General features: G+C 44.7%; 2 protein-coding genes across 4 annotated transcripts; one reads left to right on the top strand and one right to left on the bottom strand.

Annotated features, from left to right (window-relative positions):
• Positions 1 to 28,746: 28,746 nt before the first annotated feature.
• Positions 28,747 to 143,569, bottom strand: WDR11 (WD repeat domain 11). 2 transcript variants are annotated; one of them, XM_083149169.1, is made up of 30 exons: positions 143,366 to 143,569; positions 125,257 to 125,368; positions 124,612 to 124,765; positions 120,971 to 121,144; positions 120,700 to 120,886; positions 118,137 to 118,302; positions 116,678 to 116,792; positions 114,481 to 114,679; positions 107,363 to 107,466; positions 106,795 to 106,974; positions 106,053 to 106,137; positions 104,648 to 104,754; positions 99,095 to 99,170; positions 98,892 to 99,000; positions 87,481 to 87,605; positions 81,026 to 81,173; positions 78,191 to 78,316; positions 56,605 to 56,711; positions 52,164 to 52,278; positions 47,153 to 47,324; positions 45,292 to 45,400; positions 43,189 to 43,251; positions 41,808 to 41,873; positions 40,777 to 40,924; positions 40,356 to 40,451; positions 36,274 to 36,439; positions 35,709 to 35,806; positions 34,517 to 34,662; positions 34,329 to 34,408; positions 28,747 to 32,244 (listed from the first exon to the last, which is right to left on the bottom strand). In XM_083149169.1, the coding sequence occupies exons 1-30, from the start codon at positions 143,449 to 143,451 to the stop codon at positions 32,090 to 32,092; spliced, it is 3,774 nt and encodes a 1,257-aa protein (XP_083005295.1). In that variant the 5' UTR covers positions 143,452 to 143,569; the 3' UTR covers positions 28,747 to 32,089. The 2 variants fall into 2 exon arrangements, with proteins under 2 accessions (XP_083005295.1, XP_083005297.1); XM_083149171.1 differs by lacking the exon at positions 78,191 to 78,316 and having other exon boundaries at positions 143,366 to 143,568.
• Positions 61,290 to 64,820, top strand: LOC146009110 (uncharacterized). Of its 2 annotated transcripts, XM_083149168.1 has the most exons (3): positions 61,290 to 61,702; positions 62,583 to 62,986; positions 63,226 to 64,820. In XM_083149168.1, the coding sequence occupies exons 2-3, from the start codon at positions 62,585 to 62,587 to the stop codon at positions 63,796 to 63,798; spliced, it is 975 nt and encodes a 324-aa protein (XP_083005294.1). In that variant the 5' UTR covers positions 61,290 to 61,702; positions 62,583 to 62,584; the 3' UTR covers positions 63,799 to 64,820. The 2 variants fall into 2 exon arrangements, with proteins under 2 accessions (XP_083005294.1, XP_083005293.1); XM_083149167.1 differs by lacking the exon at positions 61,290 to 61,702 and having other exon boundaries at positions 62,422 to 62,986.
• Positions 143,570 to 144,179: the final 610 nt, after the last annotated feature.

Below are 144,179 nucleotides of genomic sequence, written 5' to 3'. Positions count from 1 at the left end.
AGTTCACTTTATAGAGTTTTTATTTTATATCCAGGTTTACTGAACTTATCTATGATTTTGTGTAGGGTATGAGTTTGTGTTTGTGTGGTCATGGGTGTGTTTAGGAGGGATGCAGAGTAATGTAATAGCTGTATTAAGGGAAATACACTTGACTCATTAAGATTATATTTGAGTCTAATGCTGCTTTCCCACTGCCTACACGGGTAAAGACCCGTTTTTTTTAAACGGGTCTTTAAACGGGTAAGAGCCATAAGACTCTTTCCCACTGCAGCTTTTAAACGGTAAATTACCGTTTAAAAGCTGTTTTTGTCACATTCACACTTACCCGTTTAAAAACCCGTTTAAGCAGTGTAAAGATAGGGGGGGGGGGGAGAATTTAAAAAAAAAAAACGGCGTGGGGTCCCCCCCACTGCCGTAACCAGCACCAGGCTGAAAGAGCCGGGGCTGGTAATAAAAAATCAGGAAACCCGACAAATAGGGGTTCCCTGATTTTTTACAACCAGCCCCAGGCTCCAGGTCCGGGGCTGGTTCCCAAAATACGGGGGACAAAATGACTAGGGGTCCCCCGTATTTTAAGAACCAGCCCCAGGCACAACCAGCCAGCAGGGTAATGCCACAGCCGGGGGACACTTATGATATAAGTTCCCGCGGCCAAAGCATTAACCCTACCGACCAGTCAGCCTGGCCAGGGGCCCTGGGGGAGTGGGGACCCCCCCAATAAAGGGGTCCCCCCCCTCCAGGACTTACCTGACCAGGCTGAAGCCTGGTGCTGTCCCCGGTGACCCTGGAGCGGTGGTCACCGGGCTGATGGTATTGTGTAAAAAAATAGAATAAAAACCATTGTCTTTTACTGGTGAACTATGAGTCCCAGCAAGCCTCCCCCGCAAGCTGGGACTTGGAGAACCACAAGTCCCAGCCTGCGGGGCATTAAAGGGCCCGCTGGGTCTTGTAGTTCCACAGTAAAAGAAAGAGTTAAATAAACACACTGACACACGTGAAAAATAAAAGTTTAATACATACATAACACATACATACTGATACTTACCTATCTTGAGCCCGTAGGTAGCCCTGGTCCTGATGTCCTGGTCCGTGTCGGCGTCTGTATCCAGTCGGCATCCCTGTCGGCGACGGCGTCGGCGGTCCGGAGTCCGAAGAAATCCATTTGGGAAGCTGTGGAAGGAAATCCTACTCACCTGTCCCAGCGCGACGTAGTCCAGGTAAGGTCTTTGCAAAAAAAAAAAAACCGACACCCGAACCAGACCGTACTGACGGAGACACACGGTGTGTTTACATCGTGCGGCTCCGCCCCCGAATGCCGCTATTGGCCGCCTTGCGGCCTAGCGGCCAATCAGGAGCCGCTAGGCCGCAAGGCGGCCAATAGCGGCATTCGGGAGGCGGAGCCGCACGATGTAAACAAACACACGTGTGTCTCCGTCAGTCCGGTCTGGTTCGGGTGTCGGTTTGTTTTTTTTGCAAAGACCTTACCTGGACTACGTCGCGCTGGGACAGGTGAGTAGGATTTCCTTCCACAGCTTCCCAAATGGATTTCTTCGGACTCCGGACCGCCGACGCCGTCGCCGACAGGGATGCCGACTGGATACAGACGCCGACACGGACCAGGACATCAGGACCAGGGCTACCTACGGGCTCAAGATAGGTAAGTATCAGTATGTATGTGTTATGTATGTATTAAACTTTTATTTTTCACGTGTGTCAGTGTGTTTATTTAACTCTTTCTTTTACTGTGGAACTACAAGACCCAGCGGGCCCTTTAATGCCCCGCAGGCTGGGACTTGTGGTTCTCCAAGTCCCAGCTTGCGGGGGAGGCTTGCTGGGACTCATAGTTCACCAGTAAAAGACAATGGTTTTTATTCTATTTTTTACACAATACCATCAGCCCGGTGACCACCGCTCCAGGGTCACCGGGGACAGCACCAGGCTTCAGCCTGGTCAGGTAAGTCCTGGAGGGGGGGGACCCCTTTATTGGGGGGGTCCCCACTCCCCCAGGGCCCCTGGCCAGGCTGACTGGTCGGTAGGGTTAATGCTTTGGCCGCGGGAACTTATATCATAAGTGTCCCCCGGCTGTGGCATTACCCTGCTGGCTGGTTGTGCCTGGGGCTGGTTCTTAAAATACGGGGGACCCCTAGTCATTTTGTCCCCCGTATTTTGGGAACCAGCCCCGGACCTGGAGCCTGGGGCTGGTTGTAAAAAATCAGGGAACCCCTATTTGTCGGGTTTCCTGATTTTTTATTACCAGCCCCGGCTCCTTCAGCCTGGTGCTGGTTTCGGCAGTGGGGGGGGACCCCATGCCGGTTTTTTTTTTAACGGGTAAAGGGCTACCCCTTTCCCACTGCCGAAAAAACGGCTATAACACGGTAAAAACACTGCTTTTTACACGGGTAACAAAAACCGGTATTTGTTACCCGTGTAAAGCAACCTGGAGCTTTCCCACTGCAGCTCTAGCCGTTTAAAAAGGCTAAAAAAACGGCATTTACACGTGTAAAGCCTGCAGTGGGAAAGGGGTATTAGTTGGCAAATGTTAACGGTTTTCTACCAGGGTCAAACACCTGCGATGTCAGTTTAAGGCCTTTCTTTTTGTCTTTCGACAGGGGGGTGTTACTACCCCTGGTATTTGTAATAGCACGCCAGCACACCACTGAGCGCCCTCTATACTGTATATTGATATAACATGGTCTCTGCCATCAGCGAGAACCCCTTCCAGAGACTGGTTCTTCAGCAGATTTGTGGAAGCCCTAGACTGGCGCAGATGCAAAAAAAAAACTGTGTGAATGTTCATTTTTTGGTGGAATGGATCACTATTGGCGATGCATTCACAATTTAGCAAGGAGCAGTTTTCCTTTTGGTCTGTGGCGGCTTTCTGCTCGCAGTCTACTGCATTATCTCTAATTAGTAATTGATGCTAAATTAGGCCCATAGGCCCTCATACAGGTTGGATCATATGTGTGAAGCTGCTCACAGCATATGCGATCCTCAGCAATACATTATGCAGCAAATGGTGCATACCAGCTTCTTGCATTGGTGATTGCTAAAACCCTGATGGGATCACAGTTTGGAATGAACATCGCAACCATTGTTCATCTGCAACTGCAGCCTGAGTAATGCTGTGTACACATGGTACAATCCAGCATGAGATTTTGACTATATAGTCAAAATTGCATCGGAATCGTATGCAGATCGTACGCAGATCACATGCAGATCGCACAGGTTTTTTATCTTGCGATCCCGATGCGCGCTCCCGTGACAGCACAAATCGAAACCCAGATAGACCGGGCAGCAATGACTATATAGTGCAAATCTAATGCAGATTGTATGATTGTATGTAAAAATTACAGAGATAGCAAAGATTGCATAGCACTGGAATCTTAAGTCAAATAGCAAGGGAATCTCACCATGTGTACACAGCATAAGACTGTTGGGTCGTGTGCAGTCTCACGATTATCATGAAACTGCGGGTTGGATTGCTTATGCCATCCAGCCTGAATGAGGGGTCTATGGTACTAATTCAGCATGGATCGCCAAAATGGGAATTTGCAATCCGGTTGATTATCGAACACCTGCGTGTCCAGAATTTGCATTGCACATCCATGGCCGCATATGGCGTACACGTTTCCATACACATAGCAGTTGCAGAACGGTCACAGTTTGAATGACAGGAAGCCAGAGTTTAGGGGCAGAAAAATAGCATTTTGGGTATGTTTGTGAAAGCCTAGGTGTGCCAAGGCATTGTTTGGGTGGGTCTCTGATGGCAGCAAGTCCACTTCCAGCCGGGTTCTTTAGCAGATTTCCGAAAGCCCTAGACTGGTGCAGATGAAAAAAAAAACTGTTCGAGGGTTTCGTTTTTGTAAATGGATCTACGAATGCATCGTCATGTGAGATGAGATTTGCAATTTGACTAATTAGCAATCCATGGTGAATTAGGCCCTATGTTCTGGTATGTATTGGAGAGAGATAAAGTGAATGGAGATATAGGGCAGATGTATTTAGCCTGAAGAAGTGATCAAGTGGAAGGTGATAATGCACCAGCCAATCAGCTCCTAATTGTCCAGTTATAGGCTGGTTTGAAAAAGGACAGTTAGGAGCTGGCTGGTGCATTACCACCTCACACAATATTACCACGTAATTGCCCCATCAGACATAATACTTCTGCCCCACTGTTCCAACCAACCAACATTTTTCAAATAAAGGGGCAGATGTATTAAGCGGTACTATGTTGACGCTTGAAAAAAAAAAAAATTGAAAAAAAAAAAAGTCGACTTTTTCACTGTCGACCTAATGACCCTGTCGACCTAATAACCCTGTCCACCTAACCCATGTCGACCTTCAGTCAGGTCGACCTTAATGCAAGTCGACCTAATGGTGCAGACCTAATGCTTGTAGACCTAAATGCAGTCTGACGAATGATCCCAATCCCACAGACTGTGGGCGAAATGTAATAGGGTGCGATTTTTGGACATGTTCAAAAATCACCCCAAATCACACCTTTAAAAATCGCATTTTTTGCCGCGAATTCGCATATGTAATGAGATGCGAATTCGCGGCAAAAGTTTTTAGACTTGAAAATGTATGTATTTTCAGACATGCGATTTGTTTAGGGTCCCCCCTCTTGAGCATAACCAGCCCCGGGCTCATTGAGCCGGACCTGGTTCCAAAAATACGGGGAACAAAAAGCGTAGGGGTCCCCCGTATCTCTGAAACCAGCACCAGACTCTTGGACCAGTCCTGGTTCCAAAAATACGGGGGACAAAAAATCTGGGGGTCCCCTGTATTTTGAATCCAGCAACGGGCTCCAACAACCCGCGATGTCATGCCACAGCCGGGGACACTTTTTATATAAGTTTCCCCGGCCGAAACATGAGCACCATGGCTGGTAAGCCTTGGACGGGGTACTTGGAGAAGTGGGGACCCCCCCAATAAAGGGGTCCCCCCAGGCTTCACCCGTCCAGGGCTGAAGCCCGGGGCTGTCACCGGCGTCCGTGGCCAGAGGACGCTGGCCTGATAGGGTTAATTCTCACATTCCTAACATTGCTTTACACAGGAGAACTACAAGTGCCAGCAGACCTCCCCCGCAGGCTGGGACTTGGAGAACCACAAGTCCCAGCAGGCAGGGCATTAATGGGCCCGCTGGGACTTGTAGTCCACCTGTAAAAAGAATGTTAAAATAAAACACACACACAGAAAAGTAAAACTTTATTTCATACACAAACACACACCTCACTTTTACACCAATATACTTACCAATCCAGGATCCAGCGCTGGTCTATGTGTGTGTGTTTTATTTTAACATTCTTTTTACAGGTGGACTCAGTGGGCCCATTAATGCCCCGCATATTGGGACTTGTGGTTCTCCAAGCCCAAGCATATGGGGGAGGTCTGCTGCTACTTGTAGTTCTCCTGCATAAAGCAATGTTAGGAATGTGAGAATTAACCCTATCAGGCCGGCGTCCACTGGCCACGGAAGCCGATGACAGCCCCGGGCTGGTGAAGCCTGGGGGGGGACCCCTTTATTGAGGGGGTCCCCACTCCTCCAGGTACCCTGTCCAAGGCTGACCAGCCACAGTGCTCATGTTTCAGCCGGGGAACCTTATATAAAAAGTGTCCCCAGGCTGTGGCATGACATCGCGGGCTGTTGGAGCCCGGGGCTGGTTTCAGAAATACGGGGACCCCTACGCTTTTTTTCCCTGTATTTTTGGAACCAGGTCTGGCTCAATGAGCCCAGGGCTAGTTATGCTCAGGAGGGGGGACCCCACACCATTTTATAAAAAAAAAAAAAATTACTTTTACACATTTTTTTACACTGGACCATGCACAGATCTCAATGATCTGTGCATGGTTCTGTCAAATTCGCCTGGTCTATTTTTTGGCGATTTTTGGTAACGTTTACTAAAAATCGCATCCTATTACATTTGCGAATATACTTTATAATGGGAAAACATCTGGATGCAAATTGAAGTGTGACTAAAAATCGCCACTTCAAAATGTGCGAATTCGCATCAAAAAGTGTGATTTTTTCCCACGAATCACACCCTATTACATGTGTGATTTTTTTAAAAAGTGCGATTTCGGACATTTTTGACCAAAAAACTAAAATGTCGAAAAAATCGCCCCCTATTACATTTCGCCCTGTGTTTGAAAGACATCAGGTAGGAGCTGATCAGTTGCTTGGTATATCACGCTCCATTTGATCACTTTTGAAGCTTAGTGCATATGGCCCTTTATCTCCCTACACTTCTCTTGTTAAGGCAGTATACATTTGGCCCCCAGCTTGTAACATGAGAGCTAGGAGCTGATTAGCTGGTACTTTATCTCTGTCCACTTTATCTCTCTTCAAGAATTAGTACATGGGCCCCATAGTAACAACAGCTTAGGCCCCAAATCCAGAAGTACCTATGAAGAAGTTTAATGCCATTGCACCAGGTAGCTTAAGTCAAATTTTTACCCTTGTACAAACAGGATTATGATCTCTTCCACAGAGGCCAAATAGTTGTATCCATTTATGAACTTTCTTGCTGGTATTATACAACAATGTGGGAATATAAAAATATGCTTGAAAAGGTCTTTGATGAACGTACTGTACATTTTACAACATAATTGATTTCAAGTTATTTATTTAGTATGTAAAACATCTGTGTTTTAGTCCCTAAAATAATTTTACCCCATAGTTTCTTAAGGAAATAAACATACTGTATATATATAGTAACTCTCCATTCTCCTCATGGCATGTGATGTTTTTCTACTTTTTAAATGTGAAAGGCAGAATACAATGGGCCCGAGCTGGGAGCAAAGCAAAAAGAAAATAAAAAAAATCTAATAGGGTGAGAGTTTCAGAAAGTGAGAGATTTTGGAAGAATTTTACCATTTTTTTTAAAGCAGCAATAAATTACATGGCAAAATCAACCTGGTTTTGCATTGTCAATGATTGCCGCTTTAAAAAAAAAAAAAAAAGGGAAAACTCTCCCATATCTCTTACTTTCTGAAACTCTCCCCCTATTACATTTGGCCATAGTGTCTATTCTGAAGCCTTGGAAAATACACTACAGGGTGTTTGAAAAATGGCAGGAGCTGGTCATTCTGGCCTCTAACAGCCTTTAGTATGTATCCTGTTTTTCTGGGTACGAATCTGGCTTTTAAATGTATTGTATGTGCTTTGCCATGGTATAACACCCACAGCCCAAACTGTAGTTTTTTTTTAATATAGTTTTTTTATTGATTTCTGCTCCAATTGATGACTCTCCTCACCATCCACTTCAGCCCCACCCCCAGGGTTCCTGAACCTATTTTTGCTGCATGTATCCCACAAATGATGGAGTAAAATCATTGCCCTTTTACACTTCCAGCATAAACACTATCAGAAGTGCTGTTTTTTTAACCTTTTATATCTGTCCCACCTGCAGCAATTACTATACTATTACTATAGCAAAGTTACTGGTTGTTTTTTTTCCCTTTGCTCCTCTGTCAGACTGATGGGGCTTACACATGGGATATGGTCATTGGGTCTACAGTAAGTTGGTGTCAGTTGGATGACAGTCATTAGGTCGACACCGTTAGGTCGACATGGGGATAGGTCGTTATGGTTCTAGGTCGACATGGGTCTAGGTTGACATCGGTTTAGGTCGACAGGTCATTAGGTCGACACAAGCATTAGGTCGACAGTCTAAAGGACGACTTGTAGTTTTTCACTGTTTTTTGAGCCGACATGTGCCGACAGGAGGTATTTCATGCCCGACCATCCACTAGAGCGTGGTGGGAGAATAAAATAGTGTGCCGAGCGCAGCGAGGCACTGTGCCTGAAGCATGGAGAGCGAAGCGAAGGGATGCGGTGCACTGGAAACTGTGTCCATGTTGACTGTGTCAACATCCGCATGAAAAAAACAGTGAAAAAACCCATGTTAACCTTTTGACTGTCGACCTAGCCACTGTCAACCTAATGATTGTGTCGACCTAATGACCTGTCGACCTAAACCCATGTCGTCTGTGTCCCATATCAACCTAGAACCATGTTGACCTTTTCCCATGTCAACCTAACGGTGTCGACCTAATGACTGTCAACCAACTTGCTGTAGACCCAATGATCCCAACCCCCTACACACATAGCGATGTGTGTAGATGAGAATTCAATGCTCAGCACACAGTGCTGCACAGCGCTGTGCCAGCGTTGTGTGCTGAGTGAGCTGTCAGGGCCAGTGTTCTCCGGTGACCAGACCGATTATCGGCGGGAGATAGCGATGCACGGGATGGCAGTGGGAGGGTATCTGGATGCAGTGGGGAGAATGTGTTGTGGGGGGGTCATGCAGCGGGGACTGAGACACGCTGCAGGAGCTTGGATGCCAGCCAAGTGAGATATAAGTTGCAGGTGGGTTGCAGAGGTGGTACTGCTTTAACCTGGTACCACCGATAATCCGGCAAAATTGGTAATGCGGCTCAGTGATGGAACCGATGATGCCGGTATAATCAGTGTTATACCTGTATTATTGCCCCAAAGAATGGCATTCCTCCTCTACAGTGTAAGCGGGCAAGATAAATGTGACATGTTATACAGGTGACCTCAGTAGTCTGTTGACAATGAGACTAACCAAAGTGTCTCCATGGAAATAAAGGACAAATTATTTCCAATCCACCAATCAAAATATATACTCTGTGTGATGGAGTGAGGACAGCTGTGTGAGGGGAACAGCCTGAGTGACTGACCACATTCCTTCCTGTCTGGAACTGTTTGTCGTTAGGGCAATGGCAGAATATACTGGGTATCAATGCCACCTGGATAGCAAATCAAGACATTTAAATGGATACGGTGTCTTTTTAACATTGTTTGGATAAGTGGACAATGCGCTTCTTTGTTTTTGTTAGATCAAATATATTGCTTTGTTGTTAGAAGATAAATAGATCACTTAAAAAATTTTTTTTTAACTGTATTGGAAAGGGGGTGGGATCATGTTCCTTGGATACAATAAATTCTATTGATGGAGAATATGTGATAACAAGAAACAATGCAGAATGAATGACTACTGTGAAACCTCATACAAGTTCTGCAGTGGTTAAGGAACAGGATATCGCAATCGCAACACTGTCACAATGAATTGTAAGGGTCTGCGTCACCATATTAAACCAGGCATTTGTTGTATACAAAGCAGTGCTCCGAGTTTGCAAGTGATCAAGCTTCCTGAGACCATCTATGGCTATTGTATTTTGTGTGTGTCTATAAACATGGCATGAAGCTGGTCACTGTGACCTGTTGTGGATCAGGGGACATCACAGATGCAGCTGTTTAATTAGTAAATTCAGTCATTGCTCTGCAGTCCAACATTTATATGGAGATAGTCAGGGGTTAAAATGTGGGTGAACGTTGTGGAACTGAGTTCCACCACCTCTAATGGTGAGATGGAATTAGTTTAGGTCTGCCTTGGCCCTGGCACAATGATTCTACCAGAAAAGCATTATAGTTTGCATGGGGGTACCGAAAACCATGCCGCTGGCCCTGGCTCTGCCTAGTGGGGGGAGGGGCGGGGGGTAATTAGGTGGCAGATGGAAAGGACTTCCCCCACCGCTCCAGGCTGACTTTTAGCCCTGTATATAGTGTTTCTTAATATACTGTCAAGCCGTCCTCAGGCATAGGCAGGATAGGTAAATGCCCTGGGTCCAAGAGGAGAAGACTAGGACATCAGGGCAGGCTTGACGACTGAGCTCTGCTCTACGGTACCAGATTTCAAAAGCCTTAGCTGACCGTGGCTGTCCTCTGATGGGATATACAGTCTTTCTGGTTCTGCTTCCGCATTGCCTGTCGTATTACATGGCAGGCAGCAGCAGAAAGACTACAGCTTAGCACCGATAATACAACTCATGCAGCTTCCATTAGTGTGACACTGCTGTGACATAAGGTCGTGTCAGCATCATTCACAGCAGAGAGAGCTGTGGAGGGAGGAAGACAGCAAATTTATGAGAGCTTGTTGAATAGATAGATTAGGATTGCTGGAGAAAAATAACAGGAGATTTTATTGCTGGAGACAGACAAGTGGAAGGGACTTGATGGCTGGAGACACAATGTGGGGTGAGAGTTGATGGGGACTAAGTAAAAACCAGATAGCTTTCAACAGGGACATGGAGAAGGGTAGAGGACAGCCTTCCTGTGTGGTTCAGACCGTTCCGTTTTTTGCTACATGCCCAGAGCATACAGAAAGGATTTATTCTCCCCCTCCTCCTTTCCATGGTGAGCCCCCCCCCCCCCCCCCAACAGGACACTCTCCATACCGGACACTACAAGCTCCGGAATGCAAAGTTTGATGTCTTGTCCGGGTCTGATTTTTACCCATACCCGAGTTGATGCCTACTCTTCAGCAAGTGCCAATAGACTCCTGGGCAGGATAAGGAGATTGACAGAGGAATCCTGGAGTTCAATGGAGGGGCTAGGGCTAAAATATATATCATTTAGACCCGCCTCCTACCCGGAGACTGCAACTATTTGGGGGCAGGTCCTATTGATATGCAGCCTGCCTCCCCATGCAGTATTTAGGCATAAGTCATACTTCCCATTGTTGCAATTACACGCCATCTATTCGGTGATCACCTGCTGCTCTACAAAGCTGCTCTCTCTCTATCTCTCTCTCTGGTGGCCCTCCTTTCTTACCTGGCACCTTGTCCCTTCTCATTATGTTCCTATTCCTTTCTACTATTTCCTGGGTTCCACTACCCCGCTCCTCCCACCTTACCTTGTCCCCTCTCCTCCCTCTTTGCTAGGTACCCATTCTCTAAGTCCTCCTTCTGTCCCTAATAAGCCACAGAGCTGAAGGGGGTTTATCTCTAGTGTACAGCTACTAGACAGAAATTTAGGAGATGCTTCATGGATGGAATAAAGGGGAACATTTCTTTATACCAACATGTTTAAAACCTAACCCGCCTAATGATAACAGAATACAAACAGAGCTTATCTGTACATGAAATAGAGCATCTGGGTTAGCAACCTGAGGCCTCCTGGATGCCAATGAAATAAACCAGGTCACATGACTGAAAAGCCAACACATTGGTCTTTGGTGGTCAGGGTTGTGTGATTTAAATCAGCATCTGCAGGAGGTGGATTCTCTATGCTCACCATGGCTGGACTAGGCATCTGGCAAATATCAGAAGCAGAGAGCATGGGGCTGGTGGAGGAGATCCACCTCCTGGCACTCTGTTGCCCAGCATCTAGAAATGAGGGTTGGCTGAGGAGCTCTACCTCCTTGTACTCTGCTTGGCTCCCCAAAATACAGAAAGAAGGGGCATGGTGCTAGGCCATGACCCTGTCAGATGTGACGACGCCCCTGGTCATGCATGCGCACACTATAATGCTGAGTCCATTTCAGGCCCCCAGTCTGTTCCTGATGCTCACAATTAGCCACTAATGCGAGAAGTTGTCAGTTAGCAAATAACATTCAATTGCTGTTATTACAAAGACAAATGAACAGAAGAAATAGTTATAGGTGCTACGTGGTAAAATAAAGGGAAAAAATATATAATATGCTTCGGTACTTGTGTATTATCACGGCGCCCGATTTCATCTAAATCGCATACCATATCGCATCCGATTTACGTCGGTGTGGAGTTGATTTTAGATAATGTGGCGAGCGCAGTGAGTCACCAAGCCCGAAGCGTGGCGAGCGCAGCAAGCCCCGCGAGAGGCCGCGGATTACTTTACATGTATTCCGCGTCCCCACGCCACGCTTCAGGCTCGGTGGCTCGCTGCGCTCGCCACACTATCTACAATCAACTCCACGCCGACGTGGATAGTGGGGGTATGAAAAGGTCGAAAGGACGCGTACCGCTGCACTCACCACGCTTCGGGTTGGCGTTGATAGTGGGGGTGGTGTTGACAATGGGGGTGCATTTAACATTGTAAGCACCCATCAGGGTGATTGTACAATTACAAATCGAATCGCTTCACATGCATTGCATGGCATGCATCACATGCCACTATATTGCATGCGATGCACTACGATGGAAATCGGGGGTGTGCAAGGTGTGCAATGATGGAACAGCATGCAAATCGGCTGAAAATCGGCCGCGAAATCGCATCCGATTTTTGCATGCGATTTGCGGGCCAATTTTCGGCCGATTTCGTGGGCGCCGTACTAATACACAAGTACCTATGCTTCTTTTTATAATGTGACCGTTGATGATTTATCGTATGTTCAAAGATTTCTCTGTTCTTTCTTCACCTTCAGCAAACGATGTGATCTACATCAAACATACAAGACATTGAAAGACAATGTGTAGTAATTTAAAAAACAAATGTGTCTAAAGTTCCAAAAAATCCTATAAAAAAGGCAGTAGAGCCGGCAAAGAGGACGGTAGGATGCGGTCACATCTGACGTGTCTGCTGCCATTAGAGTGGCTTGGGTGCCTATCCATTCTAAAAAAGTGAGTCTCTGGTCTGTATTTTTGGATAAAATTCGCACCATAGCGCATATTTACGATCACTGCTCCTCCTGTGAATACTGAACCACTTGGAGGCCACTTATTGTTGGGGGAATGATTACAACATAATTATGCTAAACTGCCCCGAACACTCGATGAACCAATACAAATAAGGGACAGAAAACCTGTGGGCATCTGCCACTGCTAATGACAGGACATACCTATACCTAACAGTCCAGCAGATTGGACAAGGTTTCTGACTGTTACAAAAGTCCCCTAAAATGTATACATTTCCTACCATAAAGGGTGTGTTATATTAGATCAACAATGTCTAGGTCCACATCATAAGGTCACAACATCACAAGCAAAAGATCAACACAAATATGGGCAATACAGGAAATGGTCAACAAGATTTTTTTAAGTTTTTTTGTTGTTGTCAATGTCGACATTTGAGCATCTTGACCACCAATTATTGCACCACTTCCCTTGCCAAGCTTTGAATCAGATGCCTCTGCCCCCTACCGATGGCGCTTGGCACACTGTACCTTTCCCATTCGTAGTCAGCCTGGATGGCACGGTATGAAAAAGATCAAAACATGAATGAAAAAAAAAAAACTTCATGTTGACGTTTTCACGTGTTGAGCATATGCATGTTGTCGACATAGACTTTGTCGACCTACCATCCGGATTCCCTACGGAAAAATACACAGGTGACAGATTTACATTAAATATTACAAAGTTTCATATGAATCAACATTCAACTATGTTGTAAGAAGTCTTTGAATTGGGTTTATATAGTGTAAACAATGATATACTTTATGGCAGATAGAATCGCTTATTATTAGCTGTCTGATCGGAATGCACTAGTCTGAGAACGCAGCCTACAGTAAATACAGACACCCCTGAATAGATATTTATACATTATTATATGGAAGTATGGAGCTGATCCGTTAGCACGATTAATCTTAGGGTGGAAAATATGTTCTGAACAGTTTTAATTGGCAAACAGTGGAATGAAAACAACAAAAAGCACTATCACAGCACTCCAGCATATGCCTTACCTTGTTTTAAGAACAATTTTATTTCAGTGTAAAAAGGGTGGCTGTGTTTGCTTAGAATACTGAGTAGGAGACAGACTTCCTATGGTAAATAAACTTCATTGTACCATTAGACTCCCTGCTCTATACATTGTAACTCTACAGAGAGAAGGAATTAGAAAAGTTTTAGCTTGTTAGAATCTGATACTTTATTTACACATTTCCCAGTCTTTGGGCTGATTTCAACCCGCAGACAAAACACACAGGCAACATACAAATGCTGTTCATTAACCCGTCCATAAATCACTGCGCTCCGGTGGGCCACTGGCTTCACTGTAATAAAAAGTATGAATTTACAACTGGTTAGCCAAAGCTTGTATACAGTAATGTATGAAAGAACTTGCTGTATAATTAGTGAATCAACAGGGGCACCAATAATTTTCCTAGATTAGGGTTGCTATATTTTACAAATAAAAAACAGGGACACAGAACATGCCAGTGGTGGGCCCAGGTGCAAAGGGTACTTCCTCATCTTTGCAGCCAATGCTACAACAGTTACGTTAGCCGCTACTTAACCGCAACGTAAGGATTTTCAACAAGCATCATTGTCCGCATTCCATGTTTCGGGTGCGATGGCTCGCTCAGCTCGCCACAACTTTATTAAAGATCATAGATGGTGGCTCGAACCCAGGGTGGTGGCATGGACACAGTATGTAAGTTTTGTAGCAGAAGCGGTGGCCATAAATATGAGGAAGCATCAAAAAAAATGTATTAGGCTTATCTTTCGAACCATAGGGAGATACAGTAGGTGATGGGGAGAGGCAGTGGGTGACAGGAGGAGGTAGGGTAAGGCAAGGCAAAGCAGGGGTGAAAGCTGAAGGCAGTAGGTGACAGGGAGGCAATGATTGGTAAAGGATAACTGGGAGAAGCAGTCCATTATCGGGAGAGTCAGTGGTTAACAGTGGGCGGCGGAGGGTGACTGGAGAACAGGCACATGATGTGCATGGACTGGCACTTCTATATACCTCTGACCCACAGATGCTCAATTAGTTCAGTAATATTACTCAGGTGCATGAGGGAGGGGTTAATACTGAGTAAGTAAAATACATTTTTTCCCCCCAGCTCACTGAATAGTATTAGTAACCAATCTAGAACACTACATGATAATAGAATTCAGAGATATTGGTTACATATACCTGCGCAGGTGTATGATATGCCCCCAAGCCACGTCAAGGCTTCTCTCTATATTGGGGGTCCTTAGCGCTATATCTAGGTGCAGGGTGCGGCACCCCAAAAACTATCATAAGCCAGAGAGATTCTATAGTGTTAATAATTAGTGATAGGAAGCCGAAGCTATATATAAAGAGAGAGATAAAATATGAAATGTAATTAAAATGAGAGAGATAGTGTTAGTGAGGGAAAAGTGATAATAGAATGTAAGGGCATGCTGCACTAAAGCCACCCAGCCCAACCAGTCCAGAAAATTGTATGACATTGTTTATGGCATTCAATGCCATACAATGCGATGCGATCAAACATTGTATAAGCACCCTAATGGGTGCTTACAATGTTGAATGCACCCCCCCCCCTCACTATAAACGTGAACCCGAAGCGTGGCGAGCGCAGCGAGCCCGCGAGGGGCGGCGGTACTCGTCCTCCGACCTTTTCATAACCCCACTATCCACGTCAGCGTGGAGTTGAGAATAGAAAGTGTGGCGAGCCCCGCGAGGGGACATGGATACCTTCACAGGTATCGGAGTCCCCTCGCGGCCTTCACAGGTATCCGCGTCCGCTCGCCACGCTTTGGGCTCGGTGGCTCGCTACGCTCGCCACACTTTCTATTCTCAACTCCACGCCGCATTGTATGGCATTGTATGCCATATACAATGTCATACAATTTTAAAATTGTATGGCATTGTACAATATCGCGCGATATAGCGTCGCATACCATCGTATGCCTTATGGTATGCGATGCGATGGGCGCCGCCAAAATACACAAGTACCTAATTACATTTCATTTTTTATTTTATCTCTCTCTTTATATATAGCTTCGGCTTCCTATCACTAATTATTAACACTATAGTATCTCACTGGCGTGCCGCACTGGGCTTCCTAGCTTATGATAGTTTTTGGGGTGCCGCACCCTGCACTTAGATATAGCGCTAGGGACCCCCAATATACAGAGAAGCCTTGACGTGGCTTGGGGGCATATCATACACCTGCGCAGGTATATGTAACCAATATCTCTGAATTCTATTATCATGTAGTGTTCTAGATTGGTTACTAATACTATTCAGTGAGCTGGGGGAAAAAAATGTATTTTTACTCAATCGGTACAAGGGAATTTATCCGGTACAGGCCGTTAGAAAATGGTACTGTACCGGGTAAATTGGTACAGTTGGAGGGTATGTAATCTATGAAAAAAACATCTGGAAACCTGCGCATAAAAGACAACATTAAATGTAGGACATTGTGATATACTGTAGAGCAGCAGGCAACAAGGGGAGGCTGGGGACTGAAGTGATATATGATGAGTTGTTCTCTTCTCTGGTATCTTTTGAGCCCAACCAGTTTATAGCTACACCAATGGGATATGCTGTGGGTATTGCTGGCAAGAAGATATTTCTGTCTATCCTGCAGTACGATCATGACATGATACAGTATGTCATGGCTTGGGGCTTAAGTTGCCAGGCCAGCCTTGGATACTAAACAAGCAGCATACATATGAACTAATTGTAATAAAACCAAACACCTGCGATTTTATGCATTTTAAATGGCGGATTTGGTAACCTGCCAATGGACTAAGCTACAATGATGCCAACTCTCCCACGTTACCCGTATTCTCAGCCTTCTGACTCAAAATGTAAATATCTAATTCTGGGGCAGTCAAAACATATGTCAAACATTCTCCCTAAGGACCAACTCCCACCAATACCGCAGAGCCCCCCAGCCCTTCCTCACTGTATATGTCAGATAAAGTGCACACTGACTGCTCCTGCCAAGATACCATAGAGCCACTACCAACCAATATAATCGTAGCAGCTCCTTTTCCTCTGCCCTATTGTAGGTAAAGGTCAATGCAGTTCATGAGTCTATTCTCTCACAGCCAACCTTTTCCTGTACACTATTGAATTACAACTGGAGGGTGTGACTTCAGCCTAGTAGTGGAAACCAGGCTGTAGACTAGGATCTGAAGCAATGATTGCCAAACTTAATATTCAAGGCACCCTAACAGTCCTGGTGTTAAGGATAGCCATGATTGAGCACCGGTTAATTAATTAGTACCGCTGTCATTTTTAATTTAAGCATCTCTTTTCAGCCACGAAGAGCCGGAATGTTGGGGTGCCTTGACAAGGTGTTTGGGAACTGCTGCCTTAGTTAATTTGATTAAACCATTAATGCTCAAGCATGGCTATCCTTGCAACCTGGACTGTTTAGGGTTGCCTTGAAGACAGAGTTTTGCAACCATTGATATGGTTATACAGTATAGTGCTGTTGGGCAGTACGGATGGTGTAATGGTTAGCATTACTGCCTCGCAGCACTGAGGTCATGGGTTCGATCCCCACCATGGCTCTAACTGTGCGGAGTTTGTATATTCTCCCCATGCTTGCGTGGGTTTACTCCGGGTACTCCGGTTTCCTCCCACGATCCAAAAATATATACAGATAGGTTAATTGGCTCCAACAAAAAAATTAACCCTAGAATGTCTGTGTGTGCGTGTACATGTGGTAGGGAATATAGATTGTAAGCTCCACTGGGGCAGGGACGGATGTGAATGTTCAAATATTCTCTGTAAAGCGCTGCGGAATATGTGTGCGCTATATAAGAAACTGGTAATAAATAAATAATAAATAATAGTGCTCATTATTGGAACATGATTCACACTGGGACCGATGTTTTGCGCATGTGCATCCGCTGGGAGTGTGCAAACTTGGTGCAAAATCTGTTCGGCGAGTGCACGCTCCCTGCCTTTCGAGCAGGGGGAGGAGAGGGGCGTGGGGTGCCGGCCTGGCCTATTAGCATATGTGAACGCCCAGGGATTCATAGACGTTCCCATGAAAACACTGGGTGTACATATGTTAATGCATTCATGACGCACGTGCTGGGGGTGTACAGCTGACACAACCAGATGTCAGCTGCCCGCCCTATTCCCTGCAATTCTACAGGCATATGTAAGGGTGGTCTGGACCACCCTCACATATGCGTGCGCCTTCACCATCATTGATGGTTGGCGACCATCGAAAGATGGGGGAGGTTCCCACTGGCATGCAAATGGTTGTTTATGTAAAACAACCATTTGCATGCCGGGCGAACAAACCTGGTATCTCGAAGGGGTGAGGGCATACTACCATTCGCAGGGTGGGTTCTGGTTGACTCGCAAGGGTGTGAATTGGCGCCCAAGCGAGTCAACCAGAATAAGGACCCTTATGTAGAGTCATCATATGCCACATTAATAAACTAATTTCAGTGTACATCCAAAACCCTTGGTCCCTGATGCTATGTTTGCTTTTGCTTCAATGAACTCTAATTAGCTTTTGGATTTTAATAAAAAAAGCTTATTACTACAAGTGACTGCAGAGTTTGCTCGGCAGTAATTGCTATGACCTCACCCAGCAGGTGCCCTGATCACTGTAACTTATAGGCAGCAGTAATTAGCGGCAGCGCTGGACATTAGAAGCTATGTAAAATGCCGGTGACTGTACTGGCTTTGGTCAGCACACACCTCAATTTCTCCAGGCACAGGTGGGGGCACCCATAGGCACAACAGTAACGGCTGCCCCCCCCCCCCCTTTGCCTAATTTTATTATATTCATTGATTGGAAAACTCAAATTAGGTTTTATAACCAATTTATTAAAATAATACAATTAAAATCCACTATGACTTTTTAAAATGATTTACACATATTTACGTACAGATGGTGCAGCTCTGTTCTGAGTGGCTCCCGGCATGCCGATTTCCGCCCCTCTCTGGCGAATGGGGCGCGGGCACATTGGAGACGCTCGCACGCCCCATTCTTGCCAATGGCTGGCGTGCTGTTGGAAACAATAGGAGCAGCTCCTTCTGTAATACAGCTTACAGGGGTAGTATGTGCATGTCCTACATTGTACCTTACCATATACTATCTTGAATGTTGTTTACACTCCATGCAAGATGGAATTTGGTACAGTACAGTGGAAACATTTTGCAGTTACTGGTACATTTTGGGCTGATAGTACCAACACAAGCATCCAAGTGCAACCCCCCAACAAGTGCCACCCCTAGGCACGTACCTCATAGGAAATTCGCCACTGGCCAGAGCGATAAACAACCAGCTCCTACCTGTCCTTTTTGAAACCCAGCCTGTAACATGGCAGTTAGGGACTTTTTGGCACTTGATACTTTTTGCCCACAATCTTTCATCGATGGATATAATTGCTGGCTTAACGGAAGCAGGGCGGGATGTTCTAACATCCGCAGCACAGCTCCGCCCCCCCTTCGCCTACATAATTATTGCATATGCTCTAACATATGCGATAATTATGGCAAAGGACAGCTCTTGCGTTAAGAGCTGTCCTTTGCGGTGGGAGACAGCTGGTCCCACCAGCTCCCCCCTCCCTCCCTTACCCGGTGCTGCTGCTGCGCCGGGCTCTCCTCCTCCAAGCACCCGGAAGAGGATCATAGTGCAGGGAGGAGGAGGTCACAGGTCTGGGCAGCACAGCTCAGTGCTGCCTGAACACATGTGGAACACAGGTGGATGCAGGGCAGCGGGGGTCGTGCTGGGTGGCGGTGGGTCATGGTAGAAGCCCATAAGCTTCTTTTTTCTGGCTAGATTTTTCTGGCGATGCCCCACCCCCCCACCCCCCGTCGCGATAACACGGTGGTTGATGCTTAGAGCATCCCAAAATGTGGTAAAAACCCGATAACGAGGATATTAACACATTTTTAGTTTAGAGAATCTCCCCCATTGTCTTCTTCAATTTCACGTGCAAGCATACAAATCTCTTTAATGTGTCTTCCCCATGTACACGATGCATGCATGCACCCTATCTCTCCACCTCACTGGCTGCTAGTACACATGACCTCCAATCAGCACTTATAACATTGCCCGGCCTAGGTGACCTTTACCCATTAATCCCTAAAAGCTGCTTTACAATTGTTCCTTACCAGTGAACCTGTCACTTCAAATGTTTTTTTCTACTCCCTAATTTTACATTGCAAGCTCTTGTGAACAAGGTTACTAATTCCTTTTGATTCTCCTTGTTCGGCTTGTTAAATGACCTGGTCACCCAACTTGATGCACAATTGTATAAGATCATTTAATATCAATTAAAATCAGGAGACCATTTTATTTATTTATTAACAGTTTCTTATATAGCGCACACATATTCCGCAGCGAATATTTGAACATTCGCATCAGTCCCTGCCCCAGTGGAGCTTACAATCTATATTTCCTACAACATATACATGCACACACAGACATGGTAGGGTTAATTTTGTTAGGCACCAAATAACCTATCTGTATATATTTTGGGATTGTGGGAGGGAACCGGAGTACCCGGAGTAAACCTATGCAAGTACGGGGAGAATATACAAACTCTGCACAGTTAGGGCCATGGTGGGAATCGAACCTATGACCTCAGTGCTGTGAGGCAGTAATGCTAACCATTACACCATCCGTACTGCCATAGACATTTTGGATACAATTGTATTCATTAATACCTATAAAAATGCAAAGTACAAGGAGGCTCTCCTCCGTATATACCAGCTGGTAAGACTTATAGTTACTAGAGATGATCAATTATCAGTTTTTAACGTGTGGAAAGCTCTCTGTAAAATGATGCTTTCATTTAAAATATAAAACATTCATTTCCCAACTGTGCACAGCACATACAGTAAAGGAATAGTTTCTAAAATAAAAACGCGCTCTAACCTTAATTAGTTTTCCTGTAATAACAGATGCAGCCGTACTTTACAGATCACTCTTCTGTAGTTAATATGATTAATAGAGGTTGCCATAGCTTATACATAGTGTATAAATAATTCTGCTTCACCCCTGCTGGGGGAAGTGAAGGAAAACTTCTAGCACCTAATGAGAACCCTGCTCATTTCATCTCTGCATAAACCAATGAGCAGGTACAGGGTGATTAAACGGGAAAAATAAAAAGTAGATGGAACATCCGTTATTTTGATTAGCCACGGAAGCGGTTTGCCAGAATATTTCCACCAAAGACAGGAGAGCTTTGGTGGTGCAGGTATCTGGAAATGGTCCTGGAACCCAGATGCATTAATCCCGGTGAAGTGATAAAGTGTCCAGTGATAAAATATCAGCCAATCAGCTCCTAAATGCCAAGTTACAGGCTGGGTTTGAAAAATGACAGTTCGGTGATATTCAGCCAATTACCTTCTGACACTTTATTAATTCACCAGGCTTAATGAATCTGCGCTACAGTAGTTAAGGATGCCAGGGAATGCCCCCATTCTGTCTTGTCTTGTGATTTTAGTAATAGTGGGCCAGATGTATTTAGCCTTAACAAGAGATCATTTCAAGTGTGATAAGGTGAGATAAACGACTTTACTGACTTACTGACTTTTTTCAAACACAGCCTGTAACATGGCAGTTAGCAGGTGATTGGCTGGACATTTATCTCTCCTTATCACCCTTTTATTTATCTCTTGTTAAGGCTTAATACATCTGCCCCAGTGTTCCACACACAATGCACATTTAAGGATGGCAAACTGGGGCATACCGGCTGTCACTCAAGGTCCGCACATACAAGTTTGTTGCCTTATATAATTGATGATGTGCGCTAGTGTAGGGCTAAACTTTGTATAGCAAATAGGATAATTATGCAGCTTAATAGCAGAAATTAATATCTCCTAACACAATCCAATAACACGTATGTAGAAATACTTTACCATCCACATGCACTCCAATTTGGAACAGTGATCTGTGACTGAAGCACGGTGTGCTGAGGGGACTCTGTACAACATGTGCTGAAATCTATAAATTGACACCAAAAACTTTAAGAAAATGTAGACCATTTCCGTGTCAACCTTGTGCCTTGATCCTGCTGGGGAGGATCAACGGCCATCATTATTGAGGACCACCCTCATCTGAACATGAAAGACAAGGGAGAGGGTTGTTAAAGATATTCAGGCGATATAGTAATAGATATCACTCAGATGCCTTTATCTATTACAATATTGCAGGACGCCGATGTCCTAAGATACTTACGGAGTGAGCCGAAACTTGGTAGACAACATTTCAGCACCTTTTATGTGGTCACCTCAGTTTACCACACCATATACCCCTTATACAAATCATGCAACACAATAGTAACCCCCATATACTGTACTTGCCTCTTACACATTATGCCACATGGAATGAGCCAAAATTCACAACGAGGGAGCCAAAATTCACGTTATGCCACACAGATTAAGGCAAAATTCACATTTTGCCACATGGATTGAGCCAAAATACACACTATACCAGGCATATCCAAACAGTGGCCCTCCAGCTGCTGTAAAACTACACGTCCCAGCATGCCTTGACATAGTTTTAGCATTCCCTAATAGCAAAACTGTGGCAATGCATGATGGGACTTGTAGTTGAACAACAACTGGAGGGCCATAGTTTGGACATGCCTGCACTATACCAAACAGATCGAGCAATAATGCACAATATGCTTCATAAAAAGGGGCATTGAGTGCCAAAGGCGCACATTAAAATGTACACCATAATGCCCATTACATGTTAAGCCTCACACCATAATCTCCATTACGTATTATGCCACACACTATAATGCCTATTAAAAATTATGCTACATAAGTGTTGCTTACCTACATGTTCATTGCCAGGGGTTCCATGCTCATTGTCAAGGGGGAATACATGCTCACGGTAACTGGGGGACAGCCGCCGCTGGGCAGAAATGACAGCCATTGACAGCCGGGCAGAGAGCAGGGGGCTGCCCGGCTGTATTCAGAGCACTGCATGTCCCGGCTATTTGAAATAATACCCCTTTCATACCAGTAAATGCAGGGAATTACCCAGGAATATGGTCCCAGGATCATGCAGGGACATTCCCGGACTGGCCCCTTTTACACCAGCCTAGTCCCTGCATTTTCTGTTGTGAGGGTGAGAGAAAACCACCCCACCCCCCTTTAAACAACCAGCTACATCTTCGGAACCAACTGACCCATTTACATGTAGGCTTCGAATGATTTTGGTCCCGTGAAACTGGGCCGTTTGGTTCCAGAGAAATCTGTCCTCAAACCACATGAACAGCCATGAAATTACATTTCAGAAATAAAAAAAAACATTGGTTTACCCGCAATATCTCTAGAACCAATGAACCCATATGGACTAGGTATCAGATTGAAGGCCCAGCGATTTGGGTTCGACTGAGATCAACCTCGAGCTTCTGTGATGCCGGAGAAGAAACTGGCAGCCGTTGGAACCGGGTGGAGGTCGGAATTAGCGGGTCCCATGTTATCCTATGGGGAAAACGTTCCAGGTTTGCCTGGCGGTATCTCCGGTTCCCGGGGGGGCTAGCAACGCGTGGCTGGGCTCGTTGGAAAGCCCTGGCCCTCAGCTACAAAATGGGCCTATTTGGAGAGTGGGCCTGGAGCTCCATCAGGCCCATTGTTAATCCGGCCCTGATCACTGGCCTAGTGTGTGTGGGGCTTATGCCGTGCCTGTACAGTCTATCTATGCTAGGCGATATGGACTTTGCAGTAACTTAAGCAAGGGAAACACTGGGAGATTTTGACTAAACTTCTAGATGATTTTGACTACCTAGTCAAAACTGCCTGACAAAATCGCACCGGGTGTACACCCCTTCAACGGTAGATCTCCTTATTGATTAGTTTAATATCATAACTTTCATTTCAGTTGCAATTGAGAGGTATATGGAAAACTGTCTACAGTGCAAGTAGTCCAAACTTTTATTGAAATGCAGGTACAGAAAGTGCTACATTGGATAACAAGATAGCAGCTGCACAATTACAGTCAGGGGACCCCTGCTGGCATTTTGCTCACCCTGCTGCGTAGCTGGAAGGTGAGAATTGAGGGGCAGATTTATTAAGCTCGGTGAAGTGATAAAGTGTCTGGTTTTTATCACCGGCCAATCAGCTCCTAACTGTGAAGTTACAGGCTTGGTTTGAAAAATGACAGGTAGGAGCTGATTGGCCGGTGATTAAAAACCAGACACTTTATCACTTCACCAAGCTTAATAAATCTAACCCTAAGTCCTTTATCTAGTTGTCAATCCCATCCCATCCCATTATGCCCAGCCTCAGATTTGCCATCATAGCATGCTAGGATATGTAGTTCCACAGCAGCTGGAGGGCCGCATGTTGACTACCCCTGCCTTATCAATCACCTAAATGGAGCAACCCAGCAATGCAGGCTCTAGAGTTGTATCTAGTAGCATGGATGTTTCAGCTGCAGTACAAGATATGGTAAAACACCGGTCTGTGCCAAACATAGTGATCGGCCATATTCCATCGGTCTGATTTCCGGTATCTGTCTGCTGATAGCAGTCCTGCACTGTAGCTGTGACAGGATGGCGGTGTAGGACAGGTAAGTGCATCTAGCTCAGGGTTGCCGACTTTTAAAAGCTCCTCTCCGGGAGGAGCCCGAAGAGGAGACTTTCAGCAGGAGTTCAGGGGCGGGGCATAAACATGCCATTAAGCCCCGCCCCCATGAAGGAAAGTTACTCAATTCGCCTATCTCCGTGTAGGGGGCGGGGCTAAATTGCGCGATTATGACACTTTAGCCCCGCTCCCTCCCCGGAGATCTGCAGAGATAAGGTTATTTAGACGCCGCGGTCAGGGGTGGGGGGGAGCGGGGGACCCCCAGAATCCGGGAGGGTTGCCCACCTTTCCGGGGGGCTGGGAGGGTGACCCGATTTTCTGGACCCTCCCGGCCATTCCGGGAGGGTAGGCAACCTTGATCTAGCTTTAAGGGAAAGGCAGATGCTGGAGGGCAGAAGTAGTACAAGCTACTGTATATGTACTGTGGCGTTCAATGGAGCATGCATCAAAGTCACACAGCCAACTGATATCTGCAGTGAAATGCATCATGCCCCCATTAAGCTTCAATTTGTGCTTTCCTTCAGCAGCCCATTGGGGAGCGGAGGATACTGTGTGTAATTAGCATATTTCCATAGGTATCAGTAGTAAGCAGTGGGGAGAATCCCTCTGAAGCCTCAGGGATCAGCCAAGCTGCTCAGGATTCCGTTAAGGCTCAGTTATCGCTGCTAAACAATTACGCAGCCACTTCCAATACAGGGCAGCTCCCGAGGTATGGAGGTCACATTCCATAAGCTAGTCTCAGAGGAGACGCTGCAGAGGGTTTCAGTGCACAATGTGCAAAACAGATGATTCTCTAAACCTTTGTTCTGTAGAGTCTGCCTCTTCTATTCAGCTGTACGGATAGGAGAGTCTGCTATGCTCTCCATGTGAAATCTGCCACACGAAAAGGGTTAAATCAGGGATAGTGCTGGAAGCATATGGGGCAGGATATTGTACATGTAGTGTGTACATATAACCTGGCATCACTACAGTAACAGTATACAGTAAGAATATTCTGCTGTAGTGGATAGGGATATGTGGATAAATACAGTGGGTACAATCACAGTAATTCCTATAGCATCTTCATCATTTCTTAGGAATAAGAGCTGTAAAGGTGGCCATACACTAGAACGATCTCAGGCCCGAATGGACAATTTGGAAGGATTGTGTGCACATTGCAAGGTATATCGTTACGATGTGTGGTCCCACGGGTCAGGAGGTTGATCCTCAGATCATATGTGCTGCATTGGCTTTGCTTGCCTATGTAAGCAGATCATATGTACTTTTAAAGCACGTAGGATCGCTGGTTCGGTTGCTCTTACGAGCTGCATATACGATCAGGTTGTATTCAGGTTGTTCTAATGTATGGCCAGCATTAGGGGGCTATTCAATCACCGGCGACCATCTCCAGACGGGGGAGATGGCCGCCAGGCCCTATTCAATGTTGTTTTCCCTCGACAGCATTGAACAGGGGAGCTCGGCAGAACTAGCCCGACTTCACAAGCGGTCGGGCTCGTTCTGCCGAGAACGGCTGGGAAGTGAAGAGCTTTCAGCTGCAGCTCGCCTCTTCCCGGCCAAAGCTCGTGGCCATGCCCCCTTCCCGTCCTGCTCGGTAGAGCTGACCGAGAACGAAACAGGGTCACGGCTGCCGAGCAAGCTCGGCAGCCGTGACCCCAGATTGAATACCCCCTTAGTCTCTCTCGCTCTGCTTTTGCCCCATCAGACAATAATTACCAACTTTACTTCCAAAGGGGACTATTCTGTACCTGTGGAACTTTTACCTTGTCGTGAGATCTATCTTTATATATAAGTCTAGTGTCTGTGTGTAACCGAAACACTGCCACCTGCTGGCAGCGAGTGAAACGACATCTCTTTCACACATACAGAAACACAGAGACTAGCTTTCAAAGCTTTTGCTTCGAGCAGGCTTAGCTAGTATATTTACATCCAGTCTGAGTCTGGCAGATTACCAATATACACAATAGATTGCTCGCAGCCTCACACACAGAACAGATATCAGAAGTTACCATATCACTGTGCATCTTTACCAACAGATTAGATAGAGCCGGTGAAGCCTGCAAGAGCCGTGGACTGGCCACGTACACAGTTAATAGACAAATACATTTACACCGAGTACTGCACATGCTGTTCGAGTTGTAGCATTTGATTTTTGGCCTGGGGGAGAATCTCCACTCATCTGCTTTCCTGTTTACAAGATAGGGAAGCGCACATCGCTCTCCAGCAAGTTTTCTCCTCCTCTTGGACTTGAGAATGTTTACCTAAACTTGTCACTTGTTCCTGAGCCTAATCCATCACACCTCTCTCCAACAGCCAGGGCCAGGACACCGAATGCACATGTGGCAAGAGCAGTAAAAGTAAATATAGTGCTTTATACCTGGAAACTTCCACAGCTGGAAACACAAATAGTGAGGAGAAGGAGAGTGTGGTACGCTGTAGAGGACCCTGAGAGTTGTAGTTTGACAACCTTTAGAGGTCATAAGACCATACAGGACTGTGCTGAGAATTAGGACCCTCCAGAGTTCTCTTTATAGAACAGGGGTGGCCAAACCGGTCCTCAAGATCTACCAACAGTCCATGTTTTCCAGATCACCTTGCTGGTTGACAGCTGTAGTCATTACTACCCGTCACATTTTCAAACCTGCTGCATTCATTCCTACTATAGATCCACAGGTTGCCTGAAAAACATGAACTGTTGGTCGATCATGAGGACAGGTTTGGCCACCCCTGTTATAGAAGTACGTTCACAGCAGTAGACAAATATATGGGCAAGTTTCAATGATAGAGTACAAGGAGCTACGGAAATCTAGAGAAATTAGTCCGAAACTGTGGCCAAGACACTGTTCTATTGGTGCTTACCTGATCAGTAATGTCGGAGTGCATTCAGGAACAGGTCCGATCACCTTTACACTGCCATATGAAAGGTCCAAAAAGACACTTATCAGCGCTGTACAATCGGTGACTATGATTAGACCCATCAGTCCTTGCTCCAGAGAAGCTTCCAATCTAGATAACCTGCCACAGGCACAGCTAACGGAGCCAGCAAACAGTATGTCTTTGATAGGGATCCCCCGTGGTTGGTAAATGAAGACAAGGTTGAAGAAAATAAAGTGTATTGACGGTACTTGTTTCCTAGCACGGCCACAATCTTATGGATCGTGTACCTTTAAGTTAAGGTACACGATCCATACGATGGACCCGATTTCCTTTGAAATCAGGTCCATTTTGCCGGCTAGGACACAATATCGGGGGCATCGCGTCGGTCGGGACCATTAACATTGGTCCCGACGCGACCGACGCGATGCCCCCGATATTTCCATAGGCTTCAATGTTAAAAAATATTTTAACATTGAAATCGTGTCGGGAAAGGTAAAATATCGGGGGCATCGCGTCGGTCGGGACCATTAACATTGGTCCCGACGCGATGCCCCCGATTTTTCCATAGGCTTCAATGTTAAAATATTTTTTAACATTGAAATCGTGAGAAAATGTGAAAAATTTGAAATGGGCCAATATGACCCATTTCACATTATAGATGTCCCCGTCGTCACCCCACGATAGACGCCAACCCGAAGCGTGGTGAGCGCAGCGAGCCCGCGAGGGGCGGCGGTGCGCGTCCTCCGACCTTTTCATTCCCCTACTATCCACGTCGGCGTGGAGTTGAGAATAGAATAGTGTGGCGAGCGCAGCGAGCCACCGAGCCCGAAGTGTGCCTAGCGCAGCGAGCCCCGCGAGGGGACGCGTATAACTTCGCGGGGCTCGCTACGCTCGCCACGCTTCAGGCTCGGTGGCTCGCTGCGCTCGCCACACTATTCTATTCTCAACTCCACGCCGACGTGGATAGTAGGGGAATGAAAAGGTCGGAGGACGCGCACCGCCGCCCCTCGCGGGCTCGCTGCGCTCGCCACGCTTCGGGTTGGCGTCTATCGTGGGGTGGGGTGTACGCCGTTACATTTGGGGGGGTTGGGAATATTTTACATTGAATCCAATGTAAAATCGGGTCCCAGGGACCCGATTTACATTTCATTCAATCAAAAAATCGGGTCGAAAATCGGTCGGTCGCGTCGATCGCATCGCATGCGACCAAATCGCATGCGATGCGATCGACCCGATTTTCGACACGACCACCCCGATGTAAATCGGTGTGGCCGTGCTAGGAAACAAGTACCGTATTGACCATTGTCAAGTCAACCAGTAGAACCCATTGACCTTTTGTATCAGTTGACCTAGTGCATGTTGACCATATCGAAAAGGTCATCCAGAATCTACTTCTGATCAATAAAGGTCATGACATTGCTTTAATTCATCCTCCTTTTACACCAAAACGCTGGGTCGCACCTGGGTTTTTTGACCCAGCTTGAACCCGGGTGCGATCCAGCATTTGTTACCTTTTATACTGGCCAATTTCCTCTCACGCCTCCCCCCGGCATAGGCAGTTACTGAGCCGGCACTTGGAGATGGCATCATCTCCATGTGCCGGGAACGCCGATCTCCGCGCTGGGCCCTGGACCACCGCACTGGGGACAAGCCCAGCACCAAGGGCGGGATGGCCTGGCGTACCCATTTCCACTGCCCTCGACCCTGGTCCTGCCCGTGTTCTACCCTGGTCAGAACCTGGGTAGAAGTCCCGTGTAAAGGGACACGGGTTAACCCCTTTTACACCGTCGCTGACCCGGGTCCAGGAGGGAACAATCCGGGTTTTTGACTTTAATAAACATGGACAAATCACAGAATAATTTCAGTATTTCAGGTCTTTAATACATTAACTTAAACCAAAATCAAAGATCAGTCATGGAATGGGTCAAGTCTTTAAAGCTAGTCCACACAAGCGGAGTGTTCTGCAGTCTTCTCCATTTGTACCACTTAGTAAGCATTGAACATGTGCAGAAATTCTAGTTAACATTATCTTCGTTTGGAATCATAACTTACTACAGTAGTTTATATGAGAATTTGAGATTTCAAAACATTTGCTGAATTCGTGCTTATATCATGGAAAGAAATGAAGGTCCCCTAATGAACATAACACAATATTTATAAAAAATCAACAAAAAGGGCATGCAAAATGTGCGCGGTACTTATGTATTATCTGGGCTCCCATGTTAAATGAACCCCATTTTTTCATACCCCTACTATCCAACTACGCATGGAGTTGATTTTATATAGTGTGGCGAGCGCAGCGAGCCACCGTGCCCGAAGCGTGGCGAGCGCAGCGAGCCCCGCAAGGGGACGCGGTCTCATAAGAAAAACGGGAGCCCAGATATTACATAAGTACCGCGTGCGCTAAGAACAGCTGGATACAGAAAGTGACTGCAAGAACATTCTGCACACAGTTCTAATGTAGTAAAGAAGCAGAGAACATTTCGAGAACCTTGTGTTCTCTCTTCTTTAAGGTATTTATTTACTTCTTGCAGAATTCAGGAGAAGATGAAAGACACCAGCCTCATTTTGCATCCCTTTTTTTTTTTTAATTTTCTCATTGACCGTTTTTTTTTCTTTAAATATGGAAATTAATATTTAGTATAATCAAGATCTTCAGGATATATATAAAAAAAATCAGTCTGATGTACCTCCACCACTACAGCGAATGAGAGCATAACAGATGTCCCACAAAAAGTGATCAGCTTTCCAAAAACACCAATGAGTCTCTATTTTGGGAATGCTGGTGTTTCTCCAAATCAATAAGTTAAAAATATGCCACCACCATCACTCCTGCCCACTCATTTATGGCGTAGCATTGGAATGACCTCCATCCAAATACTGTAGGAGGCGGCACTACTTTGAGTAAGGGGCTTGCTGAAGGTGGGGAACCCTGTCTGAATTATTAATCGTGGTAAAAGTATCCATAAGCAAAAAAATGCTCAAAGTATGATACAACAAGATATATTAACTCTAATAAAATATTTTTATAAATACTATAGGGGACACCTAAACACAAATACACACTGAAATCCACATTGTAGCTATGAGACGCTTCAGTACTTACAGATGAACAAATGTAATCTTGGAAGCAACTTGATAGTAGCATACTATGCACAGTAAGTAGGTGTGTGGTTCAATAGATCTACAGTAAAAAGATTGACCTCAAATGGTTTGCGGGGTCAAAAGGAAGGTCAACAGTAAAAAAAAAAAAAAAAGGCAAAAAAAGAAAGGTAGACAGAGTCAAAATGTCACCATTTCTGAGCCAAGTTCTACAACTTTTCCACTAGCAAAAATAACCCAGGATTTTGCACAGGGGTGCACATCGGCCCAGGTTTTTTGCTAGTGGAAACGAGTTCCGGTAAAAATCACAGGTCGAGTGTCCCGGCAATCTAACCCAGGTAATTCGCTGGGTTGGCCCGGGATGCTCCCAGGTCTAGGGGCAGTTTAAAGTGGAAACCCGGGTCAATGCAATCCGGATCCCGTTCACTGCAATGCAAAAGCCACCACTGGGAGATGCTCTAATCTCCCAACGACGGCTCTGCCACTTGATGACATTACCTGGGGTCAGACGTTAGTGGGAAAGGGTTTAACAAGCCGGGTCACACTCAGGTTGGAGCCCGGTACAAAATGGTACGACGAGGCTTTTCTAGCGGAAAAGGAGTATAAGTCGATGCGTGTACGCTCATCGCGCTTCCAAGTTCCTATTCCCAATCATAGTCCTCATGGAAGTAAATGATGAAAACGTAAGAAAGAAAAAAAGTACTGTATGTCGAACATTGTTTAACAAAACCATTGTCACATTGACCTTTTAATTGTTGACTGATTCATTTTTTTACTGTAGATCTATCAACTGGGATACTGTAAAGTATGCAGAGAGCTGTGTAGCTCCCCAGCAACACTATAGGTGCAAAGTAAGACCACATATATAGACATTTGTTTCCATCAGTGTAACACTACTGGACTGAACCCGCTGCTAAGAATAATACATGCTAGACCTTTTTGCCCAGTAAAAATACCTTTTTGCCCACTTTGTATATGTGTGTACAAGTGTGCAGACTACGTTAGAGAGGTTCTCTTATGGTCATTACCCTGCAATAGTCATGGGACCGACGTTCTCTTCCAACACCAACAGACACAAAAATATTGCATCCCTAACATACGGTGTACAAGGCTTGTGTTGGCTATTAAAAAAAGTCACTTGCAAAAGGGCCACATCCATTATCACTGTTCGTCAGTCTGGAATCCAGCTGCATACTGGTCTTACTGAAGGAATATGAGATTCTCAGCAGACACAATAGCTAAGTCCTTCGCGTGATACTACCACATAGGGAAGCTCACACCAGCATGACGCTTCCGATCATCATCCTTTTCTTGGGGACACATTAAACAGCCATTAGCAGGATGCGCTCACAGACTGTCGTTCTTGTGCATTCCATCTTCTCTTTAACCTAACGTCCAGACTGCTCTATTACAGACATTATAACACCGCCCAGTCTGATTAGAGAAGAACCTGGTTTATTTCTACATACTATTAGATGCTGCAATTATTATTCTCCTTTTACTGTGGACACGAGAAAATGAACTGTACAGAAAGAAACAGTTACTAGCCACTGACTAAGGTGCGTGAGGATGGATGACACCGTGGTTTCCATCACTGCAATGCCCAGTCTTCCCAGTTCATGTATCCCCAATGAGGTGTGCACCAGTAGCTGCTATATAATCACTGGTAGATGGAGAAGACATGGTGCAGGGATCAAATGACACTAACTGGATAGATTGTAAATACTAGCCTTATAATCCTCATAAGGATCCTAGGCCAATATACTGACCTATGTACAGAAGAGCTGGGTGGACATAACGCTGTATCATGATATCAGTAAAACAACAGACTGACCATCTGCCTCTACATTACACGGTGTCCGCTTTATCCGGGAACCATGTGATAAACTGTAGGAACATTGGTCATGGTGGTGTAAGGTTCTTGGTTATCTCCATACATATCATGAGAAACTCTATGTCGAATTCAGGAAAAAATGTGTGTGTTTTACAAAGTGTTGTTGTCATTACACACCGACATCTGCCATGGAGCACATCCAGTTCCGCATGTACCAGTGCAAATAGTATCATGTTCCTTAGCAGGGGCCGTGCATGGTGTGCTCAGTTCTCTTCCTCTACCTTTTGGCCTTTGAGCTCAGACAGTAACTCTGTACCGGCATCTCCCGCCTTCTGGCTGAATCGCAGAGCTCCGTGGGTGAATCCAATAGCGCGCAGACTGCGTGCGTAGTCTGCAAACACTGCGCAGATCAGTTTATGTGAGACAAGGTTAAGGAAAAGGCAGTGACAAGGGAAAGAAGCGCCACCTTTCCATATCTTTCTTTTTTCGGACTATTTCGTATTATTATTATTTTATTTATAAGGTGCCACAAGTGTTTCGCAGCATCGTACAGGAACAATACAGGGAGACAAAACTAACATTACAGTAAATAAATAACAGAAATAGATTACAGGTAAAATTAATGCTACAGTTCAATACACATTACAGCTTGAATGTAAGTAGTGAGGACTTGATCAATGTGCTACTAGGGGCTGGTGGCCAAAGATGTTTGAGTATGGGCGAGCTGTGAGTGAAATGTGTAGAGAAGAGGGCTTAGACGACAGGAGGGAAGAGGGCCCTTCTACTCTGAAGAGCTTACAATCTAGTAGGAAGGGGAAACAGACAGATTACATGAGGTGCAAGCAGGTGGGAGGTGGGTTGATGGCAGGATGTAGGCAGGCAGAAACAGTTAACGCCTGTGGCATCGGTCAGAGGACAAGCCTCAGGAATAAAGATGTGTACACACGGAGCAAATTTGTGCTATTTTCTAAGCAATCTGACTAGATTGCTTAGAAAGTAAGCACAGATCTCTCAGTGTGTATGCTCTGAGAGATTAAATATCTCTTGCTAACTAAAGGTGGCCATACACTAGTAAGATTTATGTTCAGATCTGGCTGGTTGGAACAAAAACATGGTTATGGATGAGTGACAGTTTGTCAGTTTTCCAGCATTTCCAGGCGAATGGTCAACTGTTATTTGCTCTCATCCATAACCATGTTTTTGTTCCAACCAGCCAGATCTGGAGATAAATCTGCGTGTGTATGGCCACCCTAAGTCAGTGCATGCAGTCACAATCTAGTCAGATTGCTTAGCAAATGACTGCAAATCTCTCTGTGTGTACAGAATGAGAGATACTGATCACAATCTCTCATTCTGAACCATTACCCTGACTTTTTTTGCTTAAGCAAAATTGCTTAGCAAAATCGCTTAACAAAATCACTTAGCACAAATCTCTGCATGTGTATGTGCTCCCCATGGGAGATCTTGACACCAGCAAAATTGCTTAGCAAAATATCTTAGCAAAATTGCTTAGCACAGATCTCTACGTGTGTATGCCCCTTAAGGAAGATAACCCCTGCAGGTCTAGTTGGCTTTTCTTTTATTTGCGCAACAGGAATCATTACTACACAACTGGTATAATACGCAAATATAAGTCAGTCTCCACTGACATATTTGTGAGTTCACGAGAAATCATTCGATGGTCACCGACCATCGAATGATTTCTGCTGCTGCGGGACATCTTTGAATAACACATACCCTCACATGGTTGTGGGGGATGCGGCGGCGGCGGGGGCGTGTATTCATCGGGGCGGGGTCTCTGGGACTCGGCAAGCTGTGAGCTTCGCAGATCACTGAGTCAACCAGAATGAGGGCCACTGTCCATTGTCCTCTTGTATGATGACTTAATGGCCAAATGTATTATATTAAGCCTTAATACCTGATAAAGTGGAATGTGATAAAGAGTGACAAAGTACCAGCCAATTAGCATCTATCATTTCTCAAAAATACTGTAAAATGGCAGTTAGAAGCAGATTGGTTGGTACTTTAGCGCTCTTTATTACTCTACAGTTGATCACTTGTTAAGGCTTAATACATTTGGCCCACAGTGAGGATGAATCCAAGGAAATACAATCATTCTTTTGCTCTTCAGTCAATCTTACTGTACTATTATAATCCTGAAATATGCATCCTTATAGTATAATACTTACCTGTATAACTCAGTGTTCTATGGGGACGGATGATGGGGGCAGCGGGGGGAACATAGAGCAGAAGTAGTGCAGGCAGAATAGGAACTAAACTGTAGGATTGTTCCTTGGCTCCTGCTGAATTACTAACATCTAGCCAGTAGCTGCAGTCTCCACCTCCCCAATTCCAAAGTGTGTACTTAAAGGCTAAGCAGAATATAGATACATAAATTGGATTTAATGTTCCCCTAACACAGTAAACAGCAATCCAGTCCTGTAAATAAGGGGCTGCTGTAAGCTGTAACCACATTACCTTTAGTAGCAGATAAAAGGATATTGGTCTCATCACTCATTTCAATTGCTGAGCACTGCAGACAGGCTTCCAAAAACAAAGCAGCGCGGTCAAAACACCTCATGCTGGGAAAGAGATGGAAATAATCACACCATATATAAAGATGCTGGTTCTTGTAGTTCAACCACAGCTGGAATGTTGAATAAATGTTATATTACTTATACATGAGTTACCTGTGCAACATCTCAATCACTTTCCTGAAGCAGCCCAGAGACAGGAGAACAAGCGTTGCTTTGTATTTCTGGTTGACATGTGGGGAACAGAGATGGTCAACCCAACGTTTCATCACCTCAGCACATTCCTCAGGGTTCAGTCGCACCTGATACAGAATAAAACGTCAGGTCCTGCAGGTCTCACAGCAGCCGTCTGCTTTGTAAAATTAAATCTGATCAGGCAGCATTACATATTTATTATGGTGGGGTTTTTAGTTTTTTTTTTGGTAAATTTAGGAGAAGCCATCATTACATTACAATGCACAGCCTTGCGAGTCCCCCAGACGCTGACCGCGATCCCCCGCAGGACTGTGAATGGATGATTTACATAATCAGATTAAAACTGATTAAATCAGAATAACCTCCATAGTTGCAGTACCCCCTAAGCCACAGCAGCCATCTGGGGGGCAGGTAAGGGGAAGCCATGGCCAGTCTTCCAGAAAATGGGGACAAGTCGGCCTTCTGGGTGCATGCTAACTGGCCCAGGCTGGAGGATTACTCTGATCTGCTTGTGCGTCTTTGGACAGGGCGGTGGATCAGAGAAGCAGAGGCGCCTGTTTATGGCATTAGCATATCTGAGTACAGTCATTACGCTATTGCCTCCATTTCTTAACTAGGCCCAATGATTTCTAAAAACAATACTGATTGCGGTTGAATTAACCTAATGGGGCCTACACACAGGGCGATTTCAACCCCTTTTCTAAGCGACTTAATTTGAATAGATCGCTTAGAAAATGACCCTACATCACGGCTGGCCAGCGTTCTCAGCGGAGATCACTGGCCCTGACAGATCGCTCAGCACACAACACTGACACTTCGCTGTGCAGCGCTGTGTTCCGAGTGACCCGAGTGACTCAGCACAGTGGCCCCGCGTCTAGGCCCCAGAAGTGTGTTTTATTTTTGGAACCTCTGCACGGTAGAAGGCTTTTATTACATGCGACCACCTTGTGATTGAGGGGCATATTTATTAGGACTGGTGAAGTGATAAGAAGTGTCCGGTAATAAAGCACCAACCAATCAGCTCCTAACTGCCAGGCTACAGCCTGGGTTTGAAAAATGACTATTAGGAGCTGATTGGCTCCTGCATTAATCGTTGACCGCTTGACCACTTGACCAGGCCTAATAAATCTGGCCCGGAGTGTGCTATACTAACCTTGGCTAGCCAGGCGGCATGGTTCCACTCATTGTATGTCTGCAGGTAGCGGCAGGCATCTCCAGCTTTGTCTATCAGGCAAAGTAACTGCACCCCCTCTGCAAAGGTAGAATGTCAAATGTACATAACTGCTGGAGACAATCTCAGTCATATCTCCTACTCTGAGCACTTCACTACAGAACATCTGCACAATGAGGTCTCCTAACAGCATCACTAGTGACAGTACAAGGACCGTGTGCTCTGTCACAACGTCATTATACAATGCTTTCTTGGCTGAAAGCCATTGGGTAAATGTTAGGTCTCTGTTGACAAAGATTGTGGTGCAGTCCTCATCTGTCACAATGCCCGACATTGAAAATGATTTTTAAAAGCAATTTTGTTGCTATAGAGCCTATAATCACGTTACTATGGAGCCTATAATCAACATTACTACTTTGCTTGAGAATTGAATCCCACAGTTAGATTCCTGGTGTAGTAACTTGTCAAATATATATATACAGTAGCTGTCACATATAGAGTAAGTAAAAGGTAAACAAGTCACCCTGGATGACCATTGAACATTTACCTGCTAGTTTTCCATTGGCTATCATGTTGGTCGCCACCAATTTGATGGTGCTCTGAGAGGGTCCAGAGGAAGTGACTGTGGTCACCAAACAGGCCTTCAAGGAGTCGCAGTAATACTGTGGGTTGTCAGCACTGGTCTCTAGAAGTAGCTGTACTGCTCTGTCTGTCTGTAGAAGGCATGCAAAGTCATTGCCAAACAGAAGTCATGGTTTTGGCACACACGTGAATACGGCAGTGATAAATCAGCCCTACAATGCACTTCACCGTTACTTGTCCTGAAGATGCTGCAGCCAGCCTGAGCATGTGGATGCCATAAGCAGACAGAAACAATCAGCACTCTTGAGCCCTGCATCAAATAGCACCTGTGTGTGAGGGATCCAACACAGACCCCTCCTAGCATGCCCCGTGGTCGCCAGTATTACTCTATACAGGCGCAGATGTGATGTTGCCCATAGCAACCAGATTCTGTCTATCATTTTCTCTAGGATGCAACAGAGAAATAACAGACTTGTTGCTATGGGCAATATCACCTCTTTTCATGTTTAGAAGCTTTACTAAATGTACCCTATGTCTAAGTCGACAGTTAATAAATCGACATGCACAAGATCGACACTGACAAAATCGTGACCTGAAAAAGGTTGACACGTCTTTTGAATCTTTGGGGGACTTTTTAATACTTTACCATCCAACGTGCACTCAGATTGGGAACAGTAAAGTGAAAGGAAGCGAGGGAAGTGCAAGGAAGCGAGGGAAGGCGGCACGCGAATAGGGGTCCACGTGCTCAAGTGTCAACATTGGCACCAAAAAAAACATAAAAAAACGTATGTCAACCTTTTCATGTCGACCTAGACGGCACTTTCGCACTTCCTACAAGCAAACATTAGATAAGACAATCACCCCGATTCAGACTCGCCGAGGCTTTTCCTCCAGTCAGGGAAGGCAGGGGAACACCCAGAATTTTATAGGCACGCCCATAGAAACACTGGCCTTTCCCCTGCAAGCATATCAATGCCTGCTTGGGGCGGGCAGCTTACATCACATGACAGCAACACCTGCCCCGAATTCAGCCAATTTTGTGAAAGGGGAAAAAAAATTAGATGGTGAGCGACCATCCAATGATTTTTAGCCTGTGCAACTGCATACGAGTGGACGTGTAAGCGTACACAGCCACTTGCATGCTAACGCAGGGATTCGCCTGGCGGCCGTTCAGCAGGGCAACGTTTACCTGCTCACAAGGCTGCAAAAAAATTTGTAGCCTAGAGAACAAGTCTGAATCAGGCCCAATGTTCCCTCCCTGGCTTATATGTACTTGTGAAGCAGAGGAGGGTATATGTAAGTACACTCACACAGGAGCGCACGTAGTCACCTACTCAGATACAGTATACAGGTCCTCAGTTACATAGACAGACAGGTAGGACGTTACTATTCCATTGCCATTAGTACACACAAAGCGATAAACGAATCTAAAACTATCGTACAATTAGGTGGGGGTGGGGGGGGGGGGGGGGGGGGAAATGCTTTAACTTGCACTTTTGAGTTTATGATTATACATTTATTACCAGATATTTATAATGGACCTTAAATCAGGGCCAGTCGCTGCTGTGTCTCATGCAGCTAGGAACCATGAATACGCGGTACCCGTTCTGAAACACTGGATGCAGTGATTAACAAGCCATCCGATGGTGATAGATTCCCAAGACGCATCTGCTTGTAATAGACGCCTCCTGCTGCATAACCCTACAGCGCTATCACTGCTGCTTCCAAAGAACTCCAACCACATCTGAATAACCCCCATTGTGAACACATGTTCTACAGCACTTTACGGAAGATATTTGGGAATTCACATCAGTCCTAAGGGAGCTTTGAATTTTACTTCCCTACCACAAGTACAACACCAATACACACTTGGCTAGGAGCCAAATAACCTAATAGTATATTTTTGGATTGCGGGAGGAAACCGGAGTACCCAGAGGACACCCACATAAGCATTGGGAAAGTATACAATCTCTACACTGCAGTAATTGAAGACACAACCATGTATGCGTATTTCTTAAAATCACACAAACATATCTGTACAGAAACATACAAATCTACACACACACACACACACACACACACACACACACACACACACCCACACCATTATGCTAGGAGAAAACCTGGCCACACAAAAAACACACACTATTCTTCCTTGTGTATACAATATACGATAGCCATACAGTACATACAGGGATAGGCTTAAGGTCATGTTTTGTTACACTGTACAACAACCTGGTCACTGTTTCTAGCATTAAATACAGATATTACCATAATGTTGTTGGTATAAATGTATTCGTAAAAAATGAATCATGGGTATGCATATTTTATATCTGTACCGGTGAACTGTGCATTTTGGAGAGGTTTATCTTGGTATGGAAGGGTGTCTGGGAATACAGTATCTTTGGCCCTCGATAATGTTACAGAGTTGGAAAACCATTGGGGTCTTGTTAAGATAAACGGAAATAAGGGCCAAGGTATGGAAACGTTTCCCTTACACTTGGGAGATTTTGTGAGATTTGACCCAATTCAGGTGGATTGAGTCAATTTATCTGACAAAATCTGATGTGCCTGTCTGACAAAATCTTATGTGCGTGATGTGTAACACACAATGCACAATCCTGTGCCATTGGGTATAACCAAGAGATTGTAAGAGATTGATCCTCCTGCACATAAGACAAATCTCGAGTCAATCAGGTCCAATTTGTTGAACAATAAGTTGAACAAGTGTCAGGGGGCCTTAAGCATGATGCATTGTCTTTTTGAACCAACTTTTGAAGTTATTGGATCTTATACCTGGCAAGAGTGAGGTGGACTCTTTGTGCAGAACAGAGGGCAAGTTATTTACATGTGAAAGATGATATTGTTTGTGGTTGTTCATCGATTGTTCTATTTGATATACAGTAATATCTGCTACAATTATTATTGTGCAACCTCATGTATGACCGTTACTCCAGGTAAGTTTGTTTGGGCAGACCCTCTTTGCCATGTCACATTTGTCTTAAGATCCAATCAGTAGTATATAGATCTGTGTAATATTGTACAGTTATACAAGTAATATATAGGAATCCCTTTAAAAATAAAATACAGGGAAAAGCACTTATAAAGTTATACGACTACTGTATATGGCACTAACGGGATGCACTTTGACCACCCATTAATACCCCTTTCACACCAGCCTAAATTCACGGGTTGGGTCCGGGAACAACCCGGGACTAGTGCTGGTGTGAAAGGTTCCAGGGACAAATTCCTGGGTTAATTTGCTGGCAATTCAACCCTGCTAGGTAGCAGGGTTGCTCCCGGGTCCTTCCCAGGCTACTGGCTGGTGTGAAAGGTGCAGGGACATGTCCCTGCTTCCCGTGTTGCCTCTGCTAATGCTGATTTGCTAGCAGGGCAACTTCCTGTTGTGGTGGACACTCACAGACACGCCCAGAGGCAGCATACAGCATGCAGGGAGACACTGTGCATGTTCTGTGGCACCACAGACCCCAGAAGTGCATTTTAACCCCTGACAGCCTGAAAGCCAAGAATGTCTGCATTGGCAATCACACAGTATACAGGAAGACACTGTGTAAGCTCTTGGCACAACAGACCCCAGCAGTGCTATTTCACCCCTGAAAGCCTGCAATGTCTGCAAAGACCCGCCCTCCCTCTCTCCCTTTACCCCTCTCCCTAATTACCTCATCATGGTGGGCCTAAAAAAACTGCCATTTCCAATGAGATTCTCATACAAATGCAGGGTCATCCCGGGTTTAGTGTGAAAGGTGCCGACCCGGGTTGTCCCTACTTTAAAAGCATGTGTGAATGGGTCTCAACCCGGGAATGTCCCTGCTTGTCCCGGGAATTTAATTCCCGGGTTTGTCTCGGCATTTGTGGTGTGAATGGGGTATTAGTAAAACCAAAAATGAAGCTTAGTGGTAGCAATACTGTGTTACCACAAGACAGCACTGTGAGGCTTAAAGAACAGAGAACGCACTTCCTTAATAAATGCATAGCAGACATATAGACCAATGTCAGACAGTGTCAGCCCTAGTGGCACATACCCACCTGCCCCAGGAGGAGAAGCTGGTCAGCACATTTCCTGGTGTGGTCATAGCTTGAGCGTTTCACCTCTTGTAGACAAATCCTGTCCAGCTGGAATTTCTGCAGGTTGTAATAAGAGGACAGAGACAGCACTGAAGTAGATATTCACTAGATGATCAATACTGGGGCCCATAGAAATAGTGGTGTGAGTGACAGCATAGAGACAGGACTGAGCATGAACATTGCAGAAAGGGCTGTTGATAAAACCTGTAGTTTATAAATACAAGGAGATGACAACTTAGTGGTGGTACGGAAGTGTTTGGCTTGTCGGTGTGAGGGGAGGATGTAGACCGACACGAGTTCTCTAGCACACATTATGAAGAGGCCGTGTTACGTGACATTAGGTATTCTAACAAAGCACCTGCAGAACGTCTGACCACATTACCTGGAAGTAGGCGTTCTCACACAGCAGGTCATAACAGATGTCCAAAGGGCTGGCTGTAATACTGGTATGAGGGTTCTCACTCTGGAACACCTGCAGGTAGTGAGAAGCCACAGTCCAAAAATGCAGCTCAGACTCATCACCGTATAACCTGCAGAAGGGGGAAATCATCCTGAGGAGTGTATCTGTGTTTGCATTACCCTGTATAGCAAGTGAAGTCTCCCCGAAAACAATACAAGTCTGATACACACACACACAAAATAATGCACCAGTCCTCTCCAAACCTCTCTTTCTTGTTAAATACATAAATATTACAGTACTGTATATATGGATCTATAGCAATTCACACACACACACACACACACACACACACACACACACACACACACACACACACACACACACACACACACACAGGGTCTGATTCAGACCCAGATCTCGGAAGATCGCAGAACATGATTTTCAGAGATCTGCGCACGTGCTCGAGCTCTTAAACTCTGATCGCCCTGCGATTGCAGTTTAAGTAGTAAATGGGGGTGGCAACGACACGTCAACCAGTCATTGCGGAATACACATATGTGGGAGTGGTCCGGACGACACAGACATTACTAAACTGCTCCGGGGAAGGGGGAGGGGGACATGCACTGTGGCGGCTGCGTGACATTGTATGCAGTCTGTGTGACCTGGTACATGGCCGGCCTTTGCCTGGCTTTGCAGCAAAGGGGCAGATGGTGATGCTCACAATATTTAGGATGAACTCCAAATTGTACCTATATTTGTTGTATGACAAGCTTTCACAGATTTTGATAGACTGGTGGGAAAGCCATCGACATCCCCAAGAATGAAGTATCCAGTATAAAATCATAACAGTAGGTTAATGGTAGAATTCTAAATAAATAACCTGTACAGACTGAGCTCCAGTGGGACAGAATGACTGAATACTGTGATATGGTAGTGCTATATAAAAGGACAATATTAGTAATGCTGAAATAATGTATACGAGGAGACAAACATAGCCGTAGTAACCAAAGTACCTTGCCACCAGTAGACATCTCTGCAGGAGAGTAAATTCTGGGTCCAGAAGAAGATCTTTCACGTCACTAAAGAGACGAGGTAAATAGACAAACACATTAGTGTATCCCTGCAGTGCACTGAGGTAAGTGAAAGACCTTTATATAGGTAGCCATCGAGTAGCTTTTAAATTAAAATCAGGACACATTTTGTAGCTTACCATGCTGAGCGAGGTCCGGTATCCTGCTTTTGTATATACGGCTTATTTTCCCTTATGTAGAGTGTAAAACATTTTGACTTTGATATTAATGTATACAGCCTCATGAAGGGCATGACAGCTACTGGGGGAATTTATCCCATACATGGCAAAGAATTACATATTTGCTTCACTTTCATTAATCTTACCGTAGACAGGCTGCTATGGATTACAAAGTCCAACGAGCCATCATTTCCACTATCTTGAGTGGGGTGAATTTAAAAAGGCATTTAATGTCATTAGTCATAGAAAGCTTTCTGGGACTTATTAAACGTAAATGATTTCAAGTTCGGGTCCAAATAGCGAGAAATATCCATACGCATAGATGTTGCAGAGTAGCCAAAATTTGATTGACAGGAAGCCCGCGTTCAGGGGCAGAAACATGGCATTTTCTGGGTGTGTTAGTAAATGGCAGGCATGCCCAGGCATTATTTGGGTGGGTCTCCGACGTTAGCAATGACTGCTTCCAGCCTGGTTCTTGAGCAGATTAGTGGAAGCACTAGACTGGCGCAGATGGGAAAAACTGTTCGATGGTCCAGTTTTTGTGAATGGATCTGCGTATCAATGGCTTATATCAGATAACAGCTTGCTTACAATACAGGTGAATGGTAATTATAAAGTAAAAGACCACATTTTTTCAAGTTATGGTAACCTTTACATATAAATCAGTAAAATATTAATAGCTTTTTTTATATTAGGGTACATGTATTATTGGTTTAGGAGTCCTCTATTAACAGTGTTAAACAGGTATAGTGATCTATGGAAAGGAAATTATTTGGTATAAGGCTATAAAATACAATGTCACCACATAAAGGGTTCTCAAGACTGCACAATAGCCACTCTCCCTCCCCATGGCTGCTGCTATTAGGAGGAAATACAAATTGTGGAACTATTATATATATATATATATATATATATATATATATATATATATATATATATATATATACATACATACATACATACATACATACATACATACATACATACATACACACACACACACAAATATATATATACCTAGCCCATACAGGCATGTTGGAAGACAGCTAGAACAGCTATAAGGGGACACCATGGTGCACAATGTCAGTACTCACACAGTAAAAGACCATATTCAAGAAAGCACTGAACCAATGTCTGATACTCACTTGGTCAAGGAGTTGATCTGTTGCTGGATCAGGTTCTTTATGTCGTCATGTTCCGGATAGTCACTATAACAAACACAGTAAGACATAACTGCTTCTATTCTTGCACCATGTGCAGCAGAAAGGAGCACAGTGCCTGTGAGGAGCCTCTTCCAGCTGCCCCTCTTCAGGAGATACAGTAAGTGACCCAATTCCAGTGAATGGCCAGTTTCTGTGAGTCTTCTCTGCAGAGTACATATGTCGGTCCACACTGATATGCTTAAATATGACTGGACCATTTAGGAACAGAAGAAACCTCCTGTGGGCCCCACTGCCTGAGGGCCCACCTCCTCTACTAGGGATCAGGATCCAGACTGTGCACTTGAATTACACATTATACATACAATTTTCATTGTATTTTCATAATGCACAGAACTATAGTGTATTGTTGTTACTAACTTTGTACATTTTCATGCATGCACTAGAAGACTTTACAATATATTGTGTATATTTCTAAGGGTCCCAGGCCATGCACACATTAATGGCCCAGATAGCTGTACAGTATGTTGGTTGGCGCAATGGATGATGAGCTTGGCTCACCTCATCTAGTAAACATTACGGAGACTTGGAACCAGATGTACTAAGCTTTGAAAAGTGATAAAGTGGAGAGTGATAAATGACCAATCAATTTCGAACGGTCATTTTGCAGCCTGCAACATGGCAGTTAGGGGCTGATTGGCTGGTACTTTTTCTCTCTGTCCACTTATCTCTCTCAGTATGTAGATCCCTAAGTCACCTGATTGAGGTATAGAAAGCTATAGGGCAGTATTCAATGAGAAAAATGACGACGTGCAGCGAATCCTGTTTAGGATTCGCTGCACATTCGCCACTGCCCGCCGCGTTCCGGAGCCTCGCCGGCTCCAGTATTCAACGAGTCAGGGGCTCGCTGCCCCTGACTGGCGAATTTTAACTCCTGCGGCGGATGCCGCAGGGAGCCTGAGGACAGCGGCAGGCTGGGAGATGGAAGTCTCCCTGCCTGCCCCAGAAGTTTGTGGGGGGAGGGGAGGTGGGCTCCCCGGGTGCCAGGCAGCACAGGCTGCCCCCCAGGAGAGCCAGCAGGGAAGCAGATATTCACTACACCCGATTGTGCATATGTAATGATCGGGTGCAGTGAATATATGAATATCTAATGAGCGGCTCAGCTCCGGCCCCCTGCTGGCTGCTCGTGTAAAAATATATATATATATATATATATATATATATGCAAAAAACCAGAGAAGAGACGCAACCATGAGCATATAATTCAAGACAAATTTACTGCACAATAAGGCTCACGTACATTGAAAGTTTAAATGAATATGCTTGCCAGCCTAGTAGAAGCCTAATCTCGGTGGACCTCCTCGAATTGTGCCAAAGCACCGCCACTCAGCCGCAGACCCAGGGATTGGCACAATTCGAGGAGGTCCACCGAGATTAGGCTTCTACTAGGCTGGCAAGCATATTCATTTAAACTTTCAATGTACGTGAGCCTTATTGTGCAGTAAATTTGTCTTGAATTATATGCTCATGGTTGCGTCTCTTCTCTGGTTTTTTGCAAGTGTACTACTCGGATCTTGGTACGATCCTTTGGAAGAAGATTGCACACATTGACTGATACTGTGGACATATTTCCTTCTGAGGACTTTTGCGCTGGGTATCTTGTTTTCTTCATATATATATATATATATATATATATATATATATATATATATATATATATATATTTTTTTTTTTTTATTAAATATATATTCATGTGCTTACAGCACATGAATACAAATAGCATGCCCCTCCTCAGAATAAGATTCCTGATTTTTTTACACCAAATGTAAAAAACAAAACACTTTATTTTAAAAGTTCACATTCCACTTCACCATAAAAAGATAGCGATTGCTACTCGGTGAAGCATGGCGAAAAAAACCTTGAAATGTATTCGCCATCTGGTCATTGAATAGGGTGATTCACCGTTTTAGTCAGAAATTTGCCTTACAGCACAAAATCGCCATAAAAACCTGGCGAATCAGCCTCATTGAATACTGCCCATAGTAATATATAACTCACGTAACACAGCGTTCATATAAAACAACTTACACATCCGTAATGTCTAAGGAATGTTTCTCCCCCCATGGTTGGTGAAGCAAGAAAGCTTTAAGGACCATGGATGCTCTGGGGAGCAGTAGGTATGGACACCAGACTGGATCTGACAATGTAAAAAAAAAAGAAATTCATAATACAAAATACCATCCAAAATGAACCTTCCCAAAAACTCAGGTACATGGAACATTGTTAATCTGGGGACACTACCGTCTTCACCAGTCATTACCATATGACCTGATGACGGCGGCCTGCCTGCAACCAAATGTGCTTATTCTCTTCAATTTTCAAACAGTCTGTGAACCCCAACAAATTAACAATTGTATCAAAGTAGTGCACACCTGTGCATGTTTTAAGTTAGGGGGCTATATGCCGGTAGCCAATCACAATAGGAAGCCCCCAGCAGCAGAGAAATGATTAGCTAAGCTGTAAGAGCTCATGTTTACAATACTTGTGGTGTTAGATTCCATTCTTTGAACATGGAAGGGGAGTGGAAGGCATAGGATCAGCCATAGTGACCAGGATCCCTGTGTGTAGATACTGTACAAGGTAGATGATATGCAATTCTTAAGGGAGCACTGTCTGCATAGATACTGTACAACCTTGACTGAGAAAGGGGGGTCAAATCTAGTGGGGGCCCAACAAAATGAGGTGAAAATCAGTAGGGATGATTAATGTGCATATTGGAGTCACTGTGTAGTACAATGTGCATACTGAGCTCACCATGTGTTATAACATGTATACTATAACATGTATACTGGGATCACCATATGGTATAACTTGCATACTGGGCACACCATGTGGTATAACATGTATACCGGGCTCACCATGTGGTATAACGTGTATACCGGGCTCACCATGTGGTATAACTTGCATACTGGGCTCACCATGTGGTAGGGCTCACCATGCGGTATAATGGGCATACTGGGCTCACTATGTGATATAATGTGATCACTGGGCTCACCATGTGATATAATGTGATCACTGGGCTCACCATGTGGTATAATGTGCATACTGGGCTCATCATGTGGTATAACGTGCATACTGGGCTCATCATGTGGTATAACGTGCATACTGGGCTCAGCATACTGTGCATACTGGGTTTCAATGTGGTATAATGGGCAGACTGGGTTCACTTACCATGTGACATAATGTGCATACTGGGCTCACCATGTGTATAATATGCATAATGGGGTCATAATATGGTATAATGTGCATACTGGGGTCACCATGTGGTATAATATGATTACTAAGCTCACCATGTGGTATAATATGAATACTGGGATCACCATGTGGTATAATGTGCATACTGGGCTCACCATGTGGTATAATGTGCATACTGGGGACACCATGTGGTATAATGTGCATACTGGGGACACCATGTGGTATGATGTGCATACTGGGGACACCATGTGGTATAATGTGCATACTGGGGACACCATGTGGTATGATGTGCATACTGGGGAGACCATGTGGTATGATGTGCATACTGGGGTCACCATGTGGTATAATGTGCATACTGGGGACACCATGTGGTATGATGTGCATACTGGAGACACCATGTGGTATGATGTGCATACTGGGGACACCATGTGGTATGATGTGCATACTGGGGACACCATGTGGTATGATGTGCATACTGGGGACACCATGTGGTATAATGTGCATACTGGGGGAATGGTTTGGCTTGATCTGCATACTGGATAGACTGTGCTGCATAATGGAAACTGGTGGGTATTTCAGTGTGTGGCATAATGTAATTGTCTTGTTAGGGGTCACAAGAAACCTTAATCTAGCCCTGTCTAGAATACAAAGTTTAGACACTGTGCCCATGCCCCATAGCTAGGTTTCAGCTTACCTATTAGCTCTTGTTCATCCATCCTAAAACAAGCAGATTTCATGGACAGTTCCAGGACTCTAATGCAGCCATCATCGCAAGCCAGGATGACCTTGTCAGAGGAGCACCAGTCAACGTCCAGCACACGGTAATTCACATTCCGCCCAGTACGCATGCTGCTCACCATCTGAATCTAGATCAGGAAAGCGTGAGAGAATACATAAAACAGCCATTATATGAGCGTCGGCCGGAATATCACGCTTGCTAACTTTCAAATAGTTCACTTGTTAATTAAGATTATGCAAAGTTAGCAACTGCTTTATATCGTATCTGATTTATATGGTTGTTATCTTCATATAGATTACTGATCAGTCACTGAGCCATGCACAAGAGAATGTGCCTAAGGTTATTGCTATAGTACTTAGTCATTTGCTGAGAAACCAGCAGTAGTGTTTTGTTGCCATAAATATTGTTTTATACAACACGATACAAATCTATAAAACAGCTGTATGCAATGCAATAAAAAAAAAAAAAAATCAATGAATCAGTGATGCTATTTATTTTATTGTATTCCTGTGGGTGCAGGGTGTGGATTAGGCTGATTGTTTCATTTATGGTTTAGTTTAATCTTACTGTACTTCTACACATGTGCAGATTCACCCAATACAGTATTTTCTATGTTCCAGTTATTAGCAGGACCCCTTTCCTTACCCGTTCACTATTTAAATCCCTTGCTAACAGCCAATTGCCTATCCAGTGTAAACAACGGTGGTTATATCAACAGATGCCAAGCTTAGACATAGCTGAACAGAAGAGAGGAGCGATACAGTGAAGTTCCACCAAAAATAGGATACGGTCTACTCTATTCTTTACATTTGTCTGTTTTTCATATAGTTTGTATTGGATAAGTCTTTCTCACTATAACTTCTATACTTAAAGCAGGTAGCCTGCAGAAGCAGAGGCTGGCTGACAGATCCTCACAATGTGCAAATAACTTTCTTGAAAACCATAAAATCGATTTAATCTCACTGCCATACCAGATTAATGTGCAAGGAGTCTGATAATTATCTTGTCCCATCACTGTTGTCTAATGGTGAGTACACAATGGCTGATATATCAGCCATTCGAGTGAATGGCCAATATATCGATGCACCATCAACCAGTGTGTGCAAGAAATATATCTGAATGGTGCTGTTCACAGATATATATTGCGTTGACTGTGCAACGTTTTGTGCATTGTGCTGTGTGTATGGGCAATCCGCCGACTGCTCCTTACAGCCATGGTGAGAGCCGCCGTGATTGACAGCTTTGTGATGTTGGTCCCGACGGATTGGGCAGCGTGTATGGAGAACATGCTGCCTGTTCCGTCTGTAGTATCTGCAGATCGATTTAGGAACATTTACACTAAATAGCAACTTGCTTTATATAAATACAAGAAATAATAGGATTTATTTTATATGTGTGTTTGTGTGTGTGTGTGTGTGTGTGTGTGTGTGTGTAGGGAATACCCCAATCCGTGCTCTGTGAATGTAGAGGGCGCTAAGAAATTGTAAACAAATATATAACTAAAATATGTAATAAAAATTAGCCCTATGGGAAAAACGTAGTGAATACAGATTCTTTCAATATTACATCAGCATCGATGGTTACAGTCACTGAATAAATATGCAGAGCCCAACGCGTTTTGTCATGTCCATGACTTCATCAGGGGCCAAAGAGCAGCAATTCAGTAGAATGTTTAACACTATTAGTTGTCAGAGATGTCATTCAGTGCAACAATTAAGAATCAACCCAATTGAGATGTATCTAATATAATAGGAAAAGGTCCTTAAATAAGTTTTTTTTAAAACTTTATTGTGTGTTGCACACACACACACACACACACACACACACACACACACACACACACACACACACACAGAGTCACAAACTCTAGAAGCTTATCAAATGAAATGACATCTATGATCATGCTGTTCTGCTTTTCTGTAAATCCACTAGAGGGTGCTGACACTCACTGAAACAAACTGATAATTACATAAAACTTTTGAACGAAGTTGCATATAATGTCAAGGTGCCAGAGTTGTTGTCAAGGTGTCAGCCCCTCTCTATACATTTGTGAATAATTTATTATGTAGTTTATTAGCTCAACAGAAGCTAATGTGTGACAGTTCGTTGCAGCTGCTGCCCGTGCTCTGGGTATAGGGACTGTGTACACTCCATGTAGCACTGGAAGGCTGTGGAGAGGGTGTCAGATAAGCTGCGATTTACCTTTCTTTCTGGCAAGAAGAATACCTATCTCATGTTATATTATATGTTCTAATAAAGTGAATGACCTGTACAGTTGCTCTCCTATTTCGAGGATATCCATTGGTAAATTTGGATGAAGAGAAGTGAATACTGACTGCAGCTGTGGTAATGGCCGGACATTCCCAGAAGAAAAGAGTATAAGAATTTCCTTCAGAAGATCCGATTATGCATTGATATAACACCAGAGCGTAGAATGTCTTTGCTTTGATACAAGATTCATTTCTAAGGCTTGATATTGATAACACCTTTCGATCTTCTCAGCTGCGCTACCTATTTGCGTCAGTGAAATCAACCTGTACTTTTGAGAAGTTTAAATAGATATTCTTGACCTAATTTAATCACAATTTCAGAGCAGTTTTTGGAAAAAATATTAGCCAGTTAAGCGGTCAAGAGGCCATTTACATGGTGATGTTACTGGCCAACGTCCATCCAACATCTAATACTCTGTACAAAACACCAAGACTACAGAGCCATAGGCAAATACAGGGAAGGTGGAGGTTCCAAGCCCCCAAATCTCAGAACAGAGCTGAAAGTAGAGTTCACTTTCTCATACTACAATTTTGGGGGTATGGGTCATTAGGTCGACAGGGTCTACTCTAGATTGACAGCCAAAAGGCTGACCACCATTGCCAGTCAAAAGGTCAACACATCAGAAAGCTCGACACGAAAAATGGTCAACTTACATTTTCCATCTTTTTTTTGGGTGTCAACATAGACACCGTTTAAGTGCATCGCTGTGCTTTCCATAGGAGTACATTCTCCCTCAATGCCCACTGGAATGGTAAAGTATGAACAAATCGGTTTTAAAAATAAATCACTAAAAACTCATGTTGGACTTTTTTCATGTCGACCATTTTTAACATTTCACCTTTTGACTGTCCACCATATTGTTTTACCTAGACACTGCTGATGTACTGAGCGTATACCAATATTTATCACATTGCAAGCAAGCCCAATCCGGCTGTGAAATGTCTCTCTAGTCTGGAATGATGCACTTCATCACATTTATACCAAAAAAAAAAGAAGAAAAAAAATCGCCATGAATGACTTAAACAACAGTGACCTCTACAGGACATAAACAGATGATACCCAACATGGTGACAAAAACTAAACATGCAGCATCCATGTAACAAGAGCAGAACTATAATTAAACTCATCTGTGTATTCCAGTGTAATAAAACAAAAGCCCAATGTTCTTCAGTTATACAACATACTGTATTTATAAGTCACTTTGAATACAGTCCTTTCAAAGAAATCAAAATGTGAAATGAAATAAATGTAAATATAGTCAAATCCTGCACATTATTTGATTAAATGAAATAAACTTGTGTTAATTTGGAGTTTTTTTGTTTGTTGATGTCTTGAAAGTTTTCAGGCTAAACATCTGAATATCAATAAAGCAGTGACTGGAATGCCATAATTTCCAAACCAACATACTGGAAAACTAAAACAATAATTGGTACTTGTTTTCTAGCACGGCCACACCGATTTCCATCGGGGTGGTCGTGTCGGAAAAATTGCGTCGATCGCATCGCATGCGATTTGGTCGCATGCGATGCGACCGATCCGATTTTTTAATTGAATCAAATGTGAATAGGGTCCCTGGGACCCGATTTTACATTGGATTCAATGTAAAATATTCCCTAGACCCCCAAATTTTACAATGTAAACCCCACGATAGACGCCAACCCGCGAGGGGCGTCGGTGCGCGTCCTCCGACCTTTTCATTCCCCTACTATCCACGTCGGCGTGGAGTTGAGAATATAAAGTGGGGACGCGCATAACTTCTCAGGTATACGCATGTGCTCGCCACGCTTATATATTCTCAACTCCACGCCGACATGGATAGTAGGGGAATGAAAAGGTCAGAGGACGCGCACCGCCGCCGCTCGCCACGGTTCGGGTTGGCGTCTATCGTGGGGTGACGACGGGGCCATATATAATGTGAAATGGGTCATATTGGCCCATTTCACATTTTTTACTATGTGAGATGGACTTAATCAAGTCCATCTCATCTTGTGCCATTATAATGGCACAAGACCGACGTGATGCTCCCGATTTCAATGTTAAAAAATATTTTAACATTGAAGCATATGGCAAAATCGGGGGCATCGCGTCGGTCGCGTCGGGGCCAATGTTAATGGTCCCGACCGATTCGATGCCCGCAATTTTTCCTTTGCCGGCAAAATGGACCTGATTTCAAAGGAAATCGGGTCCATCGCGGGCATCGTGTACCTTAACTTAAAGGTACACGATCCCAAAGATTGTGGCCGTGCTAGGAAACAAGTACCCAATAATTAACTATAGTTTGCATAATGTATATGGATTTTTTTTCTTTGCAAGCAACTTGTCCCGTCATCGGTATATAGCCCTTAGCAAAGGGGCATCTTAAGAGAGGAGGAGTACCGTGTGCAGCCTCCTCCACCCGGGCCCCCTCCTCTGTCCTAGGAGCAGCACTGTGAAGCGGGGTCTAAGCTGTCAGCTGTCGTGAAACTACACATGCCAGCATGCCTTGCCATAGTTTTAGCATTCCCTAATAGCAAAACTGTGGCAAGGCATCATGGGATGTGTAGTTTCAAAACAGCTGGAGGGCCATATGTTTGCCATGTCTGGTCTAAGCACTAGAGGGCACACCACACACATTATAGATACGCCACTGCCTTAGCATGTATTTATAGAACAACAACAACAACAACAACAACAACGTAAGATTAACAACACTAACCTCTTTGGTATCCCAAACCTCCGCCCCGTCATTATAGAGCACTATTAGTTTCTGATTGCCTTTTCCTGGTGCAAAACGAATTTTCCGCACCCAGTTTCTGTGTGTAGGAATGCTCCTGAAAGGTCATGTTAGAAAAGTGCTCATTACCAAATGGAAAGGATTACAGCTTTAAAATGTTTTCCGCTAAATACATAGAACAGTGTTTACAAAGCTGGGTAACATCATTAACCTGGTTATAACATTACATTCTACTTTAGGTAGCAGTAAAAAGGCACTAAAAACGCTGATGGATTTTAATTACGAATTAATTTTGCTATTTCAATGTAATTAAGCACTTAAAGATGCATTAGAGATCCATGTGCTACTTACTAAGCTTTAGGGATAATACACATTTGTAGATTGTAAATCACTGATGAGTGTCCTGTTCTTTACAAACTAAGCTAGTTACATAGGCAAGTATGCTTATATTACTGTCAACATGATAGTTTGGGGCTTTATTATACTTACCGTATATACTCGAGTATAAGTCGACCCGAATATAAGCCGATGCACCTAATTTTACCTAAAAAAACTGGGAAAACGTATTGACCCGAGTATAAGCCAAGGGTGGGAAAAGCAGCAGCTACTGGTAAATTCCCCTGTATAATAATACAAGGACACCACAGGCTGCTCCCCCTACATAATAACAGGACACCACAGGCTGCTCCCCCTACATAATAACAGGACACCACAGGCTGCTCCCCCTACATAATAACAGGACACCACAGGCTGCTCCCCCTACATAATAACAGGACACCACAGGCTGCTCCCCCTACATAATAACAGGACACCACAGGCTTCTCTCCCTACATAATAACAGGACACCACAGGCTTCTCCCCCTGCATGGGACACCACAGGCTTCTCCCCCTGCATGGAACACCACAGAATTCTCCCCCTGCATGGGACACCACAGGATTTTCCCCCTGCATGGGACACCACAGGCTGCTCAGATTTTACTGACCTCCATCCCCTGTACTGGGGGGGTTGCAGCTGCCGCGCTGTCTGGCTCCACAGGGAGGCGGGGGAGGAGGGTGCACGGCCGCCGCTGTCCTCCTGGTGTGTCCACCGCTGCCCTGCTAGATGGTGGCAAACTGCAGTGCTCAAGGGAGGTAGAGGGTGCCGCTGACCGGCTACACGGGGGGAGGGGGTGCGCGGCGGCAGCCGCTGACTTCCTTCTGCGGCGCCAATGCCCTGCTCCTCTCTGTAATGGCCAGGCCTCCTGCACCATACATGTCCTCAATGCAGGAGGCCGGCGGCCATGTTTCTGTAGCCGCGGCCATCTTCCCTAAGCCGCAGCTACAATATTAAAGCCACTGACTTGAGTATAAGCCGAGTGGGGCTTTTTCAGCAAATAAAAATAGCTGAAAAACGCTTATACTCGAGTATATACGGTATATAAAGGTATCTTTATTTAGTAGGGCTGACCGTTTAGTTAAGATTTATAATAAATAATCTGCTCCACAGACTGTTGCCCAAAACTAAAATGTCCGTATATGAACGGTGGTTCCCAAAAACATTAAGAGGGTTCTAGAAGTAGAAATCGGAAACAAACCCCATGGGGTGTGCAAGTCAGCTGCCACAAGTATACACAGATGCTAGTGTCCTCTGATGGTCCTGGCCATTTCCTTTTCCCACAATGGCAGCCGCATGCCTTCATTTGGAGAAACGGAGGCCACTGCCCACCCCCAAACTGCATCAGACTGTCAATCACTGACAAGTATGATACCTAACAAGGTGGTGAGGTGGGAATGCTTTATCGCTTGGTGGTATTATTCCGTAATTACAGATGTATCGGGATTCATCTTTGCAAGTGATGGCGTCACCATTGCCATCAACTGCATCCCCGCCATCTGTATGCCGGAAGGGGACGTGCGCGCGCGTCCCCTTCCGACGGTGCTGCCCTAGGTCACCCGGTGCCCACACCGGGTGACCGCACCCCTCCCGCAGCCTCCTCGGGTCCCCCCCAGCACTATCAAGCGGGAGGCGGACAGGATTGCGTCTGCCTCGCCGCCCGGATACTGAGACGCGCGTGCGTGGGGGACGCACGCGCGTCTCAGTCAGATGGAGCGCCGTGTTGCTGGCGGATCGCTAGCAGTATGCTGCTGGCGGTTCGCCAGCAAAGATAAAACTGGCCCCATCTGTAGTTACTTTTGGGAACAGGGGTGTACCTTGATATTGCATATAACAGATGGTGCTTTTGAGTGCCCCCATCCAGGAGGACAGTAGACACCAGGACAAGATTATAACTCATTTCTCTTTCTACACTGCAAGTATACACTGGACCCTGGAATTGTGATAGGGACCATAAAAGCGGGAAGACATATGCCATGTTGAAATTCCAGGGCACTGTCATGGCATCCACCACTCACACCAACAGATCCTTGGTCCTTGCACAGAACTTGGATATCTGACAATTGTAACTGGACGCCATTAAGTCCACTTCTGGGAGTCCCCCAAAGAGCCACAATTTCCTGGAACACCTTCCAGGAGATCTGCTGGAATGAAACAGCAGATAAGGCCGGAACATTGGCCTCTGCCCACTCAAAGATCCGGGACACTTCCTGCATTGCCATCCTGCTGCGAGTGCCCCCTTGGTGGTTCAGATAAGCCACAGCGTGGCAATGTCTGACTGGATCCAAATGGGAGATCACCTCAGAACCTCTTTCACCTGCAGAAGCGTCTTCCAGACCGCCTGCAGCTCTAGGACATTGATCGGTAAGGATGATTCCACACTGGACCATAGACCTTGCAACCTCAAATTCATGTAAAATTCATTTTAAATCAGAGATCAGCTGGTATGGACAGTAGTTGATAACTGGTGCGCCTATCTGATAAACGCCTTTCTCGGTCATCTTCAGTTTATCCTCAACACTTATGCCCACACAATTTTCCTCTCCTGGTGCCTTTTGCCATTGCCTCTGCTATCCCAGTTTATCCTATTCTTCTCAGACTCACGATCAAACTCATCTACAAAACCCCAGCTGCTTATCTCCTGCTTATATCTTCAGCCTCTTTTTAACTCACCCCCACCCACCGATGTCGGTCTGCCCCTGCTCGCCTCCTATCCCTTTCCCTAATCATCTCCTCTCAGTTTTGTCTTTAGGATTTCTCCAGTGACAACTCCAACCTCTGGAATGACCTCCCACTCCTCAACCAGACTTCACTCGGCCTCCTAGCTTTCAAATGTCCCCTTAATTCCTATCTCATCACTAACGTGTACATCCGTCGAACCTAACTCTTTAAAATCTGCATCCCAAAGCTCCATCTTCTGATCTCCTCCCTGTACTCTATCACATTGCTTTTAACATCTGGAATGTTGCGAGCAGGGCCCTCTAACTTTTGTATTCTCTGTGTAAATTTATAAAGATATGTGCATGTTTGTATTAGTGTGTACAGATGCATATGACAATGTATCAACCCTACGTATGGTGCTATGAAACATGTGTGGCACAATATTAAAAAATATATAATAATGAATCCTTTGAGAGTGCCAACATCTCTGTGAGAGATGTTCAAAAAATCTGCTAAAAATGCTCACATTTGTTATATAAATTCAAATAAAAAACGTGTTAAAAAAGATATTTCATACATAAAGAAAACATTACAGGTCATTTTGATAAATAGAAATGTTTGCTTGACAATTTTCACACCTATTTTGAAAATTCATTGCCACTCAAAAGGTTAAAAAGCCTTTAATACTGGTTTTGTACGGCCACTCACTAAATGTTTCTTTATCTGTTGAACAAAATAAAACAATAAAAGAAAAAACGACTTTGCTACATTAGTGCATGTTACTGCACGTGGACATGTGGAATAGATATAATGGGGGAAACAAACCAGTGTGATGATCCTATAAAATCTAGTTTACTTGAGATTTAGATTTGCACAATGCCAGTTTCCACGCGGATCCAGTGATAGAAAGGTGCCATATACATGTGTGTTTACGGATGGCAACAGTGGTTTTACCCATGAGTGCCAACATCTCTGTGAGAGATGTTTAAAATATCCCTTTCAATTCAATTAAAAATGTTGTGCAAAAGAAGATTACAGGTCATTAAGTTGGATAAAAATGTTTGCCTGGCAGTTTTCACACCTATTCTGACAAATTCACTTGGCACTCAAAGGGTTAATACCTGAAAAAGGATTTGTTTTACACAACCTTGTGTTGGAAAAAGACTTTAGTCGATGTTAGACTGAATAATGGTGTGCAAAAGAGAACCAGTGATAAGAAGAACTGTATTAGACCTGAAGACATGATTTGATTTGAGGTCCAGGTTACATTTAGAAAAAGTTTAGATACAGAAATATTCTTAGTTCTTAAAGCTTTACTTCTTTACAAATGGTCCCTTGGATTCATACTGACCCGTTTTACCTCTAGCAGAGAAAACAATGACGTCTCACCTTGAAACACGGCCTTTTAAATCCCAGAAGTTTAAATTGCCATCTACATCCCCCAAGACCAGGATGTCTCCCTTCCAGGCAATGCAGGAAATGCTGCCCATGCTGCCCTGCAGGGTACAGGCGGAATTTCAGTACATATAAAACAAATTAATATTATCCAATTTAATATTTCAGAAAACCAGAACACATATAGCGCATCTCTTGCAATAAAAAATAAAGAATACGATCAAGTCGGCAACAGAAAAAGATTAGTTACATTTTATATGACAATACATATTTACTAGCAGGGCCGGTGTAAGGCTTCTGACCACTCTAGGCAAAACTTCAATCTACTGACCCTCCCCCCTCCAACCCCATGCTGCCACCAATATCAAGAAATATTTACAAATGTATATATATTTGTAATATATTTATGGTCCTACATGGATACGTTCAGCATCAAGGCTTTTACCTATGCTCTCCCCTATTGATGAAGAGGAGGAGCCAGAGGCGGTCACTGAGGAACTCGGTGGCAGTGGATAAAGAGACCGTATTGGCCCAGGGAGCAATGGCGCTGGGCAAGAAGAACGGGAGTCAGAGTCCTCCTACACTGACCCCAATGACTATGTGCTCTTCTTCATTGTGGCCATTATTGGCATCAGGCTGGAGATCTCCTGCACGTCGGTAGTGTGAGTGAGGAGGACAGCTTTGTAAATTCCTGTATATATTTGTAAATATTGAACATATTAATAGATATGTATCTATAGATATTACTATCTATGTACCTATGTATAACCAATGTACAATAAAACCATGTATATTAACTGAACATGCAAGTGTGTGAGGTGTGTGACACAACCCTGGCGCACGCGCTGCTGGTTGCACACCCACACACATCTGACAGGTTTTCTCCTTTGCATATGCCAGCAATTGTGTTGGTTTAGTTAACATGTTTTACAGCTGCAAAATGTGAAGCAAAGGCCGAGGGGAGGGTCGCGGGAGCCTCCGGGAGGGAGACCCCTTTTCCGGGACACTCCCGGCCATTACAGAAGGGTAGGCAACCCTGGTCAAGAGTAATTAGGTTGACAGTCAATAAATCGACCACTATTGGACAACAGGCAAAAGGTTGACACATGAAAAAAGGTAGACATGAAATAGGTGGACATGTAAAAAGGTTGACATGAGTTTTTCATTAAGAAAAAGGGGGCAGTTTTTCATAATTAACGATCTATGTAAACATAGATGGATTATATAACAGTGTGCTGAGCGCAGCGAGGCACCGTGCCCGAAGCATGCCATGCAAAGCGGGTCATGCGAGAGGACGCAGTCCACTTACAAGGTGTCCATGTCGACATAGACAACATGTTCACCTTTTCCATGTTGACCGATTGCTTGTCTCTATATTTTGACCGTGTCCACCTAATGGTTGACCCATTGAAAGTCAACCCTATGACTCATACCAGACATTTCTTTGTGGCAGCTAAATGGGCATTTCTGGGTGAACACTGCGCAGCAACAATGTAAGCTCATGCAAGAAAACGGTTTTATGGGTAGGTAGCCATACTTCCATGTTGTTCTAGGCATTATGGCCGCCGGCTCAGCTTCCTCTACTGCAGCTAGCGTGGGGTAGGTGTAAGCAATAATAACGTTACTCTGGTGTACGGGACAGCGGGGCAGTGTGCACAGATGTATACATATACTTGCAATACCATTCTGTTCTGAAATCATTCACAGCTGGTGTTGTACATAAAGTGAAGGCAGAAAACACGATTACTGTTAGATTACTTTTAGAGTTATTATTTTTAATATAGGGGGAACATAACGGGAAATCTTCTATGAAGCCCCAGCCAGGCAGCACAACAAAATGGGCTGAAAATATCAACAAAAACCCCCCCCTAAATAAACGCATCCTGATGTAACAGGAGAACACTCTGGAATAAATGGTCAGTGTGATAAATGTATAACATACCATATAGGCAGAGTTTTTATATACTATTAATTACAAACTAATTCACGATGTCCCTAACTTAATATCGCAGTGTGTGTCTATGTAGGCGTTGCTTCTGCGCCCTGCACAGCAGGCTCCTTTGTGTATTAATGTTCATTTTAAAGCGCAGAGAAGTTAGTAAAGTTTATAGGTCTTTATATAATGTGCAGTGTTCCCAGGAGAACCACTAGACTGAATCCTCACACTTGGCTAATGTGCAGCCGGCCCACCAGACATATCATTAATAAAATATTTAGCGGTGATTATATCAGGTCGCTGCTACAGTAGCTGCGGAATAACACAGCAGTCACAGGGCTCTGTAGAAGATACTACCAGCAGAAGCAGTCTCAGCAATAACTACATTAAGTCAAGAGATCAACACCAGCAAAGTAAAGACTATAAAAATGAGCTGGAACATGATGTGAATACATAGTAATCTCCAGCAGATGGGAACAATATTAATACAAACAGCAGAGCACGTTTTACGTTTGTTAAGAACACCGATCATTACATCTCGAGAAATAAATATTATATTATATATATTTTTTTCATCATAATGACAACAGAAACTACGCAAATGACCCTGATCAAAAGTTTACATACCCCTTTAACACCAATGACCGCTTGAAATCTTTTGTGGTAGTTGTGTATGAGGCTCTTTATTATCTCAGCTGCCCATTCTCCTTGGCAAAAAGCCTCCAGTTCCTGTAAATTCTTGGGCGGTCTTGCAGGAACTGCACGTTTGAGATCTCCCCAGAGTGGCTCAATGATATTTGAGGTCACGGGACTGAGATGGCCACTCCAGAACCTTCAGTTTATTCTGCTGTAGCCCCTGTTTTGGATCATTGTCATGTTGGAACGTCCAGGTAAATCCCATGTGCAGCTTCCGGGTTGATGAGTGCAAATTTTCCTCCAGTAATTTCTGATAACATGCAGCATTCATCTTGCCATCAATTTTGACCGAGTTTCCAGTGCCTTTGTAGCTCACACATCCCTAAAACATCAGCGATCCACCTCCGTGTTTCACAGTAGGAATGTTGTCATCATAGGCCTTGTTGACCTCTCCAAATAGAACATTTACGGTTGTGGCCAAAAAGTAAAATTTTGGTCTCATCACTCCAAATTACTGTACCAGAAGTTTTGAGGCTTGTCTCTGTGCTGTTTGGAGTATTGTTAGCGGGATGCTTTGTGGCATTTGTGTAGTAATGGCTTTCTTCTGGCGACTCGACCATGCAGCCCATTTTTCTTCAAATACCTCCTTATTGTGCATCTTGAAACAACCACCCCACTTTTTTCCAGAGAGTCCTGTATTTCAGCTGAAGTTATTTGAGAATTTTTCTTTGTATCTTGAACAATTTTCCTGGCAGTTGTGGCTGAAATTTTTGTTGGTCTACCCGACCGTGATTTGGTTTCCACAGAATTCCTAATTTTAACTTAATTAGAGTTTGAACACTGCTGATTGGCATTCTCAATTGCTTGGATATCTTTTTATATCCCTTTCCTGTTTTATATAGTTCAATTACCTTTTCCTGCAGAGCCTTTGACAATTATTTTGCTTCCCCATGACTCAGAATCCAGACACATCAGTGCATCACTGGATGAAAGGGTCTTTCAGGAGACCAGAAACTCACTGACCCTTTTAAACACACACTGATTACAAGCAAACAGATCACAGGTGAGGATGGTTACCTTTAGTAGCCATTCAAACCTGTGTGTGTCAACTTGTGTGCATGTTATCAGGTCAAAATCTCCAGGGTAGGGGCGTGGCCTGGCAGCTGAAGGAACAGGACGTGCAATCTATGAGCTCCCGTTTGGCTGCGACCAAATCCTCACTAAATCACCCAACACAGAAGCCATCCAGTCTTCATACCCCACAAACCAGCTAGGGGGGACCCTAATTAAGGAGTGGGAAAGGCTGCGGAGTCGGGGGACCTCTCTGAGAGGTCCTCGCGGATTGCGGCCTAGTACCCCCTTGGAGCCGGGGACTCGCGTGATCGAGCCGATCGTCGGAGCCACGCAACGCGAGAGGTGGCCTCCCAGAGTCCTGCAGACTGCTACCTAACCAGCGAGGGGACTCCAGGCTCAGCGGCATCCGGGACACAGGCGGCGGACCCGGCTGAGAGGTGAGGGGAGACACGGCGGGCAGGTCCCTCTAAGTCGCGGCCGCCATTTTGGATCCGGAGGGACGCGCGGCCGGGCTCCATGTATACCAGGGTGCCGGCGCGGGTCCTCTATTAGGCTTCCACTAATACCCTGAGCCAGCTCCTACACTGTCCCCTCTTCCCTCAGTAACGGAGGGACAGAGGAAAAGTCAAGAGGACTCACTCCCCTTCATCCCCCTGAAGTGACCGATTGCCTGAAGTGGGACACGCTTCTCACAAGGGCCAACGGAGGGAACCTGGAGGTGCTCACCCCCCTGAAGAACACAGTACCACTTTCCAGGACCCCATCTACACATCTTTATGTGTTACAGGCAATAAATTACAAACACATGAGGTGGTGAGGTCATTTGTCCAACAGATATACAGGCCCTTATATACTGGAGACTCAGTCCAGGCTTAGGGCTCGGTGGCTGCATATTTTGGTGTGATAAATATCGCTCAGAACGGTCTGTCAGGGGTGGGAAGTCCTGAACTGATAAACGTGCTGTTGAAGCTTTCTGCTGTTGCTCTCTGACAATATAAAAAGCACTGACAAAGATGATCTGAAAACAACCTAGGATCTTAAGGCCCATACAGACACAAAGATCCTATGCCCACGACTATGAAAGATTCCATTCATTTAACCCCCTTGCAACGATTTTGAGCGATTATCCATGGTCGTTAATCGTTTAACATCGTTTGGTATCGTACACATTTTTAGCATTAAACGATGGACGATAAACGACGATGCGCGTCCCCGCAAGTCGGTCATCATGTCTGTCATCGCCCTTGCATGCAGGTCAATTCGTCTATCATCGTTTACATCGTACAGTGCCGAAGACGGCAAACGATGAAAAACGACGGACAACGAGCGACGGAAAGCGATGTAGCCACTCCCAGGAACCTCCCAGGCGCCATTTCGCTGCGGATGGCATCAGGAGAACCAGCGTGCGTAGCAGGACACGGCAGGGGTGGATTCTTCAATAAATTGGTGAGTTTATTCGTGTGGTGGTGAGGGTAGGGTGGCCGCTGCTATGTAGTAGAGTAGTATGTAGTACAGTATGTGCTGAGCGCTTCATGTTTGTAGTTATTTATGTTGTGGGGGTGGGTGGTTTGGCCTTGTGTGGTGGGATGCTGAATGGGTGCCTGGCTAGCCCTGGAGATAAACAAACCCATATCCGCCTGCCTGGTGCATTTTGTGAGTGCTGTGCCTGGTGCAAAGTGTTGCTGCCTACCTGGTGAATTCTATGCATGCAGTGCCTGGTGCAAAGTGCTTCCGCCTGCCTGGTGCATTTTGTGAGTGCTGTGCCTGGTGCAAAGTGTTGCTGCCTACCTGGTGAATTCTATGCATGCAGTGCCTGGTGCAAAGTGTTGCTGCCTACCTGGTGAATTCTATGCATGCAGTGCCTGGTGCGGTGGGATGCTGAATGGGTGCCTGGCTAGCCCTGGAGATAAACAAACCCATATCCGCCTGCCTGGTGCATTTTGTGAGTGCTGTGCCTGGTGCAAAGTGTTGCTGCCTACCTGGTGAATTCTATGCATGCAGTGCCTGGTGCAAAGTGCTTCCGCCTGCCTGGTGCATTTTGTGAGTGCTGTGCCTGGTGCAAAGTGTTGCTGCCTACCTGGTGAATTCTATGCATGCAGTGCCTGGTGCAAAGTGTTGCTGCCTACCTGGTGAATTCTATGCATGCAGTGCCTGGTGCAAAGTGTTGCTGCCTACCTGGTGAATTCTATGCATGCAGTGCCTGGTGCAAAGTGTTGCTGCCTACCTGGTGAATTCTATGCATGTAGTGCCTGGTGCAAAGTGCTTCCGCCTGCCTGGTGCAAATATTTTAAAAATATTGTATATTGAATCCTTTTGTCATTTACAGACATGTCAGCTGAAATCACTGAACAAGACCACTGGACTGGATTCCTGGAACTGTATCAGTCCCATGAATGTCTGTGGAAAATCACCTCCAAAGACTATGCAAACAAGGACAAAAAAGCGAAGGCATACCAGCAGCTCATTGAGTACTGTAAAGTCCGTAAAAGTCAAGCGGATTTGAAATGGGTCAAAAAGAAGATTCAAAATTTCAGAACCGTGTTTTTAAAAGAACACAAGAGAGTGAAGGAGTCACAGCATTCGGGAGCAGGGGCGGATGAAGTCAGAAAGCCCACGTTGTGGTACTACAATCTTCTCCTGTTCACCCTTGAGGATGAGCCCAGGACTCAATCTCATTGCTCGATGATGGGGGATATGCCACCGGTAGTTGTCGAGAATCAAGATGAGGTGGTAAGTATATGTACAAAGGACAAACATCATTCAAGATTTTTTTTATAACTATACACTCCATCTGTTGTTAAATGCACATGACGATAAGCACTACAAATATTTTTTGTTGATTTTTAAAAAAAAAAAATGATGCAGTGCATGCTGGCATGTGTAGTTCAACAATTTTGTGTGTCATGGTTATTCGGCTCAATACCATTTTGAAAGTTTGTGTAATTTATTTTTGTATACCTTTATTATAGCCAGCACCAGGGAGCGACCATGATGTCTCCATCAGCGAGCCTACAGATGTCGATTTAGTTGACGCAGAGCCATCTCCTCCGCAACCAAGTCGCCCACCACCGCCAAGAAGACGTCGGGTTACTGCACAGAGTACGAGCTCTGCACCATTGTCTGCCGAGCAATTTCTGAGGCGTGCAGAACAGGTTCTTCAGAAGCCCCCAGATGAACATGAAAATTTTGGAATGAACATCGCATCTGAACTGCAGTCGTTGGATCCGTTCCAACGTCTTCGTTTTAAAAGCATTGTATACGATGCGCTAATATGTGCTCAAAATGGTAAATTACCAGAGAGCCCCATATTACCATCGCAGACATTGCATTGGCCACCTCTCCCACCACCAACCAATCCACATTATCCGTCATATCCACCTACACCGAATAATTGTACACAAAACCCAAACAACCAATTTGCCTTGAGTGATCACTCCCCAACATCATCACCTACCTATAGTTCCTCAAGTAGCACCTGCTCCGCTTGGATGAGTGCCCATGCCACTCTGCAAGGTGATGAGCCTGGTTTGTTGCAAATGTAAAATAACAGTTGCTGTTGCAAGCATTTTTCTAAAAAAAATCTGTTCATGCGGTTGCACTTTCTTCGTTGATGTTGGGGAATGGAACATATCACCTTGCCTGTGGCATTCCACTGTATGTGGGCCATTGGGCCAGATGTATTAAGCCTGGCAAAGAGATAAACTGGAGGAAGGAGATACCGCATCAGCCAATCGGCTGTGTTTGAAATATGGCAGTTTGGAGTTGATTGGCTGGTGCGTTATCTCCTTGCAATTTAACTCCAGTTTATCTCTTTGTCAGGCTTAATACATCTGCCCCATTGTACATATCACCTTGCCTGTGGCATTCCACTGTATGTGGGCCATTGGGCCAGATGTATTAAGCCTGGCAAAGAGATAAACTGGAGGAAGGAGATACCGCATCAGCCAATCGGCTGTGTTTGAAATATGGCAGTTTGGAGTTGATTGGCTGGTGCGTTATCTCCTTGCAATTTAACTCCAGTTTATCTCTTTGTCAGGCTTAATACATCTGCCCCATTGTACATATCACCTTGCCTGTGGCATTCCACTGTATGTGGGCCATTGGGCCAGATGTATTAAGCCTGGCAAAGAGATAAACTGGAGGAAGGAGATACCGCATCAGCCAATCGGCTGTGTTTGAAATATGGCAGTTTGGAGTTGATTGGCTGGTGCGTTATCTCCTTGCAATTTAACTCCAGTTTATCTCTTTGTCAGGCTTAATACATCTGCCCCATTGTACTCAACAAACACATGTTTGCACTTTGTTAAATATTATTTTCCATTGGTTGGGAAATGTTTTATCTCATGACAATTTATTGTCAATTCTTTTCTATTTTATGAGACTTATTTAATAATTGTATATGTAAAAATTTAAATTTTTACATAAAGTTTTTCACTGAAAACAATTGTATTTTCTTATACAAGATGAGCAGGTGAGTGGATGGTGTGAGGGGAGAGGGCTAGTGGATGGGGCTATTTACCTGGGTTGGTATCCCTATTATGAAAACATCAACAGCGGGGCACACAAGGGACAATGGACAAGCTCCATACCTGTTCACAACCCATGGCCGGTATTCAGAGGGTGAACGATTGCTTCCTCCTTGCTGTCGCCACTCCCCAGTTAAATAAACAATGACCTGGCCTATACGCATTTTCCAAAGCAGGGGTCAATATCCCGTCAACGGCATAATGCCTGCTGGGATCCCTACTGTTGGACCCATATATGACACCTATTTGAGAGTTGTACATGTCATGGAAAACAAAAGAATACATTACAAAACAAATGGGAACACATTCAGTTTTGAACAAACAACAATATAATTTGAAGTTAAAACATGGTACTTTAAACATTGTATGATACATTTGTAATATAATCATATCACACGACATCATTTTGCCAGGACACTGCACCCTCCCCATTAAAGTAAGCAGTATACTGCTCCCTGATTCTTTTTGCCTCAGTGGTAGACACACCAGTAGCCCCTGAACGTTGGAGTTCAGTGAACCCCACTGCAGGTGTAGGGGTTTGTGGCTGAAGTGGTTCGGGAGGTTCAGTATGGGATGGGTGGTGGCGGGCCATTTTCTTTGTGCGCAGTAGATTATGAAGGGCACAGCACGCCAAGACCACCCAGTTAATCTTGTCCATGCGCAGATTTATCGCTGTGTGGAATACTCGAAAGCGATTACTCAGAATCCCAAAGGCGTTCTCAACTGTCCTGCGCGCTCGCGATAGTCTGTAATTAAAAATTCTTCTTTCCTGAGTTAGCCCCCTTTTGGCATAGGGCTTCATCACATGTTTGTGTAAGGCAAAGGCCTCGTCAGCAACAAATACAAAGTTCATGCCATTTGTACACTGAGAGGATGTGGGCAGATGGAGGCTATCAGAAATAAGGCTGCGGTAAAATAGGGTGTCCTTAAAGGAACCACCATCCGAGGCACGACCATTTTTTCCCACGTCCACGTAGAGGAACCTGTAATTGGCATCCACAATGGCCATCATAACAATACTAAAGTATCCCTTGTAATTATAATACAAGGACCCAGAATTGTGTGGAGGAATTATCTCCACGTGTTTCCCGTCGACAGCTCCACCACAGTTCGGAAAATTCCACTTGTCACGGAAATCTGCTGCGACCTTGAGCCACTCTTCCTCTGAGGACGGTAACTGCAAAAGAACAAGAGTATATGAGAAGGGGAACGAAATAACACCAGGTAATTGCACTACAATCAACACCGGCCAGCCTAAAACACAGTTGCACCAGGGAAATGCAGTATAGAAAGCACCAGGCAGCAAAAACAACAGTTGCACCAGGGAAATGCAGTATAGAAAGCACCAGGCAGGCTAAAATATAGTTGCACCAGGGAAATGCAGTATAGAAAGCACCAGGCAGGCTAAAAGATAGTTGCACCAGGGAAATGCAGTATAGAAAGCACCAGGCAGCAAAAACAACAGTTGCACCAGGGAAATGCAGTATAGAAAGCACCAGGCAGGCTAAAATATAGTTGCACCAGGGAAATGCAGTATAGAAAGCACCAGGCAGGCTAAAAGATAGTTGCACCAGGGAAATGCAGTATAGAAAGCACCAGGCAGGCTAAAAGATAGTTGCACCAGGGAAATGCAGTATAGAAAGCACCAGGCAGGCTAAAATATAGTTGCACCAGGGAAATGCAGTATAGAAAGCACCAGGCAGGCTAAAAGATAGTTGCACCAGGGAAATGCAGTATAGAAAGCACCAGGCAGCAAAAACAACAGTTGCACCAGGGAAATGCAGTATAGAAAGCACCAGGCAGGCTAAAAGATAGTTGCACCAGGGAAATGCAGTATAGAAAGCACCAGGCAGGCTAAAATATAGTTGCACCAGGGAAATGCAGTATAGAAAGCACCAGGCAGGCTAAAAGATAGTTGCACCAGGGAAATGCAGTATAGAAAGCACCAGGCAGCAAAAACAACAGTTGCACCAGGGAAATGCAGTATAGAAAGCACCAGGCAGGCTAAAATATAGTTGCACCAGGGAAATGCAGTATAGAAAGCACCAGGCAGGCTAAAAGATAGTTGCACCAGGGAAATGCAGTATAGAAAGCACCAGGCAGCAAAAACAACAGTTGCACCAGGGAAATGCAGTATAGAAAGCACCAGGCAGGCTAAAATATAGTTGCACCAGGGAAATGCAGTATAGAAAGCACCAGGCAGGCTAAAAGATAGTTGCACCAGGGAAATGCAGTATAGAAAGCACCAGGCAGGCTAAAAGATAGTTGCACCAGGGAAATGCAGTATAGAAAGCACCAGGCAGCAAAAACAACAGTTGCACCAGGGAAATGCAGTATAGAAAGCACCAGGCAGGCTAAAAGATAGTTGCACCAGGGAAATGCAGTATAGAAAGCACCAGGCAGCAAAAACAACAGTTGCACCAGGGAAATGCAGTATAGAAAGCACCAGGCAGGCTAAAATATAGTTGCACCAGGGAAATGCAGTATAGAAAGCACCAGGCAGGCTAAAATATAGTTGCACCAGGGAAATGCAGTATAGAAAGCACCAGGCAGGCTAAAAGATAGTTGCACCAGGGAAATGCAGTATAGAAAGCACCAGGCAGCAAAAACAACAGTTGCACCAGGGAAATGCAGTATAGAAAGCAACAGGTAGGCACAACACTAGCACCAACACTCTGCCTAAACACTGTGGATTCACATTACACTGGTTGGCAAAAATAACTGCAGTATATGGGGGTTTAAATATGCAAATATACTATCATTGCAGCTGCAACCACATGGAGGGAAAACACATTTTGCACATTGCTGGAGGAGTAATCCATAACGGATGCAATAATTTCAACATTCTAGATTAGTTAAAAAATAATATTTCAAAATCTACAAACAAAACATACAAAATAAGTAAATTATTATTACCTGGAAGTACTGCTCACGAAGGACACTGTAGATAGCCTTGCATGTCTCTAGTATAATGAGACCAAGAGACTGTGGGGAAATGACCGCTCCAAACTTCATATCCTGTAAGGACCTGCCGGTCGCCAGGAATCGCAGAGTGGCGATCAGTCTCTCCTCCGCAGGAATTGCCTTGCGCATCCTTGTATCCTGCTTCTGGATATGAGGCCTAACCAGTTCCAACAACTCCGTGAACGTGGCATCATCCATGCGGAGAAAATTTCTGAAATCGTCAGGACAGTCCTCGTGGATCTCAGAAAGCAGAACCATGTGAGAGAGCGAATCTCTCTTCTGGAGCCACTTCTTTGACCAGCAAGAACGAAACCTTTTACGTTTCTTCAATCTCTCCTTGTCCACTAACAAAGCGACTCCAACATACGCTGCCATCACTTTGTACCGATAAGGAACCATTGCAGAAAGAAACACAAAAGATAGCACTGCGAAAGCGTTCAGCAGGAATAATCCTCACAGAACTAGCACAGAGCATCAAATGCAGAGAGTTTAAAATGGCCGAGCCTATTTATTTACTGTACATAATCCTGCCCACATTCCTGCCCATTTTTTTGACTGACAGATTGATAAAATGGACCTCGACGACCACAGATCGTTGATCATCGGTCATCGTTCGTCGCCCGTCGTATGACATCGTTTTTCGCTTTTGTTTTGAATTTTAGCTTGTCGTTCGTTTTGCACTATCAAGGTGATAGCAAACGACGGTCGTCAACGATGTGTCGTTACTAGCACATCTTTGTGTCTGTATGGGCCTTTAAGGATATACAGTGTATTATAGCCCAACAGCACCATCTAGTGACAAAAGAGAAGAACAACACCCATTCATTATTCCCTCCAGCTCTATATGTTTGGGCAGATCTGAAGTAATACAGTATAGAAACTTTATAGTACCCTGATGTGATGTGAAAGGAGTCGTGGAGGCCACACGTTCAAGGGCACACTCTCAAAAGCTTCATTCAAGCACGAAAATGCTCCAGGAATAATCATGCTGCTTTAACAGGCCACTAGGGGGAGGCCATGCGTGAAACTGCCCATCAGTTATGACCTAGCTGAGGGAATACTACTTCATGATTAACCAGTCTCGACACACATGACTAAACGTCGCCACAACAAACCCAAAGGAAGACCCCCTTCGGGATCAACACAAGCTCAAGCTTTTTGCTCTTTATTTGGTGCTTCAACCCGGGAGTCCCCTTCACCTACGCCGTGCTCACAATCCCCTCCCACACGACCAGAAGATCAAATCATACAAAATTCCTCTTCCACATCGCCACCAGAAGAGAGAACCATGGCTTCACAAGATCTGACCTCCATACTAGCCAAACTCAAGGAGATACCCACACGGCAAGAGATGCAAGAAGATCTCCGCTCTTCTGAAAAGAGGATCCAGGAGTCCATGCAGACTCAAATCGCTTCTATTAAGACAGATTTCAAACACCTGGCGAATCGAGTAGTACTTCTAGAAGAACAAACGGAAGAGGTGGATACTCAGATGTCAGATATACATGACTTGGTGTCTCGTCAATCGAGGGCCCTGACTGAAATGGGCCGCAGGTTGGATGATATGGACAATCGCGGGAGGAGGAATAATCTAAGGATTAGAGGTATTCCAGAAGACATCCTACCTCAAAGCATTGAGAGCGCCCTGTCCAAGATCTTCAAGAACCTTATAGAGGCAGATGCAGAACACCAAATAGTCTTCGATAGAGCACACAGAGCCCTAAGACCCAGAGGAACCCCAACTGAGAAACCAAGGGACATAATCTGTAGACTTCATTATTTTCAAGAAAAGGAGGGGATCTTGAGGGCGGCGCGACTTTTACCAGATCTTACCTTCAATGGCCACGATATTCAGATCTACCAGGATTTATCATGGACAACCTTACAACAAAGGCGCTTACTACGACCCCTTACGGACGAACTTAAGAAGAAAAATATCAAGTTCAGATGGGGGTTCCCCATAAGTATACAAGTTGTCCATAAGGGCAAAACATGTATCCTACAGGAGCCCGAGGGAGTGGACTCTTTCTGCAATGCCCTGGACATACAACCTCCAGTGCTGGTTAACTGGCTGGACCCATTGGAACTGTCGACCAGATCAAGACCACATAAGGAACACTGGCAAGAAGTACACCATAGCAAGAAAAAGAAACCCAGCAACCCTCAGCCCATGGCGTCAAGCGGCAGGCCAAGGGACCAGATACAGAGTCAGCAGAATATGCCGGGGACCTCTACTCCTGACACGTAACTATGTGCTAAACACAAGAGAGACTCTCTATTTTACTATAGAGTTAGTTAACTTGCTTGGGTAAACAAGACTGCCCACTTTGGAAATGCTTCTCTTATAACTATATGATTATGTTAGAAAAGGTGTGTGGCGATTTGGGCTGGCGGGGATGCGCATGACCAGATGAGGCCTTTGGCCTTATGGCACTTGGCGGCTGGATTTCCCCATTATTTACCCTAATGGGTGTTAAAAAATTATAACAGATGATACTGATATACAGAGCCATGACCGCTATGTCTCTATTACTTGCAGTATGCGTGTCCTGACTAGCCCAGATGAAGCTTCTAGCATTGATCTCAATATAGGCTAATGTTACATAAATCTATTTGTACTAGCGGTGTGAGCCTATAATAGAGCATTTAGTGTTGAGACTAAGGTACTAAATTTTTTCAGTGTTATAATACTTTATTATATGTTGTGTATGACGGGTGGTTCACCTTGTCTTCCCCCATACCCCCTAAGCTCTGCTGTAGATCCGTAGCCCATGAGACGACACAGGTCCCTCATGGCTAGAAATGCAGAGTTACACATACTTAAAGTTTTAGTTTATTGCTTACGTAATATTAACTTTTCTTTTACAGTTAAAGTTTTTCCCCATGTATTCACCCTCCCCACTTCTTCCCCAGTTCCCATCCCTTGGTTAGGGGGCCCAGGAAAACTGACACGTTTTAAGACCAAAACATGGTGGTTAACCTAAAGATAATATCGTTAAACACGAGAGGTCTCAACATTCCTGAAAAAAGATCGAAAATATTACACTTAATGCATACTGAAAAAGCAGATGTTATATTCTTTCAGGAGACACATTTTAAAGGAGACACAGCTCCTAGATTGTATTCCAGACACTATCCGGTGGGATATTTTAACAACTTTTCCGAATCCAAGGCTAAGGGTGTCGCCATATTGTTCTCTAAGAATGTCCACCTCTCCGATATCACAGAGCATCCGATAGGAGATGGTAGAGGATTGTTGATCAAGGCCACTATTTCCAATCAGGTCTTCTCATTTCTTAACCTCTATTTGCCAAATAAAGGCCAGATACGCTTCCTGAGAGAGGCCATGGAGCTAGTAGAAAATAAGCTGGAGGGTGTTGTGGTGACTGGAGGGGATTTCAATTGGGCCATTGACCCTGCATTGGACTCCACCACATCCGCCAATAACACTTCTCAAAAAGACATAAGACGTTTTAAATCCATATTACACGATTTCCAATTGATTGATACTTGGAGACTAATGCACCCTAAAGATAAGGATTTTACCTTTTATTCACATCCACATAAATCGTACACAAGAATAGATTACTTATGTTTAGGCCATAGCTCGCTAGAAATGATCACAGAAGCATCAATAGGGCAGATGGTGGTATCTGACCACGCGCCCATTACCTTATCCCTATCAATACAGGGTTCTCCCACCCGACAGTGGAACTGGAAATTTAATGAACAGTTCTTGAGGGATGACGACTGTAGGAAACAGATTGGGGATGCTATAGGGGACTATATGGAGACAAATGTGACTGAAGGGGTATCACCAGTTACAATTTGGGAGGCACATAAGTGCGTAATTCGTGGAAAATGCATCCAATTAGGTTCGTGGCTGAAAAAAAAGAAAGCTGAATGTAAGACGGCCTTATTGACAAAGATAAGATCCCTAGAATTGGTTCATAAAACCTCCCTGACAGCTGACACCTTACTGGAACTACAGGAAGCACGCCTGGCACTGAATAGCCTACTTAACGAAAGTACACGTAGAGCATTTAGAAAGTGCAGACATAAATTCCATAGATGGGGTAATAAACCTGGCAAACAGCTGGCAAGGGCTTTAAGGGCACAGAGGACTTTGACCTATATAAAAGAAATGAAGGATACTGAGGGTCAGATGCACTCAAGCAATTCGCAAATTGCACAGATATTCCACAAATACTATACTGCCCTTTATAACCTAACCAAAGATGACTATCCGGGAGAAAGGTTAAATTTAGAAAGGGACATACGGGAATATTTATCAGAAATCCAGTATCCTGCTCTACCTTCAGAATTAACAGACACGCTTAATGAACCATTCACAGAGGAAGAACTAAAATTAGTATTAAAAAGTACCCCATCGGGAAAGAGTCCAGGGCCGGATGGCTTTCCGGTGACTTACTACAAAGCTTTTCAAGAGAAGCTCCTCCCCCTCTTCCTGCAGGCATGCAACACGATATCCCAAGAGCAACCCTTATCACCTCAATCCCTTGCTGCTCATATTACGGTACTACCAAAGGAGGGGAAGGATCCTTCACTCCCTGCAAGCTACCGCCCCATCTCCCTACTTAACATAGACACCAAGTTATTCGCGAAACTATTGGCGAATCGTCTGGCGGCACTAGTTCCCTTGGTGGTACACGAAGATCAAGTAGGCTTTGTGAGGGGTAGGGAGGCGAGGGAAAATACTATCAGAGTCTTTGACATAATAGCACATGCCCAGGCAACTCGCACTCCAGTCATGTTCCTATCTACCGACGCTGAAAAAGCGTTTGATAGAGTGGACTGGAAATTTATGGAAATGACACTAAGGCATATAGGTTTAAACAGCCAGTTCTTACAAAAGATCCTAGCGCTATATGACTCCCCTACAGCACAAATAAGGATCAATGGCAAGCTATCGCCCCAGGTCTCTATTTCGAATGGGACAAGACAAGGTTGCCCCTTATCGCCCCTGATATACGTTTTATGTATGGAAGCTCTGGCTAGAGCAATCAGGAAGAATCCCAATATAAGGGGTCTAAAGGTAGGGAAGACCGACCACAGATTAGCTCTATTTGCTGATGATCTTTTAGCAATAGTCTCGAATCCAATAGTATCTCTACCAAATATCATGGGGGAGTTCTCCAGATATGGAATATTATCTAATTTCAAGATAAACTATTCTAAATCCACTGCATTAAATATATCCCTTTCCAGCCACACTGTTGATTCTCTCAGGCCTAGTTTCCCTTTTCAATGGGCCTCTTCTCATATCAAATATCTAGGTATACAAATACCAAACTCCTTGCCATCTGCCTTTGCTCTTAACTACACTCCTCTGCTCCGGACTATGCGCCGTGAATTAACTCAATGGGCAACACAGAAATTCTCTTGGTTGGGGAGGATGAATATTATTAAAATGAATATTCTCCCTAGATTCTTGTATCTCTTTCAAGCAATCCCTTTGAGGATTCCGGCGCAATACATCGGAGAAGCACAGAGAGTTATAAGCCAATTTGTTTGGGGCGGTAAGAAGCCTAGATTTAAGCACTCATACTTATACTATAGCAGGGACAGAGGGGGACAACGCCTACCTATGTTGCTAGCTTATTATCAGGCCGCAGCCGTGCACAGAGTGCTAAATTGGACCAGGGTAGATGTTAATCCCAAGCAATGGATAGAATTGGAAATGTATTCTTCCTCTGTGAATCTTCATCTTATTCCCTGGTTAATAACAATCCCTCCAATTAGACACCCCACAATTGAGCCCACTTTAACTCTTTGGAAGAATCTTAGGTATAAGTTGGGCCTCTCGTCTCCGAATACCCTAATGTTACCATTTATCGAGAACCAAGATTTTCCACCCGGAATCTCTGGATTGCAGGCAAATAGGTGGAAACAGCGGGGTCTTACTAGAATAATCCATCTACTGTCGGGGGGGAAAATTACTACTTTTACAGACTTGATGACAGAAAAGAAACTGTTTCATTCAGATGCTTGGTTTTATTTCCAAATAAGACATTTCATACACTCAAAGAGGATGGAGGTTACCCTAAAAAAAGCTCCTACGCAATTTGAAATGATTTGCTCACGGGCCTCTGAGCCTACACATGCCCTCTCAGCAATATATAAACTACTGATACAGGGCCATTTTCCGGATATCCCTGCCTTTTGTGAGAAATGGAATGGGGACCTAATACACAGGGGTATAACAATAGACTGGGAGAAACACTTTGAGGTAATGGCAAGATGCTCGACGAGTCTTGAGATAATAGACACCCAATATAAACTTTTAACTAGATGGTACAGATGTCCAGATTTTCTTCACAAAATTTTTCCATCGGTATCCCACCTATGTTGGAGATGTAGTAATTCAAGGGGCACTTTGATCCATATTTGGTGGGATTGTGACAAGATTAGACCCTTCTGGGAAAAAGTTATACAACTCTCCTCAATAATATTAGGTTACCAAGTTCCAGAGGGTCCCGACTTTTGGCTTCTCTCACATTCCAAAATTCCGTTATACAAATACAAAAAGTCCCTTTTAAAACACCTGAACAATGCCGCCAGAGCAGTAATTCCGACTCACTGGAGGGACACAGAACCCCCAACGATAGGGGAGTGGTTTAGTAGAATCGATTTTTATTGCTCCATGGAAGACATCTATTATGATGCTCTAGATAAACAAACAGATTACATGTCGACATGGTTACAGTGGATAGATTTTAAAGCGTCAATAAAATATAAAGAACAGGTAAATTACGACCCATCTAGAGGAAATCAGTAGGTTGTAAGATGCTATTAACGATGAGCTCACACATTCAGGAGACCACTTGCTCAAGATGCACTTGAGATGACCCCATAAGATAAGACAGATTGAGGCCCACCCGACTACCATCACACTCTTCTCTTTTCCCTTTTTCCATGGGAATTATCACTTGCTCCCTTTACCTCCCCACCCCTCTCTCCCTGATGTGTTAATATGTTCCCTCCCCATTCTCCCTAGACGTACGAATCTTTTTGTTTAATTACCATTATACTGTGGTTAGAGAATCCTACCCTCTAGGTATAATCCATATGTATTGAAGAGCAGTATATTTCTTTTTGCTATGATGATGGATTGCAGTACGAAGGAAAGTTAGAGACACATAGAGGCTAAAATAAGAATGTGGTTAAGAACTATGATACATATGCCCAATGAGTCTATGTACCTATCTATTCTCTTGTAAGATCGTATTGTCTATATATTTGTTTCTGTACTTGTTTTCCCACTTGAAAAATCTAAATAAAGAATATATAAAAAAAAAAAAATCTCCAGGGTATGTAAACTTTTGATCAGGGTCATTTGCGTAGTTTCTGTTGTCATTATGATTTAAAACAGTAAAACACTGTTTTTTGACAATAAATGGCTTTGCCAACCACTAACCATGAGTGAAAGAAAAGTTTGTGAGTTATCATTTATATTCTCTGACAAATGGCTAGAAGATCACAAATTCGGATTACTGTATACAGATATACTGTATATATGTCCCAGTATCCCATGGACAAAATACTACAAGTGAGCAGTTGTACACATCACACTGACATTACTCTACATAGGACTAGATCTCTATATCCTATAGATGGGGAGCCAGATACCTGCATCCCATGGACAATACACTACAAGTGAGCAGTTGTACACATCACACTACATAGGGCTAGATCTATCCTATAGATGGGGAGCCAGATCCCAGCATCCCATAGACAATACACTACAAGTGAGCAGTTGTACACATCACACTGATATTACACTACATAGGGCTAGATCTATCCTATAGATGGGGAGCCAGATCCCAGCATCCCATAGACAATACACTACAAGTGAGCAGTTGTACACATCACACTGACATTACACTACATAGGACTAGATCTATCCTATAGGTGGTGAGCCAGGTCCCAGCATCCCATGGACAATACTTTTAAAGCAAACTGAATAAAATAATAATTTTAGCAATCAAATAACTGCTCATTTCCCAGCAAGCGTGCTCCCAAATAACTGCTCATTTCCCAGCAAGCGTGCTCCCAAATAACTGCTCATTTCCCAGCAAGCGTGCTCCCACACAGAGTTTTCTTCTTTCGCCCAATACATACCTACTAACATTAACTTTAGGGAGCACTACTGATTCATCGCGATTGCACCATAAACTGACTGACTATATTTATTTATTATTTATTAGCAGTTCCTTATATAGCGCACACAGATTCCGCAGCGCTCTAGAGAGAATATTTGAACATTCACATCAGTCCCTGCCCCAGTGGAGCTTACAATCTATATTCCCTACCACATGTACACGCACACACAGACATTCTATGGTTAATTTTTGGGGAGCCAATTAACCTACCAGTATATTTTTGGATTATGGGAGGAAACCGGAGTACCCGGAGGAAACCCACGCAAGCACGGGGAGAATATACAAACTCCACACAGTTAGAGCCATGGTGGGAATCGAACCCATGACCTAAGTGCTGTGAGGCAGTAATGCTAACCATTATGTGCATGATGATTCATGAACACACAGTCAGTCAATACTAATCATTAGAGACCTGTGCGGTGGCCCACAAATACTTACCCTACTAGCTCTCCACATTTCACAGACAGGCAATCAAGTCTCTGTCCCCCATGCAGAACCAACAACACATTACATCACTTACGGGACCCAGCATAATGTATGACTCAACCTAAGGGAATCACTGTGAGCTGAACTATATGGGTGTATACCAGTGGCGTAGATATCGTAAGGCAGCCCCCGCTGCTGCTTGGGGAAGCAGGTGCTGCGTGGGCGCCGGATGCTGGCACCGGCCACTGCCCTCCACCCCTCTCCTTACTGTACCCGGCCCCTGCCTCCCCCGCCGCGTCTGTATTCCGCCAGGAGTCGGGACCGCATATATACTACTCTGCATCCCGGCGCCTGGCTCCTTATGAGTCCAATGTCCATTACAAAATGGCCACCTCCTTATAGCATACCGTTTTTTAAGATGCTAGAGGAGGCAGTGACGGCCTCCTCTAATAATTTGGGGGCGGCGCCGAAATGATCCCACGGGGGGGGGGGGGGCGCAAAAATTGGCGCTACGCCCCTGGTGTATACGCTATGCAATTAGAAGCAATTAGCGGTGTTGCTGGGCAAACCATATAGCGCATACAGACTGAACGATATCGCTCAGTGACGTCACCTCGTCCACCGTGGTTGCAGAATATATTGTCAGTTGTCAGACTGAGCTGCATATACAGACAATGTGCAGGGGTCAGTCCCTAACGCCTTCTGCATGTCTATCTACCCAGTCCCCTACTAACCGCACATTGGGCCTTATTCTAGTTCACTCTTTCTGACAAAATCCTTCTTAGATGGACAAAACCATGTGCACTGCAGGTGGGGCAGATGTAACATGTGCAGAGAGAATTAGATTTGGATGGGGTTTTACTTCAAAGTGAGATCTATATTGCAGTGTAAAAATAAAGCAGTCAGTATTTCCCTGCACAGAAACAAAATAACTCACCCAAATCTAATTCTTTCTGCACATGTTACATCTGCCCCACCTGCAGTGCACATGGTTTTGTCCATCTAAGAAGGTTTTTTTTTAGAAAGAGTGAACTAGAATAAGGCCCATTGTGAGGATGGCCAGCCTATTCATTTGTGATGTAAAAGTAGTATAATCAGGGGAATTGCCACACATGTCCCAAACCATGTCACTGACTACCAATTCTTGTGAACACTTCTACGGCACATGGAAAGGCCACCAATTTCCTATGCATTACATCAGCGGTTCTCAAACTGTGGGTCCTGACCTTCTCAGCATGGGGTCGCAACTCCATGTTGCTGACCATCAGGCTGATGACTTTTCTAATCTCAGTCAATGATTCAAGGAGTCTGGAATATCTGTTGAGTTGTCTGTTATATTAGACTCCTCCCATCATTTTGTGCCTCCACAATGCTGCCATGTACCGTATATACTCAAGTATAAGCCGACCCGAATATAAGCCGAGGCACCTAATTCTACAACAAAAAACTGGGAAAACTTATTGACTCAAGTGGGACCCTCACTCGAGTAGAAGCCGAGGGGGGCTTTTTCAGCTTACAAAATGGTCTGAAAAAGTAGGCTTATACTTAAGTATATATGGTATGTGCTGTCTGCTGGCTACACATGTGATGTGATGACCTTCTGCAGTAACTTACTGGGGTCCTGTAATTATTTTTATTGTCTGATGGGTCCCAGAGCAAAACAGTTTGAGGACCCCTGCATTACATGCATCTGTGATGACACAGTCTCATGTGAAGGTACTGCATGTACACTGCATACAGGGGATGGCATATAATTACCAGGTTGTAATGGGCATAAGGTATATTCACCCGTAAACTGAAAACAGCACTTTAACAGACTGCACTAATATATTTACTACGGTCTTTTGGGTCTGGTTCCTGTGCAAAAGATCGCAGATGGGTGAGAAAGCTGCCTTTATCTGGGTCACTAGGCTCCCTGGGAGAGTGAACAGAAGTTCATATATCTGATCTGCCATGTCGTCCTATGCAGAGAAAAAGTGACAGAAGATGGTTAGACCCACAGACGAGAAGGAAATGAAGGGACAATCAGAAATGTTTTACAGAAACAATCATCTTTTTAAAAAAAAAAAAAAAAAGAAATCACCGTAGTTCTAATTATGAGCAGCAATTCTTTATGGCTTAGTACGAGCTGATTCAAACTTAGTACATATGGCCCATAGACTGAGATTATGGTCATAATTATTCCGCGAATTCTATTAGGTTTAAAATCTACATTTTCTTGCAACAATATTATCATGCTGCCGGAGCATGACTACTGTCCGGGCCTGAGCAGAGATGGGGCCTGCCTCTGCAGCAGCGGACAAGGGTATAACTTTAACAAAATGTCCCACAGGAAATGGATGCCTACATGGTGGAGACAACTGACAATACGGACTAACAAATACATACTGTAGGAACACAAGGAAACATGTTTAACAGTAGTCAGACAGAAGTCAACATTAGGGCTGCTAGATTGTGGTAGACCAACTGGCACACTGGAAAACAATGGCTGACAAGTATGAGGAATGCCTAGGGTATATGTATCTGTGAGAGGTAGGTGGTTGTGCCACTAGGCCATATGTACCCCCATATCTCCCCTGTTTCGTACACTGCATAGCAACCTAGAACTGTAGGTAGAACCGTCTCTGCATATTTGTTCCCTTCCTGGCTGTTGCAGCAACCTGTGGCGTCGCTGATGACTGCCTAGGCGCTGTGCAGCTCGGCAGGTATGTGTTCCCTGTGTGATAACTGTACCGTCTCTGCTTATATTGTTACCTACTTGGCTGCTGCAATGACCAGTGGTGCCGCTGATGGCTGCCTAGGCGCTGTGCAGCTCGGCGGTTAGGTGTTGCCGGTGAGATAACTGTCCCGTCTCTGCTTATATTGTTACCTACATGGCTGCTGCAATGACCAGTGGTGCCGCTGATGGCTGCCTAGGCGCTGTGCAGCTCGGTGGGTATGTGTTCCGTGTGTGATAACTGTACCGTCTCTGCTTATATTGTTACCTACATGGCTGCTGCAATGACCAGTGGTGCCGCTGATGGCTGCCTAGGCGCTGTGCAGCTCGGCGGGTACGTGTTCCAGGTGTGATAACTGTACCGTCTCTGCTTATATTGTTACCTACATGGCTGCTGCAATGACCAGTGGTGCCGCTGATGGCTGCCTAGGCGCTGTGCAGCTCGGTGGGTATGTGTTCCGTGTGTGATAACTGTACCGTCTCTGCTTATATTGTTACCTACATGGCTGCTGCAATGACCAGTGGTGCCGCTGATGGCTGCCTAGGCGCTGTGCAGCTCGGCGGGTATGTGTTCCCTGTATGATAACTGTACCGTCTCTGCTTATATTGTTACCTGCATTGCTGCTGCAATGACCAGTGGTGCCGCTGATGGCTGCCTAGGCGCTGTGCAGCTCGGCTGGGAATGTGTTCTGTGTGTGATAACTGTACCGTCTCTGCTTATATTGTTACCTACATGGCTGCTGCAATGACCAGTGTCGCCGCTGATGGCTGCCTAGGTGCTGTGCAGCTCAGCGAATACATGTGTCCTGCGTCTATAACCCCCAGGGTACATCTAGCGTATACCTGTATGTGTTATGTATATCTGTACGGTCTCTGTTTCACTGTTATCAAACCCGCTGTGGCACAGCAATCCAAATCTAATTCCTAGTATACGCAAGTATACCTGGCCAATAAAGTGGATTCTGATGAGGGAGGTGATTGGGTAGTTGTGTGTGTGTGTGTTCGCATGAGGTGTAGCGGTCATGAGAGTATTTATGTATCACACTGAGGTGGCTTTGCTGTTCCTTCCATGTGGCTTCCAGGGTGACCTGGAAAACGTGAACTGTTGGGGGGGGGGGGGTCCTGATGACCGAGGGTTGAGAACCACTGTTTTAAAGGGGTCAATGTTCCATTACTAAGCAGCAGTTTAAATGATTGGCTTGCAGTCTCCCACTTAACAGAAAGGTTCATGGACCAATGGCATTGGGTCAGTGGCGCGTGCACAATAAAATCACAAGCTGGATTAAATAAAATTATATCTATTCAATCAGTGTCTAAATTAAAGTATCTAAATGTCATCCTACAGTACACCCGGCAGGTCATCTATTCTGGATTTCTGTACCATGCACAGGTGTATGAACCTATTGTGCTGGGTCTGTAATTATCTCACATGTTTCTGCAGATTCAGACCCGGAGGCAAGTGGGGTTTAGTTTGCTATTGACCAATGTCCTGGCTACAGCACCTGAGCTGCAATGTGTTTGCACAGCCCCTGCACACAGAGAGGCAGGCACCATCGCCTGTAGTAACATGCACTCTGCACTGAAGAACCACATGCAAGAGACACTGCGTAAAAAGCCAACTTCCTGCAGTGGCCTCCATGTCTACAACCCCTAAGAAGTGTTCTGGGAATGGATATGAGGCGCAGCTTGTGCTTCTGCACATACAAAGGGCAGCCAGATGACGAATCAGTAATCCCCACACAGAGTTAGTTTCATGCAAACTTCAGCACTTCTATAATGTAAAGCGTTCCATTCCCCACACAATGACTTGTAGCGCACAGTACTTGGCTTATTGAATGGCCAATGCGAATGATCGGCGTGTTTACATTTGCTGTGCTGCTAAATGACATTATTCCCTTCACATGCCTGCAGGCCAGACCTACAATTGGCAGAAAAAGCAAAGAGATTAACTCACATCTGGGGGGATCCTGGCGCTGTCTTTCACACTGTTCCCCTCCACAGTCAGGTGATAAACCTGCCCATCTGTGTCTGTGAACACAAAGTGTTCCCGGGCAGATATATTCTGGCTCATCTCCGACTTGCTCTCCGCCTCCTGTAACAGACTAATACACCAGGTAAATGCACTTGGCTGCTGGCACCAGGTACTTTGTAATTCTTTTTACAGCTTTCTTTGCTGATTGCCTCATTAGTGAAGCCTTAATGCACAGCCAGTGGCCATAAACAGGAGGTAGGGAAACTGCAGCAGAGCAGGGTAATGCTATTTAATGTAGAAGCACAGTCTTCCTTCTGCTAAACGGCCCACAAAGACAGCGAGCGCATGAAGAGTAGGACGGCTTGAAAGCAGCAATACAATGAACAAGCATCAATGTGGGAGGCAGGTACAGTGTACCCCTCTGAGTACAATTCGTATTACCCCCAAACAGCAACAACATACAGATATGTCCTCATACACTATTTGCTGCACAGGTGTACAGGTCCCGTGTGGCGTGGCTTGTGCCAAGCAGTATTTTTTTACACTGTAATGCGTAATGTCTTTATCAGAATGCAATGCAACAAAACCTGATCTTCACGAGATTGCACGGATTCATTTGATATGCGACTCTTGTATATGTGTCTGCGACTGATCCTGAATCTTTGGGGGTTATTCAGTCCTGATTGCTTGTCTGCTAATTTGCAGTGCCTTGTGATCAGGCAATCGCCACCCAATCAGAGAGAAATCCCGCCCCATGCAAGCCTAAAAATTGCTGTGCAAGTTTTGGGAAAATGACGCCGGTCAGCAGCAAATCCATTCGCAAGACGCCCACCATTGAGTTGTATTTCTCTGTGTGTGCGCAGCTTGTGTGTAGCCCAGGAATTACTCAGTGGCTGTGGTAGAAACAGGCTGACCGTGGCGGAGCGGACGTCGCACGAATTCTCCTCAAATGATTGGGCACACCTAAGTTTTCCCTGACACTGCCATAAAACAGCCGGTTACCATCCCCGAGCACCGGCTTCGTGTCTATCAACTTGTGTGTGGCCATCGAGCTGGTGGATTTCACAGCAGGGCGGCCTCACGCATGTGTAGTATGGACCGTTCGCATGTACAATCATTCCATTATTGCAGGCCTGAGAATTTGCAGGCCTGCAATCAGATTTGAATAACCCCTATGTACACAGTGCTATACTGTGGGGACCACTGCTTTTCTTCACAACAAGGTCCATTGTGCTTTGTGTACAGACTCAGTTACACACAGATATACAAGTATGCACATACTTGATTGAAAAAGCTGCTAAACCACTTGCGCTAGGAGCCACACATCGCACGGCATATCGAGGTTATGTCTAGAGGACACATCTGTAATAACACACGTTGGGTGCCCGAGGAGGATGACACGTGCGGCAATAAGAAAGAAATGCCTGGCCTTCATATGTCAATTTAATCAGAAGACACTGTGCATGTGTAACAATTAAAGCTGCATTACCACCCAGGTATTACTCACCTGCTCTTACACCCCCCCAGAGCTGCTCTATGATCATATCTTTATGAGGTCCTACAGTTCCCCGCACATTCCCCATTGAGAACCACGTTGGAGTGACAGGAAGTGCGGTGAGCAGGAATTCCCAGGGGATAATGGAATCACATGTATTGCAGCCTCTGATTGGTCATCCTGCTCATGCGCATTCCTCTGCACACTTCTAAAGTAACGAGAGGGGGGGTGGTCATGAGAATGACCAAAAAGGGAACATGCAAACGGGTTTTTGGGGCACACTTGATGATAAAGATGATGTAGTATATGTGAAGAGATGATATGTGGGTGAAATAAGACTTAACTTTTATTGAAGAATAACTCTAAAACAAGGTGATATTTATATTTGATGCAACTAATGCACAAAACAAGACAGTATGTATTCAATAGAATAAATGTGGAAATATCACAAAATATAAAATATGAGGTTTATTAACCTGTCAGAAAAAAGAGAGGGTCCTTGATATAATTGGTAAGAGTGGGCGCAATGTTTAAGATGAAAATACAAGTATACCTGTAACAGAAAAGTCCCTGTTGTTAAACAGAAATTTGTTCAATTAATATCAATAAATAGAATTTATACAGGGTACAGGTATGTAATAGTGGATGCTTGACACACTAAATACAAGATTTAGGAGATATATATATAAATAAAACTGTCTCCGTCATATAATTATAAAGAAAGATTACTACCCAGGAGTGGGAGGTAATAATGAGGGGTCACTAACTGACAGTGAAAAGTAATAGTGAAGAGTAAGAGTGTGAAAAAAGCCGAAGCTGTAGAGAGATTAGTAAAATTGAGCTGAGTCCAGAGGGTGATCTCCTGCCTGCAACTTGATTACAACACCCGGTATTCCCAAAGAGTCTTCCCAAAGGTACTAGCCGGGCCCATCACTGCTTAGCTGCTGAAATCGGAATGGGTTCAGGCGATCCAGTGAGGTATGGTAGTAATATTATTGGCATGCGAGAGGGATACCAGCATTTGAGGCTCAAATGAAAAAAGGTGCTTCTGCTGTCAGAGGCGCCGTTGGTGGTCCACCCTGGTGCTCACCTGCATTGCAGGGGGGATGGAAACGGCACCACTGATGAGAGAGCACTGAAGTGAGAAGATATCAGCAAAAAAGATGGGCTGGTGTCAATGGTGCGGTCCCTAACCTCTGCTGTCCATCATCCACCTTTAGGTGTCAAATGATGAATGAGAGAGTCAGGGATTGCTGATCCTGTCCCAGAAAGAGAAGAAAAAATGATATATTGGGGACAGCACAACCAATGATGTTGTTACTGGTAATGTTGTTGTTGGAAATGGAATGAAGTTTGCCAAGAGTAGCAGGAATTGGTTAATAAAGGTTTTTTTACTGTTTTGTGTCCTCATTCATGGTGCATCTTAGTCCCCATAGGTGTCAGTAAGTAGGAATTTCTGACCGGAGCTATTGTGCCACCTTGAGGAAGTTTATTGCTGGATTGCCCAGTCTGTATGCTACAAAAGATAGTTGGAGCGATAGCTTTCTGCTGTGTATTTAAGAAAGCAGATAATTGGACAGACTGGGATTAAGTGCCAATCACAATAAAGTGTGCATGCAATTATGATCAGGAACTGTTAATATTCACAGTACTGGTCTCATGTTAATATACAGTTGCTGCTGATGAAGAGAGTTAAATATTAGATTAGTAGCGGTATTGTACACACAATAGAGTAATATAGCAGTGTTTTTTACACAGTATCTTGTGATGATATTTCACACAAAGTTTCATACATTGAATCAAATAATGTTAAGCGCATGGAGTTTCATAACAATTGCTGTGAGAATTTGCTGCCTATAGTTACCGGCGAAGATAGTCAGGTGTACTTAATTAGAGCAGTACATTTGTAGGCTGACTCAGGTAATAGATACCCTGTGTGACGGTTACCGGAGCTGAGTTGCGGGGGCCGTCTATAGCGTGTAGGTATTACTGAGTCGTCTGAGGGAGAAACAATGCGGGGAGGCTAAGGCAGCCAATTCCCCACGGAGAGTGGGGGGAGAGAGTGCCGGTACTTAGCTTGGGAGAAGCGGCACCCGGCGCCAGATGACGGGAGCCGCTGCTGATGTCGGGTAGTGACCGGCGTGGAAGGACGCTTGTGTCCTTTGAGAAAGCCACAGGCGAAACACGTGTGAGGATACGCCTCTGACACACCCCCAGCCTCCGTCTTCCACGCCGGTCACTACCCGACATCAGCAGCGGCTCCCGTCATCTGGCGCCGGGTGCCGCTTCTCCCAAGCTAAGTACCGGCACTCTCTCCCCCCACTCTCCGTGGGGAATTGGCTGCCTTAGCCTCCCCGCATTGTTTCTCCCTCAGACGACTCAGTAATACCTACACGCTATAGACGGCCCCCGCAACTCAGCTCCGGTAACCGTCACACAGGGTATCTATTACCTGAGTCAGCCTACAAATGTACTGCTCTAATTAAGTACACCTGACTATCTTCGCCGGTAACTATAGGCAGCAAATTCTCACAGCAATTGTTATGAAACTCCATGCGCTTAACATTATTTGATTCAATGTATGAAACTTTGTGTGAAATATCATCACAAGATACTGTGTAAAAAACACTGCTATATTACTCTATTGTGTGTACAATACCGCTACTAATCTAATATTTAACTCTCTTCATCAGCAGCAACTGTATATTAACATGAGACCAGTACTGTGAATATTAACAGTTCCTGATCATAATTGCATGCACACTTTATTGTGATTGGCACTTAATCCCAGTCTGTCCAATTATCTGCTTTCTTAAATACACAGCAGAAAGCTATCGCTCCAACTATCTTTTGTAGCATACAGACTGGGCAATCCAGCAATAAACTTCCTCAAGGTGGCACAATAGCTCCGGTCAGAAATTCCTACTTACTGACACCTATGGGGACTAAGATGCACCATGAATGAGGACACAAAACAGTAAAAAAACCTTTATTAACCAATTCCTGCTACTCTTGGCAAACTTCATTCCATTTCCAACAACAACATTACCAGTAACAACATCATTGGTTGTGCTGTCCCCAATATATCATTTTTTCTTCTCTTTCTGGGACAGGATCAGCAATCCCTGACTCTCTCATTCATCATTTGACACCTAAAGGTGGATGATGGACAGCAGAGGTTAGGGACCGCACCATTGACACCAGCCCATCTATTTTGCTGATATCTTCTCACTTCAGTGCTCTCTCATCAGTGGTGCCGTTTCCATCCCCCCTGCAATGCAGGTGAGCACCAGGGTGGACCACTGACGGCGCCTCTGACAGCAGAAGCACCTTTTTTCATTTGAGCCTCAAATGCTGGTATCCCTCTCGCATGCCAATAATATTACTACCATACCTCACTGGATCGCCTGAACCCATTCCGATTTCAGCAGCTAAGCAGTGATGGGCCCGGCTAGTACCTTTGGGAAGACTCTTTGGGAATACCGGGTGTTGTAATCAAGTTGCAGGCAGGAGATCACCCTCTGGACTCAGCTCAATCTTACTTATCTCTCTACAGCTTCGGCTTTTTTCACACTCTTACTCTTCACTATTACTTTTCACTGTCAGTTAGTGACCCCTCATTATTACCTCCCACTCCTGGGTAGTAATCTTTCTTTATAATTATATGACGGAGACAGTTTTATTTATATATATCTCCTAAATCTTGTATTTAGTGTGTCAAGCATCCACTATTACATACCTGTACCCTGTATAAATTCTATTTATTGATATTAATTGAACAAATTTCTGTTTAACAACAGGGACTTTTCTGTTACAGGAATACTTGTATTTTCATCTTAAACATTGCGCCCACTCTTACCAATTATATCAAGGACCCTCTCTTTTTTCTGACAGGTTAATAAACCTCATATTTTATATTTTGTGATATTTCCACATTTATTCTATTGAATACATACTGTCTTGTTTTGTGCATTAGTTGCATCAAATATAAATATCACCTTGTTTTAGAGTTATTCTTCAATAAAAGTTAAGTCTTATTTCACCCACATATCATCTCTTCACATATACTACATCATCTTTATCATCAAGTGTGCCCCAAAAACCCGTTTGCATGTTCCCTTTTTGGTCATTCTCATGACCACCCCCCCTCTCGTTGCCTTACAGTTTAAATACTGAACATCCTTGGGAGCACCACCAGCCAAACACTGCCACTATATATCCAAAAAAAAGAGCAGTAACCACGCTGGTTCTTTCTATCTAATACCTCTGTACAATTGTTACTTAATGTATATTTCAAACCAGTGCCAATCCTTCTTTCGAAATCTACACACTTCTAAAGTAATAAACCTATGACTGATCTGTTCTAAAGTACAGAAACGCAAAAAGCTGGGGATAACAGGATGGACTGAGCAGCCTCTTGGGCTTGTGGAGCGGACGACTAAGCGAATGAGATGTATGACTAGGCGGTAAAGGAAATGTATGCGCCGTCTATAACATAGGAAGTGTGTCCTTCATGTTCCCTAGAAAATATTTTCACCAAGCATTAGGACGACAATGGGAAGAGACAGCCAAAAGGTCAACATGACTTTTACAGTGGTTGACCCAATGCAGGTTACCCTAAATAGGGTTGAACTTTTGACCGTATGCTGAAGATTATTTACATGGTCAGGTGTTTAAGACAGGAGACCTGATCTTACCATTTATAGACATATAGCACAACCCAAATCCTATATACATGTGCCTTTATATTGTTGGTTTTCTTCATTACCCCAAGTACAAAATGCGCCTCATTATAGACCAATATGATCAGAGCACTATAGAAGATTGTGTTTTTATTTTTCTATTTTAGTTAACTTTTTTTTTTCTTTCGAAAGTGACGCCCAGTATACGGTGCCTGAGTTCTGGCACATTCCCTGAGAGATAGGGAACCGCCAGATGTTACCTGATGACTGAAGACTCCACGCAGCTCAGATCAGTGTCTGAGGAGACCGTCTGACGTGCCATCGCCTCGCGAGCAGCCATCTGCTTCTTCCGGAGACTCTTCAGATTGTGAGACGGGGACCACTCCTGGGAGACAGAGAGGGGGAGGCACTGCATTACTACACTACCGAACAAAGGAGTCCTCTGCTGTTATACATACAGCCAGAATAGGCTACACATATCTTCAAATAAAGCTAAATATATTTTACCAACTAACATTATACAAGTTTGCATGGGAGCATGAGATTCAGTGGATTCATTAGATCAGGGGTAGACAACTCCAGTCCTCGAGAGATACCAACAGTTAACGTTTTCCAGGTCTCCTCACAGAATCACAATTGAAGTATTTAGCTCCACCTGTGGATTTTTCAAACTGTGTCAGTCAGTAATGAGTGCACCTGTGAGGCGAGCTGGAAAACGTGAACTGTTGGTAGCTACAGTATTACTTTATTAGGTGCCATCTAACACCCATAAATGTCAGACAAGAGCTGTGAAAACTCAGCAGTCAATCAGCTACCAATTGTTACATTATAGGCTGGGTTTGAGAAATGACAGTTGGGAGCTGACTGGCTGGTGCATTATCACCTTATCCACTTTACCACACAAGGCTTAATACATCTGCCCCACTGTTTTAATTCAGGGTCAGACTGTTACAACTGCAGATCCGACCCGGGCCAGCGCTGTTTACACAGCACACAGGTGCAGTCTGTCTTTTGCCTGTACATGGATATGATATCATTTACAAGCACCAGAAAATCCAGCTCTTCTGTACCTCTTCTGTACCTCCCCACATTTTGGATGTGAAGAGTGGGACTTGGGAGTGGTCCAAGTCATATTAGACCACACCTACTCATGGATTCCATTTTGGAGGCTGGTTGCATATCCCCCCCCCCCCCTCTGCTAGCTGCTTGGCCATCCCATCCACCTCTCTGCACCGAATGTATGCTGCACACTACATCTGTTCACATTAACATGTACCCCCCCTGCTGCTTCTTAGCAGCAGTGCAGACAGTGTCCCCTGACCACCCACTGTGATTTTAGGGAGGTATGAGTTGCTATATACCCCTTTTCCACTGAGCCGTGACCAGGACTTAAAGTGGTCCTTGTGAGCTGGTGGAACTCATTTCACTTCCCACCAAACCCCCTTCCCTCTCCCCATTAGGCAGAGCCCGGTCTAGTACCAGGGTTTTGGCACCCCCTTCAAACCACCCTTTATAATGGGGGAGTGGTCTCAAGGGAGGGACATGGTCACACAATAGTACCTCCAATTCAAATTACCCCACACAATTGCACAATCATATTCACATTTCACAGCATATAGTGCCCCTGATTGTTATTACACCACATAGCAGTGCCCCTTATTCATGTTATGGCACACAGTAGTATCACTTACACATAATGCCCACAGTAGTATTGCCGCTTATACACATAATGCTTTCAGTAAGTGAGCCTTATACATAGATATAGGTCTTTGTCCCTCAAGCAGCTCACCGTTCATTCCCTCCAGCAGCTTCCACTCCTCTCAGCTTGTTTTCAGCATGCACTAAGCCCGCTTTTCTTAGTAGCTCCTGTTCACTTCAGCGGTGGTGACAGCTTGATATCACATACGCTGTGCTAGAAAAGGAAGCCACTGGGACAGGCTTTTCTGTTGGAATTTCTGTGCAGGGCTATGGTGGAGGTGGAACCGAGTTCCCCCGACCACTGGAGGTGGTGGAATTAAGTTCCACCCTGTTCCCTCTCACTTTAACCCCTGGCCGTGACCCAAATGATCACGGCGATAACCTGGGTGTTAGTAGCAGGGGGAAAAGTAATTCTTCAGGTTTGGAAAACGATGAAAGAATTTCCAGGAAGATAAGTTGCAATCTTCCAGATGTCAACTAACAATAGACAAGCTTTGTATTAGTGATGTCGGATATTCAGATGTGTAATATCTTAAAAGATTATCTGTATTCCAAAATGTTGGCAAAACAGCAATGATGGCCATACATGAACGGTGTCAAACTCTGCTTAACCCTTTGAGTGCCAAGGAAATTTGTCAAACTAGGTGTGAAAATTGGCAAGCAATCCTTTTTAATAAACCCTTTGAGTGCCAATTTTGCATGCGAAAGATGCGCAAAATATCCTTTAAAAATGCCAGCGTCGCCCACAGCGAATGTTCTTTTATTTGGGTGCATTATATTAACTAAACTTCAATTAACTTACTTAGCTGTATTTGTATTTATTCTAAAAGAACAGTCGCTCTGAGCACTGCTGGCATTTTGAGGATCATTCACAGCAATGTTGGCACTCAAAGGATTAAATGCTGGGGACAAATCAATGTTGTAAATGGTGTTGTTATAGAAATTAGGCTTATTTACCCACTTAATCACTCGCTCATGTAAGCTGATCTGAACAGAAGCAGGCCATATACCGAACGTACATGAGCACTTTTTGTAAAATGTGACCAGATATAAATTCATAGAAGTACATTTTTTTAAAAGTAAGATATATGGATTAGGCTGTTCCAGCCGCAGGAGAACATGCTGATGTTTAATAATCCATCACAAACAGCAGTGTGCTTCATAATAGCCGGAGAAATTAGGCAAAACACGCCACACAGGACATAGAAATTGATGGTACAAAAACACTTGGCTTGTTAACAAGCATTCACTCTAATGTCTGTCCACAGTAGGACGTTAGCAACAGTGGGCTGCTACACGGGAAACAAGGACTTCACGGAAAGCAATTCTTAGGCTCAGAAAACAGGAATAACACGGAGGTAACCTCAGTTCATGAGCGTTCGCTGAAAATATTCTGACCTCAATGAAATGCGTCAGTGGGGAAACAAAGCTATATTTTAGCAATGGGTTAATTTATGTGAGAGTAACGAAAACAAGTAAATAAGCACTTAGACAAACCATGATGCGATGCAAGGGGAGCAAATTTGCATCTAATCTACAAATGCTGGACTGATGTATTTCTACTCTGCAATTTCGTATTTGGATACACCGCTTTTAAATCTATCTGGACATTATATATAAGCCTCACATGCAATGCAACATGGTTTTGCCAAGGTACAGTGTTACTTGCTGCTTTGGCTTAAAGTGGTGTTCATTCTCATCTTACACTTCGTGTACACACACACAGTGTGTAAGAGGGACTGGAAACCGCACAAAAACCCTGCAGCGAGGTGCGTCTGGGCAGGCGCCGTGCTCCCCGTGGACTCAAAGAAAAGGGTTAAACAGGTAAGGACAATATATGATCCATGGGTGACACAGGGATGTCCCAAATCTGCCCACTTAAGGTAAAGGACACTCCTGTGCTGCACCATGAAATCTACAACTGGAACTCGCATCCATGATTGCAGGAAAAGAAAAGAATAAAATTGAAAGTATGGGCACATACACGGTTGCTCTGAAGAGGCGGCACACCGAGCTGCCCACAAAGTATATACTGCCCTGTTGTAATGTGCCCATAGTGAGGCAGGTGCAGGTAGATCTGCCACCCCTTTCATCAAGGTACAGATTTTGATCCTTGTTCAGGGTAAGGTAGCACTGTAGCCTGACATACAAACTTGTATGCAAGGTGTTTGTTCCTCCTCTGGGTTTGTGGGACTTGTCCTTGTTGGTAGGATCTTTTGAGCCCTTGGATACAGTGGGCCTTTGGGGGCTTTCATGGAAAACGTTTTCCTTCTCACCATTGCATCGGCACATTGTTATAGATTTTAGCACCTTGTTATGTCGCTCAACATTTCTTATTCTCCATTACCAGATGATCCTTCAGATGTGCCTATACTATCCTCTGGAGATCATCTCCCAGTTCCAGGCTTCCTTAGATATGAGACAGGACGAGGGACTTTCAATCGATCATATTCCCTATTTGTCCTGGGTAACTTTGCACAAACAAGGCTGACCAGCTACTAGAGATATTTTGGCTCGTTGGCTTTCCTTCACTATCCAGCCCCACCTGTAAGAAGGATGGGACCTTCAACAGAAAGTGTGGGGATTAAACACCCTTACTGAACACCAATAAGAAAAAGCTCTTCCGGACACTATACTAAAACTGAAGAAGGCTTTCTGGTGTGAAGTAGGGTTTAATGACTGCAGCAGAGAATCACTTGTAGTTCTTAGGATGGATGTCTCAAGCCCCTCTACATCAGTGTTTTTCAACCACTGTGCTGTGGCACACTAGTGTGCGTTGAGCTGTTCTCAAGTGTGCCCCCAGATCTTGAGATGCCCAAACCAGTTTACAGCCACCATCAGTTCAGCTGTTATTTACTGGTCTCTTCTTTTCATGAAAAGGGTCAATGTGTTTTATTTTTGTTAGCTGTGTGGGCCAGTGTTTTTTTATATGAGGACCAATATGTTTGGGTTTTTTTCTTGTGGGGTCTAATGTGTTTTGCCCTGTGGGGATCTCATGATGTGCCTTGGCATTTTGAAAATCTTATTTAGTGTGCCGCAAAGTAAAAAGGTTGAAAATCACTGTTTTACATCAAAGCGAGACGAACCAGATCCAGATGAAGCAGACAGAAGATTTGGTTGGAAAAGGCAGATGCCATGGAGTGTCGATGGGGAAATTCAGGATGTCAATGTACCAATCCTTCTGATCCGGAGTGATGAGAAATCGCAGTACTACTGTATATTCCAACTTCCGCAGAAGAATCCACAGAGATTGGAGGAAAGACGTAAATGAGCAGGATGGTCCACTGAACCACAAAGGAGTCCTGGATTCCTGGTGTGAGAACAGTTCCTCGGCAGCTTGTGGTTGTATCGAGAGACCATCATATCAATTTTCTCTTGACCCCAGTGACAGCCTGGAGACTGAAAGACTTCTGGATGGAGGGCCCATTTGTGAACAACCTGGCAGCTAAGAAAGTACATTTCCTAATTTTCAGCCCCCGTGTTGTAGACTGCTGACCAAATGATACCGGTGAAATCACCAGAGGGGGGAGAGAGAGAGAGACAGAGAGGGTGAGAGAGAGAGACAGAGAGAGAGACAGACACAAAGAGACAGAGTGAGAGAGAGAATGAATGATAGTCAGTCTGCGCCTTGAGATGTAGATGGGGTTTATTCCACCAAGCCAGAATCTCTAGCTGTAGTAGATGGAAGGTAAACTGTGCATTCTTCACCATCTCAAAAATACCCAGGACTTGTATGTGAGACTGAAAGGATAATTGGTGCCACCCTAGGAGGACAGGAATTTCGTCAGCTTGCCCATAGGGAGCAAAACCTGCTGAACTGTTTTGTGTCCAGAAAGGCCCCCAAGTGAAGCATCTCCTGAAAGAGGGTCATGGTGGGATAATAACCCAGGAAACCAGAAGAGAGCAGATGGAGCATGGTTTTCTCAAGTGGAGAAAAACTGGCCCAGAGTACATTGTCTGAAGGTTATAGAGTAAACTTGGGACACCATCCTTCTGACCCATGTGTCCAATGTTGTCTTCATCCAGGAGAATAAAAGAAGGCAGCTTCCAATGCTTGAGGCTTTCAAGTTAGATCCTGAAACGTCAAGTCTATCTGCAGGCTTGGGAGCTGGATAATGGCTAACTGAATATCTCCCTAAGTATTAATATATGATGCCCCAAAACAGCCAGGCCACAACATAGCCTGACTTGGATTTCTGGTAATTATAGACTGCATATTGGGAAAGGCACTATGGCCGGTATTCAATCTGTATGACAAAAGAACAAGACATACAGTACAATATACCACAGACCAAACACATACACAGACAGTCAAAGGCTCTGGTACCCAAACCACTCAACAGCCGAACCGAATACAAGGACACCGGACTGACCTATCAGCAATACATGTCCAAACTGCACACCACCATCCCACCACACACCCCCCAGAAGGCCAATATCCACAACCTCAGAGACAGAATCAGACAACAGTTTGGACACTACTGGCCACACCTCCTTTTCAGTGTACGAAATTGAGGATGACAAAGACTACGACCATCTCACTAGGCTCTCGTTTGACCAGGGTTGGGGGACGACACAGCGTAATTTCAACAAAAATCCGACAGACATCATTACTGATAACAAACTTGATAAAGGTACCACCTCCCAAGGTTCAATAGATAGGGCAACGACAACTCCTTTAGTAACATGTACCGCACCAACATCAGAAGCCCCAACCTGGGGAGAACATTTTTTAGCTACAGAGGCAGGTCGACAGGCCTGCCAGACACCAATAACCAGCAGTCATACACAAAACAAAAAGACATATAGATCTAGAAGAGGATGTAGAGGAGGAGACTCCAAAAAAACAGAAACACATCAACATACCACAATAGACCAGACCAACAAACACACTCAAATATTCAATCTGAGTGACACTACACTCTCTACACAACAACTTGATGTCCTTGCAAAAGGCCTCAAGTTTGCCCCTAGCAAGAAACCGGACACAAATTCAACACATATTGTGATTTACAGGCCTTTACACGTAAACTCTGTTTAAAAAAGTACTTTATGACCAACCCAATCATTAAGAACAGTAACATAACCCCAGACCACTTCTCACACACCACTCTGAAACCTAAGTCCACTTTTAATCCCACACATATCAAAAGCCACCAAATCAAAACCTTTGAATCCCTTGTTACTGAAGACTTGAACCAATTAACAACAAACAAAACTACCCACAATAAACACAAGCAGAACATGACAAATAGCGAAAGACAAGCACTCAAAGACTTAGAAAACAACAACCAGATCATAATAAAACCAGCAGATAAAGGGGGGGGGGGGGGGCATAGTCATCCTGAACAAAACCGACTACACTAATGAATCCCTCAGACTGCTTGAAGACAAAACCACATATCAGACACTGCCGTGTGATCCCACATCCAAATTTAACAAAGAACTTCATGACTTACTCAACGCAGGCCACACAAGAGGAATCCTTAACAAATCAGAGTACAACTTCATCAGACAATTACACCCAAAAATTCCAGTTTTTTACTACTTACCTAAAATTCACAAAAACCTACAAAAACCACCAGGACGACCCATAATTTCAGACATTGACTCCATCACCTCAAATCTAGCACAATACACTGACACCTTCCTACAAAACATCGTAAAAAGCTTACCCTCATACATAAGGGACACCACAGACATTATCACTACACTGCAAACAATAGCATGGAAAGAGGATTACTGGCTCGTTGCCAGTGACGTCACATCATTATACACTGTCATTAAACATCACCAAGGCCTTGACAGCACCAGACACTTTCTCCAAAAAGCACAAAAACTACAACAGGACCAAATACAATTTATCATCGACTCCATTGATTACACCACAATTATACATGGTTCAATGACACCTTTTACCTACAGACAACTGGGAACGCCATGGGATCAAAGGTGGCACCCGGTTTTGCTAACCTCTTTATGGGAAAGTGGGAGGAGGACTACATCTGGGGGGAGGGTGACTGGGGAGCTAGCTTGATCCTATGGCAAAGATATATAGACGACTGTATTTTCATTTGGAAGGTTACATACGACTCTCTAGAACAATTCTTACAATACTTGAACATCAATGACAGAAATTTACAATTCACCTCTACCGCCAGTCAAACTTAGAAATATTTATCGAATCCTATCACATACACACCAAAACATACAGGAAACATGTGGACGTTAACAGTAATATTCTCTACAACAGTGGGCACTTCAAACCATGGCTGAGGAACATTGCCAGAGGACAATTCCACCGTATTAAACGGAACTGTTCCAAGATTGACGACTTCCACACACAATCCATTGAACTGAGGGGACAGCTCCTAGAGAAACTATATGACAAAGAAGTGGTAGATAAGGCATACAATGAAATAATCACCATGGACAGAGCAACCACTCTGACAAGCAGAAACCACACTGACACGCAGACTACGCAGGAAGTAACTTTTATCACACAGTTCAATCAATCATCTGACCAACTCAAGAGTATCTTAAGCAGACATTGGCAAATACTGAAACAGGACCACCAACTCAAAGACATCTTACCAGACAGGCCCAGACTGATATTCAGGAAGGCACCCGACCTCAGACAAAAACTTGTTAAAAACCACATAAAACCTAAAGAAAGTAGACAAACCAAACTTACTGACAAAAAAGGTTTTTTTCAGTGTGGACGTTGTGCTGGATGTAAAAACCTAACCAACTCCACCACGAAAAATTCACCCACATGGACATCCACCACCATCAACCAGACATTTAGACATAGACAACAAATGTCATGCGGAAGTAAAGGCGTCATATACCTCTTGAGGTGTCCTTGTGGACTGGAATATATCGGCAGAACCACAAGGCCCCTGAAAATCAGAATTTACGAACATATCCGCAACATCAAAGTGGGCTATACCAAACACAGCGTATCAATGCACTTCAAAGAGGCACACGGCTCTAACCCCAGTGGATTAGTCTTCACTGCCATTGAAGCTCCCGATATAAACTGGAGAGGGGGGGACCACACAGACATCCTTAACAGAAGAGAACTATATTGGATGTTTACTCTGAAAACACTACACCCCAGGGGCCTCAACATTGAATTTAACAATGGAACATTAGGCTAATGCACCAGTCCCCCTCACATACTTGTGAGACAGAGATAATATTTCATGCTATTTTGATAAGCAAATGCATAGCATGACACTTAACATTGAAATCTGCTACAAACTGCACAGCCAACCATGCAGGGTGGCCACACTCTAGGCAATCTCCGGCAGCAGCACAATCCTATTACACAGGTGTCTGCAATTATGACTTACTCCAGAACGGAGCACTCCCATCAGTGCGACTACCAATCAGGGCAACAGGGGGCGTGACAATCCCCCTCATAAAAAAACTCACACAGCCCCACGCCCAGACATCATTGAAAAAGACCGCACAGTTAGACCGCGTTGGTTAACAAGCATCCAACACCACACTCTACAGACCAACAACATCAAGTCTCCTCCCGGCTGGGAGTAGAGCCCGTAGTCAGAAGAGACTGAGCGTGGCTGGGGTCGCCTTGGCAACCAGGCGCCGGGACCCGGAAGTCGCGCACAGCTCAGACCTACGGAGCCGGGTACACAGCACAGCGTCCACGCTGTCAGTGCTGCGGCTAAGAGAAGACTGACGGAACGGCGCGGGACCTTCCAGGACATCATCACGGTCACAGGTGAGAGGTGCACTGCGGGGGGACGGGACGCCAGCCCCCTGCACCACCCACTGTGCCGCTTTTTTATCCATTGACAATTCATCTTCCCTCCCTGTCTGCACTTGCAGACACGCTTACTGGACATACCATCACCCACCACAGACCAGCACTCCGTGTGCTGCCACCATCCGCCCCCTTCCCCAACCCCCACTGTGATAAGGCACCCACACCAGTGGGACCTGCATCTAGGGTTTATTCTAATAAAGCACACTTTGTCTTAACAAACGTGTCATTTTCCAGGCATCTCATTGAGATATCATTGGTGACACCCATATTATTATTGTATGTTAACACTACTGCATCACACATTTATCACACAGAGCAACCCTCTGTGCACCCACAGATGCTTGCTAGAAGGTGAGCGCAGTGTAAACCCGATTCTATACGGTATTCAATCTATGCCAGTATCTCCTGCGGTGGAAATACCGGCACTCGCCCATTCAATGCTGCCGTTTACAACAGTATTGAAGAGTGTCAGTTTTGTCTCTTTTCAGAGACTAAACTGGTTTATCGGTGGCATTTTCAGACAATCCGCAGCCATTTTCGCCAATCCATGGACATTTTGACACTCAAAACATTGAATTCTGACTGTCGAGTTTCTGTCAGAACAGGCAAAAACTACCAGGGTTCCGATAGTCAGAAAACTTGGATTAAATAACCCCTTATGGATGGTAAATTCTGAATAAATGTATACAATTTGTCAATTTTAGGTATAAGTTCGGGAGTGGGCACCATTGGTTGGTGCGGTCTGGCTGCTCTGGAGCATCATGTTTTAAAACAATCTAGCAACATTTTAGCACTTTTTGAACCAATGTAACACTTTCTAACATTTTTTAAATTATTCCCTCTCACTTATTTAACACTCAACACACAGTTGCTGCTTCTTAATATGTAACAATTTTTAACATTCAAACCTATCAGTAGTGTGATGCCTTGGAGTGGTTGACTTGTTCTGGCCTAGGGCGTCGCAGGACTTGGACCTTCTTGTTCGGGACCCAATAGCTTAAGTCACAGGCAAGTATTCAATGTCGGTGCGAGCGGCTGGCGAGGGGGTTAAACTGCGAGGATCACAGAAAACCAGTGATCCTCGCAGTTTAACCCCCGCGCCGGCCGCTCGCACTATGCAACATTCCGGGGGAATCCTCGCAGTCACAGAACGGCGAGGATTCCCCTAAACTGCGAGAGCCGCGGCTAGTGCAGCAAACTCGCTGTAATTAGCCTCGATTCTCGCAGTTTTTGGAGGCACATTCGCAAATTCCCCCTCGCTCAAAAAACGGAGCGAGGGGGAATTTGCGAATGAGGGGGTCAGTTGAATACTGACAGGGTGAGCGGTGACTGCGAGCAATAAGTCCTGCTTGCAGTCACCGCTCGCCCACGGCATTGAATATATGCCACAAAGTCACTGTTAAAGGGCCCATAGTTTTGGGGGGCAAAATTATGCGAAGTACCTTAAATTTCCTCTATGTTATATTGCAGATTTTATTATACTTATTGTGATTAACACTGCCTAGTATTTAGAGAGTACGCCTGCATGTTCTCTTACTTCTGTGTAGAACTACAAGCCACAGCAAGGTAGCACCTCTCTTTATATTTAAACTAGGAGGTACAGTCTAAGCCCCCCCCCCCATGTATTCTGTATTCATACAGAAGGATCACCATGATCAGACAGAACTTGTGTTGAACGCAATACAGGCCCCAAAACATCATCAGAGTAATACGAAGTTAGAGAGACCAATGTGCCATTAAACATGCACTGTCCTGCCTTGGTTTCTATTCCATATACTACAAAAGGTAGGGTCCACAAAATAAACAAATTTCTGACCCTGATTTTCCTGAGCATTAGGAGCATTCACAGACTGCAAATTATCTTTTTTCCCCTGTTCACTGACCACATATTAAAAATGAAGCAAATTTTCGATATAGCACTATTTGCCTGTATTTATTTGTGCAGGTAAAACCTACTTTCAGCACCAGTGCCCAGCTTAATGCATTTTTTGCAGAACCACATTGATAATTACACTCCAGCAGTGTGTGGAAGTGGAACCGATTATGCACTGGCAGAAGGCTGCTTAGTGACCTATTGGCAAATCCATCTGCGACTGTTCTGGTGTCATCAGAAGAAGGAATCTCCCCCTGGGAAATGAAGAAAATAAAACCCAGACAGTATTTGCTAATATAACGTACCAAGGCTGTCACAGTAGGGAACATCTTGGACATTTCACGCAGTAGGGTACAAGTTCTGATATCCCACAATTCCATGGGCTTGTCTTTAAACACCACAACCAGGTACTGCCTGCAATACATATGGACAGAGGTCAGGACATGAGAAGTGTGCGTGGTGCTTGTACACATAATACTTAAACTAAGAATTGTAGACCAGCACTTACTTCAAATTAGAAACTTTAATCATCTCCATGGGCTGTTCATCATTACCTCTCTCTCCTCGGAATGCCATATTTCTGCCTGGAAGTATGGGAAAAAGTAGTTCATGTATATGTATATAAAAGGAGCCTTGCCTCCCATGAGACGAGGTGATAGAAGAGTTTCTCACCTCCTGGCACCACTATCCTGTCTCCACCCACGTTCCTCATCAGCTATTACAATAGGTGACCAGTCTACTACTCTCCTTCCTGCAATCAGTGCCATGCAGTATTTAGTAACAGTTTCTTATATAGCGCAGCATATTCTGTTGCGCTTTACAATAGGAGACCGTGACACAACAAACTGGGTATTTACAGACAGTCAAAGGTAAAAGGGCCCTGCTCGCAAGCTTACAATCTATAGGGAAATAGGCATTGATACCCAAGGATAGATGTTCTTTATTGCATAAAGTCCATTAGAATGCAAAGGTTCTTGGTGTGCTGTATGATACGGTAACCCAGCAGTTTGGCCAGGGGTCAGGAGGATGAAAATTGTGAAAAGAAAGAGAGAGGATATGTTTGGACTGTACATCGGGGATGTGATTGGATAGGAATGGTACAGTATACAAAGGTTAAGTGGCTGGTTCTGGAATTTGATAAGATTGCCTGAAGAGGTGAGTTTTCAGGGAACGCTTGTAGGTTGGGAGATTGGAGATGAGTCTTATTGAGCGTGGAGGTGCATTCCACAGTAACTGGTAACATGAGAAGAGAGAGCACTCATCCTCTCCTGTCTCACCTACTCTCACACACTTTCATCTACTCAGCCTGTGACCAGAGCAACCAGGGCAGAGAAGAATTCAGTGTACAAGTGCCGTCCTGGGCAGGGCACCCGTTACTACTTGATTGTATATTACTTTGGCAGTGGTCCTTCCGAAATAACCTCACAGGCCAATATATACTATAGCATGTTATTAATATTGTGTTTGGCATTGCTGTCCTGCATGCTCAGATAGGGCCCGATTCTGATGCACACAAAATGTTTGCACGGCTGAGGGATCCTTTGCTACTATGTATGCAGGAAACCTATGGCACATGCTTCCCTGAATGTACGCAGAGACCACTACTGCATACAGAGATAGCAACGCACAGCCATGGGCGTTCCTGGGTGGGGACTGAGTGATAGTCTGAAGTGTTTGCAAATAAAGGCGGTAGTATGGGCACATTATTGAATGGTATTACTAGATTTACGACTGCAGTCAACCTATTTAATATAAGAGTTCGGTATTTCAGTGGCACAAAATGTACAGGTAATGAGCGTTCAATGACCATAAAACATGATGTCATTCATGTATGCCGTAGCCTGATCAAAGATTTCTAATAAACAACGATGGACACCAATTATTTTTGTCAGTTTGACGTGATTTCAAAGAAAAATAGTAGTGGATGGTACTAATAAATGTATCCACATCTGTATGTGTATGTATAAATAAGTTAGACCCAAATCTTAAATTAAACAGTAAACAAAAGTCATCAGTGTCACTGGGCAGTGCTGATAGTCTTTTCCTGTTACAGTGCATCTTACATGGAAAATGGTGCGACTAGAACGCACAAGCATTGAAATAATATGAATAGGGTGCTCTCCATAAACAAAACAAAAACGCCCCGTCTCCAAACTTTTACTGATCTGGGCGTGTGGGGCAATGGGAGCAAGGCAGGCGGGCAGTGCGGCCAGGCAGTGTGGCTGGGAGTGGAGTGGGGTGGGCAGGCGGCATGGCAGAAGGTGCGGCTGGGGACATGCGCAGTGTGACCTCTGACCACGTCACTGCACAGAGCCGATCGCTGGTTCGGAAGCAGTCGGGCAGCGTCTGAGCATCCTGGTAATTTTAGGGCCTGGGATGGGCCACCCTAATGTGAGGCATGCCTATATTCTGTGTGTGTATATGCACATGAAATGTTATTTTACAGTGTTTTACGGGAAAACATTGTAATGTAGTAATTTATATGCAGATACCGCCGTAGTCACACACAGAATATAGGCATGTTGCATATTATTTTAACCAGTAGAAGCTGCTTGTGCATCCTATTTGAACTGTTTACGATTAAGACACATTGGAACAGAAAAAGTGGCATGCAAAGGTGCTAATGAGCCACGTTATGGCATGGCATGACTAGAATGGCTGTAATGCACAATAAGGCTAGATGTATGTGGACACATTTGCATACAAGCATAACACTTGTACATCCACAATAACTTAGTGTTCCCGCTAGGCTGTTTTAGTGGGGCACTGCGCCCTGCCCGATTTTTAAAGGGCAAAATGCGCCCTGCCCCTCTAGCAGTGCCCCCTTAAAACAGCCTGGTGTTTGCCCTGACACACCGCACGGGGAAGCCCAGCACCACCATAGACGGCGATGCCCGGCGCTTCCCCGGCAGCACAGTGACTTTGGCGGGGCCCGCCCCCTTTGGTGATGGCTGTGGCCGGGCCCACCCCCTTTAATGATGGCGGTGGCCGGGCCCACCCCCTTTAATGACGTTGCGGTCCGGGCACACTCCTTTTGTGACGTCGGCGGCCCGGGACCGCCCACAGCTGTAACGTCGGCGGGCCCGGTCCATGCCTCGGCGCCCTGCCCGCACAAAAACCTAGAGAGAACACTATAACTAGACACTAGCAGCATACCAAAGCATGTGAATACAGTAAGTTAATGGAGAAATGTCAGGGAATAAAATGTGTTTAATACTTGGGTGTATTACGGTATATACCGAACAGTAACTACTTAACCCATGCATACATTTACCGTTATTTCATTTGATCACCTTGGAGAATGCAGAAACTTAATTTCAGATGCTTAGAATTCTGTGCTACGTAACCAGCAGTCTCGTTTATCGTCTCTCTGTTCAATAATTCAAATTGTGAAAGCAGAGTCTCCTGCCAAGCACTGTGTGAAACTAGATTACTTCAAATATGGGGAACAAAGCAAAGCTTAGCTAGGAACACAGTACCAGGGCCTTGGAACTCATTTCTCTTCTAATTAGTAATTGGGTTATGTTTCTGCAGCAGCTTTGTGGAAAGATCAGAGAAAGATATACAGTAAAACATTCTTTTTATATGTTTGTCTTATATTTTATTCACTCTGTTTTGTGTTCTCTGCGTTCCGCTGAATATTTATAGGAAACCAGAGTTTGCACTCAAGATCTTACTGGTGCCGTATAAAGCATTATTTTTTTTAGTATGCACAACAACATAAACCCTTCAAAACAGGAACAGCCTTGAGCATCGGCGACAACACGGGTTTTAAGCACAGACCCTGTAACTTACACCGCACAGTTTTCACATTGTCGTCAGCACACATTACAACTTTTACACATCAGGGGGGTTATTCAGATTCAATCGGTCCCCTCACACGGGAGACCGATTTTTTGCGACCGAGCATGGTCATAGGTGTTTATGCACATGTGCAGCCGCTGTGTGCGAGCGCCCACATACAGAAGTCCAGACGGAGGGTGCGGAGGGGCGTGGGGAGATGGGTCGGGCAATTTGCATATGGGAACGCCCAGCGTTTCAAGGCCGTTCCCATGCAAATTGCCCGGTGACGCGGGTGCGGGGGACAGGCAGCTGATGTCCTCGCACAGGGCACCCGCAGGTCTGAGACACCAGAGAGGTGGGCGGTGTTACATGGCTCTCTTAGCAATGAAATATCGCTGCTTAGCGAGTCAACCAGAATCAGAGCCTGTATTCCTTACCAAACGCTAGGATTAATTTTCTTAGGAGCCAATTAATCTGCCAGTATATTTTTGGATTGTGGGAAGAAAACCCATGCAAGCATGGGAAGAATACACAAACTCCACACAGTTAGGGCCACTGGATGCAAACCGTTATACAGTAGATAGCATTAGGCCGAGTACCAGGTTCCAGCGACTCACTGTTCCCTGACATACCTGGCTGATCGTAATGCTATACAATTAAAATATATTATTACGGTCATAGCACAGAACATTAAACTCTGTGACAGCTGGCAGGGAATCTTACAGAGGTGGAAACCGAGAACTCCATGAAAGGACATAAACATGCAGGACCGGTGATAAGGGCAGAGCATTGCACACGCAGCTGCTAATAAATATTGAGAGATAGTAAACTTTGTAAGGGAATGTTAGGTGGGAAGTTCCTTTAAATTGGAAAAGAAGCATGAAGGAGCTTTGTATTTACCTCTGCACAAAGTAAGCAAAGGAGAAGAAAGGTCTTACATAGTACAACTACTACATGCAATACATCACTGGGTGCCCGACAGGCCCTAGGGAGAGAGAACGCTATTCCAAGCCTTTTAGGAGACACAATAAAAATAAAGATGTAAAGATAAAATACAGTATGTTGTAAGGAGAAATAGAAGAAGGGTTGAACTCCCAGCAGAGGGCATTAATGCAGTGATAGCAATGGTCCATAGAAGTAAATCAAGAAATGGATATTATATAGACTATACACCTCTAATGCATCTAGGCAAAAGGTGTTATTTACGAACAATATATTTAAGGGAAAAATGTGCAACAAACATAGTAAACAGACACTCACGGGTATTGTCTGTTTATAGATGAAAGCAAACGGCTAATTGGATGCAGTGGTTATCTGTAAATGTATCCGCTGAATGCAGTGTAAAGGCCCCCATACACATAGCGGAGGTATGCAACTCCCGAGCAGCTAGATCGCTTGCGATACATTGTATGCGGTCCCCTTGCATATGATGTATCGCATGCATTACCATTCAAAGCTGTGGGATGCGATGTAACCTTATTGCAGAGGAGACCGTCTCCGGATGTGGTCCGATGCGCACAGGACTGTGTATTCCATCGGAATCGGAAGTAAAAGACAGACACAGGATTTACATTTTTCATACAATTTATAGACCTGATGCTTTGAAATCGTGTGAAAAGGGCCCAAATTGCACCAGTGGATGAGGGCCTTAAGTAACTAAAGCCCCAGGGTCTCAGTAGGTAAAAGTCACATGCTCATAGACAAGTAAACAATGGCATTTAGCTTAAATGGCCCTACAAGTTCCAAAATGGCCAACTTAAGGTTTTCAGGACATATGATTTTTTACAAGCTAAGGCACTGTCTAAATATGTGAGTTCTGTATAAAAAACATCTTATAGAAGTACAAAAATCAGCACACCCTGCTCCACCTTGCACCACGGCACACCCTGCCCTTCCTAGCACCTCGGCACACCCTGCCCTTCCTAGCACCTCGGCACACCCTGCCCTACCTAGCTCCTCGGCACACCCTGCCCTACCTAGCACCTCGGCACCTCCTGCGCTACCTAGCCCCTCGGCACACCCTGCCCTACCTAGCACCTCGGCACCTCCTGCGCTACCTAGCCCCTCGGCACACCCTGCCCTCCCTAGCACCTCAGCATACAATGTCCTTCCTAGCACCTTACATGGCCTGCCCTTTCTAACACCTCAGCATAGCCTGCCCTTCCTTAAACCTCAGCACTGCAAGGTGTGCTGTTATTTACATGGCCGTGTGTGCCAGACCTAATAAGCGATAACAGAAGGCATACACAGAGATGCTGAAGGATAACTGCAGACTCACCTGTAGGAAGGTCCACCAGCTGCAGCTCATTTCTCACCAGTCCCACATTGTTTGGGGTCGAAGTGGCAAAAGACAGGAAGCTTGAGAGACTGGTCCATTCAATACCTCTGGAGATGAAATAACAGATGCAGACAAAATATCATATTTTACATAATAATAATAATTTTATTTAGATTGTGCTCTGTCTAAAACAGGACTCAAGGTGACAAGAAGCAGCTAATTACATTTCGGTGTATAATATAACAGGATTACTGTAACTGTGACTTTACAGAACTGTTAAAATAAAATCATCCCTACTTAAGGCCCCCATACATTAGTCCGACTTGTCCTAAGGACAAGTCGGACCTGATTTCCCCCTGCAGCTCCCCGGGAGGGGGACACACGATTTGGCACTTGATGTGCCAAGGTTTGCATATGATACATCGCATGCGATGTATCATTTGCAACTCCCGGGGAGCTGCAATGTGGAGCGAGCAGGGGAGCCGGGGACATCGAGGTGGCGGGCGGGGATGCTGCAAGGTGGCTGGGGGGACGGACGCACGCTGCTAGTAGTGCGGACGCTGCGGGGGACACAGGCGGCAGTGACATAGAGCCGGGCGGGGGGAGCCGGGAGCTGTCAGTACTGAAAAAAAAAAAAAGCCCATACAATGAATGGGCAGCCTGTGATTGGCTGAGCTCTCTCAGCCAATTGCTGACAGGCTGAGAGAGTGCTCAGCCAATCACAGGCTGCCCCATTCATTGTATGGGCTTTTTTTTTTTTCAGTGCTGACAGCTCCCGGCTCCCCCCGCCCGGCTCTATGTCACTGCCGCCTGTGTCCCCCGCAGCGTCCGCACTACTAGCGGCATGTCCCCCCCCCCCTACCCAGACGGAGCATGAGAGCTCCCTGCTCCGGCTCCCCCTGCCGCCCCCCTCCCTCGCTGGCGTCTCCCGCCCCCCTCCCTCGCCGGCGTCCTCAGAGTCCCCACGGCTGCACATAAGATTTATCTTATGTGCAGCCGGTCCGACGTCCCGACTCTGACCCGATGCGCACGGGACCGCGCATCGGGTCGGACCGGGTGTCAAAACCTGTGATTTGGTCCGATTTCACTGCCCGATCCATCTGGATCGGGTGAAATCTGGGCCAAATCGCATAGTGTATGGCGGCCTTTAGAGCACTCGACAGAGCTGCATTTCTTATAGCTAAGTGTACTTCAGAGGATGCAGTAATAATAATTATTTACAAATGTTATAAAAATCACTATTGTGCACTGCAATTGTTCAACGTGTCCTCCATTGTGGTCAACAACAGTTCTCATTCTAATGGGGGAATTCAATTGGGAGTGAGGTTTAGGCAATAACAGCTGTTTGAACAGCAGCAAGTGAACAAGAAGATTGCACTGTGCTGTATTACAGTGCACCACTCACCTGACCTCGCAGGAATGGATGTTTAACTCTTTGTGTAGCAGTCCACCAGTCAGATTATACACAAAAACTGAGCCATTGCTGGTACCTGTGAAATAAAAGAGACCCTGTATTAAATTTCTATAAGCACCATCTCAGAGATAATAAATTATATTACTGAGACACAAGACAAAAAAAAAAGAAATCAACAGACTTTGCTCAAATAGGCCCTCATCCTGAATCTTCTTGTTATTATAATAAATAATGTCATTTTATAGCGTATTTCTCCCAATAGGACTCAATTTGCTTTACATTTGTATTTAAAAAAGCAAGATACAACATAAGCTTAAATAAAAAACAGGACTAAACAATTGGGTTATAATTTTTAGGGACATCCGTGAAATGCTGAATAAACATAAAAGTATTGAGTCTGTTTTTGAAGGATTCCAGAGTGGAAACATCTCAAACTGTACAAGGAGGCAAGTTCCACGCAGTCAGAGATTCAAAGCTAAAGGCTCGATCCCCACACGAATTAAGGAAGATTCTAGGTACTGCTAATAGTCCATTATTTTAAAAGCTAACCACTCACATCAGGAGATATATTTTTATTTTTTGCAACTAAAACGGTTTTTATCTACAACAACAAGCCAATAACTCCACAATCATACATAAATACCACCACACTAACAGAATACACTACTAGGACAGTGGCTACCATATTATACAGTACATTAAGGTTTACTTTCCTGTTTATATGAGCACTTACCTACAGCGAGAAGGGGCTTGTACTGAGTAATGTTCTTGGTAGTAAGGGGAGGACACATTCTGGCCACAAATGGAGGCTGAGGCAGCCCAGAAAGGAGGCCAGTGAGCAAAAACTTGAGGTGCACTTCTTGAGGAGAACCTCCGGAATGTGTTGAGTCACCCGACAGTAGGTTCTGCCCAGCTGCAGTAAGACAAGGGTATGCAAGTAAGGGGATGTACATAACTTTGAGATACAGTAAGCAGAGTTGGGCATCTGCAGTGACCAGGACAGTGACGAGAGATTAAACTGCGGTACAGAAGTAGCATAGGAAGAAACAGGACTTTCTACCAAACTAGATCACTGAGAAAGTAGTCAATAAGGAAGGTCCATCCTAAAGAAACCCCAGATAAGCAGATAAAGTTATTTTCATGTACACAGAATAAAGGTGAGCTTATTTTTATATCTAAAAGTATAGGCTAATATACTACATGTCCTATCTGTGGCAATAAGTACACATTTATAGAAGCCACCATTAAAGTCCATTGCAATAACATGAAGTAGTTAGATGGTTGGTGATGAGGTCTCTTACCGATCATACTGTCCAGCGAGAGATCCAGACGTTTCCTCGGAAGAGGTCCCACTGGTTTCCCGCAGAATGAGAGGGGGGCATATAAAGCACATGCAGTTGAATTGCTGTAAAGGCAAGAAAGTCACAATGTGTTATACTTCGACACGAGTACCAGTGTCACAATGCGTCTCTGAAATGGTGCGGACATGCCACCAAAGTAACTCAACTGGCCCCCCCATCTATCCATGCATGCTCAGAATTTCTACACAACAAAAATCAGTAAGTCATGGGTACCCTTATTTGCAAATACACATTCACTTACTCTTGGGGCGAGCCATCTCGACCCTAATTGAATCGACCCCTAAATATATGCTACACAAATACATTTACACAGTTGTAAAACAGACAGAAAGATGGACGGACACACCCACAGCCAGGAACATCAAATAGAAACAGTCTAAACCTCGGGATATTTACTCTGCTTTGATCTTGTTCTACAATTTCCTGTATATATGGTTAAAAGTCCACCCATAAACTCCACTGCCAATAAACGCATAGCCCCTAGTGCTGCTCGCTGAAGACCAAGGTATAAAATGATAAACTGGTCCATGATAGAGACAGTACGAGAACCTTTTGATTGGTTTTAATGCTTTGAGGATGGCTATTAGCAATAACTTCACACATAAGGAACAGTCACCAAATGCAATTTAACTCCAGATAGCCCCTTTGCTACAGAGTACACCTATTTATGAATTTGATAGAAAAACACATTGCATAATAGCTTATGTTTATGAAAAGTAGTATAACTATTTAATCAGAATATACTCCACTGCGGAACATATGGTAATTGTAAGGGAGATACAGGAGTCTAATAACAGATTGCTGCAGGGAATCCTTCTGTGTCTTATCGAAATGGCAGCATTCCGTGAAACCACAGATAATGACTTGATTATGCCTACAAGCTGAACTTTAATAATCCAGAATAAACACTGCGTGGATGAGCTCAGTAACACCAGCAGAGAATGTTAAATACTACGGGAGTATAATATAAAATATACATAGTGCTTATTTTACAGCAGTGTTATGAAAGCTCTAACAGTCATTCATTTTCCCATTGGAAGTCCACTAAATCATAAATATGGCCCAAACTGTTTAGAGTGCAAGCTAACTGTTTCACCTTAAAAAAAAACCAGCATTAGTACAGATACCAAATTGACGTCATTACAATCCAGGTTTTAAAGATAACCGTGCTTTGGCACAGGGTCTGAACCAATTTGATTTAACCCTGTGGCCTCAAGCATGGATGTTCTTAAAGCTGGGTAAATGTTAAAGGTGCCCTTACCCTAGTCCGATTTGGGCCGCTTTCAACCAATCCAGACGGATCGGGCCGAGAAATAGGCCCAAATCGGATGTGTTTGACACCCTCCCTTTGGGTCCTGTGCATATCAGACATGAGCCAGAGGTAGGACCTTCTGCCCACCCGACCTCTGACTTGGCCCATCTGTATTCCCTGCCACATGTACTCGGGTGCCTAGGCACACAGTTTGGGAACCACTGCACTAGAGGTTTAATTTTTGTTTGGCGCCAATGTTACATTTTTGGATTGTGGGAGGAAACCTACACAAGCACAGAGAGACTATACAAACGCCATATAGTTAGGGCCATGGTCTTAATCAAACCCATGACCACAATGCCGTGAGGCAGTAATGATACCCATTACATGGCCTGTGCTACCCATTACATTATCTGGTAATGGCGGAGTTTAGCAAAGTCTGGCTTAGAGGATTGCCAAGACATTTTCATTTTCTGGTGCTGACTTTTAGTTACTGTTCAAACCACACTACTTCTATAAAACCATAAAAAAAAAAAATCAGCCCAAGCAGCTAGCTCACTACCTGGGTGCACAACTCTCCCCCTCAATAGGAATCTGACCAGAACTGATGACTGCACTTATTGATTGTATTTAAATAATAAAGTACCCAAAGGTCGAATTACTTAAAAACATTTGGATTCCAACTTTTTGATAAAAAATGTATGATCACAATAGGCATCTCAAACCATTTACACCATACATTGAAATAGATAACCTATGCAAAACACAATTCCATTCATGGAGTACAACAATGAATATTTCCAAATAATTTTACTATTAGGTGTCCTATTCATGAAAATGTGACCCTTATTTATAATACAATTTATAAAACCAATTTGGACTGGACTGGAGTGCCGGAGCAGGGATGTTTGGTGTGACTGCAGCAATAGTGTATGAAGACACATCTGTAACTACATTACATGGGACCTGGAGTGCCGAGCAGGGATGTTTGGTGTGACTGCAGCAATAGTGTATGAAGACACATCTGTAACTACATCACATGGGACCTGGAGTGCCGTCAGGGATGTTTGGTGTGACTGCAGCAATAGTGTATGAAGACACATCTGTAACTACATCACATGGGACCTGGAGTGACGAGCAGGGATGTTTGGCGTGACTGCAGCTATAGTGTATGAAGACACATCTGTAACTACATCACATGGGACCTGGAGTGCCGAGCAGGGATGTTTGGCGTGACTGCAGCTATAGTGTATGAAGACACTTATGTAACTACATCACATGGGACCTGGAGGGCTGTCAGGGATGTTTGGTGTGACTGCAGCTATAGTGTATGAAGACACATCTGTAACTACATCACATGGGACCTGAGTGCCGAGCAGGGATGTTTGGTGTGACTGCAGCAATAGTGTATGAAGACACATCTGTAACTACATCACATGGGACCTGGAGTGCCGTCAGGGATGTTTGGTGTGACTGCAGCAATAGTGTATGAAGACACATCTGTAACTACATCACATGGGACCTGGAGTGACGAGCAGGGATGTTTGGCGTGACTGCAGCTATAGTGTATGAAGACACATCTGTAACTACATCACATGGGACCTGGAGTGCCGAGCAGGGATGTTTGGCGTGACTGCAGCTATAGTGTATGAAGACACTTATGTAACTACATCACATGGGACCTGGAGGGCTGTCAGGGATGTTTGGTGTGACTGCAGCAATAGTATATGAATACACATCTGTAACTACATCACATGGGACCTGGAGTGCCGAGCAGGGCTGTTTGGCGTGACTGCAGCAATAGTGTATGAAGACACATCTGTAACTACATCACATGACACCTGGAGTGCCGTCAGGGATGTTTCGCGTGACTGCAGCAATAGTGTATGAAGACACATCTGTAACTACATCACATGGGACCTGGAGTGCCGGGCAGGGGTGTTTGGCGTGACTGCAGCTATAGTGTATGAAGCCACATCTGTAACTACATCACATGACACCTGGAGTGCCGTCAGGGATGTTTCGCGTGACTGCAGCAATAGTGTATGAAGACACATCTGTAACTACATCACATGGCACCTGGAGTGCCGTCAGGGATGTTTCGCGTGACTGCAGCAATAGTGTATGAAGACACATCTGTAACTACATCACATGGGACCTGGAGTGACGAGCAGGGATGTTTGGCGTGACTGCAGCAATAGTGTATGAAGACACATCTGTAACTACAACACATGGGACCTGGAGTGCCGGGCAGGGATGTTTGGCGTGACTGCAGCTATAGTGTATGAAGCCACTTCTGTAACTACATCACATGACACCTGGAGTGCCGTCAGGGATGTTTGGCGTGACTGCAGCAATAGTGTATGAAGGCACATCTGTAACTACATCACATGGGACCTGGAGTGCCGAGCAGGGATGTTTGGTGTGACTGTAGCAATAGTGTATGAAGACACATCTGTAACTACATCACATGGGACCTGGAGTGCCAGCAGGGATGTTTGGTGTGACTGCAGCTATAGTGTATGAAGACACATCTGTAACTACATCACATGGCACCTGGAGTGCCGTCAGGGATGTTTGGCGTGACTGCAGCAATAGTGTATGAAGACATATCTGGTGAAAAGCCATCCCCCCTGCCGCTCATTTGCAGGTAATACCAGCAGATGAGTAGCGAAATCTGGCGATGATGGGGGGGTTCACTTTAGTGCTCACCGCTGGACCATACACACTAAGTGGCTTTTAAGCGGAAAGCAGATCAAATTGTTAAAGTGACCTGTTTTCAGCTCAAAATCGCCCATTGTGTATGGGGCTTATAGTGATATATCCCCAAATCTATTATTTTGTATTCGATCCAATAATGAGTATGTAAATAGCTCTACTATGACCAATACCTAAACCATGTACATAATATTTATCTGCTTGTTTTTATGCTGCACAGTGACCATTTTAATCCTACTGGTCCATTACAATATCTAGTACTTACACTCATTATATTGAGAGATGCAGATACAGTATAAAGAGGTGTCCCTCTCTTCTAATCTCTTCCATAATGATGTACACATTACTTAAATGAGCTGTTAGTATGCACTGTCCTGGGCTGGTTGTGGTCCCGGTGACCCCATTCTCATGATTAGTCAGAGCCCATCTGCTGGAAGCTGGCAGCCGTCCTACAGGCTGATGTCAGTGAGCCTGTCTCAGGTGGGCAGTGAGCATCATGCTACCAATCCATGGAATGCTCCTTATACTCAGGAATATCTGAAATATTTAGAACTGCCTTGGAGAGAAATAATGTACAGCCAATCAGCTCCTAGCTGTCATGTTACGGGTTCTGCTTGGAAAATGACCCTTGCTGACTTGTTGTACCTTTATCTCTCTCCAAGGCTTAGTACATATAGTAGGCCCTATGATACTACAGGCTTACCAGTTCACACACTAATACATCAACGTAATCTATTAGACTAACATTCATTTATTTATGAACCAAAAAACATGACCAGGCCAAACAATAAAACTGCCATCATATTACAATCAGAGAAGTTAAAACAAAATCTATAACTGGCCAATAGAGTGGATTCTCACTAAATAATTATTTAAACCAAAGACAAAAATCAAATAAAAATAAATGAACACACAAACCCAAACGGAGGTTAACAAGACACACATGGTTAAATCAAATTAATTAACAAGTACATTTGGACACCAATTTAAGGATGAGAAGTACAGATGTAGCCGGGCTCATCTTTGCAGGGGATGGCCAGCGGCCGACTACCGCCAGGGGCGCACGTGCGCTACATCTGTACCAACATCTTAACGAACAGACCAAAAATTTGTAAAGAAGTAGAGTTTAAATATGTACCGAGCATCACAAGTACCCAAATGTAATAGGTTCTGATTTGCTGGTCTGGGAGCGATATAGTAAGATGGGCTTACACTGACACATCCAATGTGATGGCACCTCCCCGTCTATCATTTTGAAGTGTAACAAGGTTTTCCACCTGTGTAGAATGGATAAACTGTTGCTGGTCCATACCCAAAGTGACCAGCATCACATGATTGATATAATACCATCCATGAATAACTTTGGGATACTCTGAAGCCATGCTCTGATCTACAGCCTATCCCGATAGTGTTCTCTCTGGTGAGGAAGGAAGCCCTGTGCACAGGTGTTAAGAGGTGTACACACGCACTGGAAGATGGGTGATTTTGACTAAGGGATTGGTACTTGTTTCGTTTCACGGCGGCCGATATATCGGATGTAATATCGGCCGATATCACATCCGATATATCGGCCGCCGTGAAACGAAACAAGTACCGGGGATTTTACTTAGTTAAACTGGCTCAGTCGCTACCGGAGATAAGCCGGTGCCCATCCCCAGCAGCAGTCCATGCGTACAGCTGAACAGACCATGCAGTGTCTAGTCAAAATATTCTTGCCTGCAGTGTCTATATGGCCAGGCGATAGTGTCTCTGCACGTTCGCTCATCGCTATCGTCTGCTGTGTACACATGGGGTGATTCAGGGAACCCTTTAAAGTGGTTTTGAAGAATCGGCCCGTGTGTACACCCCTTTAAATGCAACTTACTTGTACACAATAGGCCAGATTCAGTAACGCGATGGAGCAAGTTATTTTGTCTGGAACAAACCATATTTCAATGGGGAAAAAAATAATTTATATTGTTTCTGTGCAGAGTAAATACTGTCTGCTTCTGCATGTAGCACGGACAGTACAATGCTTTTTTTTTACACTGCAATTTACATTTCAGTTTGAACACTCCTCCAAAAAATCTAAATCACTCTAATCATTACATCTGCCCCACCTGCAGTGCAACATAGTTTTGCCTGGTTTTGTGTATTTTTCCTTTGCTAAAAAAGCTGAATTAGGCCCAATGTCAGCAAGTAGCTTATGAAGCGGATCTCACTGGTTACATGAGCTGTATTGACTTTTACTACCGGCCATAAATATCCCTGCTCACCAAGTGACTTAAGCCCCCATATACTAGTCCAACCAAACTCCCCTTGAGCACCCCCAGGCGGGCTCTATTACAATTTGGCATTTTACATGCAATAAATCGCGTGCAATGTAAACTCCCAGGGAGCTTCAGCAGTGGCAGGGGGCAGGATTTAAAAAAAAAAAAAACTGTCAAAAGACTGGCCGGCTGCGGATTGGCTGAGAGATCTATGGGATTGGACCTAATACTCGTGTGCTAAAAAGCACCTGCGATGTGCCACTGATTAGTCTGATCCGATAGATCCTATGTACAGTAGGTTCAATCTCTAGAGTCTGACTCGATGCGCACTGGACCGCACATCGTGTCTGATGGGATGTTAAACACATGCGATTTGGTCCGATCAATCGGCCCGATCCATCAGAATCGGGTCAAATCAGACCAAATCGTAGTATTGTCTGGGGGCCTTTAGAGTCACCTCTGAGCTTCAGTTTTGAACCAGATGCTATCAGAGACCTGCCAAAAGCAGCAAATACAGGAGGGCTTCTAGGAAGTCTAGATCTACGCTCCCTGTACACTGCTTGGGTTGGTGTGTCATACTGCTAGGCTTTGCTAAAATAGTTCAATACTATTTTAAATATACTGTATGTAATTCACTAAATTAAATAGATAATTTCCAAAGACTTTTTTGGTAAAATAAAATAATAAAGTAAAAAGATTAATCAGATAACATGGTTTTGCCTCAAATCAAATGGCTGATTTGGGCCTAGCGGTCATATGGATTTTTACGAAAAAAGAAAACAACATTGCATAAATAATGAATTCATTAATTAAAGCCTAGAATATATAAGAGGCACAACCTGGCACTGTGTATCTTCCTCCCGGGCACACTGGACTTCAGCTCCCATATCATAACCCGACCATCACTGATGATAAGCGCTACAGCATTCTCGTTAATGGGGTTGCAGGTTATGCCGTAAGGACGTACGGTCTTAGTTACCCGGATGGCGTCACACTGGCAGCGCAGATCATAAGTCATCTCTGGCACGGAATCAGACTCTGGAGGAGAAAAGGACAAAATAAGATCAGAGAGTAGCCTTCCACTGGAGATTTCACCTAGTTTTCACCAGTCACACGCCAAATGCATGGTTAGAATGATGAATCCAGTTATTTAAATTACCCACAGTGATTAATTTGCTCAGCTCAGAACACAGCAGCTCGCAGACTTTTTCCGTGTCATTTATAAACATTTTTGCATCTATTGCCATAATAATTACAATGATTTCCAAGGACTCAAATACTATGCCTAGAGCATGATTTTTCCTTGCCGTTTAATTTGAGAAAGAAAAACAAAAATGTTTATTATTTGGCCCTAGTCCCATTGGAGTTATGAGACGCTTTTCCGTTCCGGATGTGTAAACGGCTGGGAGCAGATAGGAATACGATTTGCAAAAGCAATACATACAGGACTTGGGGAACACAAATAATGTTAGGATGGGAAGACTGCTAATTCAAGCTCCGGGAATCTGGCTCTGCAAGTGAGTCTGAGCCGCGGGTGTCCTAGAATCTTCATTAATTCTTTAGAGAATGGTTTGCGCTCATTGCCTCCCATGCTGGTGTTTGGCACCTCCGCAGCTGTTGCACTATATAAAATTAATGCTGCTGCCCTTTCTTTTTAGTTCATTTTGCTTTTTTTTTTTTTGTGCCTCCTTCAGTTACCATGGTGATAAAACACTGCGAGCATCGGTATTAGGGCAGGTGATTAATCTTTATGTCATGATCCTATGTGAGAGAATGTAATCACGCTATAGGCACAAACCGTATTTCCCCACTTACAATCAGTGCATCACTGGCCTTCTACCATCTGCTGTGACTTAGTGTTCTAGATCATACGACTGGCCAGAAAAGAACTAAAGCGATTAACTGTTAATTGCTCAAAAATTATAGCACATAAGCTACAGGGGGCACTCGCCAATAAAATGAAAAGCCGTTTTGGTACTTGTTTCCTAGAACGGCGCCCACTAAGCTATTTGCTTAGTGGGCTATTCTGCGTAGGGAAATCGCATCGCATGGGCCATTTCAGTGCCGTGCGATGCAATGCGATTTTCCTATGTAATTTATTCACTGCTCTGTGTGCCCCAGGGGATCGCATCGCATCGCAGCTCCCGCAAAATTGCATGCGATCGCGTGCGATTTTATAGGGTGTGGGATGCCATTACAATAATATGATTGTATCTCATAAAAAGAGGTTTTCTGCACCCCCCTACTATCCACGCCACCCCGAAGCGAAGCGAGCGGATGTGTAACATCCACTTGTTACTGTGTAACATCCATTTGCATGCCCTGCATGCGAATCGTGCTTGCGAATGGGTGGTGGCAGACAACCTTTCACAAGGCGGGGTTTAGTGGACTCGCAAGGCTGATAATTCGCATGCCTTGCAAATCAACCAGAATAACCCCCATAGTGTCTATGCAGCTTTACCCTTGTACAGATGCTGCTAGTACACATTCAGTCTTCATTCCTCAGTGTAGCCTTTCCCAACTTTGCACAGTAAAGCTGTAAATCTCCTGTCACAGTGACGGAGCAGAGAGGTGCGGTATATACAGACAATAGCGGTGAGAGATTACTCAGAACAGACATGTAGGTACATCTCAGACAATTCCACGTGTGGTATATAGACCAAACAGCACGACATGCACAAGGTCAACACTGGGAAACGATAGACACAGAAACAGTTGACACATGAAAAGGACGACATGAATTTCCCTAAAAAAAAATAATTTGTGTCTATATCAAAACCTGAGCACGTGTACCCCCAATTTTTGTACTACGACCTCTGGCATGGCTCATTTCAGCCAGGTGGCTCACTGCGCTTGGCACACTTTATAATTCCCAACCGCAGTACACGCGGATGGTAAAATAGGAGTATGGTGAAAAAAATAATTATTAAATCCCCCTAACTCATGTCAACCTTTCCATGTGTCAACTATTGCAGTGTCAACCTTTGGACCATGTCGACCTGTCAGCCACCCGGGTACCGATAATTTCCAATTCACCTGCATCGTCATGTGGTGCTCCTGAGCTTCCGCAGCTTTGTCTACCCACGCGCAGGGTAATACAGCCATTCTCATGTAGGCAGAAGAGGGCGTCCCTCTGGAAGCATGGATTCACCTAGACAATGCAGTACCATGGTGAGGAGCGAGTGGGTACACTAACAGTTATCACAGTGAGACAGAGAAGTTACAGATGTGTCCTCATACACCTATCCTCAATACGCCATGCAGCACAAGATGCCAGTGGCTAGCGAGCTGCGCCAAGCAGTGCAGCAGGTTTTTTTACACATTTTCACACAAATGTGCATCTTCGTTACAATGTGATGACAGCCCTTCATATACACGAGTGTTCTCATACACGATTGCTGCAGTGATGCCAAACATCTCATCACACAGCGCCAGTTCCCGTGTGACTCGGCCTATGCTGAGCTTCTTTCTCATGAATGTAAAATGCAACAAAAACTGGTCTTTGAACACAGGAGTTTCCAGGGTCGGACCCATCTTCATACCCCATTTAGACAGCACTTCGACCCAGGTCGGACCTGGGTCTGCACCGTTTACACTGAACCTGGGTCAGCCCTGCTTTTCCTTGTGGATGTCATTAAAATTGCCCCCCCAGCAGCAAGCACCTGCAATTTCTGTGCCCCCACACGCATCACTCACCCAGAACCACCTGTAGACCGCCTGGAGAGTGCCAGATATTGCCCTGAGCCTGTGCGCTGCCTACAGTGTGGGCGGTCTATGCTCCCTGCCTGCTGCTTTCCGCTCACGGTATCAGCTGTGCTTCCTGCTACACGGATGTCCAAACCCGTGCTGGGACCATTTACACCGGCCTCTACCCAGGTCCTGTGTTCCACCATGGTCAGAACCTGGGTAGGAGTCCTGTTTAAATGGACACGGGTTGATCCTTTTTACACCTCTGCTGACCCAGATCCACAAAGCAAAAACTCGGGTTTTTACGGCGATGTAAAAGGGGTATATGTCTGACTGAGTGTAAATGTGTACACAAAGACAACAGGATTTGGAATAAAGGAAAGCTGCAGCAGCTGCATTGCGGGCCCTTTGTATATAGATTCAGACTCATTTGCACATATATTAGATGGGTCATATAGCAAACTAATCAGTGCCGTCTCGTGAAGCAGTTTTATCGCATTCCAATTAAGGTACAAAGTCAGACAAAAAAGACCTGAAAAAGGCGCCTGGCAGGGAGAGAGTCGCACAGGACCTGGCGTGTCAGGAAGAGATGTTTGATGCAACTGCAGCATTATTGTATGAGGACGCGTGTATATCAAGTGGTCTTTCTTATCTTTTGCAAATCTGTAAAGTGAATATGAAATGTTAGCCTGTACAAGTCTTTCACTGTAACTGTGCTGAAGAGAACCCTGACAGCCACAACTATGCTGGCTTACATGAGGGGAGTTATGCGACCAATTCATTATCTGGAGCTATGGAATGCTTATACCTGCAGGAAAGGGACTCCAGTCCTCTCAATAGCTACAACGCCCACAGTCTGGTTCACCTCCAGATCCAGGATGAGGATCTCCCTGGGATACAGCAGCAGCATGTGGTTACGTTTGGAAGGCAAGTAAGACAGTTGCAGGCACTCGTTCAGTGTTACAGCCTCCGCACTGCAAAATTAATGAACAGCTGGTTACAGAATACAGCATCCACTTACAGCAGCGCCAGCTTCTTACATTACACATATGCATCATACAGATGTATTTTCTGTCCTCCGTGTGCTACATTGGTTTTGCTTAGCTCTCCCTCGCTGTTTCACATTGCATGCTAACTCTTATCTTATTTAACCATAATCTGACTGTGTGATATGAAGTGAGACGGGTGTGCCAAAATGCTTGTTTAACCCCGGTACACACAATGAAATATTATTGGCTAATGGTTCATTTTTAATTAAGCGATTTTGACTAAGCAAATGCACTAGAGATTTTAGCAAACTAATGATAGTCTAATATACAGTTCGATTTGGTCTCTTTTTCTATTCGATTTTGCTTAAATATATTTGTAATCGAACACATTAGATTTGATCCCAATGCGCGGCTCCGCAGCATCGAAATTGAATAGAAAAAGTAAGGGAAGCTGTGGAGGTACCCTGACACCTTGCCAGTTGGGACTGATACACCCTGGACTTTTACCATCTATGTGGACAATCCGGATTCATCCACATCCAGTTCATATATTCCATCTTTTTGTGTATCTAGCTTCACCCCCAAGGGGGAAAAGGGCCTCCATGTAATTATTGTATTGCATTATTTATTTTCTTTCATATGTTTGGAGTGTTTTTATGAATAAAATCTTTTTGGACACCAATCTGAGTGTCGTAAAGAAACCTTGATGAGAGTTGCACCTCATTTTCCACAGTGAGTTGGGGTACGCTCCCCGTGAAATATTCCCTTTGAAAGATACCTTTATATGAAATATCTGCCTTTCTTTACTGTGAGTGGGGTACGATCTTCAATATCCTTAAAGAAACCTTTATGTGTGGGTTCTGCACCTCACTAAAGTGAGTCTATCGGTACGATAACATTTTCTGCACTTGATGGTGGAAGGACTTCTATCAAAGCACCTGTTTTTCCCCTTAAAGTGAATCACTTGGGACTTTATTCTCCATATATGGTCATATGTATTCTGATAGAAAATACATTGTCTTTATGTCTTTCATGCCTCTTTATGTGAATACTCCTATGGGACACCATTGAGAGCTATAGGATCACGCACGCCATCAGACCCTTGATGATAAAAAAGGGAAGTGACGTGTATATTTTATCATATTTTGTCATATTTCTCATCTATAAGCGCTGTGTAGACTCCACTTATATTCCATTGTTCCAGTATTTTTATATGTGGAGAAGGTGATCCCCGATAAGTGTTAGAGTCAGACATAGCAGCTGCGCAAGGAGGAGTAGGAGTTGTGGCCTTTATTTCCAGTTAAAGTAAAGAGGCTTGCTCCTGAAGAAGCCGAACGCTAATATCCAGGGAAACGCGTTGAGCTGACCCAATTGTCTTGGATCAGCCATCCTCATTGTGACCTGTCCTTTCTCCCACCGACGTTTAAAACTCCTATTTTACTGGACATTTGCATATCCCAATATCAACAGCTAGTCGTAGCTAGAAATTAAATGCTTGTAATGTCTTTATGTAATATATGTAATGTCTCCCTCCCCCCCTTTTCATCCCTGCTTGATGCTGCACTGTAATCCACAAAAAATTCCTAGTGTGTGCAAGCACACATGGCCAATAAAGTTGATTCTATTCTATTCTATTCTATTTGGGATACCTGCACAATCCCTAATTCCAGCTGCAAGGAGGAAAATAAGCACGCCAAATCAGGAGGTCTGAGCCCTTGGAAATATAGGAGAACCAAGGACATTTGCTGTCACCATCACTGGACTCATAATATCCAGAAGATTTTCAAAGGATGGTAATATTCATCATTTATACCTTTCACCGATAATTTGAATACTCCAAGAATTGGAGATCTCAATACTACAACATCCCTGATATATTACACTGATTGCTCTCTTTTTTATCATATTTTTATGTGTATTTTTTCATTTATTATGTGATAGATGTACATCACCCTTGTTATTAATTAAATATTAGAACCGTCTGGTCTCAATTATTGGAAACAGCTAGCGCTGGCACATCTCCTGTTTTTTTAAAGTAAAGAGGGTGCATTATATTCTCCCCTGATATATTTGTATATATTAAGCATGTCTTCTCTTAATTGATTTTATTTTTATTTTTTTTCAGCGTAAACATCCCTAATTTGGCTAATATATCCTTGTAGCTTCAAGACTCCATCCCTGTAGGTCCATTTTTCTGGAGCCTATGTGGCAACAACTTACAACACCATGGAAGTGTATTAGGACTTCATTGGACATTGCATGGTCCTTGAACACAACAGGACAAATCTAGTCAATATGGGTAACTACGTAGCTTCAACACCGTTTGATTCTGTCCATAAACAGTTTGTGAGGAGAAAACACATTGACGCTGCTTCCACCCACCTGGGCTTCTCATTCGTTATGAGAATCTTAACCTTGTTTAGTGCTTTCTTGGCACCTGTAGCAGTCACAGGCTTGGCGTGGGCAGGGCTGGCATGAGGGCTGGAGATATAAACTTTCCGCCCACTGCTGGCAGGAGGCTTCGATGGAGAAAAGTCAGAGACAAACACGATGCCCTCGCTGGTCAGCACTGGGGAGGCAAACATTTAAAATATATAACTTAATATACTTATGTGGCAATAACGGCATTCAGTGGGCATTTCATGACACTCACAGGCAAGTTGGGAAGGTTGGAAAGGGTTAAAAGAGAAGCTCAGGATGTTCTCTGCGTAGCTCTTCTTCCAAAGTTTGGTTCCAGTGTCCGCGTTCCATAGCACGATGAGATTGGGAGGGTGCACAGCCAGCAGCAGATCACGTGATGCATCCTGGCTCCATAACCATTGCATGTCTGCATTATGGATATAAAAATAAAATGTTATAGGAGTGAGATGGATAGAAATGTATCTAGCAATGAAAGCCACATTCCTCCAGAATAGCACGTAAGTCTTCCGTAGCAAGACTGCAAAAGAACAAAAAGGAGCTCACAAATATTGTTCCAATAATAAAATAAATGATCTTTAGAACATAAAACAGGCCGGGAACTGTGGTGATGCTAAGAGCTACATTTGGCAATGGGAATGCGGATCCGCTTTACAGGAGACGTATTACACCCACAGAACAGAAGACAAGACTCTTTAAAACATCTGACACAGATTTATAGAAACGATATCTAGTTGTAAAAACAAAGACTCATAATCACCAAGCCTATTCTCTCCTGAAAGCTACGATGACAGCGGCCATCTTTCATTTTAGAATCTCCTCATTCATTCGAGTCTCAAAAAAAAGGATAATTAAAAGTATAAATCTTTCTGGCACAATTTGTAAGCATCATAAGGAAGTAGTTAGGATAATATTATACCCCATTCATATTGCACTTAATTACCAGGTTCGTGCCAGTTTCTTGCCGGTTCAACCCGGTAATTGGTGCGATGTGAAAGGGGTTACCAGGTCCAGCAACCCGGGAGCAACGCGGCAATGCGAACCAGTAAAAAAGAAGGGTTCTTACCAGTTTGTTGCCGCGTTGCTTTACGGTGTGAACGGGTTAATTGGGTCGAGCGACCCATTTCCCGTTCACACTATGGAGGAGGCAGTGCTTTGAGCAGCGCCAGGTCTGAGCGCTGTCTCCTTCACCCGTCTCCAATGATGCTCTGCCCCACTCCCGCATGACATCAGCGAACCGCCAATATTGTCGGTTCGCTTAAGTGATCTGAAAATGCAGGGTCGCACCGCAACTGAACCGTTTTAAAGTCCCAGTGTTGCCCTGCAATTTGCGATGTAAAAACAAGTTATTTTAAAAAACTGCTGTACTTCACTATGATATAATTGGGTGTGGTATAGGGTTTCGACAGTCGGGATCCCGTCAGTCATTAGCCCGACGTCAGGATACCAACAGCATGGCGAGCGCAACAAAGCCCCTTGCGGGCTCGCTACGTTCGCCACCCCCACGAGGAAGAATAGCCGGTGTCCGTCAGGAAACCCATCTGTTGGTGTTTTAACAGTTGGGATCCCGACGTTGGGTAAATGACTGTCAGGATCCCGACTGTCGGGACCCCATCCGGCACCCGATATAATTACTGGGGATAGTCAGTCATTATCACTTCGCCTACAAATGGTCACATCTGGGCAATGTTAAGTAGCTACAGATGTATTCAACATACAATGTTGCTTCAGTCGCACCAAATAGCGACTCTTGTTGTGCCAGGTCCTGGGGGAATGGGCTGTACAGAACATCTTTCTCACTTGAAACGTGTATCTTATTCCCATAGATGAAAAAGGAACAAAACTACATAGCTAAACTGCTCTGACCAGTTTGATGTGCAACATTTGTGTATGTGTGTATTACATAATATATAAGTTAAATGTTAATGCAGAAGATTTATTTCACAATAACTTCCACTATTTTTCATCTGCGACTTTGTTTGTATGTTTGTAAAGCCACATTACCCTATACTCGCAGACGCCAAATTTGGCGGTGACCCGGTGAGAGGAGGGGGATCAGGGGCAGCAGCATTGGTAAGTGTATACACACTTACCGATGCTGGGTGTGAGGAGCCTGCAGCATGACTATCGTTAACGGGGACTCCCTAATCCAAACAAGTTTGGACAAGGGAGGGGGTTGTTATGAATGTTTTGGAGCGTTGCTTACTACATGGAGTGTACACACTAGTCAATCAGAAAGCCCTTTCTGGGCTACCTTTCTTACCAGTTTGTTGTCGCGTTGCTTTATGGTGTGAACGGGTTAATTGGGTGGAGCGACCCGATTCCCGTTCACACTATGGAAGAGGCAGTATACACTTACCAATGCTGCTGCCCCTGATCCCCCTCCCCCAGCGGGTCACCGCCAAATTTGGCGTCTGCAAGGATAGGGTAATGTGACTTTACACACATACAAACAAAGTCGCAGATGAAAAATAGTGGAAGTTATTGTGAAATAAATCTTCTGCATTAACATTTAACTTATATATTATGTAATACACACATACACAACATACTAGGCAATATTGTAAACAATATCGCCTAGTATGTATGGGGCTTAAAACCAATCCCTTTGCGGTTAGTCACAGCGTAGCATCTGTAGTATTCTATGTGGTGTTTCTCTGAGCCTGAATAGCAAATAAAAAGATGCAAAAAAAACAAAAACAAAAAGAAGAGAAAAAAAACTATGCGCTAGTTCAAGTCAGACAGTGCATTTTGCCCCTTGTAACATTGACACTATGGCGTAATTTTACTAAATCTAAAAGAGGTGATGTCTATCACAACCAATCAGATTTGGTACTTGTGTAGTTTCACGGCGGCAGTTACGTAGTCAGCGTAGTGTCCCGGTCAGAATCAGCGTAGTGTTCCCGCGGCCGGCGTAGTCAGCTTGTGTCTGCGACTGTGTGTACGTTTGTTCCTAACCGGAGCTTATGCAGTTAGCGTAGTCAGTCAGCATTATGCAGTTAGCATAGTCAGTCAGCGTTGTGTCAGCGCTTATTACATTGTGTGGGAACCATTGACAATTTTTCACCTGCCTGAAATGACAGGTGTGAATGTGTTCCTGAAACACCCCCACTATCCACGTCGGCTTGGAGTTGATTTTATTAAGTGTGGTGAGCGCAGCGAGCCACCGAGGGGACGTGGATTACTTGACGTGTATTCCGCGTCCGCTCGACACACTTTATAAAATCAACTCCACGCCGACGTGGATAGTGGGGGTATTAACAGGTCGTGAGGGCTCATACCGCATCCACCCGCCATGCTTTGGGCTGACGTGGATAGTGGAGGTTTGAAATGGCGGCATTTGCCAGTATGTAATATGGAGCATTGGCAAATGCGGCCTTTTTTGTGCATGAGACGCACTTGCCGTCTCCCTGAAGCAGACATGGGCAGGATTGCCGTACCCTTCCGCCCAAATTACTGAGATGCACAAGTGTATGAGACGCTCGTGCATCTCAGGCAGATGGAGCGCATCTCTGTCGGCGCCCGCATGATCGCCTCCCCGCCGGCGTCCATCAGCGCATGGAATCTGGCGGTTACCGGCGATGTGTGAGAGGCTGGCCAGGGACACCGGGGACAGAGCTGCAGCTCGCGGGGACGACAGGGTGACTACACTGCCTGATGGGGACACTACACTAACTACCGTTGGACTACGCTGACAGCGTAGCGTAGCCTGCCACCTTGAAACTACAATAGTACCTCAGATTCTATCTAGCATTTTCTAGAATGCAACAGAGAAATTATAGACAGAACTTGATTGATCTTCACTAAATCCTTTATGTGTATGAGGACACATCTGTATAGTTAATAGCAATAGTAATGTCTTGGATCATTACCTACCATGAATGGGCTTAGAGTGCTCCTGTATTTCACATCGTGTCGTGCCAGAGGTAACATCCCACACCACTATTTTCCCGCTGGTATCGGCAGATGCCAAACGCAGGGCATAGGGAGAGCCCAGATTGTGGTGGTAGTTTTCCCTGGCCCATTTAACCTGCATAAAGTGGGAGAAAAAAACAAACACTTAAATACTGCAGCTAAGTTCTCTACACTGGGTTCAATGTGTGCACGTGACCACAGTTCATAGAGAACACTGCCCTAAAGAGCTTACACTCAGCGCAAAGCAGAATTTTCTGCAACACAAAAAAAGGGAAATTTACAGTAAGGGTTAAAAGAAGCAAAAATAGACTACAATAGGGATAGCGGACTAGAATGAATGTTAAATGAGAAGAATCAATGCATGCAGCAATTTCCATACATGACTGCTGCTGCTCAGGAATATTATACAGGTGAATAGAGATGAGAAAAGCCCTGAAGGCTACTGGTTTAATAGAGGCTACTTTAGAGCGGTTTGGTAGGATGTATAGAAATGTAGGGTAGATATGTGTTAGCGAGGACTTTCCTTTCCCTGACACACAGTAAGTGCAGCTGATCAGTGTCTGATAATGACCCGCAGTCAGTCAGTGACCAAGCAGACCTGCTTACCTTCACCACATCGACTTTGTGCTTTTCTAAAACTTGAAGTGTCTGTGCGGTGCTGGGATCTACCACAAGGACCAGCGAGTGACAGCCATATGCAATAAGACCTTGACAGCCCCTATTAAGAAAGTACCATTATCAACAGTGATGCCAGGCCAAGTTATAAAAGAAAACATAGATTAATAATGTGGATACTGGCACCAGGAGAACTAGCCAGCGGGCACAGCCATCTAGCACAACAGACTAGAGACTGTGCAAGTAAAATCAATTTGTGCAGCTGCATCAACAACACCTGCGGCATATTTTCCAATTAAAAGATTCTAGACGAAAATAAATTTAAAGCAGCAATACCATGAACAAAAAAAATGGACGAAAAGGGGATTTTTATAAGAACTTACCGTTCGAATCCCTTTCTCTGAGTCCATCCTGGTGACACAGCTCTACCATGGGATGTAGGAGGGTCCGCAGGAGCCAAGGCACCTATGCTGACTTCTTTTGAGAGCAGGCTCCTCAGTTCAACTTCTAAAGCACACTGGAATACATTACTCAGTACAACGCCTGAACATTTTATTGTGCACAATCAACATAAACAATAACATGACAATACATGAACGGTATCATTTACTGAGCGTAAGGGAGGGATTGCTGTGTCACCAGGATGGACTCAGAGAAAGGGATTCGAATGGTAAGTTCTTACAAAAATCCCCTTTTCTCTTTTGTCCATCCTGGTGACACAGCTCTACCGTTCAAGAGCCGGTCCTTTGGTAGGGTACGCTCAGGCTTACAGTTCTCATCTCTGCTTGCCCAAATGAAGCGTCCTCCGACGCAAACTCATGGAACCTAAAGAATTTTGTAAAGGTATGAAGAGAGGACCAAGTGGCAGCTCTGCACAACTGCTCCGCTGTAGCCCCATGACGTACAGCCCAAGAGGAAGCAACTGACCTGGTGGTATGGGCATTAATCTGTGAAGCACATGTCTTCAACCTGTGGCCCTCCAGATGTTGTGGAACTACATGTCCCAGCATGCCCTGACAGTCTTGGCATGCTCTTATAGGAAAAAAATGTGGCAATGCATGTTGGAACATGTAGTTTCACAACATCTGGAGGGCCACAGGTTGAAGTCCCCTGCCTTGAAGGAATAGGTCTACCTACCTTAGTGTAGGCAAAGGCAATGACTGACCTTAATCATATGGCAATGGTCTGCTTTGAAGCAGGCAACCCTCTCTTATGTATGTCATATAAAAGCAAAAGCAAATCAGATTTGCTGATGTCCTTTACCCTTCCAACGTATATTCGCAAGGTGCAAACCACATCCAGTTTCTTTAACTTGTGCCTAATTTTTTGTCCCTTCAGGAGGGGAAAACACCGGGAGCACAATCTCCTGGTTGAAATGAAACGAAGACACTAACTTAGATAGAAACGCAGGCACTGTTCAAAGCACAGCCCTGTCTTCATGAAAAATCAAAAATTGAGCCTTGCAAGACAAGGCCCCCAACTCCGAAACTCGCCTAGCCGAAGCTATAGCCAACAAAAAGGTAACTTTCCAAGATAGAAACTTAAGATCAGCCGACCTTAACGGCTCAAAAGGAGGTTTTTGGAACACTGACAAAACCAAGACAGGTCCCAAGGCGCCACCTGGGGTTTGATCCTCATGACTCCCTGTAAAAAGGTCTGAACTTCAGGTAACAGGGCTACCCTTTTCTGAAAGAAAATGGATAATGCCGACAACTGTACCTTTAAAGACTGTAGACTAAGCCCTGCAGAAAATCCATCCTGGAGAAATTCTAACAGTCTAGATAATTTGAACTTAGAGGTGTGTACCCTCTGACGCTCATACCACCCGATATAGATCTTCCAGACACAATGGTAATTTGCAGCTGAAACAGGCTTGCGAGCCCTGAGCATGGTCTGGATAACAGCTTCCGAAAACCCCTTCTTCCTTAGTAGGGAGGTTTCAAAAGCCAGGCCGTCAAATTTAGACGAGCTAGGTCCAGGTGTAGAAACGGTCCTTGTTTGAGCAAGTCCGGCCGAAGAGGTAGATGCCAAGAGTCCATGGACAACCTCAGTATGTCTGAATACCACGATCTCCTGGGCCAGTCCGGTGCAATCAGTATGACCTGTACCTCCTGCATCCTCACTCTCTTCAGGATCTGCGGAATCATAGGGAACGGGGGGGAACACGTTGGCTAGTTTGAAATGCCACGGAACGGTCATGGCATCTATTGCCCACGCCTTCGGATCCCTGGTTCGACAGCAGAACCTTGGAACCTGACCGTTGTTCATGGACGCCATCAAGTCGACCTCTGGGAGCCGCCAGAGTGCCAATATTTCCTGAAAGACTTCCTGATGAAGCGCCCAGCAGCTGTTCCCTGCTGAGGAAATCCGCCTCAACATTCCGGATCCCCGGAATGAATACAGCCGACAGAGCAGGAATGTTCACCTCTGCCCACTGGAAGATCCGCGAGACTTCCTGCATTGCCATACTGCTGCGAGTCCCATCCTGATGATTCAGGTAAGCCACAGCTGTGGCATTGCCCGACTGTATGCGGACAGGTGATCCCTTCAGGAGATCCCCTGCCTGCAGAAAGGTGTTCCAAACCGCCCAGAGCTCCAAGATGTTGATCGGCAGTCTGGGTTCCTCCTTGGACCACAGACCCTGAAACCTCAAGTGCAGAACTACCACCCCCCAGCCCCTGAAACTGGCATCGGTCATGACAACCAACCAATCCCATGAGCGGAGGAAACGCCCCAGTTGCAGCGACTCCAGATATATCCACCAGATTAAGGACTCCCTCGTCTCTCGAGACAGTGACAGCCTTTCCTGTTTCACGGTCTTTGAATTTCCCTACCAACATGAGAGAATATTCCATTGAAATGTTCTGGAGTGGAACCTTGCAAACCTGCAAAGTCTCGAAAGGTTGCCACCATCTTGCCTAACAGTTTTACTCTCTGCCAAACCCTAGGAGTCGGGGACTATAAGATCAAGAAAACCAAATGACGAATGTCTACTGCTTTGGATTCTGGGAGAAACACACGGTGTAGGTGTGTGTCCAAAATCACCCCCAGAAACTGAGTCTCTGTGTGGGTGTTAAATGTGACTTTGGGAGGTTCAACAACCACCCATGTTCTTGGAAGAGCCGTGTGGCAATGTCCAGATGTTCTTGTAACTTCTCCGCCTTGAACAGGAGGTCGTCCAGGTATGGAATGATAACTATCCCTTGTAGTCTGAGGGCCGCTGCCATGACAGCCATAACTTTCCTGAATACCCTCGGCGCTGTGGCCAGGCCAAAAGGAAGAGCCTGAAACTGTAGATGTCTCCCCTATCGCAGTAAGGACTGATGTTCCTTTAAGATAGGCACATGTAGATAAGCATCCTGGATGTCCATTGATGCTAGAAATTCCACCTGACTCTATGCTTAACAGCACAGAACGAAGAGACTCCATACAAAAGTGGTCCACCCAAAGATGCAGATTTGAAGATTTCAAATTTAGAATGGGTCTGAAGGACCCATCTGGTTTGCGGACCAAAAAAGAGAATTGAATAAAAACCTCTCTTTCTTTCTTCCTGAGGTACCGGAACCACCACTCCCTTCTCGAGAAGGGACGTTGCCACCCCCAAGAGAGCTTTCCGCAGGCGAGCTTCCCATGGTAAGAGTGTTAGAAGAAACCTCTTTGGGGGGAGACCCCCTGAGATTTATTCTGCAACCCTGTAAAATGATGGAAAGAACCCAAGGGTCCGTGGAGGAGATGATCCACTGGTCCCAAAACTTCAGGAGACAACCCTCCACTCTGACTCCAGAATGGAGAGTCTCCGCCCGTCATGCGGAGGACTTATCCTCGCTTTTGGACGGGTGCTTCTTGGCAAAGGCGCCGAAACGGGATCGGGTGCCCTCCACTTACTGGCTGGAAACTTTCCTCTATCTGCCTGTCCTCTTTTAGACGCTCCCCCTCGAAAGGAAGAATGAAAGGACACCCTAAAGCCCCAAACTTGGACACTGAATGTTTTGACGTGGTGGGGAGAAAAGTGCTCTTCCCTCCTGTTGCTTGCTTTATAATGGACTCCAGTTCTGACCCAAAAAGCAGCTCATCCTTAAAGGCCAATGCCTCAAGAGACTTTTTTGATTCGCGGTCTGCTTCCCAAGCTTTTTGTTAGGAACCATCAGTATGGTTCAGTTCTGTTTTGTGTTCTGTTCGTGTTTGGCATTTGACTCTTTGGCGGCCTCCGGTGGTCAGTCTGTACCATTGCAGCTCAAATCTTCTGGAGTCTTGATTTATTCACAAGGCTGATTGATAATGAGCTCATTATTCCTGCTGGCAGGTTGCCTGGAGATGTCACAGGTGTGCTAATCACCTGAGTCCTTCTTAAGGCATTCTCCCCAGCAATGCAGAGCCGGTGATAGCTTCCTATTTCCTGGTTTGCAATTTCCTGGTCTGGATTGTCTTGTTCTGTCAAGTCTCTTGTCCTGCTGCAGTCTAGGTCCAGTCATCCTGTGCCTTGTGCAGGATTGTCCTGGGACGTGCTGCTGATTCCTTTCTGCCTGAGCCTGCTGCACTTGCTGACATCTTGGCACTTCCATCTTCCATCTTATATCCGGTGTCGTGAGTACTCTGAGCCTGCAGTTTGGTGGCTCTTTAGCATGTCAGTTACCCTAGCGGAGGTTGTGCATTATTCCTCCTTTTTTATTTTTGTGGGGTTAACCCCTTAAAGTTGTGCTGGGAACAACTTTACGGTTTGCGACGAGGTCGCTTGGTTGCGACAGGGTCGCTTGGCCTTGGTTTTGTTTGCGACAGAGTCGCTGGATTCAGTTTCGTTATCTTAGTACTCCAGTGTTTATTTATCCGTTTATCCCGTACTTGTGTTGCAATAGGGATTTGTACTTCTGCGTTATCCTTCATAGCTAGGGTTCATTAGTTTAGTTAGATTCTCCTCTTGGACTTATCCTTGGCAGTCGTCGTGGGCTTGTCACCACCGAACACCTGGCTGCACCGGAGCTTGGGTGGGCTTAACTCGCCCTTTCAGCCGTGGCGGCTACAGGCGAAGCCTAGCATCCCGCAGTCCACAGCCACCTGCCAGAGGGAGCCAATAGAGTCAGGCTAGAGGATAGCACCACTGACCAGTCTGAGTTGGCACTATGGATGCCAATCCCGGGGCATTTTTTCAATCCCGGGATTCGGGATTGAAAAATGCTCAATCCCGGGATTCCCGGGATCCCGGGATTGGCTTTTCCAATAAAAAGACACCCTGGCTGCCCCACATTTACCTTTATTTGTGGAAGCAGCAGGGTGGCCAAGCGCCCGGTTGCTGGGTGGGGGGACAGGTCATCCATACTCCTTGCTGGGTGCGGGCTGGCATGCTGGCTGGGAGAGCGGGTGGATTTGCTGGCTGGCCGGGTGGACTTGCTGGGCGGGCTTGCTGGGTTCCTGGGCGGGCGAGTGGGCTTGCTGGGTTCATGGGCGGGCAGGCGGGCTCCTTGCTGTCTGGGCGTGCGGGCAGCGCAGCATCAGCCTGCGCAGCGTGACCTCTGATCTCGTCACGCTGCGCAGTGCTGCCGGGAGAAGTCGTGCAGCGTCTGAGTGATGCTCAGACGCTGCCCGGCATTAGACTGCGCGCATGCGCAGTCTAATCCCGAAATCCCGGGATTGGAAACTCCAATCCCGGGATTGAAATCCCGGCGTTTTGGGGGCCAAATCCCGGGATCCCGCCGATCCCGATCCCGGGATTGGCCACCCTAGTTGGCACTAGGTTACCAGAGTTACTCCCTGGATCGTAACACTTTTAGCCAGAGCTCTCCTTGCTGACAAAGATGTGGCAGAAACTTTTGACGCCATCTTTGCACCTTCTTCCCCAGCCTCACATACATACTCTGCCGCACACCTGAGCTTTTCAGCCAGTGCGAAAGCCTCAGAATCAGGCTGTAGTTGATTTCCTAAGGCTTCAGCCCATTTAATCATAGCCTTGGATACCCATGCAAAGGCAATAATAGGGCGCAGGGTAAAGCCCACCCCTTCAAAAACCGCCTTAAGGCATCCTTCAATCTTTTTGTCTACTGGGTCTTTAAATGCCGAACCCCCTTGAACAGGTAAGGCCGTGGCTTTAGACAACCTGGTGCATCCACTAAAGGGATTTCTCCCATAATTTAACATGTTCCTCTGCAGGGAGCTAGTTCAGGACACCCCTGGGACCCAGGAAAACCTCTCTGTAAAAGAGCTTAAGCGCTGTGCAGAAGACGCAGCAGCGTCTCTCTGCAAACAGAGAGCTGACGGGACGCGCTTCTGTCAGCCTCTGCTGCGCTTTCAGTGTGTGTGAATTAATAAAATAAAAAACCCTAGCTACTCTACTCCAAAAACGTCTGCAGCCGGTCAGCACAGCACTCACTCTGGTGGGCACCTAAAACGAACTGGGGAACTCTGGGATACAGAAGGGAGGAGCCTGCTCTCGAAAGACGTCAGCATAGGTGCCTTGCTCCTGCGGACCCTCCTACATCCCATGGTAGAGCTGTGTCACCAGGATGGACAAAAGAGAAAATTTATTTTATACAGATAACTGTGGCAGGCTATAAAAAAAACAATCTTGGTATGTAGAATTGTTCCATTATTTATTTCTACAATATAATGGATTATAAAGGTAACAGTAACATGATGAGCAGAGATGTTTTGGAACACCCCTTTGAGCTTCGTCTTCTCTGTTTACTCCTTAGCAAATATACTCTGGGGCATCCAGGGAAAGATTTTGAAAAGGTGAATGATTAGTAGTAGGACAGCTAAGAAACCTCCATCTCTCTTACAATATCAACCATCTAAAAGTTAGCAGAAATAAGCTTCCTGTAAAGTCCTTGTAAAAATCTTATCTCCACCCTACACATTCCCAGGGGCAAATTCAAACATGTTCGCACAAGTTTGGGTCTAGCATGTGCAGGCCCCAGCTGCCAGCGCCTTCGGCTAAGTTTTTCTTAAATGGAGGCGCTCACAGCCAGAGTGACAGGCACGGGGTGTTCCTGGGTGGACCCCCAGCATTTCATTGGCGTTCCCCCAAAAATGGTGGGCGGTACCAAGTGGACGCAGATGTTCCCCCCTCCCCGCGTGCGCCTGCTCGGGGCAGGCGGATTACGTTGTGGATGTACTCTCTAATCATCATGATGGCCATGGAGTTGATCTTGTTTTGTTTGTACACTTTCTGATTTCTTTAGTGCTCCATCCCCCTCTCAGCCTATCACCAGACCACCAACAATCTATCCCCCACTACTTTATAACGTTATACTAGAAATCCTCACTTTCCTTTCTGCAATAATGTCTCTCCAACATTTCCCTATGCTGATCTCAGCCACACACCGATAGTAGCTCCAACTCCCCTCAGAGGTGAGCAATGTTCCTTCTTACCACTGCTGCAGAAAGTCTCTGGATATTTATTATAATATATAAATTATTCTTCACCTTCCCACATCAACAACTCCGATGACCATCCCTGCCTAAGAACTTGCTTTTTACTTCAAGGACTTGACAGACAAGGGCAGATGTGACATGGGATCCTCTTCTGCAAACAACATCCGGTTTATGCACCATTTGGCACAGTCCCTATGGTCTATGCCACAAATGAAGATGAAGGAGCAAATGTATCAAGCGATGTATTTGTAACCACCATTGACTTTCACCTCTAAATGCATTCCCAAAGCACCCGTGTAATCTTCTTAGGCTATTACACCTGATTACCAAGCTCCACACAGCTTAGGCAAACATTATTCTCTGTCTTTACTCAAATAAAATACTAATCCACAAACCCAGATTGATTTGATATTGGATGAAGTAGCTTAATAAGCCCTTTTCCCACTGCAATCTGGCTGTATCAATATGCAGTCTGTACCGAAGCATATAAAACAGTGGTGGGGAACCTCAGGCCCGGGGGCCGTATGTGGCCCCCATAGCGGTCTGAGTGGCCCTCCTACCCACCCGGCGGCTTTGCCGGGAGTCAAGTACAAGGGACTTCTTGCGAGAGGTCGGTAGTTCTTGCAAGATTCCTCTTAATCAACAGCAACCGGAGACTGTCAGTCCTATTCAGCAGCAGCCACCGGAGCGTGGGACGGCCGCAGCAGGACAATTTTTAAGAGAAATTTTTACATATGGCCCCCGAAGGCTTTTTCCACCATACAATTGGCCCTTGGCCCAAAAAAGGTTCCTCACCCCTGATATAAAACAATACACTAATTGTTTAAAATTCATTTTCTATTTGGCTTTATGCGATCTGTGGTTGTAAATGAGCATTTCAAATACATTGTTAGGATATATGGCCACTGGCGTTCAAATGTTTGTTGTATTCATGAAGAAAACCCATTGTTCCAATCAAGCACAGAACCATTTGCATTTTAACATCAGTTGCAGCCGCATTTTTAAGACATAAAACTTTCCCATTTGTGTGCATTGGCCGCATTGAGAGACATTTCCATGAGAATTAAATAGTTTTTTCTATCTCCCATCTCCAATCTAAAGTAATGGAGTGACACTCAATTGTTGGGGTTGGGGGGTGCAAGTTACTGGGCGCCTATGACTTATTGCACATATTGGGTCCTAATGAACCATGCATAGATGCACAGAGCGATTAATCCTATGCAAATACTGGGTAAGCTACGTTTCGGCGCTCATACACCAGACATTGCGGATTCCTACTCAAACAACTGAATTGCTATTGTCACTTTAGATGGGAGCAGCAAGCAGCACAGAACAATTGAATTAGCCTTATCTGCATTACCATATCTCCAAAGTAGCCTGCTTCTTATGGGACCGTTCCAATTCACAAAAGGGGTCGGGCGTAAATGGAGAGAACATTTCTGTGCTGAGTTTAGGAGGATAAGGCCTGGGCTTATCTTGTCTGGCATGTGTAAACATTGGGTGGTATAAAAACCTATGTTCTTATACAAAGGAGCAAACTATAAGCTATTGTTCATTATTTGATAATATTATAGATATTCTGTAATTTTAAATTACAAAAACAATCAGAAAAACCCCAGTAAGCAAAGAGAAACGGCTTTCTATGGACACACACTGTTATAGAAGTAAATGGTACCAAATCACAGCTACTCAAGGCTTTGTTCCCTTAAGCAGGAATATGATGTATATGGTATCACACAGACTGGTACATAAGCATCGTACTAAAAAAAAAAAAAAATGGTCCTTATCAAATAAATTTAAAACAAACAGATGCATCACAAATTACAAGGATCAACATTACTTTTATTTCTTCATGCTGCCATTCTCCATGGTAATGCTATTTTGGCAGAGATCAAGCAACTGATAATAACAATCCCCCCCCCCCCCTCCCCCCCCCTATCCAGCACAAGAAATGCTTTCAAGAAAGAAGCAGTCAAACAATTTAAGACTTTTAATTTACAAATGTTACTGGATTAAAAAACAGGATCAAATACAATGAGATAAACATATTGTAGGCATCAGCAGCTTCCCAGTGTGGCCGAAGTTTAAAAGGGGGAAATCGTTGAATATTGGTTTTGCCTTTTAAATGATTGCCCCTTTAAACCATTGGACAGTCTCGCCTGCAACATTAATGCATATGGATGACAGGCAGATGTGATTCCGGAAGCTAGAACACTGTCCTGATGGACAGAATCCCAGACTCCCAGAATGCGGATAGGTATACTTACATTTCTCCTTACCCACCTTAGCCCAGGCATAGGCAACCTGTGGCTCTCCAGCTGTCGTGAAACTACAAGTCCAAGCATGTCTTGCCACAGTTTTGCTATTAGGAAGTGTTAAAACTGTGGCACATCATGCTGGGACTAGTGGTTTCACAACAGCAGGAGAGCCGCAGGTTGCCTACAACGGCAGGTTGCCCGGCCTAATACCCGCCCCCTCCCCCCCCACAACCTAAACCAGGCAAGGCCAAACTATGGCCATCCAGCTGTTGTGAAACTAGTCCCATCATGCTTAGCGTCTTAATACTTACAAATGGTGACAGAATATCTGACATAAATGTGGGTGAAAATCTGGGATCCAGTGACCATCAAGCAGTATGGTTCAAAATAAAGACAGAGACTGACTCATCGCACACAAAAACAAAGGTGTTAGACTTTAGGAGGGCTGATTTTGTAGAGATGGGAAACTCTGTAAGGGATTCTTTGGCAGAGTGGAGGAACTTGGAAGGAATGCAGGATAAGTGGGAAAAATGTAAAAGTGCAATTCTAAAAGCAACAGAACTTTGTGTCAAAAGAGTTAGGAAAAACACAAGAATAAGAAAGCCATTGTGGTTTGCAAAAGAAGTAGCAAGTATTGTGAAAGCAAAAAAGTTGGCCTTTAAGAAATTTAAGCAGACGCAGAAGAATGAGGACAAAGAGGTGTATATTGTTAGACAGAAGGAGGCTAAGAAGGTAATCAGATGTGCAAAAGCACAGGCTGAAGAGAAAATGGCCCAGTCAGTGGGTAAAGGAGGGAAAACTTTTTTTTAGGTATATAAGTGAAAGGAGAAAAACAAAAAGTGGAATATTTAGACTGAAGACAGAGAGTGGAAGTTTTCTTAAGGGGGACAATGTAATAGCAGATAATATTAATAATTATTTCTGCTCAATATTCACTGCTGAAAGAGACGGGAAGGGGCCACAGTTAAGTTGCAAGTATAGTCAGAAAACTGAGGGAGAGACAAGTACATTTACAGAGGAGAAAGTCCTCACAGAAATCTCAAAACTGAAAGTGGATAAATCAATGGGGCCAGATGGGATACATCCAAGGACACTAAAAGAGCTTAAAGGGGAGCTGGTAAAACCAATAACAGAATTATTCAACCAGTCACTTGCTACTGGAGTAATCCCAGAGGACTGGAAAACAGTGAACGTAGTCCCACTGCACAAAAGTGGAAGCAAGGAAGAGGTAAGCAACTATCGACCAGTGAGCCTTACATCAGTAGTAGGGAAATTGATGGAAACACTCTTAAAACAAAGAGTTGTAGAATATCTCAAAACCAGCAATTTACAGGATCCAAAACAGCATGGGTTTACTGGGGGAAGATCATGTCAAACAAATCTTATTGACTTTTTTGACTGGGTGACTAAAGTAATAGATCAAGGTGGGTCTGTAGATGTAGCTTATCTAGACTTTAGTAAAGCTTTTGACACTGTCCCACATCGCAGACTGTTAAATAAACTTGAAAGTTTGGGATTGGATTCTAAGATAGTTGAATGGATAAGAGCGTGGTTGCAGGACAGAAAACAGAGAGTTGTAGTAAACGGAGTACAGTCAAAGGAGGGAAAGGTTACAAATGGAGTATCCCAGGGATCTGTACTTCGACCAGTGCTTTTTAATATCTTTATTGGTGATATTGCAAATGGAATTGAGGGTAAAATGTGCCTTTTTGCAGATGACACAAAGGTATGCAACAGGGTAGACACACCAGGAGGGGTAAAACAAATGACTGAGGATCTAGGTAGATTAGAGGAATGGTCAAGAGCATGGCAACTACAGTTTAATGCCAAAAAATGCAAAATCATGCACTTCGGTCTCAGAAATTCAAAGACTAAATATAGTATAAATGGCACTATAATGGAAACTACTGAGGAAGAGAGGGATCTAGGTGTCACTATTTCAGGGGACTTAAAAGCAGGTAGGCAATGTAACAAAGCAATGAAGAAGGCAAGTCAGATGCTTGGTTGCATAGGGAGAGGTATCAGCAGTAGAAAGAAAGAAGTAATAATGCCACTGTATAGGTCATTGGTACGACCTCACCTAGAGTATTGTGTTCAGTTCTGGAGGCCATATCTCCAGAAGGATATAAATACATTAGAGACTGTACAAAGAAGGCCAACTAAAATGCATGGCCTACATCACAAAACGTACCAGGAAAGACTAAAAGATCTTAATATGTATACTTTAGAGCAGAGAAGGGAAAGGGGGGACATGATAGAAACTTTCAAATATATCAAGGGTTTTAACAAGGTACAGGTGGGAGACATTCTTCACAGGAAGAGGAGCAACAGAACACAAGGACATGCACTGAAACTAGAGGGAGGAAGATTCAGGGGAAATGTGAGGAAGAATTACTTCACAGAAAGAGTAGTAGATAAGTGGAATAGCCTACCATCAGAGGTGGTAGACGCAAATACAGTAGTACAATTTAAACATGCTTGGGATAAGCATATTGATATCCTTACAAAAAAATAAAGATCAAATATGGTTTGAGGTAACATGTTTAAAAAAAGCGGCAGACTAGATGGGCCAAGTGGTTCTTATCTGCCATCAAATTATATGTTTCTATGTTTCTACAGTTTTGCTATTAGTGAATGCTAAAACTATGACAAGGCTTGCTGGGATGTGTAGTTTCTCAACAGCTGGAGGCCCCATTATTAGTGCCTAACCATAACCTTTCACCCCTGCACCCTAACCTAGCCCTAGTGCCTAAAACTTATCCCCCACCAGCCTAATCCAAATGCCGACAGTTGGGTTTCTGCTGTCTGTATACTCTTGCCAGCCTTCTGACCTTGAGTTGCAATTCCTGCACCTGTATTTGGACTGCCAGCCTCCTGACCTTCAGGCTAACCGAATTCCCTCTATCATGCAAGCTATTACATGTATCTCAATATATGAATGTTTTTTTAGAAAAAGACGATTTTTTTAAATCATTTTAAGCACATTTAAAAAAGACTAAATCAAAATGGGACATGAACAGGAGCATAGGACAGATACAAAGTGATGCATTTTAAATTTCAATAAAAGGGGGTTAATTTTCTCATTAAACAGTTTAGTAGTTCTGTAATTTTACAGTGGCATCATACAGCCTCATGGTGCTGTGGCCTTTGGTTCAATTCTGCTGGGGGGGGGGGTGGTGGTGGTTGGGGGTGTGTGTGTGCATGTGTGGGGTGTGGTATAATACCCCGACAGTCGGGATTCCGACAGTCAGTACTCCGACGTCGGAATCCCGACTGCACAGCGGGGGGAGTGCAATGAAGCCCCTTGCGGGCTTGCTGCGCTCGCCACCTATTTTATTTTCCCTCTATGGGGGTCATGGACCCCCATGAGGGAGCAGTCGGGATTCCGACGTCGGAGTACTGACTGTCGGAATCCCGACTGTCGGGGAGCCGTCCAGCACCCGTGTGTGTGTGTGTGTGTGTGTGTGTGTGTGTGTGTGTGTGTGTGAGTGCCCCATGATTATGATGGATTTCACTGCTACCCAAAAACATATACATAGTGTAACCGGCATCTGGCTGAATCAGTCCGGTTTGTATGTGTGTGCTTTACAGTGTCAAATCACCAACACTCAAGAATTGATGAGCATGAAAAATATATAATACTGCGAGTGTCATATGTTAGCACTAGTTACATAAAGAGTACATATGACTTCCCCAAATAGTAATTAATATATTCCATTTTTGTTTAACACTTTAGAAGGGTAACAGATGGGATGTGACCAAGGCACAATCAGGATATGCAACGCCCATGACTGCAGATCTCACAGCTATACAGCTATTGGTAAAGAGAGACAGAGAACTGGGGCTGTCTCAAAGTACAGTATGGATGGCATGTGATAGGGAAGGTAAAAAAAAAAAAAAAAAGCATACAGTAAAGGATGACGAGTGAAAGAAAGAGACAGCAAGAGACTCACTCTCCATAGAAACATATCAGGGAAAAATAAAGTTTGCAAAACAATGGATGCAGTGCGCAGTTTATGGCCACGTTCTAACAAAACGGCAGCACATCTACCAGCTCACACTATTAATCCATCCGCCAGCGAGCATATTACCCCTAACCCAATTTATGCAGGAAATGACAATAACCAACAGCAGAACCGTCCAAGGAAATAGTCTGCTAATCGGCTTTCATAGGAGGCAGCGAGAGGCTTATTGCCAACCATTCACTATCAAATTGCCTGATGCATGGAGAAGTATTAGGTAGTGCCAGGCCTTATTGTATCACTCCAGACTCCCTCCACCTACTCTGTCCATGGTCACATACTCTGTCCATGGTCACAATCCTATTCACAGACTTACCCAATATCTACTGCGTCCACTCTCATGGTAAGTTGACAAATACTCACTACAGATAACTGACCGCATCACAAATTGAGGAAATCATGCATTTTTTGTGGGGTTGAAGGCAGATTAATTCTACTACATGCTAATATACCAATATTAGCTGTCAATGCTACGTAGAATAGTATTGCGCTTGGGAGTATAATTGGGTGAGGAAAGCAGATCATTTGGTACTCTTTACCTAGAACGGCGCCCGCGATTGGAATCGCGGGCGTCGGGGGTAAAAAATCGCGGTCATCGCGGGTAAATCGCGGGTACATAAAAATCGGGTGCCCGCGATGACCGCGATTTTCCCATAGGGAACAATGTTAAAAAGGCTGATTAACCGCGATTTTAATGTAAAATGCCTCAATGCCCGCGATTTGGACATAGGAATCAATGTTAAATGGGCTACAGAGCCAAAATAGGCACAATTAACCCTTAAATGTCCCCCAAATTTTTTAACGCCACCCCACGATCCACGTCAACCCGAAGCGTGGCGAGCGCAGCGAGCCCGCGAGGGGCGGCGGTACGCGTCCTCCGACCTTTTCATGCCCTACTATCCACGTCGGCGTGGAGTTGAGAATAGAATAGTGTGGCGAGCGCAGCGAGCCACCGAGGCCCGAAGCGTGGCGAGCGCAGCGAGCCCCGCGAGGGGACGCGGATACCTTCACAGGTAAACGCGTCCCTTCGCGGACTTCACAGGTGTCCGCGTCGCCACGGACACCTGTGAAGCCCGCGAGGGGACGCGTATAACTGTGAAGGTATCCGCGTCCGCTCGCCACGCTTCGGGCCTCGGTGGCTCGCTGCGCTCGCCACACTATTCTATTCTAAACTCCACGCCGACGTGGATAGTAGGGCATGAAAAGGTCGGAGGACGCGTACCGCCGCCCCTCGCGGGCTCGCTGCGCTCGCCACGCTTCGGGTTGGCGTGGATCGTGGGGTGGCGTTAAAAATTTGGGGGGACATTTAAGGGTTAATTGTGCCTATTTGGGCTCTGTAGCCCATTTAACATTGATTACTATGTCCAAATCGCGGCCATTGAAGCATTGAATGTAAAATCGCGGTCACCACTAAATTTAACATTGACCCCTATGGGAAATCGCGGTGATCGCGGGCATCGCGTCGCGGCCGTTAATGTACTGCCCGCGATCACCGCGATGGGCGCCCTTCTAGGTAAAGAGTACCGATCATTTTTTAAAATTAACTTTTATTTTACTTTTAAGGGGGCGATTTTAACCCCATTTCTAGGCACTCTGAATAGAACGCCAAGAAATAAAGCACGGATCGCTCCATGTGTATGGCCTTTGGCTGCGGTGATACTTGGTCCCGCGCTCCTGCTATCACCCACAGAGATAGACGGTGCATGCACTGTCTTATCCGGCCAGATGGTGGGGATTTGCCAATAAACAATAGGCAAAACCTCTCTCAACACATAGCATCGCTTAGCACATTGCTCAGCACGGAGGCCAGCATCACCTAACATACAGAGGAGCAATGTACAGTAGGCAACTTAACAATTCCAGATCTAGAATAACGTATCAAGGGGGAGTATGTAGTCGGAAGAGAGAGAAAGCAGCTGCATTGTGAACATGGGAACACATCTACAGTACACAGTCATCGGCCTGACATGGGGTGAATGCCTGACTATTGTATAGATGTGTATGCTGTACTGACCTGGAAGTGCTAGCCCATTAAATGGCTTATATCTCCTGCAAGGGTCGGGATAGGAAGGTCGCATCTTATATGCTGCACAGCCAATTTCCTGATTCCACAGAGGGGCGCATGAGACAGTCTCACCCCCACAATGCATCTCACGGGGGTCAAACTGGGTACCCTGCTTGGTTGATTGGGTGCATTTTACCCAATCAACCGAAAGGTCGGGAATGGGGGTTTAGCTTTAACTGTTATTTTTAAATCACAGCTTTACAAGATGTGTTTTACAAATAACAGGAGCTAAATGGCTGGTACTTTATCTCTCAGTTTTATCACTCACCAAGGCTTAGTGCATTAGCCCTTAAGTCACCTATAAAGAAATCATAGGACAGGGTTGCCTACCCTCCTGGAATGGCCGGGAGTCTCCTGAAAATCGCCTCCTGGCCCCCCGGAAAGGTGGGCAACCCTCCCGGATTCAGGGGGACCCCCACTGCGCCCCCCAAATGCGGCCATCTTCCCCCAACCTCAGCATTTAAATGCCACAATCTGCAGGTCTCAGAGGAGGAGGCGGAGCTAAAATGTCACAATCTCGTCATTTTAGCCCCTCCCTCTCCACAGAGATCTGTGAATTCGGCTATTTTTCATCCTGGGGGTGGGGCCTAATGACTCCACGCTCAAGCCCCGCCCCCTGAGCTGCTGCTGAAAGTCTCCTCTCCGGCCTTCTCCCGGAGAGGAGATTCTAAAATTCGGGAACCCTGTCATTGGCCCTCATTAAGATACATGCAACTGATGCAAACCCTTTCCCACAACCTAGTCCTAGGGCAGCTCTCCTAACCTGCCGCCTCATGTCTTGGCCATCCCTACCACGCTCACTTCCTGCTTTCAGGCCTCCTTGCTGCACCTCATGGCATCTGTCTGTCTCCCCTTCCCTCTAGATGGCAAGCTACTTGTAGCAGGGCCCTCTTTCCTCCTGTTCTCAGTTCTCACTATTCAATTACACCTCTCTCCTACTCAGCGACTGTCTATGCCCGCAGCTCTTTTCACTGATAATCGGTTATCTCTTCCTTCGGCAACCAGCCCCTGGTAGTACGCGGGAAACTCTTTGCTTCCCTATTTCTCAGCAGTATTGTGTGCTGAGAGATGTGCCAATACTGTAATTGTTACCTGTGCTCTGCTTTAGTTTTTCAATCACCGTTATGTTGTGTGTACCATATGTACGGCGCTGCGAGCCACTTGTGGAGCCTTATCAATAAAATGTAATAATATTAATGTCAGTATTTCTCAAATGCAGAAGCACATTGATGTTTTGATGATCTGGCAAATGAGGACCTTAATGAATTGTCCCTGTGTATCATTATAAAACCAGAGACTTGGGTCCAGTGCCAACATTGCAGCAAACATGGAATTACTGTAGATACATGGCTGGTAGCTTAGAACTACTGTAGTTGAAGCCCCTCCATCTGGAAATGAAGCAATACTTCCAGTAATACAGTACTGACAAACAAATCTAGATAATTAACTTTAAATTAACAGACAACTTTGGGGGCGGCAATGCAGCGTTTTGTGGGAGCGGCTCGGACAACGCAGAGTGTCCGGCCTGCTCTGTGTGAGAACCGCAGCAGCTGCTTGACGTCACTTGAAGCTGCTGCAGCACAAAACATGGCCTTTGCGGCTAGGCTGCACAGCCAGGGGGCAGCCGGTGATGTGTGAGTGCTGCGTTGTATAGCGAAGAACTTGCACTATAGTGATGTGCCTGCAAACCTTTGAGGGCACATTGTGGGGTGGGACCTGGTAAGCAGGGTGGTCTTACCCTGTGCTTGGGAGGCCCCCCAGCAGCCTACCTCCAGTAGTTGCAGTTTTGCAAAACTACAGCCAGCATAGTGTATAACCTCCAAAAGGGGGAGCACTTAAATGTCAGCTCACAGAATAATTCATTTTTCTAATGACTAATACTATTTAGAGATGTCATTAAGTGTGTGGGTCTGCAGGAGCGTCACAGTCACAGGATGTTATGGTCAAAAATACACAATGTTCTCTGAACAACAATATCCAGATGTGAATGCAGCAGAACTGCATCACCCTAAACACCTACGGGCCCTCCCCTTGGGTGGGATAATGATGAGGGTTATAATAAATTTTAACAACACACAAAAAATGTGCATTTTGTGTTGCTTAATGCTATTCTGAACAACAGGCTCCAGTTACATTAAATGAATAGATAAGATGGTTCCTATTCTGCATGCACTCTGTAGGGATATTTATTGCAACTTATAACATGAGCCAGGCACTTGGTACTTCTTGCACAATGCTGTGTAAGTATACACAAGCAGCTCCTGTGCAACTACAACTCTCATGTCCTGATGCTACTTAGCTGTATTACAGAGAAGCGGAGAAAGCCTCTGCATAACTAACCCATGCTCCTCTGACCTCTAACCCCTGACCTGTGGACCCTAGCCACTCACCAGTCCAACGCCCCCTTGTTCTGCTGTGTGAGCGCCCCGGTGAGTGTCCTAGTCGACAGCTTAATATTCACGGTGAAAGGAATCATGTCTGGGCCTCGGGGTAGCAGGCACACGGGCAGTTAGTTGGCAGGTAACGAAGAGTCAGATGCCATTACCACAGGGCACTTCCTTGTGTACTCAGTCAGGGTACTGGAATATGCTGCCGGGTCACGTGACGCCAGGAGCATCCGAGCGCTGCCATCGCCATTTTGGAAAAGGGCAATGTTGGATGCATGATGAATTTAGATTTATGGCATCAAATCGGAACTAGCCTCTGACTTAAAAAAAAAATAGTATGAAAGCTGGATTTCATGCGCAAGACTTTATATTACATACAACTCAATTACAAGTATCATTAGTAGTAACAGTTTTTATTGTTTCACTGATTCAATACGTAAAAAGCTCATTTTTTATTCACTGTAAAATTTTAATGTAAAGTACATCAGTTTTTTGTTATGCATTGTAAAGTGTGATGCAGGCTCTAATGCAGTGGTTCTCAAACTGGGTGCTGCGGGATGTTTGCAACAAGGGTGTCTTAAATTAGAGATGGGCAAAACGGGTCACTAAGAAGAAGAGCTGGGAAAAAAAAGGGCTAATTTGATAATAAAGAAGCATCATTTGTTTTACAATCATTTATTGCCATTTTTTTTTAACTTTTATTTTTTAAAACAGTGAGCTGAACAAATAAGAACATACATGACCGAGCAGTGGCGTAAGTCCATCCCAGTTGGCCGGAGGCAAGATAAATATTGATGCCCCCCCCCCCCCCCCCCCA

This window comes from Crinia signifera, chromosome 6 (assembly GCF_055691185.1).
Source record: "Crinia signifera chromosome 6, ASM5569118v1, whole genome shotgun sequence".
Taxonomy (NCBI): domain Eukaryota; kingdom Metazoa; phylum Chordata; class Amphibia; order Anura; family Myobatrachidae; genus Crinia; species Crinia signifera.
The sequence above is the reverse complement of the archived record's forward strand: the minus strand, read 5'-3'. Positions and strand labels throughout refer to the sequence as shown.

What these genes read in the sequence shown, in the direction of transcription:
- LOC146009110 (XM_083149168.1), top strand. Translation starts at nt 62,585, where the DNA reads ATGTCAGCTGAAATCACTGAACAAGACCACTGGACTGGATTCCTGGAA. An exon ending in TCGAGAATCAAGATGAGGTG is followed by an intron (nt 62,987 to 63,225) that starts GTAAGTATATGT and finishes CCTTTATTATAG; the next exon opens with CCAGCACCAGGGAGCGACCA.
- WDR11 (XM_083149169.1), bottom strand. Translation starts at nt 143,451, where the DNA reads ATGATTCCTTTCACCGTGAATATTAAGCTGTCGACTAGGACACTCACC. An exon ending in CAGATCAACTCCTTGACCAA is followed by an intron (nt 41,874 to 43,188) that starts GTGAGTATCAGA and finishes TCGTCTCTTTAG; the next exon opens with TGACGTGAAAGATCTTCTTC. An exon ending in AGCTTCTCCTCCTGGGGCAG is followed by an intron (nt 36,440 to 40,355) that starts GTGGGTATGTGC and finishes TGCCTTCTACAG; the next exon opens with ACAGACAGAGCAGTACAGCT.